Here is a 144,179-nt window from a genome sequence, read left to right on the forward strand (position 1 = left end):
TTGTTTGAGTCTTATGTTCTCGCTAGCTAAGAATATGTAACTCACTTAGTTCTTCCCATGTCTTATATCCTAATTCTGTGGATATGTCTTATATCCTAGCTAAGGGACAGCAACATCTCAGTTTATTTTCAGGTACTGCTTCTTTTGGTTTTGCAGCTCACGCAGGTAATTAAACAGCTCAAGCAGCACGCAGTACCTTGAATGTTGATGTTGGCTAGCTTCACTGTTTGATAAATATTTACTCATGTGCACTGTTTTGTCATGTGACTGAATGCAAATATTATTGCAGCTTGGTTCAGCTTGGAATTTTATGTGTAGTAGTAGCATTTTAAATGAGGCATGAATGTAAGAGTAAAACAGAAATGAGGTAGTATGAAAATCTAGTTGGACCATTGCTATAACACTACCCGCATCATGTCAGCTATGTTATAGATTATGTTTCCAATTTGCCATAGTCCACTGCTCTCTTTCATCTATCTATAGCCATATCGCGCATCTGTTGAATAGTGTTTAATTTATATAAATTGAAAATCATTCTGCCTATTCTGATTGATGTGCGTGCATGTGCCTTTGCCTTCTGCATATTCTCCTAGTTCTATTAACATATATCCGGATGCTAATAGCTCGAGGTCAATCTTTTTTTCTATCCTTCGATATATACTTCCTTATTTTTATTTTTCATTTTCCTGTCATGCTTGCCAAGAAAACTAAGTTTCCTCAATGTGTTGAAAAGCGGGTGCAGGGAGAACATCCAAAGGATCAAAGACCATGAAGAGATGAAGAAGCAAGCTTGAGACTGATGCAGAACTTGAGCTTGAGCTAAGTCAGATTCGAGCAAGTTAAGCTAAGTTAAGCTATAGGTTAAGATAGTTTTGGAAACATGGAATCTATCTTTTGGTGCTGCTATGTTAAAGCATTACTTCTATTGGTGCTGGAGTTGGTACCTACCTTTTGTTGTTTCTGGTGTTGGAGTTAGATTATGTGCCATGGTGCATTCTACCAAAACATGTATGTGATCTGATATTGTATCTTGGAATACAGTTTCTTAATATCTTCAAATTGTGTTATTCATCTAACCCCATGCTCCATTGCAGGTGAAGAAAGCTACAAGTTCAAATCTTAAACAACCTGGTGATGTAACTTTTCGAGGGAGAAGTGAAGCCGCTATAGAGAGAGGGGCCAAAACGGGCAATGAAGCGTAGGTTTTAGTTATTAGTGAAAATATTTAGAAACAATTGTATGATATTATTACTATCTGTGTTTGTTTATCAAAGCAATTGTCTTGTTGACAATAATTAATGGACATGTTGGTTCTTGAACGAAGTACTCAGTTTCTTTTTTGTGAAGCAAAGAATTGATTGCCAATGGGATAATTTATTTAGGCATTATTAACCTATTAGAAAATAAAATGATATATTGGATTTATAAATGCAAATAAAAGAATTATTATATATTAGTACACACGAAAATAGATGTATCTATAAATCATCTCTACATTTCTTAATACACAATGTGGCGTTACTATAAACGTGTCTATATCCGTAGACGCGTAATAAAAATTTATCTACGATATTGTTTCTACATTTGTTAACACACAATTTGGTGTTACTATGAGTCGTGTCACGTGCCACGTCACCAGCCACATCATCCACCACGTCACGTGCCACGTCACCTGTCACGCTCTACTAAATCGCCTCTATATTAAATAAGACATCGCTATAAAACGCGTCTATATTAGTAGGCATGTTTTGTATATGTATCTATAAATTGTATCTATATTTCTTAACACGCAATGAAGCGTTACAATACTACATAACTACACCACTAGAGACATTTTATACATGTGTCTGCAAAATTGTATCTATATTTTTAGATATGCATCTAATGTGTTTATAAAATGTCTCTTTCTTTCGTAGCAACTCTTAAAGAATTCATCTCTACAAGGTCTGACGCGGTACATACGAAGACGCTTCTAACATGCTTTATGAAAGTGTGTCTACATTGATATAGAGATGAAATAAAGTGTGTCTAACTCTAAATCTGACGTAGTTAAGGAGGGGTTTTCTAGTAGTGTTGGTACTAAATGGCTTCCTAGCCGTTGGCCATGCGGTCCACGTACCGCCATTTAGTACCGGCTAAGATTTCAATCCCGTACTAGAGGGACTCGGTGGTACCGTGGGTGATGACCGGTACTAACGCGTTGGAGTTTTCCAATAGTGAGAAGCTGCATACTTAGCCCTTAAAATTCACATCTTGTGCAGAAGGTTCAATGGCAGGTAGCAGTCGAAGCATGTTCTCATCGGTGGTGCTGATGGCGAGCGTCATGGCGGCCATGATCGCCACCTCGAGCGTGAAGACGGTGGCCGCCGCCGCTGATGATTGCAGCCTCTCCAAGGACATGCTAACCAAGTGCGTTGACCTGAACGATGCTATGAGAAATGGTAAAAATCCGTTTCCATTCCTCGACTGCTGCAGTGAGTTGAATAAAAATGGCGGCCGATGCCTCTGCGACATCGTCAGCGCCGTCGAGAAGGAGGTCGGGTCCGCCATTTCCCCGAGATTCTGCTTCAGGGAACCTGAAGTGATGGCCTGCACCAGCAAGACGTGCTCCTTCTCGGCCGGCCAGATGGAGAAACAAGTAATCGACTGGTTGAAGACGTCGGAATCTCTGCACCTTCAGACTCCCCTCCACTGCTGCGGCCCGGCGGGAGACTTTGGGCCTGGTTGTATCTGCGAGTTCGAGAAAATGATCCGGGCCAAGGGCAGTTCTCTTAACACCGAGCTTGCTTGCGGGTTGAAGCGCCCATCTGGCGGCTGCCCCAACTAGCTAGCAGCCATCAATGTGCTGTGGTTATCTCTTTCCCAGTTAATTCTTGCCCTGAATTTCCTTCAATGACGCAGCTGGAGTAGTACGTTCGGGGCATTGGAGTGGTTTATCTTCTGTTTGTCTATTGTCAACGTGTTAAAAATATCCTTGTAATAAATAATGACACACCGTGTCCGTGCGCTTGTGTGAAATACCACGTTACTGTTAATCAATTTGAAGAGTACAGTTGTGTTTACTGTTTTTCTTGATGTGAAGAGCTTGCCTGGCAGTTTTTCAAGTTCAGTTAGTCGTCGTCCCTGAACCTTGTTTGAGAATGCTCAAGTACAAAAAGCTTATACTTGTATAAGCTAGGAGAATAGTTTACAAAGTAGACAAGTGCAAAACACATGGTAGCTTGGAAACACTCTACATAAGGTTTTATGGTGATGAAACTCATTCACTTATATCTTCATTAATTTTTTACCACATCATAAAAAATGTTGACTTGTTACTCTATTTAGTAAGAATGAAACTCGCACCGAGAATAGTGTAAATATTAATATCCTTATTATATGTAGTCTCTATAGCTAAAAAAATTAAAACCGAGATTAAAACGTCGTACTATCCAATTTCAGCCCTCCGTGACCGGCAGAACCGGCCAACAAGGCCTATTGGCCCTCCGATCGCTAGATAGCCCCTCCGCACCCGCCCTCGACGCCTTCGACGTATCCGCACATCCGTTCGCCGGCGCGCGCGCGCCCTGGCAACGAGCGTCTGCCCTTGTATCGAGCCGTAGCTTCCCCGTGCACAACGCCTTCGTGTAACCCCGAGCGAAAACCCCTCCGCTTTTCCAGTAATCGTTTCCTCCCCTTCCTTTTTTTTCTCCTCGCACCCAGGCCGCACCCCCAAATCACTCGCCCCCTGAATCACGCCCCCTTCCTTTCTGCCTCTCTCTCGTTTCCTTGCATTGCCGCAATGAAACCCTAGCAGCTTCTCGTCCTCCTCTCCATCCTGCACCTAAAGTACACCTCCATTACTCTCTGAACCCCTAGGTGAGTTCCCCATCTCGTTACCATTCCGTTTTGCTTGTTCCCGTCAAATTTCGTGAACCGTAGGTCGTCTTAGCCGATCTCCGGCGAGGCCACAACCACGGTCTGTGTTACGTGCATGGCGCCACCGTGACTACTCGCCGTGGTCGGTAGCCAGAGGAAGAAGATGACTCGGCAGCCTTACATATCCAAATCCACGGCTCAGGTTACATGATGAGGATACCCCTGAACATGGACGGTCCTGCACGAGCCACCTACTCCTCCTCGCCCCTCAGCTGTGTCTCCTACCACGCCGTCGCCGCGCTATCCAGATCAGGGAGGTCAAGCTACCCCGTCAGCACGCCGTCCAGATCAGGAACAGGAGGTCAGCGCTGTCCAGCCTACCGTGCCATCCTGCCTACCAATATCAACCTCACTTTGTGAGCCTCCACGAGTTGAATCGCTGCTGCTGCGGGAGGGGACTTAGGTGAGTGGAGGAGGCAGATGATTTCTTTGCAATCGTAGAGATTTTACTGACTGCTTGGTTTGGGTAAAGAGTTTTTCAGCTTTATCAGTTTATGCCGTTTCTGGCCATGGAGATGCACTTCTATCACCTAGGTGCTAATTGAATGGCCAATGCATAAAATGATTGTTTCTATATTTTTTCCTTTCCTATAAGAGATCGATCTTGGCTGCCTTCCTGCTCTTTCTCAGATCTGCGTGCATCTCTCAATGACTAAACAGTTGGATTTTTTCCAATAAATGATGATCTGTTTGTTTCAGGTCCAGTTCTAATAAAACTAATTGTTTCTTTGATAGTCAGAACCATTTGTTTGTAGCATAATGTGAAAATTACTACTGCTGAGTGTGCCTCCTGGGATAAGAAATGCAGGATGTTTGTATACTGCATATTCTTTTTACATTTTAATTTGTATGTTCACAGAGGGCACAACTATGAGTTAGGCGAGTGGTAGATTGCTGAAGTAGCAGGTACCAAGTACAAAAGGTAGTACTGTAGTATACACTACAGTATCCCATCTCTATTTTTTCACTTCTAGCATATAAAGTACAGTGACTTTGAAACTGGGAAGTAATTGGCAATTGATATTTTACAGAGACAAGGGGATAAGTTTACTACTATATCAGCCTGGCAAGTGAGTTGGAATGAGTTCAGGAACAATGGGATTCATAGCATCATAAGTATTTTCTATCTACGTGTTCAAGATCTGGGTATACTCAGTCCTTGATCTTCTATTGCTAACAGTTTTTCTTTACTTTTAGTGTGGCAACAGAGATTCAGACAATGGTACATTGGTGCAGGACACCAAGACTAAGATTGAGAAGAAAAGGTGAACAATTTAACCATATCACTTGCCTTTAAATGAGCTTACAGCAAGAGGCTGAGATTGGGTAAACTTGGACTCGCATTTTCTGATAGGAACATTACAATGCTTTACATTCTTGTCAGTAGTTTATTATATTTGGTACAAAAACTCACCACTTTGACTATGCATGGTGGTGTTTTTTCTCCCATGTGTGAACTCATCAGTTGGTTGACCAATTACTCAGGGAAAGTCATATAGTTGGCATTTCTGACTTGTTGTGCTACTCTGTTGTTTAGAATGAGATTTTGATGACCTCTTCTTTTTGTCACTGCATTGCAAGACAAGTCACGCAGAATAGAAATTGCCATGCCAATATACTCGTATGTGATTCATAGGATGCATGTTCTTATCTTATCTTTCTGTCTATGAATTAAGACAGAAATTGCCATGCCAATATACTCATATGGGCTGATTTTCATTAGTTAACCTGTGCAGCTGTTCATTGTTGATTCTCCAACAAACCTTTTTGAATATTCAGAATTTCATGCATATAATCAGTCAAATCTCAGTTTTTCATCTTCTTATTTTTTATCTTTTTCACTACAATTTCTTTACCTTTGTTTTCATTAATCCTATCTAATTTTGCCTTTTACAAATTTACCTTTTGCAGATGGTGAGTTGGAGACCACGAAGAACCAACTTCTTACAGCACGTGAGTTTCAGTGTTTGTATCATTAACTTTTTGCTTCCCAGATGGTTCTCAGTATCCTCTCCTGTCCATTCATTTCGGAGGTGGCTAGAGCATGTTGTTCGTTTGGGTGAGCCAATCCGATTTTGATCTGTTTGGCTTTCTCAACTTGGTGTTTGCAAAGAGCGGAACGCTGGTGCAGTCATCCAACAAGGAGACCTACACAATCGTTTCATTTGTTTGTTCTTGCTATGCTTTATAGAAATTGGTCAGATTAGTATTCTACTAGAATATTACAACTTATCGTTTCGGATTGTGATTTCTTATTCTTTGGGCAACTTCTTGCAAATAGTTAGATAGCAATACAAGTGTTGATGCTTGGGAATAGCAACACATAGGATTTGAGCGTCGAAGTATTGTACTTCTTATTCTCTTATGACAATATAATGTAGTGCTGCGCACATGACTATGGCAGGCTGCTGCTCTTCCATTGCAAGGGAAGAAAATTAAGATAAGCTGTTTTGACAATTGTGTTCTTTTAAAAATTCATTGGTGCTCGATAACCATTCATATCGCAGTCTGCACTCTGCAAGGCATCTTCTCATAATTTCTGAATTAGCCTTTCCAAAAATCATGGAGGGGAAACGATTCTTTATGATCCTTGTCGATATCCCTTCATCTTCTCCATAACCATTCATGTTACTGTCAATGTGTGGAGACTGTAATCAGCACCCTTGTCTTAATGTGAAAACCAATTAGTTGTCTATGATCTGCATGGCCTTATGTTCTTGAGCAGCAACTCAATTGTTCGACAACCTTGGCGGCCACTTTCACAAGGTCTATGTTTGACAGTATAGTAACACTCGGCAAGGAGAAAATTGCTATGCGTAGCCGTGTATATATGTCGGTACTATCAATTGTGTAATAACAGCAAAAGCACGTTCCTTCTGACTGACCAAAAATTTTGTCTGTCAAAGGTACTCACAAGACTGGCCACCACATGCAGTAGAAGGTACTCGCACAAATCATGTCAGGTGAAGTGTCGACTCCTTATTGTTTCTATTTTATGGAAACTTTGAAAGCATAGTAGTGTGGTTCTATGTATGAATTTCCAAGACAAACTATCAGGGGTTTAGTTGCAAACTTTGATTTATGAGGTATCAAATCATATATGGGTATCTTGTTTAACTACCAGCTTTTTTTTTAACGAACTAAGCTGCCGATTACCGATTACCGATTATATTAAAAAGAAGAATAAGCTCAGATTGGGCAAACAACGAAAAAACAACCAAAAACAACGAACACCGGCTGGTTGGGTTGGGACATCAACCCACGCCGTACCATGCTAACGCACTACTCAAAACTCAACTCAAAACACAACATCAGCCGGTTGGACTGGGGCGTCAACCGGGCCTCTCTCAACTCTGCCCGGTCGGATTGGGACATCGACACGAGCCTTAATGAAAGACTCCGTCTGGTCGGATTGGGACATCGACCCAGGCCTCAACTTGAACTCGCCACAGACAACATGGTTGGTCAAGAGGGGGCAGCAGCACCACCATGACACTCCACAACATCGGTGCTCGTGCACCAACAGCAACACCATCACCAGGGCACAAGGCTGACAGAGGATAACCCGTCGTCACCGCCAGCACCGTTGTTACCGATGATGTCCCATGTCGGGCCAGCCACTGCTATGCAGAGCTAGCCGCCATGGTCCGCTGCAGGCCGTGTAGCTGTCGAGCCATCAGATCCGCTTGCGCCTCCAAACGAAGTTGTCCTACACCGGTCTAAACCCGCCAAGCAGGGCTAGCCGCTGTAGAACGCTACAAGCCGTCGAACCGATACAGGAGCAGCTGCCTCCGGACATCAACTGCCAACCATGTCCCACGAGATCTGGTTGTACATTGTGGCACCAAGCAGCCCAGTCGCCTTATTGAGGAAAGCAGGGTGGTGCGTAGGGCATCTGGCAGCCATCAGACGATCACCTCCACACAGGTCTCTTTGGCGAAGCAGATCTGTTGGCCACCCTGTACCATGCTTCCCTCATGCCAAATTCGTGGTCACAACTGGCGCACGAATCCTCCCTACCGTCGCCCTCATGCCAAGCAGAAGTCTTGCCCTCTAAACACCGCTCCAAACATCCACTTCTAGCCGCCTTCCGCCATCGCGGGCACGTACCTCAAGTCGTCGACTAAGCCTCCACCCATTCCACCATGAGGCCCAAATCCACCATGGCCGGAGCTTAGCACTTACAAAGCCGCCGTCATGCGTGACCCCTCGCCGCCAAACAAACAGGGAAGCTATCGGTGTGCTGCCCACGACGCATTCAAGAAGGACACGATGCTAGATGCGCCGTCGCCGCCCGCCCAAAGAACTTAGGCAAGGTTTTCACTTAGAGTTTTTGAGAACAAAGCAAGGAGAGCGACATGACAACGTCCCCAACAGGAAATTGCGACACCCAAGGTGTTGCCATTGTTAGCCTAGCACCTCCCGTGGGCAGCCACCACAAACTTCTCCGCCCGTCATGGCTGCACCAACACAAACGCCTCCCTGCAACCGCCCCCGTCGCCAACCAGCTGCTTGAGCGCGCAACCGAAACCGCCACCGCATCCTCTCTCGCGCACACAGGCATCATCACGCAGTCACCACCCCGACCCGCACACCGTTGTGGTGTGATCTCCTCCTCGCCCCGTGCGCCGCTGACGCCGCATGGCCTCCCTCCTCAGCCCACTTGCCGGGCCGTTGTTGGGCCTGCAGCACCTCCTTCCCCAGGTCCGGCGAGCTCACTGCCCAGGCCACACCAGACCAGGGGCAGAGCACGACTAGGGGTGCCGCCTTCGCGCCCGTGTGCAGCCGCCACCGCCGTACACGAGCAGCCATCGCCACGTCGTAGCACCGTAGCCCAAGGGGGCGATGCGCCACCGTGTCCCACTTGACTACCGCCGGCACCGCTCCCCACCAGGCCCACCACAGCAGCAGATCCAACCATGGGGGCTGCGAATCCGGCCCAGAGGACGGCGAATCTAGCCACCGGAGGGCCAGGATGGCCGCCAACACGACGCTGCACCGCGCCGTCTCGCCGGTCGTCGCAGCGCTCCTTGCGCCCAAGCCCAGGCCCTAACTGCCATGCAGCCCACGCGTCGCGCGCTAGACTGCCTCTGCCGCACGGCCTCGCACGCCGCGCCGAGAGCCATGGCCATCGCCATCACGCCGCAGCCATCATCCCCCCGCTCAGGACAAGCATGAGCACCCGCCACAGCAAGATGTCCCGCCGCCACGTTCTTGGGGGGCCGGGTGGACTTCCAGTAGCCCCTCCGACGGTGGCGAGGGGAGTGGAGGGGATGGGGTGGGGGCGGCGGCGGCTAGGGTTCCGGCCACCTCCCGAGTCGATTAAGCAGGGGCTGAAGGAAGTTAACTACCAGCCTTTCGATAAGCTAGCACTTGCAATTCAAGACATAGTTTCCTCGACTAAATCTTTAGCTGTACCATCAATCTAGCTCGAGAACTTCAACCTCCACTCATATATTTCTAGAAAGTATAAATGTAGAATGTCTACGACATTGCCTCTTATTTCTGATCTTTCAGAGGAATGCTGGACAAATTTTCTAAAGAATGAATGTATTAGAGTTGACTCTTAATGCTAATAATATTTCAGTTAACTTTTTAACAACAATAATTATCTTTCAGTAAATGAAGGATTGTTCTTGGTCATCTTTGTACTGATCTTTCTCAACCAGAGATGTGCTCGCAACAGTTATGTATCATAGATTGCCTATTTTTGGGTTCGCATTGGCGAAGGAACTGGGTTCCCATTTCTGGTACTGCAATGAATCTGTTCCACTGGCACTTAGTCTGTATGGATAATGCTGCTCAGGACACTTAGTTTTTGAAAACATATATTCGTTGATCGAGCGCTCCCAGTTTCCATTTTGTGTCTGTTCTGTTAAGTGCCTCAATTATCAAGACTATTGAGTTGCATCTAAACCCGATGAAGGAAATGCTACAGTACTGTTATCTCCTTTATCCAGGACAACTATCCTATAATAATATTGCTGGATTGTAAAAGAGGGCCGTCATTCAGTTTTTCTCTCCTGTTAATGTTCTCATTTGATCACATACAAGTTGAATGCACATGTCCTACTTAATCCAATATATATTGCAATATAAATGATTTGTTGCCCGTAGCAACGTGCGGGCATGATCCTAGTTATAAATAAATAACAAAGCACTACTTGTTAGTCAACTCCATAACAAAAAGCACTACTCTTGTGAGACAACTCCAAATGAGAACCATAGAAGATCCAAACAAGTCCAAACTTTTTAATAATAGGTACGCCTTGATTTTGGAAAATTGGTTTCATATTTTTCCAAGTTAAAATAGATTAGTTACGAATTTCAAGAAATTGAACCAGATTTTAATTATTTTCAGAAATCGCAAAAGGAGGGAAAACATGTGTCTGGTACGGCTGGTCAACGGTTATTAATGACATCATCAACAGGCTATTAACAGCAGTGTTGACGTGTCAGGTAAAGGTTGGCCTCTCTTGTCAGGTGTAGGATCCACCACGACAGTTGACGTGGCTGCCACGTGATTCACTGTGGTGGCCTCACTTGTCAGGTGTAGGACCCACCACTCCTGTCAGGCAGCAAAGCAGCAGGTACACAAACACTTCAAAGTACTTTTATGCTAGCTTGATCACTTATACTTACCAAGGCATGTAGTTAGGGCATCCGGAGTGTTGGAAATAGGGGCCTTAAGGCTCTTAGGGTCGACCAAACACATAGCAGGGGAGGTCTTAAGAAAAGGTCCAAAGCCAAAAAGGTTAAGGACCAGCCTTATGCTTGAGACCCGACTTTAAGGAATAAAAAATTGGAAGAACAAGAAGGGATGCAACGCACAGACGGAGACGCTGCAAGATAATTGTAGGATTGTTGAGGCCGGCGTCGTTATGTATAATGCCGAGGGGGTCTTAGTCATGGGTCCCAGCACGCATAAAAAAAACTCCGATCCGCCCTCCATCTATCGTGCTGAGGCCTCAAGCTCCCGTTCGTTGGCCCACCAAAGTTGCAGAGTTGATTTTTTTTATTTCTTAAGATAAGCCTGAGGTCGGTCTTTCACTTTTTAGCTAAGGCCGACTCGTCTAATGTGTAAGAGTCTATTTGGTTTCACTTGCTGCAGCTAAACTTTAATCTCTTTTAGCCCCAAAATACCAAACACTCTTGCTTATTAGGTCTAAACTTTAGCTGCTTATGTTTAGCCTTATGGGGGCTAAAAGTACACTTTACACCCTCTATCCTCGTTCAATGCACTTTACTCCTCTCTCTCCCTCCTCCCCCGTCGCCAGCTCCTCCAGAGCCATCCCCGCCGACTCCTCCTCCTCCTCCATCCCCGCTACTGTCGATCCCTCCCCTTCCTCCACGCCGGTCGCCGGCGTCCGCTCCCCTTCTGTCACGTCACCCCCCCCCCCTCCTTCGCGGGACGCCGTTAACCCCTCCCCTTCCTCCGTGCCGGTCGCTGGCGTCCGCTCCCCTCCCTCCGTGCCGAGCGGCGGCAACCTGATCCGCTCCGTGGCCAGCGATTTGGAATGGAGGACAGCGGAGGACTTCATGGCCGACGATATGGAATGGAGGACGGCAGAGGAGAGCAGGGTAGCAGCGACGCTGCTATAGCGGGCGGAGAGGAGCGGTGCAGGTGAGGAGGAAGAAGTGCGGGGTGAAGGACAAACAGGTCATCCTTGAACACAATAAATGTTGTTTAGCTCATGAAACCAAACAGGTATGACTAAAGTTTAGTCCTTCCAAATAAGCAACTTTTAGCTGCTTATGATAAGCAAGTGGAACCAAACAGGTTCTAAGGCTGACCCTAGCCATGCCAGATAGGCCTTAAGACCGGCCAATTTTGCACACTCCGGATGCCCTTACACACAAGAGACGGTGGCCTTATCCTGTGCGGGACCCACCATTAAGATCCCCTCGGCAATATACACTCCTGATGCCCTTATGCAGAGCATAACTATATATGTGACATTCAGTTCCACAGACTAATTTCCATCTGATAACTTGCAGATGGCACCAAGTGATTTCCACATACTAATTTTCCATCTAATTTCCATAACTATACTAGTTGGGCGGCTTGAAGAACTTGAGCTTCATACCGTTGCTGACGATGCCCCAGACGCCACCCAGCGAGAAGGCCAGGCTGAAGGCGGTGCCGAGTAGGGCGAGCCCCCAGTTGAGGTACCAGCTGAAGCTGAGCCGCTCGGGCTTCTTGACGCGGATCCACATGAAGCACGGGTACGCGAAGGTCACCGGCAGCGTCAGCCCGCCGAGCAGGCCGGCGAGGCTGGACAGGAACGGCAGCGCCACGCTGATGAACAGCGAGAGGAAGCCGTAGAACACCCTGAACCCCGACCGCACCCACGGCGAGCACGGCCGGTTGGTGCGCCCCGTGTAGTAGGCCTCGAAGCTGTCGAACACCGGCATGGAGTAGATCTGGAAGCTGCTGAGGCAGTTGAGCACGACGAGGAGGCACGTCGTCGCCAGGAGCACCTGCGGCGTGTCGTGGCTGTGGAAAGCGTAGAGCGCCGCCAGCATCCCTCCCGGCGGCATCTGCACATACAAGGGGTTCCAGGGATCATTATTAGGTGCAGAACACGGTGAAGTCATGGTGGCTGTGATTAGCAAAGTATTATTGTGGTGCACTTGCCATGTTTCCGTAGGCCCAGTAGCCTCCAACGGCGACAGGGAAGAGGCACATTGCGATCAGGAGGTACGCGACTTTGGCCCCACGCCACATTGGCACATGTGCTGGATGCTTGAAAGTCGATGGCATTGTCGCCTGCAAGATTTCAACGGGCAATTCACACCAAATTATACTAGTTATGAGTAACGGAAGTGTCAGGACAAATTATCGGTTCAGGAATGAATACTAACCTGAATTTCCAGGGCAAGATTGTGCCCTCTGAATGCAAAGGCTACTATTCCGAGGGCGTTCAAGGTTGAGAGTAAGGATGTACCGAAAGAAGTTGATCTCACTGGGTCATAAGAGACTGTCGGTGGCCGCGGTTGGCTGACCGAGAGAACCCAGGACATGGTACAGTACATTATCGCAGTCGCGCCACCGATGAGCGAGAGCCCAGCGATTGAATTGAGATTTGGGAGCTGGGAAAGAATTACTGCCAAGGATGTGAACACCAAGTACCATTCGACCGTTGTAATGGGACTCGGCGAGCAGAGTGGTCCGCACACTATTTGGTAGAACAGCTTCATCGTCTCCCCTCCAACCAGGATCAACGCGGTTGCAGTGCCTGCCGACAGATAGATAGTTGGGAAAAGAGACAGCCACATTCCCAGTTTTTCTCCTGGATAAATAATGCACACTGTTCAGTAATTGGTGCAAATCATTTCTGTCTAGTGAAGCCAACTTAGTAGCTATCACTTGAACAGAACAGCAGAGAATCTAGCCACATTGCATGTTCTTAGTTTGGTGTAAACAGAGGCAACAATTATTCAGACTACATAATGCAACAGTTTGATAAGAAGGATCATGGTGTTTTCAGTGGTAGCAAAAGGAACCACGGTTATGGGGTACTGTAATGACATGAGAGCGATATGTTATCCAACAGAAGCTCATGATCATGATCCAAATGTGAAGAAAACAAAAGAGTGTTCCTAGATTAGCCTGGCACTACCCCATCAATCACACTTCACCTCCTATAATGAAGCAGAAAGACACTATCAGGAGATTCTTTCCAGCCTACATGACAGAGATAATACTTGGGCAGAGGTCACATACAGTGCACACCCATTTATATATTGTCATGAACTGGCAAAAATAGTTGAGGGAATGTCTCACCAAATGCAGCCTGTGCAAGCTCCACATATCTGTTGTACCTCCTGCCTGGCACAGCCTCATGAAGCTTCACTAGTATCCAGAGTGTGTACAGTTGCCAGAAATAAGCAATAGTCAAAAATATTATCCCCCAGCTCCTGTAGAACAAATAGTCATGAGCAGTAAAATGTCAGAAATGGATATAAAATTCAGCTATAATTTAGTCAGATTGAATACATAAAGGAACTATCTGAAAGTGTGAAACCAATTCCAACTCGGTGCCATAACCAACGTTGAAAAATAATAGCATAATAATACTTTTAGTTGATTTTTTTTCAAAGCGGTGCATAATTTTATCGATCTGTTGCAAGTACTGCACATTTATTTATTGGAAATTCATCAAAATACAAATAAAAAAATAGAAAAGTGAAACCAAAAGAGACTACTATCTTATCTTTGGCTAAAACTGAATGGAACCTCCAGTTTCACCAAGCTGATGAATCAAATAATAATGTATCATATTTTTCCAGTCAACAAATTTGAAGAGTGGAAAAATTCAACTCAAGATCTTGCACTGGCTGGGCAGCATTAACATACTTAATTATTGGAAAAAAGTTTCTTGTCCCCCCTAGGGGTTTTAGCAGATCGATAGAGTGAGTACATACATGTACATGGTTATCTCACCCAAGCTCAGTTCCCACTGCGGTTTGCGCTGGCAGACCTGGCTCCCTCAACCATGTTGAGCCATTGACACGGGCAGAACAGAGCAAGAATGTAAACCGAAAATTAAAGGCTCCAAAGTCACCAACCAAAATCACCTTAATAAGGTTCCTAGTAATAGTATCTAAAATCATCAAATCACCCCCATTGGGCACTGTTTACTGATATGTGTATTGTTGGTGGAGAGAACTCCCTTGTGGTTTTTGGGACCAATCATCAATATTGTCTTTAGTTTGTGTAGAAATCAGATAAGTACAGCTAAGTTCAAAGAATGCACATTCAGTTCAGAGCAGATCAAGAATTGTACAATCTTGACAACGAACGTAAAGAGAAGGATGCAACCAACAAGGAACTAGCTGCGACTGCACATGCATCTAGTGTTGTTGCTGCCAAGGTAAATAGAATCTCGTTGCTACGAGTTGATTGTTTGTGGTCAGGCCAAGTGATGTCAAACAATGCGTTGTCAACAACGTGCAAGGTAAAGAGAAGGATGCCAAACAATTCTTCTCCCCCGGCCAATTAGGCCAATTAGGTGGCCAATGACACTCACTCTGCCATTCCACTCTTACCTCAAATCCAGGCACCATTAACAAGAGCAGAGCAAGCACAGCAACAGAAACAAGGCAAGCAATGGAAGGAGACATATATGAATACCATCCGAGTGCCGGGAACGCGAGCGGGAGGAGGAGCGCCTGGAACCCGAGGCCGGCGTTGAGGGAGTGGAAGGCGGCGTAGCGTGCGTTGCCACCGCGGCTCTCGGTGACGGGCAGCCAGGCGTCGCGCGGGTCGAGGCGGGTGAGGTGGCCCACGTCCTCCAGGTAGCCGCGCAGGCCCTCCACCACCCGCCGCCCGGGCGTCCCGGCGGCGCTCTTGCTCCGCCCGCCGCCACCGCCGCCGGTCGGGGTCGCCGCGCCCTCCGGCGTCGAGAGCCCGTGCGGCGTCGCCGGGATCGACACCAGCTCCGGCTCGCTCGCCGCCCCCTCCGCCGCCGCCGACGTCGGCGTCGCCATTGCCCACGGCCCGCGCGCAGTGTTCTTGGCTCGGCGGCGCGGCGCCCCGAGCGAGACGAGAGCGAGTTCTTGGAGCGCGCGAAGGAGTGAGAGTGTGGCAGAGTGAGTTTTTGGAGCTCGGGTTGGGTGGGAAGGCGAGAAAAGAAAAGGTGGCTCTGGGGGGCGTGGAGTGCGGGGACAGAGGACAGTGACTTCCGTCCGTGTCGGGGAGGAGAGAGAGTAGTGAGAGAGTGAAATGAATGATGCACGGGGAGTGAGGGAGATGACTTGACTGCGGAGAGAGAAGAGGAGGAGCGGCCGAGCGGGTGTCCTGCGCGCGTGTACGAGAGGAGACTGTAGGTCTGTAGCCATGTCCTGGCGTGCGTCGTGCGTCTCCGTCCGTGCTTGGAGCCTTGGAGCAAAGCAGAGCACGGCGCCGCGGCGGGCGGGACCGACAGGGCGGCGACTCGCTCGGCTCTGCATCTGCTTGTGCTTGCTTGTCTGGCAGGCCGCCGCAGGGGATTGCGTGCGTGCGCGCATTTTCACCGTGCGGTCAACTCGGCAGGGATTGTGCCGGCTGCCTTGCCGGCGAGGGTTTGCGTGCCGGCACAGTACAACCGCGCGGCGGGTACAGTTAGGATAGGATGGAAATGTGAAAATGGATATTTGAATTACCTACTTGAACTTAACGTGGCACTAAAATGGATATATCCGAATTCGTTTTTCTTGATTTTCTCTATCCGATTCCACGTTCATATTCCACAATATCCGACACTATCCGTATTCAATCATATAAAATTATTAGTTATCTCTATAACTAATAATAAATGATGTTACTTTAAATATTAATAATGACAATATATCATTGAAACTATTCAAAATTCATCTTTATAACTAATAGTTAATTATATTAATTTTATTATTACTAATATTGTACCCATAAAACTAGTTAAAATTTATCTCTAATTTTAATTTTAAATACTCTAGTTTATCTATTTATTAATAAAAACATTTTATACAATTTTTATTATTCATTGATAAATATTTATATTTATTGAAATATATATTTATCCATATATTATTTTTTCATAAATTGCACTATTTAAAATAATTATTAATTAATGTAATATTCTTATGATGATTTTTGTTTGCACTAGGTACTCATACTTTAGTCTCTACTTGTATAAAAGTTTTGTTATTAAAAACTATCAACAAATAAAATAGGTAAATCGAGTAAATATCCGATGGATATCCGAATTCGAGACATTTGTTTTATATTCGTATTCGAAAATATTCAAATTCGTATTCTTATTTGACTTGAAATATGGTAAAAAGTGCTATGCGGATGCGACTCCATGCGATCCAAATTCCATCCTAGCTGCAGCGACCGATTGGCCTTGGCCTGCCCTGGAAGAAGCAGTGGTTGCACAGTAGGAGGCGAGAGGCGACGGCACGTCGGTTGCCGAGTGGGGTGGTGTACACTGTACAGTGTACTGGTGTGGTGTGCGAGGCACGGAAGGATGGCGCAGCGGCGGCCGGCGGCTCGGGTGCAGTGCCGTGCCGTGCCGCGACCGATTGGCCTGCTCTCTAACTCCAAGCAGTGTCTCCTCAATTCACCATGTGAAAGTAGCTCTTTCAGCAGGCCTACACTTTATTCATTTGTACGTTTTCTCTACGAAAATCACCTCCTGCATGCGGGTGTGTACCCCGGTGGTGGTGAGTCGTGTGTTTGTTCGAGGAACGAGGTAGTCCATCATTTTCTCGCTCGTCGAAAGTTAGTTCGTGGAATGAAATGAGTTGATCTATCACCACTTCATTCCTCACTGACTAATAATTAGTACTAGTACGAGAAATGAGATCATTCCATCAAATTTGAGGAATGAACTCATGATACACCACCTCATTTAAAATGGAGTGATTCTTCAAACCAAACATCCCCAAAAGTTTCGTAAACGACAACAATGACACAATAAAACCCTGATGGCACCAGCTGAAAAAATATGACCATGATGAGGACCATGGGAACAAAATTGAGGTCGGAAGCTAGTTAACTATAATTCCACCATCTGGATTGAGTCGGCTGTGACTACTCAAGTTTTACTTCTTAGTATTAATAACCTTCTTTCCGGTGATTCCCATTCTAACTAAGAGAACAGCTTTGATTCCACATTACCCTCTCTTTCCCCTCACTATGCTTGTAGCGGAGAGCTGATGTATACAAGGAAAATATAATAGACGACAATATATAATGATGATCTCGGAGGAAGGCTGCTAATGGTTTGGTCTCAAACCGATTTTAGTGGTTTGGTTTTCATAATTAGTCTAACTTAGTTTGGTGGACAATGGGGTGAGATATATAATGATTGAGTTTGGTTTGCCATGGTTCACACCTTCAAATTCGAAATTATCTGAAATTTGTTGGAGATATCTCAAAACGATAGCAAGCCACTTCGTGAAGATTCATGTGCCTAGATCTACACGTGAGCCCCACGTCGAAAGTTGGACCCTAAAACTAAAACATCACGTTCATACCTTAAAATTTTAGCGAATTTGACTAAAATTTGTTGGAGATGTCTCAGAATGACAGTCATTCTCTTCATGCACATTAACATGACTAGATCTACACGTGGACCTTCAAGGTGGCAAGAGCTACATACTACTTCCATACAACTTCAAGTAAGTGTTTGTATATACGTATGTCGTCTATCTTAGTATCCTTTTCCTTATATGACTAATGAATATTTACGTACACAGTTACCATCGGATCCTAATAGTAATTGAGCCTGATAGAAGCTGAGTTACCGTCCTCGATTCCTTAAGGAAACCACTAGCGGAGTACCAAGAGATTCAAGACATTCTACACTTGTAATTAATAATTCTAGACCTTTATCTTATTACAAAAGTGTATTTCCTAAATTTTCGCCTAACACTATATCATTGATTATTTAAATCCGTAAGGCAGGGAAACAATTCATCAAAAAACGGCGCCAAGGTGCATTCCAAGAAAAACTTACATGGGACACAGACTTCCCGGTACGTACGAAGTTTGCATATTTTATACATTCTATATGACGAATATTTTATAACTTGTTTTTTTCCCACTGAAGTGCTTAAGACAGGAACAAGGAATAATCTATGTGGGTACTATGTCTGTGAGAATATGCAAAGTTTTCTATCACATAAGATCAGGTTGACACCGCAGGAAAAATAGGAAGTATGTAATATAAAATAATACTATTAATAGTTAATTATTTTCTATCTCCTTATATTTAATTGTCCGTGTAATATTATTCACTTCCAAATTATAGATGCATAATATTCGAGACAAGATCTTGGAGAAGAAAAGAATAGACACAATATGCGAAAGTCTTGTAGGATTCCTGCTGGACGAGGTGATAAATTCACAAGGAAAATTTCATTACGGTGGATGAAATTAAGAAGCACCGAGCAACACCTTGACGGGAAGACCTCGACGAAGATCCTAGAGCTATATAGTTAGCTAGCTAGGAATTAATTGTACTGTATATATATACTAATCAAGAATTGTACATATACTAGCTAATTGTATAAGAATTGTCTATATCAGTATGTAATAGTTAAATTAATTCGTTTAAATACTATATATAGTTTGATTGATTTCATTAATTATAAAAAAAAACTCTCAACTAACTAAAGGGGTACGTGATGCACAAAATTATAGGCGCCATGCAGGCGCCTGCATGGCGCTGTATACATGCTCTTTAGTCCCGGTTTGTAAAAACAAACCAGGACTAAAGAGGAGACATTTAGTTCCAGTTTGTAAAACAAACCGGGACTAAAGGGGTCTGTCCAGCGCCTGGCGTGGTAGCCCCGTTAGTCCCGGTTGGTTTTACAAACTGGGACTAAAAGATGGTCTTATATCCCGGTTTAGGACCCCATGATAAAAGACTGCCCCCTTTTATCTCGACGGGTTAATCCTGGATGCATTTTCGGGAGATATGCACCCTGCGAACCGGTACCGATACCTAGTTCTCTAGTAGTGCCACGTCGAAAGTCGGACTATAAAACTAAAACCTCATATTCACACCTTAAACTTTTAGCGAATTTGACTGAAATTTGTTAGAGATGTCTCAAAATAACAGTTAGCTATTTCATGTAAATTTGTACTGCTATATCTACATATGGGCCCAGGTCAAAAGCTAACCATATGATATATATAGAAAAAATCTCACCTTACATGGGAATTCCCTTTCTCACCTTTTAAGTGGCTTAAAACCAGTTTAAGACATGTGGTTTGATTGGGTTTGGAGTTTTTTATACCAATGAGTTGGTTTGGTTTAGATATACAAGAGCAGTGGGTTGGCTGGTGTGGTTTACAATTAATTTTCTTTTATGTATGGTTTGATTTGGTTTTGGGACGGTTCTTCGACCATTAGCAGCCTTATCTCGGAGTTCCATGGTACATTGGCTGTAATTGTCCGGTAGTCGACAGTGGAGGATATATATGCAAATGCATTGGTGCAGCATAAAATGTACTAGGACGAAGGGCGGGCTCCAACTCTGACATTTCAAATTATCTTTGTCTATAAACCTAGAATTTGGTCACCGTTTTCTCTAATAATTTCGACATATTAAATTAAATTTACAGTTTTCAAAATATATATAAGACGTAGCTTTGTTTTGAACGAACTGGGAGGTGGTGCATAATTTAGACTTGTTCAATTTTCCAAGAATTTTGCGCTGCAATAGGACTCCCTGCCATCCAACGCTTAAATAAAATACTAGGCACGTTTTTTGCTCTGATGAGTATCACTTTAGAGATAATTGCTTATTTGCGGGCCAAATCAGGAATAATCTCATGATTTTGTTCCTATTACTAGTCCTCTTGAGTTTAATTTGATGTCCTGGCCATAATAGTTGTGCCAGTTAATTGCAAAGCAGTGTATCATATCACAAGATGACGTGCTGGGATCGCACTACCGGATACAGTAAGTTTGCCGAGTGCCCCAGGCACTCGGCGAAGGGCCAAATACACTCGGCAAAGTGTTTGCCGAGTGTAACACTCGGCGAACATTACTCGGCAAAGTTTTTCTCGGCAAACAGGTTGTTTGCCGAGTGTCAACCATCGGGCACTCGGCAAAGCCTTTGCCGAGTGCCGCAATACACTCGGCAAAATATGACACTCGGTACAAAGGCGTTGACGGGCTGTCACGGCGACGGAAGCTTTGCCGAGTGTCTGACGGCCGACACTCGGCGAAGTCTAAATCTTTGCCGAGTGTTTTCTTAATTACACTCGGCGAAGTTTCCATCTTTGCCGAGTGTATTTAAGAAAACACTCGGCAAAGATGCCCGGCCCGCCATTTTTTATACCCCCTTTGCCGTGTGTTTCCCTAAATACACTCGGCGAAGTTTCCATCTTTGCCGAGTGTATTTAAGAAAACACTCGGCAAAGATGCCCGGTCCGCCATTTTTTTATGCCCCCTTTGCCGAGTGTTTTCTTGAATACACTCGGCAAATGGCCTGTGTTTGCCGAGTGCCTACTTAATGGCACTCGGCAAACAAGCAATTTCGCCAAATTTTTTGACCCCTTTGCCGAGTGTTTGAAGAATACACTCGGCAAACCCGTCTACTACTACCAGAAATGGCCTCTTTGCCGAGTGCTAACACTCGGCAAAGTGTCCTAATTCCTGCTACAAAATAGAAATGTTAGGTATAAAGGACCCCTCTCAAAAAACAACCACAGATACACAGGCATATTAATGGCAGCACAAGCATATAAATTGCACCACAGGATTCACAAGCACACAAATAGCATTCATAAGTTCTCGTCTAAATAAGTAATTCACAAGTTTTGCATCACAAACACAGAAATGACAAGTCACTGAGGAGGATGAGGAGGACGTGCAGGTGTCCAGTGCCCCCAGGAAGATTCTGCATTGGACGCCGCCGATTGATTCTGCACAAATGTAGGTAAAGAGATTTCATAGTCTAAACAAGTAATTCTAGTGGAAGTAAGTCTAGATTGATTGTAAGGTTGAGATTGACTCACAGGAGTAGCTGCAGGAGGTGGTGGAGGTGGCGGGAAGAGGTTCGGTGGCATAGGTGGTGGAGTTTGACCTAAACTGTGGAACACACTCTGCATGTATTGGAACATCTGCTCCGTCCTCTGCCTTTCAAGCTGCCGATCCGCCTCGATCCTCGCCTCTAGTTCCTCTCGGCGCTTCCGTTCTACCTCCACCTGGGCCTACAATATTTCATCCCAACCACTTATTGTCAAGCAAAAGGTAAGTACAAAATGAATGAAAAATTAAAGAAACACAACTAACCTGCAGAGCCTGCATCTGTAGCTGTGCAGCGGTAGGCCGTGGCCGTATCGCGGGGCTCGAGTCCGTGCTCCTTGCTCGGATCTGGGAGAGAGTGGGAGTACTGGCAGTGTCGATCACGCTATCTCCAATCCAATACCTGCCATGCTTCTTCCCTCCTCCTACCCTCATCACTATTTCAGGATCGATATCCTGAGAGCTCGGATCGAACTCTGGCCCGTGAACCTCCCTCGCCATGGCTGTGTACTCGGTGACGCGGCTGTGGATGCTGGGATGGCTGTACGCCTCGGGCGGGTCCTCCGGGTTGAAGTCGATGTCTGCCGTGGCCTTGCCCTTTTTGGACATAACCCATGCCTTGAACCGGGAGCACTCCTGACCATCATGTGATGAAGTCTGCGGAAAAAATGTAAAATGATTACAAAATATGCAGTATTATGTCTGAGAAAACAGAAATGAATTCACGTACCCATTTTTCCTTGTACTCATCAAGGCTCAGACTGCCTTGATGGTGTGATGCATATGGCATCTGCAGACGCCGCTCCCGGCAGGCATTGTGGTTCTCCAACCACCCAGGCTGCAACCACACGTCCACCATTTTTTCCCAGCACCGGGTAAAGGATCGGCACCACCACGGAGGCACCTATATGAAGTGTATGACATATAAATAACGGAATTAAGCGTAATTAATCTCTCAAATAGTAAATATAGTCTTTATGTACGTACCGCCATGAATTCTTCCTTGGTCAGGTTCATTGTCCTGGCCTCTTCTTTTTTGATCCTCATCCTTTTGTATTCAGCATAAAAGTCGATGATGGCCTGAACGCGCGCCTCGTAGTGCATGTCCTTAACAAGCTTCTTAGCGGCTTGTTCAATCACGGAGGCCGCCCTAGCCTCGAAGCCCTCCTGACATCTATAAAAGTCCTACGTATAGACGGCAAGCATACAATTATTATATCAAGAATGTATTAAGCAATGTAGTGCTGCGAAGACTTACCCACAGCTCGGCCTTCACCCGCTCCGCCTTATTCGCAAACTGCCTGTGGTCACGATCACCGACGTCGGCGGCAGCGACGTAGTGGTCCCACGTGTAGGCCGGCTCCTCCTGTCCGGCGAAGACCACTAGACCGGGGAAGTGTAGCCTACACAAAAGACCGACGATGCCGTTGACCTTGCGGTTGTGGGCACCCCCACTGAGCTTAGTCCAACTCCTGCACAAGTGATTAATATGTGAGTTTGAACATATCAAAAGTACAGAGAATATGTGAAGAAACTTACTTTGCCCCAGCGGGTTGAATCAGGGGGCGTAAATGATCAGGGATGGGTCGCCTCGGGAGGGACGAGGGACCTCGCAACCAAATCTTGGACTGCTCCTCCCCTCCCTCCTCCCCTGCCTCCTCCCCCTCCTTCCTCTGCTGCTCCTGCTCCTCCTGTACCTCCGCCTCGTCACTAGAGGCGTGCGCGGAGGGTACCTCCTCCTCCTCCTCCTCCGACGACGACGAAGGCACAGGCGACGGGGCCCTCACCCCTTTACCCTTTCCTCGACCCCTGCCCCGACCCCTGCCTCTAGCCAAGACCTGTGCCCCCACCGCTTCCTCCACGGGTGCGTCACCCCTGCCTCCACCCCTCCCTCGACGCCTTCCTCGACCTCTCGATGCGTCTGACCGTGTACCTGACCCGGAAGCTGCAGCTTTTAATTTTTCGTAAAGCGCAGCAATCTTCCTCGTACCGCCCACCATTGTTCAATCACCTGCATTTGCCAAGAGTAAACCAATCAGCACATATATAAATAAAACATAATTTCAAAAATAACATGGTATGACAAATAATAAATAAATTGCCACGATCCATACATGTCTTAGAAATAATCGTCATGATCGGGATTAGCTGGATCATAAGTCTCATCGTCACTGTCACGCGTGTCAAACAAATCATTCTCGTGCTCCGAAGTTTCAGCGTCATCATCAATGTCCTGTCCTAACTGTAACCGCTGAAGTAATTCTAACTCCTTCATATTATGAACCTCCTCTCCAGCGTCATCGTCAACAACCCTTTCATTGTCTACTTCCATTGCGAAAGCGTCGGTTAAATCAATCTCAAAAATCCCTTCGAGCCCATCTTCTTGGAAAAAATCTCCATCATATGTGTTGGGGTTAATGTTATAATCTTCATTATTTGGTACAGGTAGTTTACCGTGTGGCGATACCTTGTACACAACATCCCAACCCTTCAGACGATCGTCAGTTTGGCACGGGTATGACAAATAATAAACTTGCGTGGCCTGTTGAGCCACAATATAGACATCGTCTCCTTGCAAGACGGATGATTGCCGAATTTCGACTAACCCAAGATTAGGTGCCCATCTCACGACTGATGGATCAAACCAATGGCATTTGAATATGACTGGATTAATAACTTTGCAACCATGAAAAGTTAGTTCGTATATTTCTTCAATTCTTCCGTAGTACTCGACACCATCAGAGCCTAGCGTGAATACTCCGGTATTTGTCGTTCTTCGATTGGGCCGACTCTGCTCATGGCTTGTTGTGTGAAAACGATAACCATTTACGTCATAACCGGTAAAAGATCTGACCCTGTAGGCACAGCCATCGGCAACCTGTCTAACCTCAACATTTATAGACGAATCGGTTTGAGCCTGCAAGTTGAAGTAGGGTGGTTCGTTATATTATTCACATGTACGGCAAACTTGGAACGTGGTAATCATGAACGAGCGAAATTGGATTGTACCTTATATTTGAACCAAGAAATAAAATCGGGCATTCCATTACCCGCACCCTTTTGAAGAAGGGTCTCGGCTTCGTGCGGGGTAGGTTCCCTTCAATTACGCCAGAATTTACGATGAAATTCCCTGTACCAACGAGAAACATGAGAGTTGATCGCAGAATAGTGATTAATTGAGAACAAACTAGTTTGTTGACAACTTACAGTATGTACGGCTCCACCTCGACAAGGTTGGTCAATACATACAACATGATAGTGCGCCACTCTTTATGTTTCAATTTCTTCCGTGTCGCACCACTTGCACTTCCAAGTTGTCCTCGAAAAAGGCTAAGGCTCGATTCAACTTCTGAGTCATTATAACGAGCGGGTGGATTGTGCACGCTAGGAAGGTTGTCAGCATAGTATTTGGTTGTGAAGTTTGACACCTCCTCCAGAATGTATGCTTCTGCAATGGATGCTTCAATTTTGCATTTATTTTTACATTTAGTTCGAAGAACCTTTTGACATCTCTCAATTGAATAGCACCAACGACCCTGCACAGGCCCCCCCATTCGTGCTTCATACGGGAGGTGCAAAATCATGTGCTGCATCGGATTGAAGAAGCCAGGCGGAAAGATCTTCTCCAACTTACAGAGCAACACAGGCGCCATTCTTTCCATTTCTGCAACCACGGTCCGAGATAATTCCTTAGCACACAGCTGACGGAAGAAATTGCTCAACTCCGCTAGCACTTGCCAGACATTATCAGGTACATAGCCTCGAACCATCACCGGGAGTAGGCGCTCAAGCCATACGTGGTAATCATGACTTTTGAGCCCGTTGATTCGCAAAGTAGCTAGGTTCACTCCCCTCTTCAAATTCGCTGCATACCCATCAGGGAACATTAACGTTTGGAACCATTCTAATACCTCCCTCTTTTGGGCCCTCGTCAGGACAAAATCGGCCTTAGGCTTTCTCCACGACTTGCCGGCTCTAGGAGGCATCATGTCTAGCTTTGGTCTGTTGCATAACCTTGCTTGATCCACTCTAGCCTTGACGTTATCCTTTGTCTTGTCAGGAATGTCCATGATTGTACCAAAAATTGCCTCAGCGATGTTCTTTTCAGTGTGCATAACATCAATATTATGTGGGAGAAGAAGATCGTCAAAATAGGGGAGATTCCACAAGCAAGACTTCTGAGTCCAAGCATGTTGCTCGCCATATCCCACAAACCCACCTTCATGATTATTGACCTCAAGAGCGTCTATCTGAGCACGAACCAAGGCTAAGGTCAACATCTGCGGTGGGGGCTCATTAACTACGACATCTTTCGTAAAATTTCTAATATCTGTTCTGAAAGGATGGTCAGGAGGAAGGAATTGTCGATGTTTGTCGAATGAAGAATACTTGCCACCCTTGGTCAACCAAGTGAACTTCACTGAAGCCTTGCATACTGGGCAGGGGAACTTCCCGTGAACACACCAGCCACAGAAAATACCATATGCCGGCAAGTCATGCAGGGAATAGTGGTACCAAATATGCATCTTGAAGTTTGTCCGTGTAGCCCGGTCGTATGTCCATACCCCTTCCTCCCATGCACGGACCAAATCATCTATCAGAGGCTCCATGTACACACTCATATTATTCCCTGGGTGTTCTGGAATTATCAACGATAAAAATATGTTTTGTCGCTGAAAGATGACACCAGGGGGGAGATTCAAGGGGATAACAAACATAGGCCAACATGTGTACGGGGCAGCCGCCATTCCATACGGATTGAACCCATCTGTTGCGAGCGCAACACGTACATTACGAGCCTCTCGAGCTTTCTCATCATAAATGGCATCAAACTTTGTCCAGGCTTCACCATCGGATGGATGTACCAGCTTGTCAGCATTGTATCGACGTCCGTTTTTATGCCATGTCATTTGTTTCGCGGATTCTTCACACATGTACAGCCGTTGGATCCTCGGTATGAAGGGAAGGTACCGTAGAATCTTCACAGGGATTGCAAGCTGCTTCTTCTGACCGTCACCAGAGTCTACCTCCAGGAATCTAGATGATTCGCACTTCACACAGTACTTGGCTTCCGCATATTCTTTCCTAAATAAGATGCATCCCTTCGGGCAAGCATGTATCTGCTCGTATGGCATCTTAAGTGCACGAAGAAGTTTTTGTGCCTCATACATAGACTTTGGTAAGATATGACCCTCCGGGAGCAGGCTCCCAAAAACTGTCAACATAATATCGAAGGCGTCTCGACTCAAGCTAAACTGGGACTTCACGGCCATTAGACGTGCAATGGCATCCAGTTGAGAGACCTTGGTATGCCCGTGAAGGGGTTGTTGTGCCGCAGACAACATGTCGTAATACGCCTTTGCGGTAGCCTCGGGCTCCTCCTCCCTATGAGCTTCATGATAGTCATCTAACATGTCTCCCACCCCGGCGTCATCATCATATTGCTCGATACGTTGTCTGATGACCTCGTCCCTCCCACGATCGACCTCACCATGGTAGATCCATATGGTATAGTCTGACGTAAATCCGTGCCTAACAAGATGTTTACCCATTCCTAACTTGGTTTGCCGACGCATGTTTCCACATTTGCTACACGGACACCAAGTTTCTCTTCCTCCTTTGATCCTTGCAAATGCCCGTTCCAAGAAAGCATCGGTCTTGTTTATCCATTCATCAGTCAACGAATTCTGGCTAGATCGGCCCGTGTACATCCACTGACGATCCTCCATCCTCTACCATACCAGCAAATAATATAAACACTCAAGTTGCATCTACACGTTCCTATATTGTCTATTAGGTAAAGATAGGTCCTAATCCCACACGAGGATGTGTAGGTGGGATTAGTTTCCATGGTCTACTCCGACCCGAGATAGAATTTCGGCAGCACCTCCCCGCTGTTCTCCAAATACACATCCTGTGCTGGAGATTGTGTATCCGGAGAACAATTGGGAGGTGCTGTCGAAACTCTAACTCGGATCGGAGTAGACTATGGAAACTAAACCCACCTACACATCCTCGTGCTGTCCAAAGTAACGTGGACAATTCGAAACAGATACGGTTATAAATATGCAAAAATCTGCATATTTCCAAACGTATCTCTTTCGAACGGGAGACTCACCTTGCTATCGTACAAAGTGACGACTCGAGGACGGTAACGTAGCCTCTCCTGCAAAAAAAACATACAATTGTCAACTAAAAATTTCGGCAGCACCTCCCCTACACGTGGAGGTTTCCATAACCTGCATCAAATAAACGGCACGATGGCCGACAACCACATGTACGGAGCAAGGAATGGCACGATGGCTCACTTCCACAAACATTCTTATAGCTTAAATTCCAAAGCCAACCATCATTTTCTAATTTCAACAACTAAAGTCCCACAATTTCCTAATTTCAACAACGAAAGCCCTACAATTCCCTAATTTCAACAAGTAAAGCTCTCTACAATTTCCTAATTTCAACAACTAAAGCCCTACAATTTCTAATTTCTAATATCTTATTTCTAATTTTAATCTACTATCTAAGTCAGATTTCCTAAATTCAAAAAAAAAATTACCTACGGGGACAGGGGGCGCCGGGGCCGGAACGGGGGCGGCCGGTGGGCCGCGGCCGTCGGGCAGGGGGCGGCCGGTGGGCCGCGGCCGTCGGGCAGGGGGCGGAACGGGGCCGGAACGGGGGCGGCCGGTGGGCCGCGGCCGTCGGGCAGGGGGCGGCCGGTGGGCCGCGGCCGTCGGGCAGGGGAGCCGGCGCCGGGCGCGCCGGTGGCGGGGAGCCGGGGCCGGGGCGAGGCGGCCGGCGGACCGTCGGGCGGCGCCGGTGGTGGGGAGGCCGACGCCGGGGCCGGGGCGTCGGGGTCGGGCGGCACGCGGGGGAGACAGGCGGCCGGCGGGGCGGTGGCGGCGGGGCGGTGGCGGTGGGCGGTGGCGGCCGGCGGTGGCGGTGGCGGGCGGCGCCGGCGACGCGGGAGTCGGGTCGGGCACGGGGGCCGGCGGACGGGGCTAGAGGCGCGCGGAAATGAATCGACGAGACGCTAAGTTCGGAGATAACTTCGATTCTTTGCCGAGTGCCCGCGATCGGGCACTCGGCAAAGGCTTTGCCGAGTGCCGGATCGCTGGCACTCGGCAAAGAACTAGTGTTTGCCGAGTGCCTAGATCGAGGGCACTCGGCAAAGTTAATTCCGGTTTTTTTATCAACCAAGGCCGAAGAAAGTGGGCCCGTGCAACTTGTTTGCCGAGTGCATATAGAAAACACTCGGCAAAATACAAGCCTTTGCCGAGTGCCAGATCGCGGGCACTCGGCAAAGCACTAGTGTTTGCCGAGTGCCTAGATCCAGGGCACTCGGCAAACTTAATTCGGGGTTTTTTTTATCAACCGAGGCCGAAGAAAGTGGGCCCGTGCAACTTGTTTGCCGAGTGCACATAGAAAACACTCGGCAAAATACAATGTTTGCCGAGTGTTTTATGGTTACACTCGGCAAACGTTACATGAAATAACGTATTTTAGTGGCCTTTTTCAAATATACTTGTTCAAAATCGTGTCAAAATCACTAAAAAATTGTTAAATTAGTTTTCTACCGAAAATATTCCATTATTTCATGCAGTTATAGCTCAAATTCCATTTATATCTAATAAAAATCTAGAATTGCATTTAATCAATAAAAAATATCAAATGCATCCGAAAAATTTCCAAAATTTGACATGAACCAACATGTGTTGTATGTTGCCTGTACAAAAAGATTTGAAGGCACTCCTTAATTCATGTGTCACTTGAACACCAAATCTTATTGGCTCCTTTCTAACTTCTATGAATCCCTCCAGGAGATTAGTCGGTTTCTAAGCATGATAGGTCAGAAATTGGGCGAAACGTTCTCAATTTTTTACCACAGCCTACACACATAATATAATGACATCTTGACAAATCTTGTGATTTTCAGATTTCGTTTGGTTTTTTTACAATTTAACAACCATTGAACCAAAGGTTCGTGGTCGTGTTTTTTAAAAACAATGTTCAAAATTTCTTTTCATTTTCTGGTTGAGACCTCAATTTAGTCTCCATAATATGAATATGATTTTTTCACTGATTTCAATCCATTATTTCAAGTACGTGTAGTTAAAATTTGACTTCAATAAAAAAATTCCTATTAATGCAAACGAAGCATTAAAAATCCCAAACAGACCCGAAAATATACCAGATTTTAATATGTATAACCAAATGTCCTACGTGGGGAGTAGAAAAAGTGTGGAAGGTGTTGGAAGGAATTTTTTTTTTGTTTGCCGAGTGCCTCAAGGATGGCACTCGGCAAAGTGTTTCGTTTGCCGAGTGTCCGGCTGAGACACTCGGCGAACGTTTGCGTGTGCCGAGTGTATGCGTCTGGCACTCAGCGAAGCGGACTTTGCCGAGTGTCACACGTCTAACACTCGGCAAAGGTGTAACGGCCGTCCCACGCTGTTAGTGCACGACGCACGTGCGCCGCACGCGATACCGATTTGCCGAGTGTGTCTTCTTTGCCGAGTGTCGTGGAGTTGTTTGCCGAGTGCCTGATTTTTGGCACTCGGCAAACCTCCTTTTTGCCGAGTGTTTTATGTTCGCCGAGTGTCCCATTGTGTACACTCGGCAAAAAGGCTGTTTGCCGAGTGCCCGAGAAAATGCACTCGGCAAAATTTTTACACTCGGCGAATTGACTGTTTCCGGTAGTGTCGGAAGTAGCATGCAGTTTTACCGTTGAATAAGCTCCCACAATTGTATCTAAAAGTTTCATATTTAACACTCAACGACGCAATTTATTTTCCACTTCAAGAATGTGGCTGAATTTCACGTTTGACCGTCCAAAATGATGAGTAAAATGCAAATATTTTATTCAATATCGTTCTTGTATACAGCACAAGGAGGGACTTTTCTTGTAGTGAAGACATCATAGTTGACCATGGCAACAAAATTGTAATGGTGAGAGCTCAAAAGTTGAGCAGAGGAAAAGGGTCAATTAAATTTATTCGGAACATGAGGATGAAATGTGATTCTAGTATAATGTTTGACCATCCTTGAGCTCCTGGAAAGACTATTTGAGTTTCAGCTCTAGGTAAGCTTTTTCCGGGTGACTTCTATTCCTAATTCGGAATTAGTTTTGTTCCCCATTACACATTACGCTCACATTCTCCTATGTCACGCTCGTAGTGGAGAACTGATCTATGCGCAGAAGGTGAAATCAAATGGGTGAGAATATATAGTGATAGTAGCCGTCACGAAATGTCGCATGGTACATTGATTATTATTGTCCGGTAGGTGGTTATATATGCAAGGGCATTTGTGCAGCATTCAAATTTACTCGCACGATTGAATGGTTGTTAGCAAAAATAACTTGATGTTAGAAATAACCCAATTCAGGGGAATAATCTAATCTATCTGGAGAAATTTTAGAGTGCTTAAAAAAATACCATGAAGTATCTAAAGAGAAGTATCAAGAAATACCAATTTGGTGGGACGAAGTACCAAAAATAGTGAGAAATTACTATAATGCGTCTTTTAATTATGTGTAAATCTATTTAATTTTTTTTTGTTAAGAAGGATAAGAAAGGAAAGTTGCAGTGGTACTATAACAATATCTGCACCTACACTATAAGCTAGGAAGCTCATGGAACTTGGGTTACAGTTTACAAAAGTAAAAAAATGATAGTAATTTCATCCATCGGCGAGTAAGAAATTATGCCATGAATAGTCCATTTTAATTCCTAAAAGCGAGACAGATAACAAATGCTTGGACTGCTCATAGTCACACGCGCACAGAACTTTACCTTTGCTTGTGCTGGCGCCTCAGATTAATACGCTTCCTTAGCTCAGACTCAGATACACCATCCGGTGCCTGCATGGTTGTACCTGTAAGGGGAAGCAGCATCTCCGGCCCTCCAGATGGCCACACGCCAGTGAAGGAGATGTTGTGTTCAAAGCTGAGATCTTTTACCCACTAAACACCCTTCCTTTGTCTCACCCGTATCGTCTGCTCATAGACACGCCAGTCGAGGGATTTTGTGCTGCAGAAATTAGAGGCAATCAGGCAAGACATGATATCGATGAATATGCAATAGCTGCTGATCATGCACCCATGTTGCTTCACTCCCAACTCCCAACTTTGACACTATGCAAAAAGAAGATTCCCCATCACATCAAACTTACGGTACATGCATGGAGTACTAAATGTAGACGAAATCAAAAACTAATTGCATAGTTTTGTTGTACTTTGCGAGACGAATCTTTTGAGCGTAATTAGTCAATATTTAGACAATAATTCACAAATACAAACGAAACGCTACAGTGTCGCATTTATGGCAAAATGCCAAATTTGCAACCCCCAACTTGGGAAGTAAACAAGGCCCAAGACGGCGTCGGCTGGTAACGGCCGGTTCGTAGGCCGCAGGCAGGCAAGGAGCCAAGGAAGGAGGGTTTGCGTGCGGAAGGAGCAGGGGTCGCGCTGTAGGGGGCGGGTGGCGGGTGCAGCGACCAATTGCCAGCTCTGCAAGCTTCGCTGTGGGACTGGTCTGGCCTTGTTTACTTGCCAATTTGGGAGTGGTAAAATTGGCATTCTGCCATAAATGCGACACTGTAGCGTTTCGTTTGTATTTGTGAATTATTGTCTAAATATTGACTAATTAGGCTCAAAAGATTCGTCTCGCAAAGTACAACAAAACTGTGCAATTAGTTTTTGATTTCGTCTACATTTAGTACTCCATGCATGTACCGCAAGTTTGATGTGATGGGGAATCTTCTTTTTGCATAGTGCCAAAGTTGGGAGTTGGGGATGAAGTAAACAAGGGCTCGGTTTCGGTGCCTCTACACTGACCTCTAACATTATTTGGAATTAATTAGCCTGCTCTACGAGTATTGCACTCTTGGAAATCACGGACCGAAACTTTGCACTGAGAACGCGAGATCTTTATTCACTAATTGTGCTAAGACTTCCAAACTTCACCATTTCGCATGATGGCGACCACGGGAACAAGATCCGAATGCTGTGAGCGCAAAAAATAGGACCATCATGAATTCATGAAGACCATGGGAACGAACAACATTGAGCTCGAAACTCGAAAGCAAGTTAATTAGCTTGTTCCCGTTGACTTCTATTCCTAATTAAGAGTAGCTTATTTGTTCCCCATTTACATATTAACCTCTCTTTCTCCGCATTGTGCTTATAGCAGAGAACTGAAGCACATATCGTAGAATAAAATGGACCACATTATATATATCGTGATGATCTTGAAACATCGTATGGTACATTGCATTGGTCATTATTGTCCGGTAGATGATAGTGGAGGATATATATGCAGAAGGCATTTCTGCAGCTTCAAGTTTACAAGGTGAACGGTGCGCTCCAACTCTGACGTTTGAAACTAGCTTTGTCTATAGACCTAGACTTTCGTCACCGGTTTCTATAAGATTTTATCAAAACAAATTAAGTATAGGTTTTTCAAAATAAGACGTGCCTTATTTTTCAACAAACTGGGGTAGTGGTATACTTAGACTTTATCAATTTTCTTAGCCTTCTGTAATAGGACTCCCTGCAATCCAACGCTTGAATCGATCGAATACTAATAATAGAGATATCTTTTGCTCATGGTATCACTAATCTCATGATTTTGTTCCTATTACTAGTCCTCTGAATTTTGATGTCCAAGCCAATGGTCATACTAGTTGTGCCAGTTAGTTGGAAAGCAATTCATCGTCACAGGATGGCGTGCGTGGACTGAAAGTTTCATCTAAAATCATCAACAATGCAAAATACAATTTCACAGAAGAACGCGGCTCGATTTCATATTTGACCTTCCAAGATGAGTGAAATGCGAAAGTTTCATTCAATATCGTTCTTCAGGACTTCGTACTTGACCCTTTTTTTAATGATTACCATGCAAACAAAAATCATAATGATGAGAGCTCAAAAGGTGAGCAGACAAAAAGGAGGATCCATGGGCCTTGTTTAGTTACCCCAAAATCCTAACTTTGGCACTATGCAAAAAGAAGATTTCCCGTCACATCAAAATTACGGTACATACATGGAGTACTGAATGTAGACGAAATCAAAAACTAATTGCACAGTTTTGTTGTACTTTGCGAGAATCTTTTGAGCCTAATTAGTCAATATTTGGATAATAATTCACAAATACAAACGAAACGCTACAGTATGCTACAGTGCTGGCACAGTGTAATAGTTGCCATTTGAAGTATCAAAGTAATTATGGGAAATTGGAAAGAAATTCAAAAGAAAAAGAAAAACAATTGGCAAAAAGATCAAATTCGGCCAAATTTTGACCGAAATTTGAATTTCAAATTGAAATTCAGGAAAATTTGCCAAAAATGTGGGTTACAAATGTAGGAATGTTTAGAACTTAGGGATCAAAAATTCAGGACTGAAATTGGTGCTAAATAGCTCAAAGGAGTTAAAGAAGGAAACAGAAATAGTGAAGTACTGTTCATCGTCCGAAAATAAGGTTCAGAGAAAACAGCTCCAGAGTCTGTTTTCAAAATTGATTTCTGGAGAATTTTGCAACTAAGTGCACCATGACAACTGTACCATATTGAAGTGTGAACTTTGGACTACAAGAATTGGGTGTTTTTGGCCAGGATCAGTAACAGGAAGGGAGTCAAATTCCAGCTCAAAGTCAGCACAAAATCACAAGTTGACTGAAACTCTGAATTTTTCTAAGTCTGAACAGCAGCAAGGCAACGACTTGGAGCTCGAATTCAGAGCTATTTAGATCAAAAGAGATACTTATTCATGAGCAAAATGGAACACTGGGACATAGTAGAACATGTTTGGGTAGAAGTTGGATTGGAAAAACAAGGTTTAAGCCACTGAATTGGATTAACAAGTGAGATCGACATTACTGTCGATGACTGACAAAGTGAACCTCTGATTCAGTCGATTTCAGAACCAACTCGAGCAACATCTCCAAATTTCCACTGGTTTGATGATTATCTCGGGATGGAGCCAAAACAAAAGCTGGAGAATTTGAGTTTATCTGTAACTTTCTTAAGCATCGGTGTGCCGTTGGATCAAAGATCAACCACGACGCGGCTCTGAAGGTCACGGGCGGTGACAGAGCTCCAGACGTGTCGCCGCCGTCGTCGTCGGTCGACCGCCAGGGCAGCTAGCTAGGCCACCTCCTCACCACGCAAGCCTACGGGTAGGCCACGGTGTCGTCCATGCGCGGGGTTAAACGCTTGAATGTTTACTGTTCCCGCGCCACCATTTCACTGCCTCCCCTTTTTACCGCCGCCCGCTCTCCTCTGACCAGTATCGCCGCCGAGCAAAATTCTACCACCTCCCAGCAGCTTCCGTCGATTCCTCTCGCCCACTCCTCCATAGACACCCCAGCTACACCCCGAGCCAGTCGTTGTCCCACATCCTTGCCGGAATAGCCGTGCTCGCCGCCGCTTCTGTCCGCCGCCGTCGCGCCGCCCGCTCACGGTGAGAACCACCTTGCGCTGTTTTTCTTCCTTCTTGAGTAGTCGTAGCCGAGTCTTTAGGGTCTGAGGATGGAGTAGAAGCAGTCGTTTGAGTCGGTTAAGCTGTTGTCGCAAGGAGCCACGGCCGGCCGAGGGAGTCGCCGCCTGTCGCCGTGGAGGGGATGGCTCCGGCCATCTCCCGGGGAGCTGTTACCGCGCATAGGGTCGTGTAGGTCTAGAGTTGGTGTCGTCACCTAGTCTCGCCGCCGGGAGGGCGCCGGCCGGCGAGTCGCGCCGCCCCCTGTCACGGGCACTTTTGGCGGGAGGAAGAAGAAGAGCCTGGACGCCGGGGCCCGCGCGTCAGTGGGAGAAAAGGAGGCGCGGCCGGAGGAGGCAGGCCGAGCGCGGTCGGTTGCTGGGCCGCAACCCTAAGGCCCAGTAACGCGCGCACGCGGTTCGGCTGATAAAAAGAAAGGGCTGGCGTGTCGCCACGGCCCAGTGAAGCCGGCCGATGTCGCGAAGAAAAAGAAGAAAAAGGAAAGAGGCCGTGGGCCATCGTTGGGCTGCCAAAGGAGAAAGAAAGGGAAATCGGCCCGCGGGGGCCCGTCGGAGGGGAGAGAAAAGCCGGCGGGTAGAAGTGAATAGGAAGGTGGGGTCCGCGCCGTGGGGTCCAGTGATTCGTGAGAGAGGGTAGAGCGTGGGTGAGTAAGAAAAGTTTTTCCGGGGGAATTTCGGGAAAAGTTAGATTTCCTTAGCAAAATAATTCGTTTAAATTCGTTTTACACCATTTTAATCACAGAAATTTGTAGGAGTGTCCAAAATTAGTGAAACCAATTTTGTTAGGCTTGTTTTATTTTCCTTTATGCATAAAAATTTTTACACCCTAGGAAAATAATAAAAATTTGGGTATTTATCTAATGCCTTCCTTTTAAGGTAATTAAATAAATACTTAATATTTATAAAATGTATAAAAATATGAATAATACTTTATCAATCACAAATAATTCTTAACCCATAGGAAATTAGATTTTCAAGTTAGAAAATATTTACCACTTTTTCTAAAATTAAGAGAAAGGCTATAGGAAGGGTTAATTAAGAAAAATAAAAATATAGGTTAATCTTTTTAGATTTTGTGTGTTGACTTACAACTTTATCATGATAAGTCGTATAGTCCTTGTTGGCTTGCAACTTTATCATGAAGGAAAGTTGTATAGTCTGTTATTTAAAAAGTTTGCATTCTGACCCCTGCATATACTGTGCCGTAGATCCAGAAGCACCGGAAGAAGATTACTGGGAATTTTCAGAAGGACCCTTGGAGTCCGACGAAGTGTTTGAATTTGTTCCCTGTGAAGCAAATCCGTCGGCTTCTACTAATCTTTTGAACGATCAAGGCAAGCCCCGGTGCATTTATACCTATCTATTTTGGAATCGTTATTTCATGTGACTAGTTATAGGTTATTTGCTCATTGTATGCACTAAGTCTAGGAGTTGAATGAAACCTATTCTTGTGTATGATCATGCCTTGATTTAAGGACATCTTTGCCACTTGTTCAAATCCTAGAAACTACCCAAGTCTAGAATTGCTTACTTGCTTACATGATTGGTTTACCAACCTTAAGGAAAACTCTTAAGTCATACATGTTGCTTATGAAGGATAGTCTGGAACATGAAAACGGACAGAAGCTAGAGATGTAGTTCTGTCTGCTAGATTAATCTGGTTAAGGCCCGATTCGTGTCTTAACCATTGATCAAGTGATAAACATCTGATCACTTACTGGGTATGGGACCAGTAAAGCCCAGTAGGTTAGTAAATTCTATGATCAGGAATGCTTCGTACCCGCGCTTGACGTGCTGGAGATTGGCAGGGGTGTAGCCTGAAACTCACATGAAGATCAGGCCAGACGTGGGGTCCCATGTGGGGGTGCATCCCTGGGTCCGGGTAGTTGTATTCCTAATCATTGACTTTGCTAATCGAGAGGTTGTTAGTACGACCTGGATAGTCGTATAATGCTGGTGATCAGGGTACTCTCCTGCAAGATGTAAATTGATCCGGATCGCCGCAATTCTCGGTTATGAATGCACTTGATCGCTGTTAAGCATCGTAGTATAAACTCATGCGATATAAAATCTCCTGTTGCCAAGTACTGTATGATTTAACAGCTATGATTGTTTTACTTCTGTTATCATCTAGACTGGTTAGGTAATGACTTAACTAAAATAAAAGATAAAATTAAGGCCTCACTCGTAGTAAGCTTTTTCGGCAAAATTGTGTCAACCAAGCACACCCAAAGACTGACATGCATTCCAAAGAAAAACTATTATATTGGTTAGTCGGGTAAGACTTGCTGAGTACCCCGTACTCAGGGTTTTCCCCTTGTGGTTATCTTTCAGAAGCTCCACAGGAAGCTACCGAGGAGGAGACCCCGAAGCCCTAGGGTATTGACCTGAGTCTCACAATACCCTAGAAAATAGTTTATCGACGCATCTTCTCCTGAACTATTTATGTTTAATCTTAGAGCTTGTCTAACACTGCATTACTAAGTTTGCCTCAACTTATGTCTTGTAATAACTTGTACCTCTTAATTATGTATGTAAAAATGTATAGTTTGTTGATATTATCCCATCGCGGATATTATCCTGATGTATGGTTATGAGACACGCCGTGGATCCTTCGAGGAGTCCTAGGGACACTCGACGGACTACCGGACTTACGCTGTTTTAGGTGCGTTTCGGATAATTGCTGTTCCGACAGCGATTAGGCGCACTTAAACCAGCTTAAGTTGGGCGGTTCCGCCACACACAGTGATTTTGGTTGTCCAAAAGCAACTAAACATGCCCTTGGCCGATCTGTACCCTAGCCCGACTTTTTTTTTTATTTTGGCCCTTTTCACGAAAAAATTTCACAAATAGACCCCTAGCGAAACCAATTCCGAAAATGGACCCTTAGCTTGGCGCCAGGATGGTTGGCGCCAAGCTATAACGTCTTGGCACCAGGCATCCTGGCGCCAAGGTCCCCCCACGCGCCTCCGACGTGGCGCCGGCCTCCTAACGTGGCGCCGAGGCTTGGCGCCATAGATCTTGGCGCCGAGGCTCGAGCCTGGCGCCAAGCCTTTTACCATAACGGTCGCTCCTTCCTTTTACGCAGTTTGATTTCGCATCTCCCTTTCTCAACAACCCGCGCCGGCTCCCTCGTAGTCCGCCGCCGCCGCCGCCGTAGGCGCCCTCGCCGCCCGGCGCCCGCCCGCCCCCGCCCAGCTCGCCCCGCCGCGCGCCGCCCTGGGCCACCCGGCCCGAGCCGAGCCGCGCCACCCCGCCCCGTCGGTGTCCCCCGGCCGGGCCCCAGCGCCCTCCGTGGCCTGAGGCCGGCCGCCCCCCGCCCTGTGCCCGCTCCCGGCCGGGCAGGCCGCCTCACGTCCTGTGCCTGCTCCCACCACGATCGAAGGTAATTAGTTGTAGTATAATTTAGATAGATAGGTTTAGATAAAATAGTTATATTGATAAATTAGAATAGTTAGGTAAAATTTAGATAGATAGGTAGAATTGTTAGATAAAATAGGTAGATAGATAAATTGACAAATAGATAGAATTGTTAGATATGAAAACTAATACAATTTGGTAGCATAGTAAACTAGTTATTACGATATTTAGTTAAGTAGTTGTATAGTTAAGTACATATGTACATATTAGGTGACATAGTTAATATTAGGTGACATAGTTAGTTAGTATATGTGACATAGTTAGTTAGTTGTATTTAGTAGTTAGTAGTCAATTGATACTATCTGATTTCATACTAGACTTAGAATGTTTGATTTATTATGGACTAAATGAATTGTGCGTCGTTATATTGATATACTAGATGGAGAACGTAGTGAGCATATATCACGGAGGCACCGTGGAAAGGGATGAATATGGATGTGTTAAGTTTGTTGCCATGCAGTGCGAGGTTGTCATATTTGATGAGAAATCCTCGTTTAGTGAGTTTCTTGCAAGGGCTCGGGAGGAGTTACATTGTAATGAAGATGATGAAATCACAGTCGAGGGCATGCTTCACCTAGGTTCCCCTCTCAACATTCAAAGGAAGATGGTCCCAATTCGGTGTGTAGGCCAGTGGGAAAAATATGTGAGGACGGTTATGAATGGTCATTCCCCAAGTGTTGAAGTGGTTGTTCGTCGAGTGGGAGTTGATCCAAATCCTCGTCGGTTTTCCCGACCAATGGGTCAACGGGCACACTTCGATCCTCCCGTCCCAGAACCTGTTATTGACGTGGATGTTGCACCTACTATTCCCGATGCTGAATCTGCTCCTAATGAAGTAGTTGGACATGGTTGTCGGATTGTTGATGATGTAGTGGACTCTCCTAATGAGTTCCTTTTCACTCAGAATGATCCGAGTAAGTGTCTTACCGGTTTCTATTGTTGAGAGATAATCCATTCGTTCCATCAATTTATTCTTTACTCATATTTGTACTTGATGGTGCAGGAGATATTCCAGAAAATGTGGATGTGCCTCTAGTTGATGCGCAAGCGCAATGTGGAGATGGATTGCGTGGCTCTAATAGTGTTGAAATTTTGAATGATGAAGATGCATACGAGATGGGAGTGGATCTTGATTCTGATGATGATCGTCCTGTTGGAGAGATGACAGAGAGTGATATTGAGATGTTCAGACGTATCTTCCCTGGACGTCGTGATCCGATAGTTCACGAGTTTAGCGATCTGACTCTTTCCGATCAGGCGTCCGCAGCCTCCTCTATGAGCCTCTTCTCGTACACCTTCTTCCTCTCTGCATCCCAGCGCATCATGTACTCCAAAAACTCCTTGTCTTCAGGATTGATCTCAGTGTCGATCCACTGCTCAAAATCACATAGCGGTGGAGGGGTCTACAACAAATGCAATTGTTATAAAACAAAAAAATTATGGACAATAATTATAAGACAAAAATAATTCCTTACCAACATGTTAATGCGGCGCTGACGAAGTGTAGGTTCAAACGCAAAGTTGGAACACATCCAATACCTCTGCCTATACGTGGCATGTTCATCGGACTTGGCTACCTTGCAAGGATCGCCGCAAAAGCACATCGGCACTGGAACACCACTAGGCAGAGGCAATGGATCGAACGCATTTCCGGTCTTCTTGGCGCCATAACTACAATTTAGTTTATTTCGTTCTATGAATCAAACGCACTTAACAATAAACCTACAATTAAGGTTTTTTCATTTGATCCACAACAATGAGCATATAACATAACTACGTGCGCTGAGATTACCTTAGTTTCTTAGCTTTTCCACGCCTCGGCATCCTACATTTGCATGAAACCCTAAGTTCAAAAATGCAACAAATATATAGCGAATCGATGTGAAAAAAGGTACGAGGGAGAGAGGATACCTTGCTCTTCAGGATCCACGGATCAAATGAAAGTTTCCTAAGCTACAATGTCGATTCGTAGTCTAGGGCGAAGTAGGAAGAGTAAAAACCCGAGAGAGTGGAGAAGAATGAGGAGGAACTGTCGGGTAGGAAGAAGGGTGGCGGTATATGTAGGGAGGCTTGGCGCCAGGCTCGCTGGCGCTAAGCCTCGGCGCCACGTCAGGGAGCCGGCGTCACGTTGGAGGTGCGTGGGGGGACCTTGGCGCCAGGACGTTATAGCTTGGCGCCAAGCTAAGGGTCCATTTTCGGAATTGGTTTCGCCAAGGGTCTATTTGTAAAATTTTTCCGCGAAAAGGACAAAATAAAAAAAAGTCGGTACCCTCGCTCGTCGCTCCGTGTCTGTCCCTGTCCATCCCATCCATGGAGCACAGCACGGCACGGTGACGTGCTCGAGCCAGTTTGCTTGTCAACGTGTGGTGGCAGGCCACCGCAGGGCAGGAGAGTGGCGTGCAGGGGTTTGCGTGCGCGGCGCCATGGCCCACGTTTCATGTATAATGTGCCTGCGCGCATTTTTACTGATTGGCCTGCTCTGCAAGCTTGCACTCTGGTTTGTCTCGGGGGTCTCATTCAGAAGTAGCTTTGTCACCAGGCCTAAAGTTTGTTTATTTGTGTTCCGCTAGAATCATGCGACACCTAAAGGATTCCTTTTAACCACGAACGATATGCGAATTTGTTCACCCAATAATAATCTGCCTCCATTTCATATTCGACTGTCCAATCCAAGACGAGTAAAAAAGCAAAATTTTCATTAAAAAATTCTGCTTCAAGGCTAACTACCTGATGTTCCGCAAAAGATGACCATCGGAGCAAAATCCTTATGGCACGAGCTCAAAAAATATGCTCATTTTGAGGAACATGGGAACAAAGTTCAGCTCAGTAGCTCAAAAGTTCAGCTCAGATCTGACTTTCTTGAAGTAATCTTTTTTCCAGTGACTACCATTCCTAATTAACAGCACTAGCTTTTTTTTTCCTTTTACAATTACCGTCTATTTCTCCTCATTGTGCTTGCAGCGGAGAACTGATGAACACAAGGGAAAATGAAATGGACGAATATATATAGTGATGATCTCGAAACGTCGCATGGTACAATGGTTATTATTGCGCGGTAGGTGATAGTGGAGGATATATATGCGAATGCATTTGTGCATCTTCAAATTTACTAGACGAAGGACACCCTCCAACTCTGGCATTCGGAACTAGCGTTGTCTATAAACCTGGACTTCGGTCACCATTTTTTCTCAGACTTTATCAAAAAAAAATGAAGTATTGATTTTTCAAAGTAAGTTGTGCCTTATTTTTTAATGAACTGAGAGGTAGTGGTTTGTTTAGACTTTTACAATTTTCTTAGCCTTCTGTAATAGGACTCCCTGCAATACAACGCTTAAATAAAATACTAGACACGTCTTTGCCTCTGAATATCACTTTAGAAATAAGTACTTAGTTGCAGGGAAAATCAGGAATAATCGCATGATTTTTTTTTCCTATTACAAGTCGTCTTGATTTTAGTTTGATGTCCTGGCCATAATATATAGTTGCGCCAGTTAATTGCAAAGCAGTGTATGAGGAAGAGGGGTGGATACTGGAGGGGGAAGAGCTTATGGCACATTAACGCGGGCAAGCGGACACAGGCCACCGCGATTGGCAGGTGAGGCGAGGCGGCGTGGATGGGGTGGACAGGGGCGGCATGGCCTGGGTGGGCAGGCAAGCACGTTGAAGAATTTCAGGAGGAGAGGAAGGAAATGAAAGCGCTGCCATGATGACGCGATTAGCGGGCCGTATTGGGCACGGGTACACGAGCGGTAGAAAACTTTCAAGTGAGAAAAAGTAGCGTCCAAAGTGTTGTTTACCCTTTCCTTCAAACTTTCATATCTCCATTAACCTAACTTATGGGTCCTCTATGAGGTGTAGGGAGGAATTGATTTGGGTGGGTCCTCTATAAGATATATTCTCTCTCTTTCTTTCTTTGCTTCTCTTCGTTGACGCGTGCGGTGTTGCCGCCCTTGATGCGCGCATGGACGTATGATGGCTTGGCTCATGTACATGCAATGGGATTTTTAATTTGTTTCCTTCTTCTTTTTAACTTCTTTGCACGCGTACGCGTGATTGAAACCTTCCGACAGTACATGGTCTTTGTGTAGTGCCCTCTTTGCATCCCTCCCACGTACCACCTGAGCCATCGCACTACGCCACACTGCCGATCATCATTTGACCTATGGGTGCTCGCCGGCATGCTGCCAGCCACGCCCGTCACAGTAACAATCTTCTTCCCGCTGTCTCCTATTCCTGAAAGAATGAAGGATTAGATTTCCCACTATTACACATAACACACTACACACTGTTTCTCCTCCACTGTGTTTTCTTCCTGGTAGTGGAGACCAAAATGCAGAAGGTTAATAAAATGGTGATAATATATACTGATAGTCGCCTAACATGGCATGGTAATTAAGGTCACTGTTGTATTGTAGGTGAAAATGCAACATATATATAAGAAGGGCATTTATACAGCATTCAACATTACTTGTACGACTGAGAGGTTGTCAATTTCATATGTAGCGCGTGAAAACATCACCAATTCACCATATGATAGGATATGACCCGTTCAGAGAATTTTTTCTTCACCTACACTTGAACTTGAGACGCATCAAATAGTTTAATGTAGTTTCTGAAAGCCCGCAATATTAGTTGTGCTGACGCCTCCCTCCTGAATACTCTTCCTTCCTTTCTCTTTCCCGAAGTGGCTTCTCACTAAGTCGCTCCCGAGCTTATACTTTGATCAATGTTTTTCGCAAAGATTTGATCAAAGTAAACTAAATTTTGATTTTTTAGAATAGAAAGTGCATTGCTTTGGAACGAACCGAATAGTTTAGGTTGCTCAAGTTTTTGTGAATGCTGATAAATAATCTATGAACCTTCCGGCATGCAGCATAAGACTCTCCCGGCAACCCAATGCCGAAGCAAAATACTGGAGATGTCTTTGGCTTGATATTTCATTTTAGACACAATTCCTTCACTGTGCAAATATGGAAAAATCTTATGAATTTTTTCCTACTACATGTCCTCTCAGTTATTTTGTTTGTTTTGTTTAGTGACCATATTGTTTTGATGTTGTCACCATACTTCGCAGCAGTTTTCACTACTGAATACTATCACAAAAAGTGTTACACCACAATATGACATCCTCAGACAGGAAATAGTATCCAATTTTGTCTTTGCATAAACTCTGCAGACTGTACCTAAAATTTTCATATTCGACCATCAACGATGTAATTTTTCACTCAAATATGTGTCTTAATTTCATATTTGACTGTCCAAGATGAGTGTAATGCAATTTTTTCATAGGTCAATATTATGCTTTGACCATTTTTCATGATGACCATGGGAACGAAATCCTAACGATATGAGCTCAAAAAGTATACAGCGAAAGGCTAAACTAAATTCGAGTGAAACATGGTATTATTGCAAAGCGAGTTAAATAGTATGGATTTTGCCTATGCTGTATGCATACCGTCTCAGCACTGCTCTGTTGGACTGCATGGGTTGAAACTCTTAGTAGTAAGCTTTTTCCCGGTGATTTCTATTCCTAATTAAGAGGAGTAGTTATGTTCCCTTATACAAATTACGTTTTCTTTCTCTTCCATTGTGTGCTTGTAGTGGGAAACTGAAGTGCAGAAGGTAGAATAAATTGATGGGAATATAGAGTGATTGTCTCCAAACATAGCATGGTGCATTGGGTTTTATTCTCCGGTAGGTGATAATGCTGGATATATATGCAAGGGCATTTCTGCAGCTTTCAAACTTACTCATAAACTCAAACATAATCATGATATTGTAGGAAATAGCGACATTCTATTCTTTTTAAGACGAAGCAGAAGGATTTACTAATTAGCTGCAAATCAATGTCTACAATCATGTCAAGAAAAGCCCAAAAAGAAAACTGTGATTTCATCCGTTGACGAGTAAGGAATTCTGATATGAACAGTCTAGTTTAATTCGAATTCTGATATGAATAGTCTAGTTTAGTTCCTATAAAAGCGGGCCCGACAACAAATTCTTGGGCCACTGCTCATTGTCACATGAGGACATAACTTTACCTTTGCTTGTTCCTGTTTTCACTTGTACAATGAGCAGCGAGGGCCGAGGGACACGGCTGTTTCGTAGCCCGCAGGGGCAGGGCACAAGGCTTACGGGCTTGCGCGTGCTGCTGATGGGTGCAGTAAAACAGAGGCAGGCTAAAAGCGATAGGGAAAAATTGTATACTAAAGATTTGATTAGTACACATGTTTTTGCTCGTTGGAATGCGGTTATTGTTTCGTAGACCGCAGGGGCAGGGCACAAGGCTTACGGGCTTGCGCGTGCTGCTGATGGGTGCAGTAAATCTGAGGCAGGCTAAAAGCGATAGGGAAAAATTGTATACTAAAGATTTGATTAGTACACATGTTACTGCTCGTTGGAATGCGATTATTGATTAGAGTATCAGTTGTTCAGTCTTCAATGTCTGTCTTCATTATAGAACTGCAAGACGTCGAACAATAGGCACTATCCTATTTTTCAAGCTGAAACCCTACTCGAGAGAGTAATGAGATCAGCACTAGGCAACCAAAAGTGCTCATACTGGAGTTTTGTTGTTCAGATATTGCTAGTAATTTAGGAATATGCAAACTCATGAGTACCCATTTGAGACTAAGATAAGGTAAAGATGTTGAACATTACCCATTTAAGTTTAGAGATCAGGTAAAGATGTCAATCATTATCTAATTGTTTGTTATGAAAAAAATCGTATTTGTCTTTGTTACTTCTCGCCGTGATGTATTTTTCTATGTTTTCAAATAAAACTGCTTTAAACCATTGCGTTGATATAGTTTGAGACGTAATGAACCCAGTAAGTTCAGGTCCCTACTTCTGTTTCTGGATCTACCCATGCATGTAATTAGGCCACGGAATAACTACCGTGAGTGTACCTAAATTTTTGATATGTACATCAATGATGCAATGTTTTCGCTCAAGAATGTGCCTCGACTTAATATTATATTTGACCATCAAAGAAAATGCAAAATTTTCATTCTATATGGTGCTTCAAAATTTCGTATTTGATCATTTCTCATGGTGATGGTTATAACGAAATCCCGATGATACTGGTTCACATAAAAAGGAAAATTTAATGGAGAAAACTTGGGGTTGGAAACTGATAAAACTATAATTTTTGGGCTTGTGTGTCGTTCACCTTTCAGACCCGAAGGCCACCACAACAAAAAAGTTTGATATCGTACTCTTAGGGGTGTTTGGATATTTAGTCCGAACTAAAATTCATGTCACATCGAATATTCGAAGGCTAATTAGGAGGACTAAATATGAGCTAATTATAAAACTAATTACACAGATGGAGGCTAATTCACAAGACGAATCTATTAAGCCTAATTAATCTATCATTAGCACATGTTTACTGTAGCATCACATTGTCAAATCATGAACTAATTAGGCTTAATAGATTCGTCTCGTAAATTAGTCTCCATCTGTGCAATTGGTTTTGTAATTAGTCTATGTTTAATACTTCTAATTAGTACCTAAATATTCGATGTGATAGGAATTTTAGGAGTGCCTAAATAACAAACACTCCCTTATTACCCTCCCTGCTGTTCACTTCAGGAATTCACCTTTGGAGTGTCGTACTTGTATAGGATTTTTTGTAGTGTGAAGCATCTGTACTTCTTGCAAAATGCATCGCACGTGTTTCATCAAGCCAACATGCATGATGTGCAGCCTATACTACAGTGTGGCAGAGTCGGGAAATGAACCAAACAATTCTATTCCTAATAGAAGGATAAGTCTTTTTTTTTCTATATTACACACTAATCTCTTTCTCCTCCGTTGCGTTTTCTTCTTTGTATTGGAGAACGAAGTGCGGAAGGTAAAATAAAATGGTGATGATATATTGTGATAGTCTCGAAACATGGTACATTGATCACTACTGGAGGATCGATTTCTAGTACTGGTCGGTAACTTCCTTTAGTACCGGATGTCTGATCGGTATCGCTTGGTCGGTACTAACACTACTAACAATACTAGAGAACTGACTTTAGATACCACCCCCTTTAGTCTCGGTTTAATTTGGATCTGGGAGAAAAGGAGGTGTGCTACAATTTACTTCCGGTTGTTATTTGCAATCGGGACTAAAGGGGATGCCTTCCATGCCTTCCATGCCTATGGATGTACCGTGTGCTCGAGTAAGCTATGCTTGTAGATGAATCTTAAACCTGATGTCAAATTGTGGATAATTGAAAGAGTTTGTTGTTTGTCTGCTTTAGGGAAGATGGGTAGCACGTTTATATGCCATTATTTCTTATGAAAGCGTGCATATACCATGTTTGTCGAAGCAGGATGAAGCTATAGAGTAGTAGATGTGCAGAACAATGGTACAGGTTGTATGAATAATTTATTGAAGGGGATCATAGACGCCACAGCCAGTGAAGCTGGTGGGGCATGATTAGTCAATGGTCTAATTCCTGATATCTCCGTATCCTAATTCTCTGAAGCCTTACGGATGCTACCCTCCTCACTTCATATATATTAGTGTTTGTAATAGCGGTTTTATTAAGTGCTGAAGGTATTGGTCCTGCTATATCTTGCTTCCACTACCGGATTTGTGCACAAAGTATTAATTCATGAGATTTGTCAATGATTTTAGGAAGCAATGATACCTTCAACTATTGCATATATAAGTTAGTCTTAGCCAGTTATATATCAGAGGAGGAAGCACGCATTAAATAATAAATAACTCATGTTGATTCAATTGGTAACATGGCCTCTAAAAAGAAAAGGACTCTGTTGGTAACATGGCCTCTAAAAAGAAAAGGACTCTGTTCTCAAAAAATGATAAAAGAAGCCTGCTAATAACAATGTCGACACTTTACATCTGAGCAGCTAGCTCCGTGATGCCTTATCTGGCTAGTGAACTACCTACCCTATGTTATTTATACATTTTTGCTGCCTATAAATTGGGCATCATTTCAGCAGACCACCACAGCATCTGAGCTTGCCATCTTTTCCTGTTCTATCTCACTCATTTGTCCTGTAGCTACTTGCTAAGCCACCATATCATCCATGGCTTCTGGTGCCTCCACCACGTTGAAGATTGCCTATCGCCGCTTGCATCCTGCTGGTTCTGCTGTCCAATGGCCACCATACGGTGGCGGCCGATGATTGTGTTGCGGATTGCAAAGAGCTGTGCGAGAGCTTTTCTAAAGGATTCTGCGCGGGTGGAGCCACCAGCGGTTGTACGACTAAGGCAGCAGCTACAGCATGCCGCAATTCGGCGTGCTCGCAGTGTGCGAACAACTGCTACATAGTTTGCACCGCCGGGACCATCGCGCCTTGCACTTGAAGATGCATTTGTGTTCCTACTTCCACATTATTGTTACTGCAGAATAATATGGGTGAGTGCGTGTAAGCAGGCCTGCCGTCCATTTTATCATTTACTTATTGAAGGCAATGTACGTGCCTAGCTCCTGTGTGGTTGAGCATGTCATCTTGGAATTCTGTCCAAAGTTTTACATACCATCTTGTATAGTTGTGTATGGGTACCAATATAATTTATGAACTATTTTCGTTTATCATAGACATTTCTATGTTTATTTGCAAGGGTTAGGTAAATTTATCCTTGATAGTGTATTAACTGCGTCTGCCAACTCAAGAGATCAACTTTCTCAACAGCCTATCTCCTACTTGAAAAAATATTCGCTTTAGAAATGGTTTGTTTCTTTTCTGTGTAGCTATAGCACCCATCACCGCGAGGGTTACAAAACTCGGCGCAAGGGTTCCAAGCTGTGGCGCCACAAACCACATAAGCTGTGGCGCAAGGGTTCCAGCTGGCTGGTCACAAACAACTATTTCATCCCGGATGTCTTACATGCCCATGGACCTGCCGCTTGCTTGATCGAGTAATCTATACTTATGAAAGAGTTTGGTATTTGTCTGATCGAGGAAGACGAGGTAGCACATTTATGTGACAGCAGTACTGGCGGACATGATGGTCGGTGGCCTATTGATTATCTTCCAACTTCTTTATGCCATTATCAGTACTACATAAATCATTTGTAGGGGTGAAGTGTTTTTTTTTGAGGGCAGACCAAAAGGTCTGCCGCCCCCAAGGGCGGAGCTACAGTCAAGCATCGACGATTTGGTCGCGAGCTCTTATATCCTTGTAGGAGAGAACTGCCCATACGTTGCTACGAATAAACATAATGTATATAATTACATTAATCATGATTAGTTATTTCAAATGTGTGACATATTATCGAATTTACAAATAATGTATATAATTACATTAATCGTGAATAGTTTTTTTTCAAATGTGACATATTATCGTATTTACGTACCTTTCTATGCATTTTTTGAACAAAGAGATATTTTTATAATAATTTTATCACATTAACATTAGATATAATCTTCTACGATATATTATCTACTCTAATATTTTAATCTTATGTTGGTTTGTGTAGTCTTCAACGTTACTCACTTTTTATAATAAAACTAGAGAGAGGTGTGCACCTGTGAACAACAATAACCCAAAAATGTACACAATAATCAATATACTATAATTATTATTTTTTCCTAGAATAAAAATATGGACTCATCGAGCCCATGAAAAGCGCAAGGAGGTGGCCCGGCAGCCCCATCCATCCATCCATTGTTATCCACACTTGCTAAACAAATGAATTAAAAACATAATTTTATCCACAAGAGACGGATGAACTGTTTGGTACTGCACTTTCTTGGACGTTGCTGTTGCTGGAATCAGCATTCCTTTCTTGGACGTTGCTGTTGCCGGAATCAGCATTAGGAAGGCGTTCGCTCGACCGTGCAGAGATGCCATTGTGGCTTTGTGGAGGCGCCCCTACGTTGTGCTGGAGCGGAGCTGCAGGCAGCGTAAGCGATCGGGTAGCACGCCACAACATGCTGGAGACAGCGGAGCCTCGAGCCTTCGACTGGGGCTGCTTATATCGCCAACACCGCTCTCTATCTTACTCAGTGGATGGGCGGATGATGGCGAGCGGTCCCTAGGAGAACTGCAAATGCTCCTGCACACATGCCCCATGGGCCGGAACTGCACACTAACCCCCGCGAAAGATGCTAGTAGGGCAACAAAGCTAGCCATGGCGCTGCTCGTTGAGCTTCCCGTGTGCGTGAACATGCATTTGATATTTTCCCTACAAAATTAGAGGTTGTTTGATTCAACGGTCAAATAGTGCGAGCATGTGAATTGATGCGAGTGTATTGTGGGAACTGCCGAGGATCTGCAGGGCATCGAGGAAGCAGTGGTGTAGCTCGGAAGTACCAGCACTGACGCGCTTTCCGATGTGTCTCCAGTGGGGGTGGCAGTGTCTGCCCGTTCGGAAGCAGTTTCACCCTATTCTGGGCATCTCTCCACGAGTCTTGACCATCATTACCTCTGGCATCATTAAGGTATGGCTTCCTTTCAGCCTTGGCGGTTTCTTTCTCCAATCCGCGAGTGTGAGGGCGAGCTCTGGCAGCATGCCGCCTCCCACGGCGATCTTGCCCAAGGCGATCGGGTAGCAGGCACTCCGAGCTCTCCTTGTGCGTCCGGGGCACCTTGTCTCACGCCACTACTGTGAGGCCGGCCAGGTGCGCCACTTGGCCATTCACATGGTTACAAAGGCGGTGGCGCGGAAGTGTGGTGGCACGGGTGAGGAAGAAAAAATGACAGACCACGATGAACGCATTAATTTAGTGCTCTAGGTAGATTAAGAAAAAGGTTAGGGATTTTTATACAAAACATGCTTGACAGTTGGAAAAAACATATCACTTTAGTATTAGGCAAGGATGTGATTATATGATTATATGGACTGATACCGGTTAAAAGATCATTATCTAATCCACCATTCACGTCGCCCATAGTGTAGGCAACATGCCATTCTATTGCGAGCCGCCTATCGCTTCCCTTCAGAATTTGAAGTCAGAAATTCTTTTGTTTCAATTTTGCTAGCTCCACTAGTGTTCTTAAATCAGAATCAAGTGGAAACCAGAAGAGCCTTGTTAGCTTATTTGATCTATACTTCTTTGTAGCAAATGTAAAATGACAACTCATATAATGGTTGTTTCATATTCGATCTTCAAGTCTTCTTCTCATTCACTATAGTAAAAGCTTAAAATCTCACAATATGTCATCGTTTATTTTTCATTATGTTATCCATAGAACTATAGTATGAGTTAGAATATTGCATGGACATCAGCTACAACATTTCCTGGTTTCGCCCTTCGCCACCCCTGCAGCAGCCAGCCCAATCCAGGAAATGTATTTCCCAGGTGGGGGTGAGCAGACCCTGGAAATAAGCTCGGGCCGGACCAGCACGTCAACCGCCTCTGAAAATAGCCATCTCTAGGAGCCTATTTCAGAGGTGGGCAACTCCATGGTCCATCCCTGCAGATTGAATTACAGGAGCAGACGACGCAAAGCATCGCCCCTGCTGCTCAACGAAATTTTGTATGGACAACGCCTGAATGAAAAGGCAAGTGGAAAGCATAAGGTCCAGTCTCCTCCGCACATATATCTTATCTCAACCATAGCTTTCAATGTCATCTCCTTAGATAAACTCCAACCGATTGATTTTCCCCTTTCCCCTTTATCCTCTTATAGGGCAATTCCCTTTCATGATTTTTGAATTTTGAAGAGTAGTGCGGGAAGAAATTTTGTATAGTAACAAAGCTAATCTGAGCCCCTCTTGCTATACATACATGCACGGTAAATAGAAACGGTCATTTTCTATGTTAAAGGCATGCTCAGCTTCAGAGTCGTTCTGGTGTTAGTATCGTTGTGGTGTTGCTGATAACGTGCAGGAGGAAGCGAAAACTCAGAGTAGAAAGAGGATGAGAAATTAAAGAAGACAATGAAGCTCACGTTCACGTCTACATGAGGGAGCTCTCACACAAGCAAGTCCAATCATCCTCTGTCTCCATGCTATTGTTGATGACATGTCACATGTCCTTTGCCTTGACGTTGGCGGCAGGCCGGCAGCCCTATGAACCCATGACGAACAGCATGAGCATGACCAGCTAACTTCATTGCTGAGTACGACATGTGCTTATCGTTGCTATAACCAATATTGCTTAGAAGATGAAGCTGCTATTAAGTTATTCTGAAGACGGTGAGTTCTAGGCGTACGCAACCCCCGGTCGATTGCCTGCGAAGTTTGGAGCCTTCATTTCCAGGATTAAGCTGTAAATCTCTGATAGACTCTCTTTATATCTCTTTACGTGATACTGTTACTGTTATTCACTGATGATGTGACTATATGTATGAAACTTGATCATATCATACATACAGTTAGCACTTGGTTTTGTTTTAAAATTAGGTGTGACACCTATGAACCCATGACGAACAGCATGAGCATAACTAGCTAACTTCATTGCTGCTGTCTTTCGTAGATGTTGGTGAACATGACATGTCTTTCATCTCCACGATGGCGACGGATCCAAAGATTGAAGAACCTGCATGACGAACAACATGAGCATAGACTCTCTTTATATCCCTTTACGTAATACTGTTACTATTATTCACTGATGATGTGACTATATGTATGAAACTTGATCATGTCATACATATAGTTGCTGCTACTGGGAATGGAACCGCGAACCTCTCGGTTGAGAAAGCAGGGACCTAACCACTGGGAGACTAAATTGTTTTCGCATAGTGTTGATCTGTTTTTTCTTTAGTCCTTTCTCAAACAAATTATAGTGCTTTGAGATTAAGGAGCCATTTGACCACAGACCACACTTGTCTGTGCCGGCCGCCCCTTTCCACGACCCTGTCCGCGGCGGCCATCTTCTGTCCCGAGTTCCGACACCTGGCCGGCGGCAGCCCCACCTCACCAGCCTTCCCTGCGGCCCTGTCTAGCCGGCGGCCGCCTAGTGCCAGCCGCCATCCCCACCCCGCCGGCCCACTCCATCCCGATGGGCAAAGCCGTGAGCGTGAAGAGGCCCGCCACTCGCCCACTCTGCCAGATCCTGGCGCGCGGCGCGCCGACACCGGCCAGCAGTTGGTTGGGCCGGTCGGTGCAACGGCCGTTCGCTCGTCCCTGGTGTCCCCGCCGGCCTCCCCTGCCCGGCAGCCCGGACAACTGATGCTCCCCTGCCCGGACAGCCGGGGTCATTCTCCGCCGCCTTAACCCCACCGCCACCAGCCCGCTCTGGAAGTTGCCGGTCATATTGGTCTGTGAGAACAACCACTGTGAGTTCTTCTGTTACCTTGTGCCTGGAAGGCTGGTCGTGCTGTAACTGTAGTAGTTTTTATTAGTATGATTCCGAAATCGGAAGTGGAGTGACTTTGGAGTACCTGGTTTATGTTTATGCAGATGGGATGGGGATGGCAGAGTGGAGGGCCTCCAAGAGCCTGGCTTACTACAAGCGCGGGGACTATGTGCCTGGGTTAAAGGTAAAGAGTTTACTGAGGGCCAGCGGTTCCAGCAGCGGCAGTGGCTCCATCAAGGCTCCCCTGCACGGGATCCATCGCCGGCCACCTGCAGATCTTGGCTCAGCTGACTTCAATTGGTATGGATTTGGATGCACAGTTTAATTCAGTGATGTCATTTGTTACTTGATGTAGTGGTTGTAATGAAGATTTATTTATTTTCTACAATTTTTTATGTAGGTGGTAGATGTTGGATTCATGGTGCTCTGTTTACACCTCAGTATATTTGTGGTGTCCGGTCTTTCATGAACTTCGTTAGAGAGAGGTTTACCGAGGATGAGCAAATTTTGTGCCCACGTAGTCACTGTATGAACCATCAATCTCTGCACCAAAATGAAGTGGAGAGGCACCTACTGGTCAATGGCATGTCCAGCACATATAGCAAGTGGATAAATCATGGAGAGGACAGCGATGTTCATGGTTTGGAGGAACCAGCAGTACTTGAGGATGCAAATGTTGATTCTTTTGTATCTGAGGACACTAATGATTGTGGACTTGAAGGGATGTTAGGGGAACTTGTCAGGTCTGAACAAAATGGAAATGAGGCTACACTTGAAGATGGAAATGAGGACGCTGCATCACGTTTCAAACAACTGATTGAAGAGGCTAAGCGTGAGCTATATCCTGGTTGCATCAATTTTTCAAGGTTCACATTTGTAATCAAGATGCTCCATGTGAAGTCATACTATAGGATCACTAACTCAGCATTTTCTGCAATTTTGAAGATCTTGTCAGAAGCTTTCCCACGGTTCAATACTATTCCAAAATCATATGACGAAGCTAAGAAAATGCTACGTAAATTAGGACTTGGTTATGTATCAATTCATGTGTGCCCCAACAATTGTGTGCTATTTAGAAAGACATATGCAGAATTGGATAACTGTCCAGTTTGTGAGGCATCAAGATGGAAAGATCCTGAGAGCAAGAAGGTTCCAGCAAAAGTATTGCGGCATTTTCCATTGGTCCCTAGGCTACAAAGGTTGTTTGTTTCCAAGAAAAGATCTGAGGAAGCATAGTGGCATAAGTTGAAGAGGAAATACCATGAGAAGGAAATGACCCATCCTGCAGATGGAAAGGCATGGGAAGATTTTGACAACCGCTGGCCTAATTTTGCTGAAGATGCTCGAAACCTAAGACTTGGACTTGCCACAGATGGTTTCAATCCTTTTAGCAACATGAGTTCATCTTATAGCATGTGGCCTGTTTTTGTGATTCCATACAACTTACCACCTTGGGCATGCACGGATGAATCTAATTTCATGATGGCTTTGTTGATTCCCAATGCTCATTCATCGGGGAAGGCCTTTGATGTTTTCTTGTAGCCGCTTGTAGAAGAATTACTTGAGCTATGGTCTGGTGTGGATACTCTTGATGCTATCACCGGAAAAGATTTTAAGCTTCGTGCTGCATTGTTGTGGTGCATTCATGATTATCCATCTCTGAAGCTTAGATACAATCTTGATGTCATGCATATTGAAAAAAATGTGTGTGAAAGCCTCCTTGGTACCATTCTGGATATAAAAGGGAAGTCAAAGGACACATTTAATGCAAGGATTGATCTGGCTGATTTAAAAATTAGAAAGGAGTTGCAATTACAGCATAGTGGAGATTCATATGACATGCCCAAAGCTTGATATACGTTGTCCAAGTCAAAGAAGATTGAATTTTGTAATTTCTTGAAGGAGGCCAAGTTTCCAGATGGATATGCTTCAAATATACAAAGATGCTTAAATGCTGACTCAATCAAGTGGTAAGGCCTAAAAACTAATGACTGCCACATTCTGTTGCAAAGGATTATACTTGCTGGGCTGAGAGGGCTGTTGGATGATGATATATATCAAACACTTGCTGAGTTCGACAAATTTTTTAGGGAATTGTGCAGCCAAAAACTAAACAAAGATGTCTTGGCTCGAATGAAGACTGAAATACTTGTCATATTGTGCAAGCTTGAGAAAATCTTCCCCCTGCTTTTTTTGATGTCATGGTTCACCTTGCTGTCCACTTGCCTAATGAGGCCATCCTCCAAGGACCTGTGCAGTTCGGGTGGATGTACCAAATTGAACGGCGCTTATATACTTTGAAGAGGTCTGTTAGGAACAAGGCACGCCCAGAAGGCTCAATTGCAGAGGCTTATGTGGCATATGAAGCCCTCATATTTTGCTCGAGATATATGGATGATGTAGAGACAAGGTTTAATCGACTCCCAAGAAATTTTGGATTTTCAGATCAATCAGCCTATATTGTTGATGTTTTTGGGCATGGTGTCAATCGTATTGGTGCATGTGATATTTCCTACTCCGAGAAACTTGATAAGTTGGTTTGGTATGCTCTCCATAATTGTGATCAGGCCGAGAAGTACATAAATTATGTTCTTAAATCTATATTTTGTATATTACATCTGTTTCTTAATGATTTTCAGATTAGCAACTTACTATTTTTTTATTTTTGAGTTACAGAATGTTTGAAGATGAATTAACAGCAGCAGGGGTTGCTGCTGCAGATCTTGAAAGAAGGATGGAGCAGGGATTTGGGAGTTGGTTCAGAAATTACGTTAGTATCTTATTGTTATCCTAAATTTTTAGTTATCTTGTAGATAATTATTTTGGCGCGTCCCTTTTGCTGGTGTGGAGGTTGAATGCATCAGAGGAGGTAGATGATGATATATTTTCCCTAGCTTGTGGCCGTGACCTTAGAGTAAGATCATACTCCACATGTGTTGTCAATGGTGTGTGGTACTGCACCGTCGAGCGTGACAAAAACAAGAAGACACAAAACTCTGAGGTGGCCTATGCAGGTGCATACAAAAGTGAGATGATTGATTTTTATGGTACATTGAAAGAGATTATTGAGTTACAGTATAACGCCAAGGATGATGGTACAAAAAGAAGTGTTGTTGTTTTTAGATGTGACTGGTATAAATTGGATGGTAAGCATACTACAGTAAAGGATGATGGATTTTGTAAAAGCATCAATATTACCAGCTTGTGGTACAAGAAAGACTCTTTTATTTTGGCAACTCAAGCTACACAGGTTTTCTATTTGCCAAATATTAAGACTGGAACAAATTGGTGGATTGTCCAGACATTTAAGCATCATCATTTGTACAATGTGTTTGAAATAGATGGTGTCGTATCCACTACTGCACCCTATCAAGAGTAGACATGTGCTGTGGACACTGGCAGAAGACCAGAAGTTTCTGAGATGTTACTTGACATGCTTTTGAACAGGGCTGATGAGGCTGGCCTTCTTGTTGATGCTGCTAAGGTTGCTCGACTTACAAAGGAAAATCAATCAAAGACTATTAGTGAAGATGAAGAGGGTGATGAGGTAGAAGATGACACACTGATGGAGTACTGGAGTGAAGAAGAAGCTATCCCTATTGAGGTAGATAGCGACGATGAGTAGTTTCTGTACTAGTGATCTGATCATTTGTCATGTATTATTATGTAATATTTTCCTGGTTTAGTAATGGAGTTAAGAACCCATATTTGGAAGCAACAAGACATTTCTGTTTGGATTTATGACTATATTATGTCCAGAATTTCCCTGTTTAGTATTGCAAGCTGCCCCTGTTTGGCGACCTCTGACTCTGAGTGTGGTGCTGCGGGAGAACGCGAGCGTTAGACTTGGACGGCTTGGGGGAATGGGAATTAGAGGTTGGGGGCTTCCACTTGGGCCGTCTAGGCTTATTGGGCCATGGGCCTTTTTTACTTCTCGGAAGGCTGAATCGTTTTTACTTGTTCGGTCGTTCCTGCTATCGTCTTCCTCGGTGCGTTGGACGACGGACGCCGCCGCTCCTTCACTGCCACCTACCTGAGGGGAGGAAGACAGAGGGGTACTAGTGGATCCACTCCGGTGGTAGCTGGGGCAACCACCTCACACTGCTACATGGGGAGCTCCGCCTATGGTACTGACTATATATATATATATATATATATATATATATATATATATATATACATATATATATATATAATCACCACCAAAACCGCGTAAGCAAGATACGTTCGAGTCGAACACTTCTCAAATCATTAACGATCACTATAGGTTATGTGGCACGTACCACAAAGTAAAATGTAGCCTTTGTAGAAATACATGCGAGAGCTTCAAAGTTATATATATTATTGGGCTTAATATGTGCTATTAAGTACTATTACTGGTCATAAGAGGGGGCAGTAGCGATTTATTTACATTACCGGGCCTAAACAATTTAATTGACCAAATTTATACAATTAATACCTAGCAAGTATATATAGTAATCCAAATTTGGTTATTACCGTGCACTATTTTAATATCTTGATAGCTACAACAAAATATATAAGTACCATTTCAAGAAAAAAAGAAGCACCCTGAATGTTTCGGCGGGCATTCTGAACAGTGTAGGCGCGCACCCTGAAACTTTTGCTGGTAGCGGCCTTCCCCACTCCACAATTTAGCATGCGAATTTACCAATCTGGCCCGCCCGCCTAGACAGCACTCCATCACACAAAGGAAACGATGAGGCTATTTTGGTAATATTGCAGTGCCCTATATAATCGGGCTTCGCCATCTTGCAGGCAATGCTGCCCCCAAATCCCCCCAATCCTCCAAATCTCGCCCCCAGAACCCTACGCCCCGCCATCCGTCATCCCGCAGCCAGCGGCCCCACTGTCCGCCGTCCCGCAGCCACCGCCACTCTACCATCCCGCAGCCACCGCTTCCTCTTCTCCCGGATTATCTGCAGAAACGCCGATGTTGCCGAAGAAGAGGGGCAGAAAACCAGCGAAGAGGACATGGCTGGGAAACCAGTTTGCAGGTGAAGTGTCTCTCCTGCATCCTTATTTTTGGTGATCTCGCTTACACAGTATCGGATCACCTAGATATGCTCCTACAAACCCTATCTGAGTGATAATGGCTGCAGGCGATTAGAACCCTATCTGAGTTTCTTGGTTCAGAAAGTCTGATTGCCATGGTGGGTGTATTATTTTTAGAGCCTTTAAAACTCATTTAGTTTTCCTGATACTCCTTGAGCCCATTCCTGTTGTTCACTCTAGATAGAGGTAGATTTATTCATCTATGGTACGATACTTATTTTGGCATATACAGTGGCATTCTTCAGTATCTTGTCTTGGCTGGGCTCTTGCTTACCTTGTCCCCTGTATGTGCTCCTTTTTATTTTGGTTTTTTGAATCATGAAATATGTCCCTAATTTTCTCTTTATTCCTTTTTAATGCAGATCCTCCGCTTACTGACTATGAACTTCAGCGGATGAGAATGTGTTTCCACAACAACGCAAAGATGCGGCAACTAGGACTTCCTGTACTAGCTACACTTTTTGCGAACACTAGGATTTACCCAGAAATCCAGCAGCAGAAGGAAGCAGAATACTCTAGCTCGGAGTACAATGGTGAGGATGAGGCTAACAGTGATGGCCATCTAAGTGATGATGGCCTAGAACCCGAGACGGAGTTGGGGTGTACACTTGCTAGTTTATCATATAAGGTGCTAGTTATTCCATAGTGTCAAATCTTAATATGTGGATTCCTTGCTCATTGCATTTAATGTTTATCTCCCAATCTGCACATTTGATTGGTTCTATGTAGAAGAAGAAGACAACAACAAAGGTTACCAAGAGAGGTGTTTAGAAGGCGCAACCTGAGATGCAACCTGGTGTTCGCACAAGGTCACAGAAGAATCGTGCAGCTGATGTTACTGCAGTGACTAATCAAGCTGAAATATGCAATCAGCCTACAAAGGAAGGTTAAATGACTACATTCCTGTAACAAATTGAACTCAAATTGTAGAACCAGCATTCCAAAGTACAATTACTAATTCTATATTGCATTGTAGCTGATGCAAGCGAGCAAAATGGCTGCCTGACTGGAGATGAGCATTTACAAACTAAGTTGAACCTCTCTGAAGCTGCCAGAATGAATGATGTCAATGAAAATGGAGAAATAGAGGAAAGGCAAACTTCCTTTGGTTATTGAACCGGGGAAGAAAAGATCGAACTTAGTGATGATTGCTACAAAATTTGCAACTGAGTGCAACATTGCAGTAAGGAACCATGTTTTGATATTTCCACATTGGAAGGAGTACAAGAAACATCCTAAGATCATCAAGGGGTACATAGATAGAGTTGTTGTAAGTGTTCAAACTTGCCTCTTTCCACTTTTTATTTCCAACACTAACATTTTGTATTCAATAACATTTGGCAATATTGTTTACTGTTACCAGACAAAGTTTCATACAGATGTAAAGGCAGCACCTATGAAAAAAGCATGTGTGGCTATGATGAAGAAAGCTATTCGCCAACAGCGCTACAAGCTCAAAAAGTGGTATTTTGATGCTTTGCCACTACATCTAGTGCCCGAAACATCTCTTGTGACCTCAATGACTGATGAGCAATGGGATAAACTTGTGGAACACTGGAAAAATGAACAAAAAATGGTAAGTTCATCCAACTATTCCCCATCTCATCATGTTGATGTCATATGTGCTTAACAACAGAACTGTGTTGTTGTAGGTGACTTGTGAGAAGAACAGAGAGAACAGAAGCAAAGTGCAGTTCCATCAGACCACTGGTTCTCGCAGCTATGAAATGCAGATTGTAAATTTGGTGAGTACAACTCATGACACTTTTCACTAGAACATGCTGTTTGAGCTTCAATTGCAACATACTGTATATGAACTAACTTTAAGTTGAATACCAAGTATTGTCATTTGCTTGTCAGGTCTTTTCTTCTCTGCATATTTAAGAGAGCTTTGTATGTAGCTATGCCACATAGATTAGTAATAGTTGACAAAAATCTACTACTGGTTGCTTGGTTTTCAAAATTATGTCACAACATACTAAACTTGGGGCTGTAAAATTAGCTATGGCATTTTCTCTAGAACATGCTGTAACTTTAGTTTGTTTACTACCTTTTATCTGTGTTAGAAATACATAGAATCAGCAGCAGGTTTTTAAAGTGTCCTTTTCTATTCATTTTCAAGCGAACAAGTACAAAAATGAACCACCAAATGCACTGGAACTATTTAAAGAGATGCACTACAGCAAAAAGAAAGGGTTTGCTCCTGCAGTTCAATCTCTTATTGTAAGTAAAATCATACTTAGTTTACAACCAGATGATACATTAGGTTCATATGTCATGATCATTGAGCTATCTGTGTCCCCTCCACTGCTAGGTTGAAATGGAGAAGCTAAATGAATCTGTAGATGATGGTCTTGAACCAAAGGATGTGAATGATGTGGTCTATGAGGCTCTTGTTCAGAAAACTAAGAAGAACATATTTCTTGTAAATGTGGGGCTCAGAAGCAAAGGTACTTGTGTCAGTGAGCGCGACCTAGAAGAGGAACTGGTGGTGGAGAAACAAACATCAAGTGATCTTAGGGAGGTTATCAAGACTCAACAACAACAAATGGAAGAAATGATGAAGAAATTTGAGGAATTAGAAACAACGAGGGTTAAGCAAGAAGAGGAATTGAAGAAAAGGTAAGCTGACACTGATGCACTGATCAGAACTTTGATGTCCATGGTTCCGAGATGTCAAGCAAAATGGTAAGGTTATCTTGGGTTACCGGTTGGCGCACCGATGCTGTTGGATGCTTCTTTTGGTGATGGATGCATTTTGGCAAGTTGTCTTCCTGCAATGTTAGTCTGTGAACAGGTGGATGCATGGTCTTTTGTTAGTCTGTGAATAGGTGGATGCATGGTCTTTTGTTTGAATTGATGCATGATCTTCGCGCTGTGCAGTTCTGTGAACCGATGCATGTTCTGTGAACTGATGAACTGATGTAAGGTTTGATGCATGTCCTAGCCTATGGTGTGTCAAACTTCTTATGTAACTGATAGTTACTATGTTGGCATATGTTTAGATGTATCTGTGATGATGTGATATATCTATTTATATGCGATGGCATATTTATATGAATCTGTGATGATCTATGGTGATCTGTGACTACCTGAATGGTATGAATTTAAGTTTGAATTTATTGTCAATTTAAATTTGGATTTGGTGCAATTTAAATTTGAAGTTAGTGCAATTTAAATTTCAATGTCTGCTGATTTTTGATGGCCCACAGTGGGCCAATTCTATTGTGCAATTGGGCTGCCCAATAGTTCCTGCTACAATATGGGCCTAACTAAAACTAAAAAACTACACAACACATGGGCCTCATGAACAATGGGCCACAAATAGCCTACTGATGACGTGGCTGCTACACAAACAGCCTACTGATGATGTGGCAACATAGCAGCCACATGTAACATAATCGTGATGGTTCATTTCATCACTATTGCCTTTTGCTATTGTTGCCGACCAGCTCATCCATGACGAATTAAAAAGCCAACCTATGACGGTCCATTTTGGTTCAACAAATGTATGACGCGGGATATATGACGTTTTTCGTGATCGTCATCATGAGTTAACTGTGATGCATTTTTGCATGTCTGTGACCAAAGTAAACCGTCATGTATAAGGGGATTTTTTGTAGTGACACCTATGAACCCATGATGAACAGCATGAGCATAACCAGCTAACTTCATTGCTACTGTCTTTCATAGATGTTGGTGAACATGACATGTCTTACATCTCCAAGATGGCGACGGATCCAAAGATCGAAGAACCTGCATCAACGCGATCCGTATGGCGTGTTTTCTGGTGTTTCCACCCCATGATGTAACGCCGACCGGGTTCCAAACGAGGCCTACGGCCACTCTGTTCACTTTCATCATGTGCTCCGATGAGAGTTCGTCACCGTGATAAAAGACGGAGACGAGGGCACACATAGTCGTAGCAGCAAGTAAGGCCAACAGGCTCAAGGCCATGGCTTTACAGCCAGCAGTCTTGCCTTGCATGCACTCACGGACTATTACCGGACTAGCAATTGGTACTTTAACGCACTACATGGACCCTTAAAAAATTAAAAAAATGATCGTCAACAAGCAACTGAAACTGCAAGAAGTGAAGTAGGGAAATGAAGACCACGTACTGTTCTTATTGAAGCTGAAATGTATGTCATAAAAGTATTATTGTTAGATTAAAGTCACCTTAAATTTTTAAATGAGTAACGAGGGCTCGGATTAGTAGAATGCTCCAATAGATCACTCAATGATTTTTAGATCCAACTATTTATATCGTAAGTTCGGATATTTAATTAATAAATTGAAGTTGCCTTAAAATATGCATAGTAAATCACAAGACCAAAATGAAATACCCATTAGACAACTAATAAAACCATCATTAAGTTTTTCTCTACTTTTAGCAATATGGCTTAGGTTTTCTATTTTGTCAAAATATATCTTAAGCCGCTCATATGTCCAAATTACCCACACAGTGAATAAATGTCATTCCAGTTGAAGGATTCATGTGCAGTTGTCATAACCTAGTGTGAACCCATCAAGTGTGTGTCTTGCTTCCCTTTTCAATCAACAAGCTACCTCCCTGATTGGAATATAATAACCTCAAATGCTTCAGTTTCTATGGTCCATTGTTATGTGATGGACATGAAAAATGAAAAATACAGCCTACAATGTTAAAAATGCATGTGAAGTACTAGGGTATAAAATAAGCTCACTGCCATCCAAGTACAAGGGTTAACAACTAGAAATATAACTTTTATTGCTATCTGTAAAGAAAATATGCCTGTTGAATTACATGTTTGGGAAAGGTGAATGCACGGATTGATGGCTAGTATTAGCTAATTCTGTTGTTTTTTTGTTAATAACAAGGTTTCCAATGCCAAACTCTGCGTAAGGATTCAGCAACTGGCTACATATTGGAAAGGAGTTATTGTTGGTGGCTAGCCGTCATCGGAGATAACTATTTCATCCCTGATGCCTTCCATGCCTATGGATGTACCGCGTGCTCGAGTAAGCTATGCTTGCAGATGTATCTTAAACCTGATGTCAAATTGTGGATAAGTGAAAGAGTTTGCTGTTTGTCTGCTTTAGGGAAGATGGGTAGCACGTTTATATGCCATTATTTCTTATGAAAGTGTGCATATATCATGTTTGTCGGAGCAGGATGAAGCTGTAGAGCAGTAGACGTGCAGAACAATGGTGCAGGTTGTATGAATAATTTATTGAAGGGGATCATAGACGCCACAGCCACTGAAGCTGGTGGGGCACGATTAGTCAATGGTCTAATTCCTGATATCTCCGTATCCTAATTCTATGAAGCCTTAGGGATGCTACCCTCCTCACTTCATATATATTAGTGTTTATAATAGCGGTTTTATAATAAGTGCTGAAGGTATTGGTCCTGCTATATCTTGCTTCCATTACCCGATTTGTGTACAAAATATTAATTCATGAGATTTGTCAATGAGTTTAGGAAGCACTGATACCTTCAACTACCGGATTGCATATATAAGTTAGTCTTAGCCAGTTATATATCAGAGGAGGAAGCACGCATTAAATAATAAATAACTCATGTTGATTCAACTGGTAACCTGGCCTCTAAAAAGGACTCTGTTCTCAAAAAATGAAAAAAAAGAAGCCTGATAATAACAATGTCGACACTTTACATCTGAGCAGCTAGCTCCGTGATGCTTTATCTGGCTAGTGAACTACCTACCCTATGTTATTTAAACATTTTTGCTGCCTATAAATTGGGCATCATTTCAGCAGACCACCACAGCACCTGAGCTTGCCATCTTTTCCTGTTCTATCTCACTCATTTGTCCTGTAGCTACTTGCTAAGCCACATCCGTGGCTTCTGGTGCCTCCACCACGTTGAAGATTGCCTCACTAGTAGAGAATTGGCCTTTAGTCCCGGTTGGTAGGGTGCATATCTCTCGAAAATTCATCCGGGATAAACCAATCGGGACAAAAGGGGGAGTCCTTAGTCCCGGGTCTTTTAACCGGGAGTAAAGGTCCCCCTTTAGTCCCGGTTGGATTTCCCAACCCTTTAGTCCCGGCTGGATTCCAACCGGGACTAAATGGCGCCTGCATGGCACTACCGTGGCGCCTGAATTTTTCATGCATGCATCACGTATACGTAGTACTGCGGCCCTTTTAATTTGTTAACCTTTAGTAGTTGAGATTTTTTTAGAACGAAATCAACTAGTATTTAAACGTATATATATACACAATCCTTATACACAATTCATATACATAATTCAACTAGCTTAGTACAAATCGATCATAATTAGCGCGTATTATATATACAAATAAATCAAAGTATCTGTCTACAATCTTCCCGTCGTGGTGTTGCTGATCGGAGTGTCTAATTGTCGTGCATCGTAATAAAATTCTCCTTTTGGATCTACCACCTCGTCCATTATGAATCCAATGAGACCTTCACATATTGCCGCTACTCTTTCTTCCTTCAAGAGTCCTTGTTGAGTATTTAACATCTATAATTTGGAAATTTGTGAATGTTACACGAACAAATACATATAAGGAGCTAGAAATTAATTAACTAGTAATAGTTTTATTTTACGTACTTTAAAGTCGTGCGGCGTCATCTTCGGTCCCTTGGGTCCCATAAAACTGTGCATGTGCTCACAGATGAAGTAGCCACATAGATTATTCCCGAGTTCCTATCTTAAGCACTTCAGTGCGGAAAAAAAGTTATGAAATATTCGTGTTATACAATGTAATAAATGTGCAGACTTCATACGTACCAGGAAGTTTGTGTTCCATGTAAGTTTTTCTTTGAATGGACCTTTGTGTGTCCTTATGAATTGTTTCCATGCGCTGCGGATTAGAATAATGAATGATATACTGTAACAGGGATAAAATTTAGGAAATAAACTTTTGCATAGAGATAAAGGTCCAGAATTATTACAAGCCTAGCATGTCTTGCACTTCTTGGTAGTCCACCGGATCTTTCCTTAATGTTGAGGGGAAATATTAACGATCCCCTAAGACACCATTTAAGGAAGCAGACACGGAGGCCCGAGCCCACCTAGACGTGATCAAAGCTCCGCCTTGCCCGACCAAAACGCCAGGATCGGGAACGTGCGACCCCCCCTCCGCAAAGTTCCCGCCTCGCCCGACCGCGACCCCGGGGTCGGGAGCGCCCGACCCCTCGCATCGGGGTTCCACCTCGTCCGACCCCAAGCAAAGGGGTCGGGCGCGCCCGGGAGCGGGGATCCCCCTCGGATGCGGTCCAGATGAGCAAAATAGACAAAATCCTGTGGGTCCCCCCGTCGGCCTCGCCATAAATGCGCCGCAGGCCGGCAGAGGGAAGGACGACCGCGCTCCTCACGCAACCCGGCGCAAGTACCCATGCACGACCGCTCTGTGCAGGCTACAGTGCCGGCGGCCGGCTCCCATTCGCCGCAGGGTACTCATGGCCTGCGCCGACCGGAGCAAAGGAGAGAGCAGCCTGTCCTCGGGTCCCACGCACCCTCGGGTCCCGCGCATCCAGCAGCACGGATGTGACGCTCTCCCTCTCAGCAGCCATCGCCTGAGCAGCAGCATCCACTGTCCTCCCTAACGGATGTTGGGGAAACGACGGAACGCCCTCATCATGATCTGACACCTATGAACATCGAAGGAGCTATCTGTAGGGAGGAACAACACTTGGCATACGATGGCCTCCCCCTCCGGCATGCGCTCCGGCGTTCAACCAGGGCCGGCAGAGGCGTCGGACGCCCAGGGTCTTGCTCCTCCTTCCTGCCGCAACTTTTACCATTCTACGCTTTACTCTTTACAGGTCTCTTTACCCGATCCCAATTGTAACTCCGGCCATCCCCTTGCGATATAAAAGGCGGAACCCAGGGCCGGAGGGGGGATCAGCTTCTTCTCCCACAAGCCATAGCACCCAACGGCTCTACCTCAGAGCACAAGCACTAAAGAGACTTGGGACCAGTCCCTCTCTCGTCAACCTGTAACCCCTACTACAGAACCCCCGTGTGGGCAACACGAACATCCTCGATACTGGACGTAGGGCTTCCTTTGCCTGAACCAGTCTAAATCCGTGTCTCCCGCGCAACCACCTGAGGCTTACGCGCATAAAAGAAATTTACTAGTGTAAGTCTTGATCTGCAAATCTTGACAACGACAGTTGGCGCGCCAGGTAGGGGACCTTTGCGCGTACATCTCCAGCCTCAGATGGCCAATTGCGATAGCAGCTTTGCTCTGGGCTCCCTGATCCGTTTCGGGAGCCTGGACTTCCTAGCCACCGGGGAAGGGATCGAGCTGATCCCTGTCCTCGTCTTGCCCGCTCGTCCTGCTGCCCTCGGCCCCGCCGCCAGGATGGCGGCGAGCGGCCGGTCGCCTACCAGAAGGACCTCACCAGAAGGACAGCCCTTTGGGCTACGCAACGCCAAGGGGGCTTACGGTTGCCTCCTAGCGCGGTCCTTGACCACGTCGCCCGCGAGCAATGAGCTCATAGGCGCGGCGAGGACAATCTCCGACGCTGGCTCCAGCAGCGGGGGTCCCCGCCCCTCGCGCGAGTGCCTTGTGGTCGACGCGCACTTCGAAGGGTCCAACGGCGATGGTGCCGAGGGGAGACAGCGGGTTCCCCCCTCGCGCGCCGCAGCTACAACTGGAGCCTTACCCAGGGCCCCGGAGTGCTCTCGGCAACCAGAAGCGCACGCGGGCGCTCGCCAAGAGGTAGAGCATCCCCACCACGAGGGGGGAGCGCGACAACGGGCGCGCGACATCCAGGAACGCATCTGTGCGGACGGAGAGCGTCTGCCGCTCTTTGCCCGCGCTAGCCAAAACATCGCCGCCGCGGCGGTGTTGCTCCGACAGCTCCCCGAGCCAGCGACGCCAGAGGAGCGACGGGCACGCCAAGAGATGCGCAACCTGCTCGAGTGCGCTGCCGTCCAGCAGGTGGAAAGTTCAGCGTCTCGGCGACGCAGGCAGAACGCCAGCCGGGCGACGCAGGGCGCGCCCCCGGAACGGCGGGGGGAATCTGTCCATCAACCCCCTCCGGGGGCGAATCAGGCCGCGTCCGCCCGACGAACCCCGCCACCCGCGGTAGGCGAGGCCCGATCCGTCCACCAGCGCGTTGGTCTCGTCCGCGACGCCCGCGACACCCTGAACGCGTGGAGACGCTCCCGCGCGGGCAAGGAGGACGGGGCAGATCGAGGCTACCACGTCCACCGTGGCGGGCGCTATGACAGCGGGGAAGACCGCAGCCCAAGCCCAGGAACGGCGGGGCCTCAGGTCTTCTCCGCGCGCATCCTGAATGCGCCCTTCCCGCCGCGCTTCAGGCAACCCACGAGCGTAGCTAAATACTCAGGGGAGACAAATCCTGGAGTGTGGCTCAGCGATTACCGGCTTGCATGTCAAGCCGGCGGGGCGGATGATGACCTGTTTATCATCCGCAACTTACCCCCTTTTCTGGCAGACTCCACGCGAGCCTGGCTAGAACACATCCCTTCGGGACGCGTTCGCAACTGGAACGACCTGAAAGAGGTTTTCATAGGAAACTTCCAAGGGATCTCCGGAGCTGCCATCAGGGGGCGGACGAATCCCTCCGGGATTACATCCGGCGCTTCTCCAGAAAGCGCACCGAGCTCTCCAACGTTGCGGACGCCGACGTCATAGCAGCCTTCCTAGCAGGGACCTCCTGCCGGCCCCTCGTCCACGAACTGGGGCGCCGAGGCCCGCGAACCACGGAAGAGCTCCTCAACATCGCCACTAGCTACACCTCTGGCGAAGAGGCTGTCGGAGTGATCTTCGATCGTTCCAAGGGCAAGGCGAAATGGGAGGAGGACGCCGACGAAGGCACCTCCAACTGCCAGCAGAAGAAGAAGGGAAAGCAGCGGCGCGAGGCCCCCCTCGTGGCTGCGGTCGAGCGCAAGCGGGGGTAGCCACCCCCCGAAGGCGCTCCCGGCTTCTTCGACAAGCTGCTCGAGGGACCGTGCTCGAACCACGAGTTCCCGTCAAGCACGCCTACAAAGACTGTAACCTCATGAAGAGGTACTTTGTGGGCAATCCGGTGAAAGGTGACCGGAAGCGGAAGCCCGATGAGGAAAAGAAGGGCGACGAAGAGAAGGAAGACGGCTTCCCTAAAGTTGACGGCTGCTTCATGATCTTCGGGGGCTCCGCAGCGTACGACACCGAGCGCCAGCAAAAGCTGGAGCGCCGGGAGGTCTACGCGGCCGAGCCTGCGACTCCGGCTTTCCTCGATTGGTCCGGACCGGCCATCACCTTCGATAGGTTCGACCACCCTGGACGCGTCCGGCATCCGGGGCGTTACCCTCTCGTCGTCGACCCCATCGTCGGTACGACGCGTCTCACCAAGGTACTCATGGATGGGGGCAGCGGCCTCAACCTCCTCTACGCCGAGACTCTCGACGCTATGGGGATCGATTGCTCCCGCCTCCATCCCAGCATGGCACCCTTCCATGGCATCGTGCCAGGGAAGCAGGCGACGCCTCTTGGGCAGATCGACCTGCCCGTCACGTTCGGGACCCCTTCCAACTATAGGAAGGAGGTCCTCACCTTCGAGGTGGTAGGGTTTCGCGGAACCTACCATGCCATCTTGGGACGGCCGTGCTACGCGAAGTTCATGGCAATCCCCAACTACACCTACCTCAAGCTCAAGCTGCCGGGGCCCAACGGGGTCGTCATCATCGGCAAAACCTTCCAGAAGGCATATGAGTGCGACGTGGAGTGTTGCGAGTATGCCGCGGCCATCACCGTCACCAGCGACATGGCGGTCCAGCTTGCTGAGGTGATCGAAGATCAGCCCGACGCCAAGCAGTCGAGCACCTCCTTTGAGCCCACTGAAGGTATCAAAGAAGTCCCCCTCGATCCCGGCTGTTCCAATGGTGGGGTTGTGCGGATCAGCGGGGCCCTATCCCCCAAATAGGAAAGCGCGCTCGTCGACTTCCTCTGCGCGAACAGCGACGTCTTCGCGTGGAAGCCCTCGGATATGCCGGGCATCCCGAGAGAAGTCGCCGAGCATTCCTTGAACATCAGGGCTGGCTCCAAACCAGTGAAGCAAGGCTTACGCCGTTTCGACGAAGAAAGGCACAGGGCCATTGGTGAAGAGCTCCAGAAGCTCCTGGCGGCCGGGTTCATCAAGGAAGTGCGCCACCCCGAGTGGCTAGCCAATCCTGTCCTTGTACCAAAAAAGAACGGGAAATGGAGGATGTGTGTCGATTATACCGGTCTCAACAAAGCGTGTCCAAAGGATCCGTTTCCTTTGCCACGCATAGATCAAATAGTCGACTCAACCGCCGGGTGCGAAACCCTCAGCTTCCTCGACGCATATTCCGACTACCACCAGATCACGATGAAAGAGGCCGACCAGCTCGCTACCTCCTTCATCACCCCCTTTGGTCCCTACTGCTACGTTAAGATGCCGTTCGGCCTCAAAAACGCGGGGGCTACCTTCCAGCGATGCATGCTGAAGTGCTTCGGGGATCTCATCGAGCGGACCGTTGAGGCCTATGTCGACGACATCGTGGTTAAATCCAGGAAGGGCGACCAGCTCGTTCCCGATCTGGAGCTAGCCTTCGAAAGGCTGAGGGATAAGCGTATTAAGCTTAATCCCGAGAAATGTGTGTTCGGTGTCCCAAGGGGCATGCTGTTAGGCTTCATCGTCTCTGTGCGCGGCATCGAGGCAAACCCAGAGAAGATAGCGGCCATCAGCGACATAGGGCCGATCCGGAACATAAAGGGTGTGCAGCGCGTCATGGGATGCTTAGCATCCCTAAGCCGCTTCATCTCGCGCCTCGGCGAGCGAGGTCTTCCTCTCTATCGGCTCCTGAAGAAATCCGATTGCTTCGAATGGACCAGCGATGCCCAGGAGGCACTTGACCGACTCAAGGACCTCCTGACGAAGGCCCCAATTCTAGTCCCGCCCGCCGACGGCGAGACCCTTCTGCTCTACGTCGCGGCGACCACCCAGGTGGTCAGCGCGGCCCTAGTAGTGGAGCGGGAGGAGGAGGGGCACGCTCTTAAGGTACAACGCCCGGTGTACTTCATTAGCAAAGTCTTGTCCGAGTCCAAGGCACGATATCCACAGATCCAGAAGCTCGTTTATGCCGTCCTCATCACGAAGAGGAAGCTGCGTCACTACTTCACCTCCCACCCGGTAACGGTCGTCTCTTCATTCCCGCTTGGTGAAGTAATCCGGAACCCAAATGCAACAGGAAGGATCGCGAAGTGGGCGCTTGAGCTTATGGACCAGGGTATCACCTACGTCCCCCGCACCGCCATCAAGTCCCACGTACTTACCGACTTCGTGGCCGAGTGGACGGAGGTACAAGCACCGTCGGCGACAGAGGAGCAGGAGTACTGGACGATGTACTTCGACGGGTCACTGATGAGGGCCCGCGCCGGAGCAGGCCTCATCTTCATCTCTCCGTTGGGCGTGCGCATCAGGTACATGATCCGCCTCCATTTTCCTGCATCCAACAATGTCGCTGAGTATGAGGCCCTACTCAACGGGCTCCGCATCGCCATCGAGCTGGGAATCCGTCGGCTAGACGTCCGGGGCGATTCCCAGTTGGTCGTTGAACAAGTCATGAAGGAGTGGAGCTGCCATGACCCCAAAATGGTAGCCTACTGCAACGAGGTCCGTAAGCTCGAGGACAAGTTTGACGGGTTGGAGCTCAACCACGTCGCGAGGCGCTTCAACGAAGCCACTGACGAGCTGGCGAAGGCGGCATCCGACCGCATGCCCGTCCCCGACGGCGTTTTCGTTAGCGACCAGCTGAAGCCTTCAATCCGTTATCTGGAGCCAGCAGGGGTCGGCGAGGCATGCCCAGCCCTGGGGTCGGGACCCGGGCCGGGGGAGGTCGGCAGCGCGCCACCTGTCCCGGACCCGAGCATCGGTCCCGAGGGAATCAACGCTGCCTTACCCGACCCGGCCCTGGAAGACAAGCCATCCGACCCTGTGGTTATGGAAATCGCGGTGGGCCCCGCGGCGGGGGCCGACCCCCCGACCGACTGGAGAGCCCCGTACCTCGACTACCTTGTCCGCGACACGCTCCCGGCAGACAAAACAGAAGCCCACAGGATCGCGCGCCGTGCGAAATCCTTCACCATCATCGACCAGGAGCTCTACAAGAGAAGTCACACTGGGATCCTCCAGCGCTGCATCCCGATCGAGCAGGGAAAGGCGCTGATCCAGGATATCCACGCCGGGGCTTGTGGTCACCACGCTGCGCCAAGGACACTTGTTGGCAACGCCTTCCGACAAGGTTTTTACTGGCCAACCGCGGTCGCGGATGCTACCCAGGTAGTCCGCACCTGTGAAGGATGCCAGTTCTTTGCCCGCCAAACTCACCTGCCCGCGCAGGCGTTGCAAACCATCCCCATCACGTGGCCGTTCGCGGTCTGGGGGCTGGATCTCGTCGGACCCTTCAAAAGGGCGCCCGGGGGCTTCACCCATCTGCTCGTCGCTGTCGACAAGTTCTCCAAATGGATCGAAGCAAGGCCAGTGGCGCAAATCAGGTCCGAGCAAGCGGTACAGTTCTTCACCGACATCATCCACCGCTTCGGGATCCCAAACTCCAACGGCACACAGTTCACCGGGAAGAGATTTCTCCAGTTCTGCGACGACCACCACATTCGAGTGGATTGGGCGGCAGTGGCGCACCCCCGCACGAACGGGCAAGTCGAGCGAGCCAACGGCATGATACTCCAGGGTCTCAAGCCACGGATCTTTGACCGCCTTAAAAAGTTCGGCGGACGGTGGGTGGCGGAGCTCCCAGCAGTCCTCTGGAGTTTGAGGACGACCCCCAGCCGGACGACGGGGTTCACCCCGTTCTTCATGATATACGGGTCAGAGGCCATTTTGCCCACCGACCTGGAGTACGGGTCGCCTAGGGTCAAAGCATACGACGAACAGGGAAACCAGGCATCACTCGAGGACGCACAAGATCAACTCGACGAGGCGCGAGATGTAGCCCTACTACACTCGGCTAAATACCAGCAGGCCCTACGGCATTACCACAGCCGCAGGATACAAGGCCGCGCCTTCAACGTCGGTGATTTAGTGCTCCGCCTCGTCCAAGATAATAGGGGTCGGCACAAGTTGACCCCCCCATGGGAAGGCCCGTTTATCGTCGTACAAGTACTATAGCTAGGCACCTACAAGCTGGCAACTCCCTACGGGCAAATCTTCAGCAACGCCTAGAACAGCTAAGGCGCTTTTACCCATAGCTTTTATTTCCAAGTTATGCATAATCTTGCCGTCTTTTCCGTTCTTTCGTTTAAGCTCAGGGGCATCCGACCCTGGCCTCATCCCAGGGTCGCATACCCCTCGGGGGCTACCATTTTTGTTCTTCTGCGAAAAAAGAAAACCCTGAGCCACCTTGGCTCTGGTCCTTTCATTTAAGCTCAGGGGCATCTAACCCTGGCCTCGTCCCAGGGTCGCATACCCCACGGGGGCTACCGGTTTTGTTCTTCTGCGAAAAAAGAAACCTTGAGCCACCTTGGCTCAGGGCTTTTCCTTTAAGCTCAGGGGTATCCGACCCTGGCCTTGCTCCAGGACCGCATACCCCTCGGGGGCTATCAGGGGTCCCGACCCCAGCCGCTGGGCGCCACCTAAAAAGAAAATGGTTTTTTCTTTTCTCAGACCGAACACTCCCTTTCGAAAAACCTTTGGACGCAAAAAGAGAAGGATGCGTGAATGGTGCTCAGGCAAGACTTGATCGGACCACGGAAAAACCTACGCCCCAGCGGCTACGACACCTTCGCTCATCAAAACTTACTGACGCACCCGGCAACGCATCCTAAGCTTTCGAGCCCAAAAGGAATAACAAAGGGAATCGGGTTCTTTTGTGCAAACAAAAAGTCATAAGAACAGGCCTGTATGGCCAACGAAAAACGAGTTCGAAGGACTGACATAATTACAAACTTTTTGGGCGCGAGCCCGGTACAGCTAATTTGCAGAGGGGTCGGCAGGAGCGGCGGCTTCAGGGTCGGCAGAAGGGGCGGCTTCAGGGTCGGCAGGAGGGGCGGCTTCATCCTCCAGGAGCTTCACGAGGGCCTCCGCCGGCGCGGTCACCCCGGCATCGATCTCGTCCAGCTCGGCTTCGATGTAGCCTGCGCAGTACCCTTCACTCATCCCGGCAAAGTTAATGCCAGAATAGTGAGAGCCGAAGACCCCGAAGGCTCGCCGCACACCAAGGCGAAGCGCGTCCACGGCGATCTCGCGACGGCGACGGCGCACCTCGAGGACACGAGCCGGCAGAGAGCTCGACCCCTCCTCCGGAGCTACGCCAAAGTCGTCGCAAACGACACGAACCGCATCCCGCAGGGCACCGTGCTCGCCGCGCTCCTCGTTGAGCAGAGCCCGCAAATTGGCGATCTCACCTGCACAAGCCACCCAGAAAATCCCACCGAGTCAAACAATAGAACACAAACGACACAGGAACGCGGGAACGGAAAAAACCTCACCGTCGGCCTGGGCCTTCAACTCACGCTCCCGGTTGGCGCTTTGGGACACGGCGGACTGAAGCCCCTGCACCTGCAAGCGGAGTTGATCGTTCTCCGTGCGGAGGGCTCCACGCTCCCCCCTCAGCTGCGCCAGCTCCTCGGTGTCCCGGCGGGCCCTCTCAGCAGCAGCTTTAAGCCCCTCGGCGTCGCGGCGGGCCCTTTCCGCGACGGCCTGGAACTCCTCAAGGTCGAGGCGGGCCTTCTCAGTGACGGCTTGGAGCCTGGCCTCCGCACGCCGCGACTCCTCCAGCACCGCCCGCTCACGCCCTTGCAGGTCGCGGATGACCCCCTGGGCGGCGTTGACCTGCAGAGACAGGTCCCTGGTCCGCTCCCTTTCGGCGCCAAGCTGCAGGGACAGGTCCCTGGTGCGCTCCCTCTCGGTGTTGAAGCGCTCCCAGAGACCCTGCTGCCACCGGAGGAAATCAGATTTCCCCCGGCTGCCCTCTTGGAGAGCCTGCAAAGCAACACGCCGTTAAGGCAAAAAAGCAAAGAGGAGGTACCCGTCACCAAACAGTAGGAGCAACATACCTGGCTGCCAGGGAGGATGGTGTTGCCCAGAATTCCCAGCGCCGAAGTCAGAGCCGCCTGGACCTGGGCAACGCCGCCCTGCATCGCCTGCCACCTATGCCACTCGGCGGCGGCGTCCAGCGCGAAGAGGTGCCTCGGTGGGTCATCGCGGGATAACCAGCGGAGGACGTTCCCCCCCCCCCCCCCCCAAGCCCTGGGAACGGAGGAGGCCGAGGCTGAAACAGGGGCCGACCCTGATGTCGCCGTCGAGGACGGCACCATGGCGCTAGAGGCCGCCAGATCCGCCGACGGCCCCGGCACATGCACGCTCGTCGCCGCCGAGGCCACCAACGGTATCCCTGTGGGCACCTCCACCTCAGCCGCCAGAGTCACTCCCGCGGGGGTGACCGGGGCGGAGGCCCCTGCCTCCGTCACCGCTGCCTCTGTCGCCGCCGCACCTCCAGGAGCAGGCGCCCCCTCCGCCTCTGATCCCGCCGCGGCTGCGGGGGCATCCGCCCTGCCTCCCGTCGCCGCCGTCTCCTCCGCCTCATCGGCGTCGAGGTCGATCACCTCCCCGGCCTGAGAGCCTGGGGGGATCACGCCCTGAGCTGAAGGGGCAATCGGAGGGGCCGAAGGCGGAGTGGAGTCCGCTCCCCCTCCTGCGGCTGACGCCGCCGCCGCTCCGCCAGCCGCCTCCGCAGGGGCCACCTCTGTGGGGGGATCTGCGGCCGCACCAGGAACCCCGCCGCTCGCCGTTGGCGGGGCCGCGGCCCGCCCCTCGGAGGAGGTCGACATCCGCAGCGCCTTCTTGGGCGCCAGCTGCAGGGTGAGGCCACGGGGAGAAGTGCTGCACATCGACGGCCAGGCGTCAGCAGAAACAAACGAAAAAAGAGGAGAAGAATGACACATGGGGAAAGCCAACTTACGCCCTCAAAGCGCAGGGGCGGCGCGCGCGCTTCGACTCGGAGCCGGACGCCGACGCCGGGGCATTTGGCAGCGGCCGCTTGTCGCCGCCTCGCTGCTCTCCGCCAGCGGGCACGGCGGTGGAGGCAGGCTTCACGGACCCCCGAGGAGCGCCCCGATCGGACTCTTAGGGAGCGCCCCGCGCCGGACCCAAGGCTGCGGCAGGGGCAGGCTCTGAAGACCCCCGAGGGGCGCTCCGTGTCGACACCGGGGGGGCATCCCTTGCCGACCCCGGGGGAGCGTCCCGCGCCCGCTCCTAGGGGACGCCCTGTGCCGACCCCGGGGGAGCGGCCCGCGCCCGCTCCTGGGGGACGCCCTGAGCCGACCCCGGGGGGGCGCCCCGCGCCCGTTCCTGGGGGATGCCCTGCGCCGACCCCTGGGTGGCGTCCCGCACCTGCTCCCGGGGGACGCCCTGCGCCGACCCTTGAGGGGCGGTCCGCGCCAGCTCCTGGGGCGCGCGCTGTGTTGTCCTCTAAGGCACAGCCCCAGGGCCCGAGGGAGCCGAAGCCCGGGCGGACGCTTCCGCCGCTTCACCCCCCGCGGCCGTCTGCGGGGGCGCATCACGAATCACCAAAGACGCCGATCGGGGGGGAACCAGCTCTTCCTCCTCTTCCTCTTCCTCATCTTCATCCTCTTCATCTTCATCGTCGTCGTCGTCGTCGTCAGACACGACCGCCCCCCTCCACCGCCGCTGGAACTCCTTGGCGGCCTTCTTCCGCCTCCTCGCCGTCTCCTTGTCCTTGCGGCGCTTCTGCGCCTCGGCTAAGAGACAGTTGCGAGTCCTCCGGTCGGCATCTTCCGGCACCGGCGGAAGGGAGTCCGCGATCCGGGTTAGTTAGCCCTGCAAACGTAAAACCGCTCCGCGTCAGAACAACAAATAGCGGGACGCAAGGAAAGGAAGACGACACGCCAACTCCTTACCAGGTCCACGAAGCCCGGCTCGGGGCGCATCGGTGGGTGCCCGGGAATCGGGTACTCGACGTCCCTGTCCTCCAGCGCCTCCCGGAGCCGTTGCCGGATCTCAGAGGCGGCAAGCACGCCCGTCGCCAAGGCGGTGCCCTCGGTCGGCGCATCGGGGGTCATGGCGCCAAGCGGCCAGGCCCGGAGCATCAGCGGCGCCACCCGCCGGGCGTGGTACGCGCCAATGACCCTGGCGCCGGTGAGCCCATTCCTCTTCAACTGCTCGATGGCCTGCAGCAGGTCGGAGAACCGCTTCTTCTCCTTCTCCACCGGCCCGTACGCCCACACCTCGGGCGGCGCGTCGATGGTGCGGCCGGTGAAGGCCGGAAGGGGGGAATCCGGGTAGCTCTTCACGTAGAACCACTCGTTGTGCCACCCCTTGTGGGACACCGAGGTCTTCACCGTCATATACTCCTTGGAGCGAGTATGACGGAGATGGATCCCGGCGCACCCGATCGGTGCCGGAGGCGACCGCTGCTGGCTCCCGGCCTTCCCCGACTTCTGGTACAGGCTCACTGTGAAAAAATACTTCCACAGTGCGAAGTGGGGCTCGATGCCCAGGAATCCCTCGCACAGCGCGACAAACGCCGCAATGTGCTGGATCCCGTTGGGGTTGAGGTGCGGAAGCTCGAGCCCGTAGTGGTGGAGGAGTCCGCGGAAGAAGCGGCTCGGGGGGGAAGCGAATCCCCGCTCGTGGAAGTGGGCGAAGGAGACGACGTAGCCGGGGGGAGGCGACGGAACTTGCTCCGGCCCCGGCAGCTCCCACTCACCCGCCGCCGTCCTCTCGCAGAGGAGACCCTTCCGCACCAGGCCCTCAGCGCGAGAGGAGGTGAAGTGAGAAACTCCCCAGGAACCCATCGCCAGAGAAGGGAGGAGATCGACGGAGACAGGAAGAAGAGCGCGCGGCTTGGAGCGAGGGGAACGAGGCGAGTGCGGATGAACTAAGTGGAAGGCAAGAAGGCTCGAATGCGAAAGGAGAGAGGAACCGGCGCGGCGAGCTCCTGCTTTTATAAGAAAAGTACCGGAGAAGCCAAATCGACGCCCCGGTCGCCATAAATGCGGCGCCAGGTACGTCCCTGCCGCGCCCGTTTCCTTTTCGAAAACCGCGTGCACGATCGGCCGCGAAAACATCCTATCCTCCTCGATTCGTGGGACGGCGCTTCCATAACTCCACTTCCCGGGTAACATGCCCACGACGCTCCCCACGATCGGCCCAGGCGCAACAACCGCTCCACTCCGGCCCAAGGCCTACAGGGAGGTAAGAAAGGGATACGGGGCTGAAAACGCCCCTACGGCCCATTACGGTCCAGGGGTTCGAAAGCTGGCCCAACACGGGTTCAACAGCTGCCTCAGGACATCCCCCGAGCAAGGGGTGAGAAGGGACGGGTCCGCTAGCGGCCAATACCCAGGCGAGCGAAAGCCAAGGGCGCCCCAACCTCACGTTCGAGTCCCGCCCGGTGTAAAATTCATGGTTTTTCCACGGGGAAAGGCAATGAGCCCCCAGATCCGGTCGAACGGGTCCGGGAACTATATGAATTCGCCGGTGGGAAATTGGAGTATGCCACCAGCTTGGCCCGAGCCGGACCCCCCCGAACGGGGACCGGGACTCCACTCAAACCTACCCGTTTGCAGCTCAAACGAGCACCACAGTTCGTCCAACGTGGATAACGTGGCCCGGCTCAACCCCTCCGTCCTAGCGAACGGACGCTTGAGGGGCAACGATCAAAAAGTCGACCTGGCCTCCCGATCGGTTTCCTGCAACGAGCAGGAGCTCAGGGGCCATTTTCGCAACCAACTACCACGCGTGTGGTCACAAATTGCAGGTTTCCCCCAGCTAGGCTGAAATAAAGCAAGCGCGCCATAACACAGAACCCGCGGCGAAACAGCGAAAGAAGCCTCCGGAGGAGCACTTCTGCTCTACCACAGGCTCGGGGGCTACTGTTGAGGGGAAATATTAACGATCCCCTAAGACACCATTTAAGGAAGCAGACACGGAGGCCCGGGCCCACCTGGATGTGATCAAAGCTCCGCCTCGCCCGACCAAAACGCCAGGATCGGGAACGTGTGACCCCCCCTCCGCAAAGTTCCCGCCTCGCCCGACCGCGACCCCGGGGTCGGGAGCGCCCGACCCCTCGCATCGGGGTTCCGCCTCGTCCGACCCCAAGCAAAGGGGTCGGGCGCGCTGGGGCCCCCGGGAGCAGGGATCCCCCTCGGATGCGGTCCAGATGAGCAAAACAGACAAAATCCTGTGGGTCCCCCCGTCGGCCTTGCCATAAATGCGCCGCAGGCCGGCAGAGGGAAGGACGACCGTGCTCCTCACGCAACCCGGTGCAAGTACCCGTGCACGACCGCTCTGTGCAGGCTACAGTGCCGGCGGCCGGCTCCCATTCGCCGCAGGGTACTCATGGCCTGCGCCGACCGGAGCAAAGGAGAGAGCGGCCTGTCCTCGGGTCCCACGCACCCTCGGGTCCCGCGCATCCAGCAGCACGGATGTGACGCTCTCCCTCTCAGCAGCCATCGCCTGAGCAGCAGCATCCACCGTCCTCCCTAACGGACGCTGGGGAAACGACGGAACGCCCTCATCATGATCTGACACCTACGAACATCGAAGGAGCTATCTGTAGGGAGGAACAACACTTGGCATACGGCGGCCTCCCCCTCCGGCATGCGCACCGGCGTTCAACCAGGGCCGGCAGAGGCGTCGGACGCCCAGGGTCTTGCTCCTCCTTCCTGCCGCAACTTTTACCATTCTACGCTTTACTCTTTACAAGTCTCTTTACCCGATCCCAATTGTAACTCCGGCCATCCCCTTGCGATATAAAAGGCGGAACCCAGGGCCGGAGGGGGGATCAGCTTCTTCTCCCACAAACCATAGCACCCAACGGCTCTTCCTCAGAGCGCAAGCACTAAAGAGACTTGGGACCAGTCCCTCTATCGCCAACCTGTAACCCCTACTACAGAACCCCCGCGTGGGCAACACGAACATCCTCGATACTGGACGTAGGGCTTCCTTTGCCCGAACCAGTCTAAATCCGTGTCTTCCGCGCAACCACCTGAGGCTTACGCGCATAAAAGAAATTTACTAGTCTAAGTCTTGATCCGCAAATCTTGACAACGACACTTAACGAATCGAAGACAGTGACGTGGCTTCTTTCAGGCTCAATTATAATAAGGATCCAGTGGAAGCTGTGTGCGTAAAATGTTCATGCATATTAGAGCTAACTAACATGTAGAGATAAGGAAAAAGACATCGAAAGTAGACGGTATACACACACTTACTCTAAGTTGTATGGAAGTAGTATGAAATCCTTGAATGTTTGTTTGTCTAGGAAATTGTATACTTTCGCAATGGTTTTTTCCGGCGCTAATTGTATCTATTGTTGGTTAACTACAGATGGATCCATGAAGCCTACATGTAGGTACGCCTCTCGGCGGCATGTCTGAATTAGCATCCTACATGAAATGGAAGATGAAGTTAGTACAGTGACGCACGCCAAAATTTACATGTAGAGATAAACGGACACTTACAGAACCCAAGCGCTGATCAGAGAGACGTCCAGGGCATCATGATGGTACACTTCGTATATATCCTTGAAGTCTAGCCACAGCACTTTCTCCCCTTCACCGTGAAAATCTATCGGTTTTACCTTCATGCCGATCATCTCCCTCGAGTCGGCGGATGCCATCATGTACCATTGATGGAATGCGTACATCTTTGTTGATAGCTTCCGTACCAATGAAGGCTTTACTAGAGGTTTGCCTAGCTCATAAGGCCATCTCGGCTCAGGGGGCGGTGCAGTTGGCATCTCAACTTGCCCTATGCATTCATCAAGTCCCAGACCTGTTTCTTCCATGAACTTCAATACATTTGCTTGTTGATCCAAGGGCATTGCTTTTACCCGTTGAGCATCTTTTTTTGATAAATGGCTGAGGTCGGGGACTGGACCGCTGGAAGATGACTTTCCTTTCCTTTTATCCTTTTCATCAGCCTTTACTAGAGCCCGTTCATAGTTTCACAAGAGTGGTATCCTTTTCTTGGCTCCTTCTTCCATCCTGATAAAAAAGTTTAAATCTCGCCGACTTACTGGCGGTGGCTCCATCTCCCTTGCTTTTTTTTTTCTTCGGCTTGTTTCTTGAACCACTCACTAGCCTCTCGTTGGATTTCTGCCCACTGTTCCGCATGAGACATTGCCTCCCAGCGTTCCTTACGAGTCACTTTAGGCTCCTTTGTTTTCTTCTTTCTCTGTCTTTGCTTGGGAGGCAGTGCTCGTGACTTCTTTAGTGGTGGTGCAGGTTCCTTCAAGGGGGCCGCTCTTGGTGCTGGCGACGGTGATCGGGGAGGGGTGTTGTTATTGTCGTCGTCGCTACCAGCACCAGGATGTGGTGGAGATGGAGACCTTGATATAGGTGGAAGGGACGGTCTTGGAGCAGGAGATGACGGTCTCGAGGTATGAGGAGAAGGTCACTGCTAGGGATCTACGGGGAGCGGTCTTGAGGTCTGAGGAGATGGCTCCGTGCTGGGAATAATGATGTAGCGTTTTTGCCATAGAATGATCCCATGAAGCGCATCTGCCAATGTCTTTTCCCCGTCACCTCCCGGGAAGTCGAGCTCTAGACCTTCATACTGGCTATCAACTATTTTCTCTACGCAGACGCTGGTGTAGCCTGGTGGAATTTCCATGCCATGACTGCTCTGCCCCGCCAGGGTTGCTAACGCACTCTCGTACGCTACCTGTACATATAGCAGAAGTAAACAAGTTGAACTCCGATCTCGAGGCCTGGATCAATTGACAAGATTGCATAAATATTATGTATAAGTATACCTTAATAGTGAGGTTGCCGACCGGTGCATGCAGCTCACATGAGGTCCGTTGTGTGATGGCATCCACGGGGAACCGTTGCTCCTCCACGGGTAACCTGGGCGTCTGCGCATCGGGGACCCCTGTAGAAGCACAACTGCTCAAGAGGCGTTGAGAAGGGCTGGCGGTGTTAGGAATCGGCAATGCTCCAGATTGGGCCAACTCCGCAACTGCGTGGGCCACCCGCCGATTGATTTCATCCATCATTCTTTGTTCTTGTGCCTGCACTTTAGATTCTAGCATCTGCCGCCAGCTCTCCTCGATCTGTTCCTTTCTTCGCTTCCGGCTTCTGTACGAGGCGCTGTCGCCTCGGAAAGCAAACTTCCACGGAACCACCCCGAACCCTCGGCAACGTCCTGGGTGCTCTGGATTACCGAGGGCCAATGTGAGCTCATCATTTTCTCGGTCCACCTTCAACCTCCCAGCCTTAGAATCTTCAATGTTCTTCACAAGATGTTTGGACTTCTCACGTATTGTGTCATTAAAAATCAACGTCCCATCCTCTTGGCTTAGGGAGCCTCCATGAGCGTAGTACCAATTTTTTGATCGTTCGGGCCATTCAATAGTTGCAGGTACGATTCCCCATTCGATCAGATCTTGTTCCATCTTCCTCCACTTGGGAATTGCTGAGCCATACCCACCTCGCCACAAATGATGGTGGTAGCCCTTCTGACTAGCATTTGCTGTGTTGGTCGTGATCTTTTTCACACCGTCTTCACTCCTCTTATATTCAACAAATGCATCCCAGTGGTCCCTCAACTTTGGCAACGTGTTGAAGTTTGGAGTTCGGCCCTTCTTAATCTAGTGGGTATCCAGCATCTTCTTGAATGTCTGGAATTGAGTAGCCATCTTCTTAAGCGTCCACGCTTTGACATCCTTCTCACTATATCCTTCGGGGAATGTGAAATGTCTCTTCACGTCTTCCCACAGCATATTCTTTTCTGTCTCCGGGAGGGCGTACGGATTAGTGCTTCTGCCCTTCCATTCTCTGATGCTGATAGGCACGTTGTCCCGGACGATTGCCCTGATCTGACTCACGTACTTCTTTGCTACTTTCTCGGGAGCAACCAGCCTGCCCTCTTCTGTCACTTCCATGATGACAAGCCTCCCTTCCATCACCTTTGTACGACCTCGGGTCTTCTGCCCTTGTGTCGATCCGGAGGGCTAACAGTTCAAGATTCGTTAATTAGTACGTAGTAGTAACGGTGGTGTGAAACAATACAAGAATGGTTATATATACCTCGCCGGAACCTTCCGCCACGGCAAGTTGTTGCTGCGGCTGTTCCTCTTCATTCCCATCGGCGGACATGTTGAGGAACATGTCCGCCTGGGTGCTCTCTTCATGCGTGTATGATAGTGGAACGTTGTCGCCACTACCATCACCAGCGATTATCTGCTCCATGATATACCTTGCGGTCTCATCGTCTGCCATTTCAACTATTGATTGAAACATACATGGAATCATACATGACAGTCATAGAAATCGTCTTACTACAAATTTCTACAAAGTCCTACAAAGTCCGGAATCATACATGTATATAATGAAATCATAAAATAACATGAATCCTACAAAGTCCGGAATATTTATACAAATTTCTACGAATTTCTAGCAATAACCACATGCGGTGCCTAGGTTGTGACGGCGGCGGTCAGGGCGGCGGAGGCGGGGACGGTTCCCTGGAACCACGGGTGGTGCCTAGGTTGTGATGGCGGCGGTCAGGGCGGCAGTACGGCGGAGGCGGGGACGGATCCCCGGAACCACGGGCGGTGCCTACTAGGTTGTGACGGCGGCGGTCACGGCGGCGGGACGGCGGAGGGGACACATATACAAAAATCTAACTTAAAAAAAATCTAACTTAAAAAAAATCTAACTTAAAAATCTAACTTAAAAATATAACTTAAAAATCTAACTTAACAATCTAACTAAAAAATCTAACTTAAAAATATAACTTAATTTTCTAACTTAACAATCATACTTAAAAATCTATCATAAAAATATAACTTAATTTTCTAACTTAAAAAAAAAGGCCCTCCCGGCGCTGCCGGCTGGCGCAGCGGCGGACCTCTCGCGCGCGGTCGTCGACGGTGGCCGCGGCGACGAGGTGGCCGGGGCGGCGGGACGGCGGCGGCCGGGCGGCGGGACGGCGGCGGCCAGTGCGGCGAGGACGGCGGCCGAGGCGACGACGACGAGCCACCAAGGCGCGCGGGATGGCGAGAGGGCGATGAGGCGGCGACGAGGGGCGACGAGAGGCGATGAGGCGGCGACAAGGATGGAGGCGCCGACGAGGATGGAGGCGGCGACGAGGATGGAGCCGGTGGCCGGAGGCGACGAGGTGGGGGCTGGGCGCGACGGACGAGGAGGAACGAGGCGGGTCGGCCGGGGCGATGGAGGACGACGATGTCTGGGCGCGGTCGGTGGCGAGATGGCGACAGCCGGCGCAATGGGGGATGACGACGGCGGCGGCCGGCAAGGGAGGCGGACGGGCGGCGACGGCGGAGCAGAACGCGCGGGAGTTGGCGAAAATTTTACTAAGTGTAACTGGCGGGGGGTAGAAGGGAGTACAGTGCCTTTTAACCCTCCCCTTTTATCCCGGTTCGTAATGGTACCCGGGACTAAAGGGCCTTTTGTCCCGGGTACCGTCACCAACCGGGATAAAAGGCCGCCCCCTTTTATCCCGGTTGGTGACGGGACCCGGGACAAAAGGGTGCGTCCGCCAGGTGGGGCTGGGAGCGTACCCTTTTATCCCGGGTGCCACCACCAACCGGGATAAAAGGGGGGGGCCTTTTATCCCGGGTGCCACCACCAACCGGGATAAAAGGGGGGGGCCTTTTATCCCGGTTGCAGTTGGCAACCGGGATAAAAGGGTACGTCCGGGCGGGAGACGTAAAGTACCCTTTTATCCCAATTGCAAACGGCAACCGGGATAAAAGGGGGGCCTTTTGTCCCGGTTGCTGTTAGCACCCGAGACAAAAGGTCTTTTTTCCTAGTTTTCTTCTCCCGCCTGTTTTTTGGAAATGGATTTTATTTTATCTTTTCACTCATGAAAAACAAAACCTTCACAGATTTTGTACATGCAAAAATATATTTAATTAACGAGTAAATTGACAATAAGTATGAATTAATCATTAATTCTATACCAGTTCATTTAGCCTCTAAAATATTTATTTTACTGCATTGCTGTGATCAAGAAATTATTCAATTAAATAATTTCAATGCGCAGAAAAATCCATGTTTGTATGTGGTTAACATTGTTCATGTTTATCTAAAAAATCTTCACCTAACAAATTTAAGAACACATGAAATCATACATAGGGTAAATTACAAATTGTATCAATTAATACACAAAGGTCATGTACATTTAACGCATTACAATACAACGTTGTAAAATTTCTTCTTCACGAAAGTTCCTTGATCATGATCGCGGCGTAAGTACGGAGCCTCTTCTTTGGATAGCAGGATGCTTGGATCAACTTCAACGGCGAATGGAGGCATGCCATCAAACTGATCATAATTATCTGATTGGTCTGTTTTATCCTCGACTCCCACGATTTTTCTTTTACCTGGAAGAACTATGTGGCACTTTGGCTCCCATGTCTCTTCTGGATTCCTCTTGGGTTTTCTACACATGTCCTTCACATAGAACACCTGATGCACATCATTGGCAAGTACGAATAGGTCATCACTGTATCCAGTCTTGCTCAGATCTACTATTGTCATTCCGTACTGATCTTTGGTGACGGCAGTTAGCTTCACCCAATTGCAAAGAAATAGAGGGATGTACAGCGGTCCGTATTCGAGTTCCCATATCTCCTGTATGAAACCATAATACGACTCCTTGCTATTATTTCTGTCCATGGCATCTATGCGGACACCACTATTCTGGTTCATGCTTTTCTGGTCCTGGGCTCTCGTGTAAAATGTGTAACCATTTATCTCATAGCCTTGGAATTTGACGATTGTGCTAGCAGGTCCCCTGGCTAACCAGGCAAGCTGTAGGTGAATCTCAGAGTTACCCATAAGTTGTTGGCGCAACCAGGAGGGAAAAGTTTCCATGTGATGACGGGTAAGCCAAGCATCGGATTTGGTCCGGTTTTTGGAAGCTACCATCTGCCTATGCTGCTCGATATACGGAGACACAAAGGATGACTGTTGTAGAACAGTGTAGTGTGCCTTGTCGAACAAATCAGTATCATTGCTCAAACTTGATTTCCTTCCAAGGGTGCCCATTCCTCGGAGCCTCCCCTCGTGGCGTGAAGTTGGAACCTCAATCGAGTCAATTGAATCAATAAAATCAACACAAAACTCGATCACCTCCTCTGTTCCATATCCCTTGGCGATGCTTCCTTCTGGACGGGCACAATTAAGAACATAGTTTTTTAGGACTGCCATGAACCTCTCGAAAGGCCACATATTGTGCAGGTATACAGGTCCAAGAATACCAATCTCTTTTACTAGGTGAACCAGTAAGTGCGTCATAATATTGAAGAAGGATGATGGAAATAACAACTCAAAACTGACAAGACATTGCACCACATCGTTCTGTAGCTTTGATAGCTTGGATGGATCGATTGCATTATGCGAAATCGTATTGAGAAACGCGCATAGCTTTACGAGCAGCAACCGGACATTTTCTGGTAGAACACCCCTCAGTGCAACCGGAAGCAACTGGGTCATCAACATGTGGCAGTCATGAGCCTTGAGATTTGTAAACTTCTTTTGTTTCATATTTATTATTCCCTTTATATTCGAGGAGTATCCAGACGGGTTTTTCATACTATTCAAGCATTCAAACATGCTATCCTTCTCTTCCTTGCTGAGAGTGTAACTGGCAGGACGTAAGCAGTGCTATCCATTATCTCTCTTTTCCGGATGTAGGTCATCTCGTTGCCCCATGGCTTTCAAGTCCTATCGTGCTTTCAATGTATCTTTTGAGGTTCCATAAACACCCATGAAGCCTAGCACGTTCACGCAAAGATTCTTCGTCAGGTGCATCACGTATATTGCGTTGCAAACCTCTAGGATTTCCCAATAAGGTAGCTCCCAAAATATTGACTTTTTCTTCCACATGGGTGCATGTCCGTTATCGTCGTTCGGAACAGGTTGGCTACCAAGTCCCTTTCCAAAGACTACATTTACATCCTTCATCATCTCAAACACACGCTTTCCATTACGGTGTGCAGGTTTTTTACGATGGTCTGGCGCCCCTTTGAAATACATCCCGCTCTTTCTCAGCTGGTGGTGAGCAGGGAGAAATCGACGATGACCCATATAGACGACCTTCTTACAGTGCTTCAAGTACATGCTGTCTGTGTCGTCTAAACAGTGGGTGCATGCCTGATATCCCTTATTTGTCTGTCCTGAAAGGTTACTCAATGCAGGCCAATCGTTGATGGTTACGAACAACAATGCTCGTAGATTAAAGATCTCTTGTCTATCCTCATCCCACACACGTACACCTTCTTCCTTCCAGAGCTGTAAAAGGTCATCAACCAACGGCCTTAGGTACACGTCAATGTCGTTGCCGGGTTGTTTTGGGCCTTGGATAAGCGCCGGCATCATAATGAACTTCCGCTTCATGCAAAGCCAAGGAGGAAGGTTGAACATACAAAGGGTCACAGGCCAAGTACTATGGCCACTACTCAACTCACCGAATGGATTGAATCCATCAGTGCTTAAACCAAACCTTATGTTCCTTGCTTCACTTTCAAAGTCTGGGAATGTTCTATCAATTGATCTCCACTGTGCCCCATCTGCGGGGTGTCTCAGCATCTCATCTTCCTTACGATCTTCTTTGTGCCATCGCATCAACTTAGCATTCGCCTTGTTCCTGAACAAGCGCTTCAAGCGTGGTATTATAGGAATATACCACATCACCTTCGCGGGAACTCTCTTCTTGGGAGACTGCCCCTCGACATCACCAGGATCATCTCGCCTGATCTTATACCGCAGGGCTTCGTAGACGGGACAAGCATCCAATTTCTCGTATTCATCACCACAATAGAGGATACAGTTATTAGGGCATGCGTGTATCTTCTGAACATCCAATCTGAGAGGGCAAATAATCTGTTTAGCTTCATATGTTGTGGACGGTAATTCTTTATTCTCGGGGAGAATCTTCTTGACAATGTTCAACATCCCCTGAAATGCCTTATCGGACACACCATTTTTTGCCTTCCATTGCACAAATTCTAGTGCCGTACCTTGTTTTTTATGGCCCTGCTGGCAACCTAGGTACAACAATTTTTGGTGATCATCTATCATGCGCTTCAACTTTGCTGCTTCCTTCTCAGTTTCGCAATCTCTGTATGCATCACGTATCACCTGACCAAGGTCATCAGTAGGGCCATTTTCTGCAAACTCATCTTCATCAGCCTCGCCCATTGTAGTACCTGCAAAAGCTTGGCCTGCAACCCAGTCCGGAATGGTGTCATCTTCCTCCTCCTCCTCACCATCTTCCATTACAACCCCTAGTTCACCGTGCTTGGTCCAAACCAAATAGTTATGCATGAAACCGTATTTAAACAAGTGGCTGTGAATAGTCTCTCAGGAATCCTTTGAATACTCCTTCTTGTTATTGCATTGGAAGCATGGACAACATACGAACCCATTCTCTGGCTTGTTCGCTTTTGCCACTTCGAGAAAATAATGCAAGCCATCAATAAACGCCTTGCTCCGCCTGTCTGCATTATACATCCATTACCGGTCCATCTGCATCGTATTACGCATGAAAATGGATTAAACTTGACAATGGATTACGCGTGAAAATCGATTAAAGATCCAAACAACATGGTACAATACAACAACATGAAGATCCAAATACACATATTTAAATTAAAGTCCCAAAGAACATGATACAATACAACAAGCCATCGACTGGTTATTATCAAGGAGGACTTTAAGCATCCTTGGACGGTGAAGACGAAGGTTCCGCTGACCCAACCTCATCCTTAGGTAGTACTAAGTGGACGTGAAACACCCAGGATTGAGGGTGGAGCATAACGACCACCAAAAGGAGGTTCCTGACCCGCGGCAACAGTTTCTTCATGACGTTGCTGCAAATAACGAAGCATTGCTTTTTCCAGCGCGCTCTTTTTCTTCAGCTTATGCTGAGGGCCAACTATGATTGGAACCTTGCCGAAATAGGAACCACGATCGCCCCCACCATCGCCACTTCCTCCAGTAGCAGAAGCCATCTATGTACAAAAATTATTACCTTAACACTGCATAAGTTGTTGAACTTGAAGACCGTGATCATCTCGCGAGGATGTCCTCAACTGGGCGGCACCGCACTTCATCATGAAAGAGGTTAGATGCTATGGAAAAGGGGACACGGTCACGATGTCCGTATCTACTCTTTCTCGTAGAATCGACCCTCCTTCGTGACATACGTTGCTGCTCGGCGGAGAACATCCTTCGCGAGATGATCACGGTATGCAAGTTCAACAAGTATGGATTTGAAAAACCTTATTGAATTTGATAAGTTCAACAAGTAGCAGAAGTCATCTATGTACAAAAATTCTTTCCTTACCACTACAGAAGTTGTTGAACTTGAAGACCGTGGTCATCTCGCGAGCATGTCCTCAACTGGGCGGCACCGCACTTCGTCATGAAAGAGGTTAGATGCTACAGAAAAGGGGACATGGTCACGATGTCCATATCCACTCTTTCTCATAGAATCAAACCTCCTTCTTGACATACGTTGCTGCTCGACGAAGAACATCCTCGCCGAGGCGAACACGGTATGCAAGTTCAACAAGTATGGATTTGAAAACCATATTGAATTTGATAAGATAAACCATCTAGACAAGGTACCATCATTCTTAACCCACTACAAGAATACATACTATATATGACACATAAATCTCCCTCACATTCTAGTTCAAAATACCTCTCCATTTTTCTACTTCATCATCACATTCTAGCAAATAATATTTCCATCTCCAAAGCATAAATCAAAGCATAACACGAGGATGAAGTAGCAAACCTTCACAACACTTGTGTTGGCCGAGTGAAATTCCCACGAAAATGAGGGAAAAAACTTCGGGCAGCACCTCCCTTGCTTGCTTCGGCACCACCGGAGAGTAGGTGAAGCTCAACTCTCTCTGTCAATGTACTGGACTGGCTCGGGCTGGAGGAGGAAGAAAGTCCTCTGTCTTGGCCGTATATAATGGGGATGAGTTTTTTATCCCGGTTAAAAACTCCAACCGAGACAAAAAGAACACCTTTTGTCCCGGTTGAAAGTTTAGTCCCGGTTGGAGGCTCCAACCGGGATAAAAGGGACACCCTTTTATCCCGGTTGGAGGCACCAACCGGGACTAAACTTTTTATCCCGGTTGGTGGAGCCTCCAACCAGGATAAAAGAGTGCCGCCACCGACAGCCCCCCACTAGCCGTTGCAACCGGGACTAAAGGGGGGCCTTTAGTCCCGGTTGCAATTACCAACCGGGAGTAAATCTCCCCTCCATTTTTGCCTACCGTGGCGCACCCCCTTTTGTCCCGGGCCAACTTTAAACCAGGACAAAAGGGGGCGGTCGAAAGCCAATTCTCTACTAGTGCCTCTATCGTCGCTTGCATCCTGCTGGTTCTGCTGTCCAATGGCCACCCTACGGTGGCGGCCGTTGATTGTGTTGCGGCTTGCAAAGAGCCGTCCGAGTGCTTTTCTAAGGGATTCTGCGCGGGTGGATGCACCGGCGGTTGTACGACTAAGGCAGCAGCTACAGCATGCTGCAATTCGGTGTTCTTGCAGTGTGCGAACAACTGCTACACAGTTTGCACTGCCAGGACCATCGCGCCTTGCACTTGAAGATGTATTTGTGTTCCTACTTCCACAATATCGCTACAAGGTTTTGTCACTAGCGTAACGGCACGAAATCATTGCAATAGGGGTCATTTCGTTGCAATAGGGGTCTATTGCAATAATTTCGTGTTGTGGCGCTAAAAATCATGTCATCGTGTAAACTGGCGTTGCAATATGCTATTACAACGACACAGACAGCTGTCGCAATAAGGTGGCGTTATTACGACGATGTGTGTCATCGCAATAATTGGATATTACAACGCCCATTGTCATTGCAATAGTGGCTATTGCAACGGTAGGGGTCGTTGCTATAGAGGCTATTGCAACGACATTGCACTGTTGCAAACAAGCGATAATGCAACGCAAGAATGTTGTTGCAATACGAGATCTATGCTATTGCAATATGCTAATAGGCTATCTCAACGAAATACTAGTCATGGCTATATGCGTCAACCGTATCCCAACGAAATATGGGTCGTCGCTATATGCTCAATGGATGTCGCAACGGCGAGAAAGCGTCGTAATAGGCGTACATGGCAGATGATATGGACGGTGACGTGGCCAATGACGTGGCTGATGACGTGGCATTCACGACCCATTTTAGAATTGAGCCACTCAATTGGGCCATTTTCAGCCCACAGATAAAAACCCGCTAAACAAATCTGAAGCCCATCAAATTCAATTTCAGCCCATATATCACTATGATGATTTCAGCCCAAAATACATTCCAGATCATATCAACCCATTAACCAATATCACAGATACAACCTTAGGTTTACATTCAAATCAGATACAACACCAAACAGAATCTCAAGCATTATCTGCACCGATAACAATAGCAATACCCCTTATAGTCTCTTACAGCAAGTTTCAATTCAACATCGCACATCTCTGAGAATGCCTTTCACCATTTGCCTTCTTAACTGACCTTGTGTGCCACCTCCAGTTCTTTAGCACAGTTTCATCTTCAGTGTCAGGCTTCTTAGGTAATGGACCTCGTGTGGCACCTCCAGTTCTTCCAGCAGCCTTGACCTTGGCAGCCTCCTCCTACAACAATAGATCAACAGATATTCTTCAGTACATGTTTGTTGACAAAAGGGCATACAGCTAAACAAAATAATCAACATCGGAAAATTAAGAGCACCTAAAAGGCTAAAAGCCTTCTCAAAAATGACATGTCACAAAGATTACTTCTATACTCAGTAGCTGAACTGATTGAAATGCTAGACAAAAATAAAGCTAGAGAATTTATTTAGAGAAAATAGTATAGAAGAAAGTTTATTTAGAGAGAAGAAACAAACCTGCATCCAAAGAAATCCCGGTTTGCAGACAGGCCTGATGGGTGAGCTGATTTCAAAATGTGGTGTTTTGTTTCATCAATCAATCTGCAGAACAGCACAAACATGCACCCAGTGAACCCCACCGCCACATATCTGGTCATGCTATGTGCTGGAACTTGAGTTCAAGTTTACCTTGTTTTCGATTGAGCCTAAGTCTGCAAGGAAAAACATGTTAGCATATAGAACTTTTCACACAATTCATATGGTAAAAGCAAGCACTGTGAGAAAACATACAATGGCATTAGATGACAAGCATAATGTTTCTGTTGTACATAGCAAGCAGTTATGGTTATGGAAATCCCAGTGTATAATTCTGTACAAATCGCATTTTGGCACCGTTTCTTGTGATTCTCAAAAGAATCAGGACTGATCCTTATTACCAAAAAACACATCCTTACTTTAATGACACATGCACAACCAATTAGCTGATGACAAGTTATATCATTCTACAAGATTCAGGAGTAGACTAAACACAAAAATCACAACTGGGTAACTGCATAGCTGAAAAAGGGCACACACGTAGTACAAAATCTAGAGCACTTCCATATCACAAGAAGACAAACAAGAAAAAATCAAAGGGGGAAATGGTGCTCACGATTTTGCCGGTGGTGACCACAAAACGGTCGATCCGCGTGCTGCAGATAGCGAGGGCAGCAGGCAAGAGAGGTCGTACGGCGAGCGCGGGATCTACTTGCCGGTGCAACAATACAAAAAAAGAGGAGCAGATCGACACATTAGATGGGGGATCGAATACAGGAACCAAAGACTATCAATCAGTGTAACAAAAACCTCGGATCCGACGGAGGAAAGTGGATGCGCAGCCCCCATGCAGCAGTGCCTGCCAAGCTCCCCCAGGATCCCCATCACCACCGCGATGCGTCCCCCCTTGCCGCACCTTGCATAATAAAAAAACAGATTAGCAAGGGATGGCAGCAATCTCATTGCTGGCCAAAATCAAGGAGGAAGCAGGCACATGGATTTTAGCAGGGGTAAAAGCTTTAGCGACCTTTTCATCTAGAGAGTAATCGCGTAAGAGTCACATATTATGAAACATTTCTGTAATAATCTACTCTATCAATGAAATAGGCACCGTCTCATGCCCATTCGTTCAAAAAAAACAGATTAGCAAGTCGTTTAAGGAAACAGTACAACATTGGTAAAGATGGAGATCCCTACAGAAAAACAGTACACCTCGCATAAACTTATTGGAATGATTTTCAGCAAACCTGGTAAACTGAAGGACACTACTTATGCCCTGTTATGCCCATGAATTATGAAACCTAAAGATGCACAACTATACAAAGTTCCATCTTGACAGTGCCAATACAACCGCAAATAGACCATAAAAACACCATAACTAACTACTATAGGTACAATTTTCCTTCCAAGTTACTATCTCACCAACATATATGTATCTAATGTTCTACCAAATACAGGTTATACATGTATTTCTGCTGTAAGCTAGCATTTGCTCGACCAAAGTGACAATGTAATTGTCAGTTTTAGGATAACACATACAACTAGAAGGCGAAAATCAGTTGTACCATAGCCACTGAAACATTGTAGAAAAAGAGTGTCCAATCTTTACAACTCCATGCTTTATTGTACTCCACCAAATATTTGAGTATACATGTATTGATAGCGTTGACCGGACTAATGAAAAAAGTGATGTTGACTGAAGAATAAAGCAGGGGCCGTATTTATCATACTACTATTAAAGCTAATAGCTAATAGCTATGATGCAAAGCAGGGGCCATATTTATCATACTACTATTTATCATACCCACTTCTTGTTCATCCTCTTGCCTTCACGAAGCTAATAGCTATGATGCAATCATGAGCACCAACTCACTAACATCGCATAAATCTAGAACAACATAGAGCACTACAATAGGAACGAACATCAAGTTATGACCTTTGTCGCTGCAGTGGAGGTGAGGAGGACACCGGATCTGCACCACCACTGCAACAGGAGCATTTGGCCGGCACCACCACCACCATGTCTGGAGCTTGACGGTGTGACGGAGCTCCTCCCCTTGGTTGACATCGCCCGCCGCCACCCGCCGTCAGGTGCCGCTGCGCCGTGAGCCTCCGGCCCCGCCGCCGCCTTGTAAGGGGACTACCGGATCTAGGCGCGGCGACTGGATCTAGGACCGGAGGTGGGGAGGGGGCGGCGGAGAGCAGGCGCGGCCGCCGGAGGTGGGGAGGGGGCGATGGAGAGGAGGCGGGAGGCTGCGGAGAGGAGCAGTAAAGCAGGTAGGGTTAGGGTCTTGGGGATGGATGGTGGGTGCTGCGGGAGCTGGATGCTGGACGGAGAGGAGGGAGGGGAGGGGGCCGCTGCGCCTCCTCATCCGTGGCTGGCGGCAACGGCAGCAGCGTGGGGAGGAGCGAGCGGCAGGGTGGCAGCAGCGTCGCGAGGAGGGAGCGTGGGGAGGAGGGAGCGGCAGTAGCGTGGGGAGGAGGGAGCGTGCAGATCTGAGTGGGCGAGGGAGAGGAGGAGGGGTGCTGCGAAGAGGAGAGGACTGCGACGGAGGAGGGCTGCGGCTGGAGGATAGGGTTTGTGGAGTGGGAAGCCATTTTTATATCATGAACTTGTGATCACAACCGTTGGATCGGCGATAGACGGCCAGAAATAGTTGGGCCATTTGGACCAAAACGGGCTTGGATTCATTCCTTCTCTACTTAATGTTTTTCTTTTTCTTTTTCATTTTATTACACCATTGTAAAGTAACACATAAATAAAATTATCTTAAATACACTAATATATTTTAAAATGTAATAAACAACCTCTAAGTTGTTATGTAGGAGTTTTATTAATTTTTGAATAGAATTACTATTTTTTATCATTTAAATGATTTTCTACGTGCTTATTGATTGAAACTAATTCTAAGTTGAACTATGCCTATCTCCGGTAAGACTTGAAAAATTGCAAAACAAATATATTTAGACTCACATATTTCATTATAGCTCATATCTTGGAGAGAGAAGAAAAATTCAATTGTCTTCTAAGGATAATTCAAATTTTTATCTCCAAATTACCACATAATAATTACAATAATATCTAAATTTGATCAGAAAATTCTACAAATTGACATGACAACTCAAGTCAAATTCAATTGTCATCTAGGGATAATTCAAACTTCTATCTCCAAAAGAGATTTATGTATTGGAATGTGAGGTATACTTTACCTCATCTGACAATGAACCACCTTTGTTCATGAATATTTGGTTGCCACCTCATCAGAATATTTGTTCATGAATAGTATGATATATAAATATGGAAAGCTATACATGAATTATTGGTTGTTTGGGCTTTATCCTTGGAGAAAGCATGTGCCAAATGATTTTGTTGGTTGCCACCGGGCACTTCTTTCGATCAGCAGTAGAGTTTCAGCTTAATTTCAGGCTAGGAATTGTGGTGGGCAATGCCAAGTGATGTAGCGCGGCGGGCAATCAATGGACGGCCGGCCATGTTCACCCTCACAAAAAAGAAAGACTGGCGTCCAGAGAAATGAGTATACAAGATACACTCTGCTCGATGCATTTTTTTTGTTTTGTCAGAAACTAACGGAACAACTCCAACTCTAGTGTCCCTAGCTAGCTTTGAGAAATAGGTATTATTCCTAGGAGTCAGATTAATTTGCGACCCTCTATGTCTAAACTGTGTTTCGAAAAAAACACGAGATAATTTTCAAAAAATATCTATACATATAATCTGTTCACTGATCAAAAAATATCCAAACTCAAAAATAAGCTATACAGATCACTGTTCAAAAATAGCTGCTCAGAATATAACTATATATATGATTTTTCTCATTACTAAACCAAAATTGAGGCAATAGCTTAGTGGTGCGCATTAACCTTAGTGAACCCAGAGACCTGGACCCCTCCCGCAGCTGCGCTTGGCTTGGGCTGTGTGGCCTGGCAGCTGGGCTGTTCGGGTGACGTGGCGCGGCTGGGGGCTGGAGACGTGGCGTGCGGCCGGATGATGTGGCGCGGGGCTGGTGGCCATGACGTGGTGGGCAAGTGGCTGGGTGACATGGCGTCCTTGCCCAAGGGTTGCTACGGAAGCAACAGTGCAACAAATTGTGCTAAAATTATTAAATACCACACATCTAAACCAAAGAACATGTAGCTATGGTGGTTTCTAGCTAGGAGGTTTCATGATCAATTCATAGATTTTGCATATTTTTCTTTCTTTTTCCCGATTTTTGCACCCCATTTTCTTAATTTTTTTCTCCTGTCTGGGATCCCAGGTTCGAACCATGTTTGCTTTTTTTTTCATTTTCCCTTTTTTTCAAAAATTCTATTTGCCCTCCTTGTGGCATGACAATTCTAAATTTGTTAATCACAGCGAATTTATTATACCACTTCATGATGAATTTGTTATAACGTCATAGGTTTTGGGCCGCTTCGTGACGAATTTATTATAACGTCACAGGTTTTGGACCGCTTCGTGACGAAATTGAAAAAACGTCACTGTATTATGGGCCTCATATCCACTCTGACAAATTTGTGACAGAAAATTGAAAATCATCACAGATTGTGTACAGTTAGTGACATTCTCAGTTTTAGAGCATTGTTGCTAATACCGAACATACACTTAATCCGATATAGCCTCACAATAAAAGATATTTGGGTAGCCTCCTCGCAACCTAGGTACAGTTCTTTCCTAGCTTCTTCCATTAACTTGAAATTTTTTTTTGCTGACTCATTTGGCTCTTGATCACCTCTAATTTCACCATGTATGGCACCACTAATTAGCGATGAAAGCAGTTTAGTAGATGAGACGCCATCATCATGATCACCTTCCTCATCTTCACAAACGTTCCGATCATCATCGTTCGTAACAACATGTTTAGCAGATCTGCCAGTATCATGTTGTTTTATGTAATACGGATCGAACCCTCTGGTATTCAAGTGCAACTCAACAACTTCTTTATTTTGATATGCCATGCGACGACATCCTCTACATGGACAGGGCGTAGTCTGTCCTGGTAAGGGGCCAGCATCAAAGGTATCTTCAATAAATTTAGCAACTCCATTTTGCCACGCAGCATCTGTATATGACAATTCCATCCAACTACAATCCTCATGTTCATGTGCCATATTGAAAAAAACCTAACTAATATTTTAAGCACAGGCTTGTAGTATACTACTATACAAATCCTGAATAACCTGCATCAAAAATAGGTTCCTCCATCGGTATTATTACTATCAATTAGTATTATAAAAATTAAATGAATATATATACTAATAATTGAATAACTCAAGTTTTTCAATATGCACATTAATTAATTAATTAATTGTGATAGGTCTGGATCGATTTTATACCTTGCATTGAGAGGATGGAATCGGACAACGCCTGTGTCATCCCGCGCGTCGAGAGATCGTAGAGGACTAACAAGGGGACCCTTCAATTCCTTGGCACTCGGCAACTCACGAGCTAGCTAGGGATCGGAAGACGACGTACGCCAGGCGACGACCGCGCGACGAAGGGGAGGAGTCGTGCAAAGAAGGAGGGGAGGCGATGAGAACGTGGAGGACTAACAAGGGGACTCTTCCTTGGCACTCAACAACTCATGCGCTAGGGAAGACGACGGCAGGTGGTGGTCGCGCGGTAGCATCACGCGAGGAGAAGTGGAGGAGACGAGTCATGCGAAGAAGGAGGGGAGGCGACGCTAGGACGACATAGACCAGGATTAGGCCTCTCAGCTAGTGAAAGAAAGGCCTACCATAAGTGTGGGCTAAAATAAACGCCCACCAACATAACTAAGCTGGCGGCACCCACAAACTCATCTATTGCAACCATGTATTCCCCTATATTGCAACGACTATATATTATTGCAATAGCACCTGTTGTATAGCAACGATTTCAGTATTTGTTGCTATAAACAAGATTTCTTTTGCAACAATACCATTTTTGTTGCTATATCTAATACTAGTCGCAATGATTCATATTAGCGTTGCAATATCTAAGACTTATTTGCAACATTGTATATTTTCGTTGCAATAACCAAGATTTCTTTTGCAACCACACTATTTTCGTTGTAATAACCAAGATATCTTTTGCAACAACACCGAGTTCGTTGCTATATCTAAGACTCTTTTGCAACGCATGATAGTACTTATCGCAACATGTTATAATCGTTGCAATATGGACAACTAATTGCCACCACTATAAAATAGCGTGGCAATACGTCGCTGCAATTACAACCAACAAATATTCGTTGTGATATAGCGTACCTATTGCAACGACTAAGTTGTTGTCGCAACGCTACACAAATGGTGGCAATATGACATCCCTATTGCAACCAAACGGACTATTGTCGTAATAACCCCTATGTATTGCAATGAAAGTCACCTGTTGCAAAAAAAAAGTGGACGCATTAGTGACAAAACCTTGTAGTGTATTGTTACTGCAGAATAATATGGGTGAGTGCGTGCAAGCAGGCCTGCCGTCCACGGGAGGAGGCACGCAAGCACGCATGATGAGCCACATGTCATCTTGGAATTCTGTCCAATGTTTTACATACCATCTTGTATTGTTGTGTATGGGTATCAATATAATTTATGAACTTTTCCTTTACGATAGACATTTCTATGTTTATTTGCAAGGGTTAGGTAAATTTGTCCTTGATAGTGTATTAACCGCATCTGCCAACTGAACAGATCAACTTTCGCAACAGCCTATCTCCAACTTGAAAAAATATTCGCTTCACAAATGGTTTGTTTCTTTTCTCTGTAGCTGTAGCACCCATCATCTTACAAAACTCGGCACAAGGGTTCCAAGCTGTGGCGCCACAAACCATATAAGCTATGGCGCAAGGGTTCTAGCGGGCTGGTCACAAATAACTATTTCATCCCGGATGTCTTCGATGCCCATGGACCTGCCGCTTGCTTGATCGACTAATCTATGCCCATGAAAGAGTTCGGTATTTGTCTGAACGAGGAAGACGAGGTAGCACATTTATGTGAAAGCAGTACTGGCGGACATGATGGTCGATGGCCTATTGATTATCTTCCAACTGGTTTATGCCATTATAAGTATTACATAAATCATTTGTAGGGGTGAAGTGTTTTTTTTTTGGGGGCGGACCAAAAGGTCTGCCGCCCCAGGGGTTGAGCTACAGTCAACCATCGATGATTTCGTCGTGAGCTCTCATATCCTTCCTAGGAAAACTGACCATACGATTGCTACGGATAAAAATAATACATTAATCATGATTAGTTATTTCAAATGTGTCACATATTATCGAATTTACAAATAATGTATATAATTACATTAATAGTGATTAGTTTTTTCAAATGTGTGACATATTATCGAATTTACATATCTTTCTATGCATTTTTCGAACAAAGAGATATTTTTATAATAATTTTATCACATTAATATTAGACATAATCTTCTATGATATATTATGGTACAATTAATTCCTAGCTAGCTAGCTATATAGCTCTAGGATCTTCTTTGAGGTCTTCCCATCGAGGTGTTGCTGGGTGCTTCTTAATTTCATCCACCGTAACAAAATTCTCCTTGTGGATTTATCACCTCGTCCACCAGGAATTCTACGATACTTTCGCATATTGTGTCTATTCTTTTCTTCTCCAAGATCTTGTCTCGAATATTATGCATCTATAATTTGGAAGTGAATAATGTTACACCGCAATTAAATACAACGAGCTAGAAAACAATTAGCTATTAATAGTATTATTATATATTACATACTTCTTGTTTTCATGCGGCGGCAACCTAGCCTTGTGTGATAGAAAACTTTGCATGTTCTCACAAACATAGTACCCACATAGATTATTCCCTTATTCCTGTCTTAAGCACTTCAGTAGGAAAAAAACAAGTTATAAAATATTCGTCATATAGAATGTAAAAAATATGCAAACTTCATATGTACTGGGAAGTCTGTGTCCCATGTAAGTTTTTCTTGGAATGCACGTTGGCGTCATTTTTTAATGAATTGTTTCCATGCCCTATGGATTTAAATAATGAATGATATAGTGTTAGGTGAAAATTTAGGAAATTCACTTTTGTATTGAGATAAGGTCCAAAATTATTAATTACAAGTGTAGAATGTCTTGAATCTCTTGGTACTCCGCTCTTGGTTTCCTCAAGGAATCAAGGATGGTAACTCGGCTTCTATCAGGCTCAATTACTATTAGGATCCAGTGGTAACTGTGTACGTAAGTATTCATTAATTAGATAAGGAAAAGGATACTAAGATAGACGGTGTATGTACGTACAAACACTTACTTGAAGTTGTATGGAAGTAGTATGTATCTCTTGCCACCTTGAAGGTCCAGCATATTGAAACAGTCCACCAACGTTTTATCTGTAAATACTTGTAGTTGGGTTTGGTTAACTACGGATGGATCCATGAAGCCAACATGCAAGTATCCTTCTTGTCGGCACTTCTGAATTAGCCGCCTACATAAAAAGGAAGACAAAGTTAGTAGGGTGACGCATGCATAAAAAATAATGATATGGTCAAAAATTTACATATAGATAAATGAATACTTACAAAGCCCAGGCGCTGATGAGAGAGACATCTAGAGCATCTTGATGGTATACTTTGTATATATCTTTGAATTCCAGCCAGAGGCATTTCTCGCTTTCGCCGTAAAAATCTATCAGTTTTACCCTAAGGGCCAATATGGAAATCTGGTCAGTGGACATCTTCAGGTACCATTCATGGAATTCGTACATCTTTGGTGATAGGCTCCCTACCAACTCAGGTCTTACTAGAGACTTTCCTAGCTCAAACGTCCATCTCGGTTGAAATGGCTGTGAAGCTGCTAGCTCATGACCACCTAGCTCTATACATTGATCAAGTCCCACTCCAAATTCTTCCATGAATTGCAATACTTGATCTTATTGAGACTTGGGCATTGCTGCTATCCTTCTAGCGTTTCCTTCTAGTAGATGACGAAGGCGGCGATCAACAACACTTGAAGATGACTTTCCTTTTCTTTTTTCCCTATATTCATCGCCTCCTTGTTTGAATGTGACATCTTTTGAAAAAATTGTAATTTAGTTGGATCAATTGTTGGTTGTGGCTCCATCTCCCTTGCTTTTTTTTGTTCAGCCCTTTTCCTGAACAAATCCTTGCATTCTACTAGGATTTCGGATCAGCCTTCCTCTTGAGTCATTGCATTCTAGCGTTCCTCAGGAGTCACTTAAGGATCCTTATTTGTTTTCCTCTTTTTATGTGCTGGCTTGGGAACGCTTGGTCGTGACTTCATAATCGGGTCTCCAGTAGGTTCCTTTCTCGGGACTGTAGGTACCTTGCTCGGGACTGCTCTTATTCTTGGAGTCATCAGTGAGCGGGGAGGAGTGTTGTTGTCATCGTCGTTGCCAGCTGGATGTGGAGATGGAGACTTTGCTCGAGCATGCATCAATGATGAACCTGGTGCTGAAGGTCCTGGTGGTGATGGTCCTGGTGATGATGTTCCTGGAATTGACCCTGGTGGAGAAGTCGGTCTTGCCATTTGAGGACATGGTTGAGGCTCGGGTTCTTCCGGGAGGGGTGCTGCCTCGATGCCCGGGATGATGATGTAGCATTTGCACCATAGAATGATGCCTCCTTGAACCGCATCTCCTAATGTCCTTTCTCCAACGCCTCCCGGGAGCTGGAGCTCATAGCCTTCATATTGCTGATCAACGAATTGCTCTACCAAGACACTAGCATAGCCAGGTGGAATCTCCATGTCATGGCTCGCATGTGTTGCCCAGCTTGCTAAGGCACTCGTGTACGCTACCTATACATATAGCAGAAATAAAGATGTTATTAAACTCCAATCCTGATGGGTGGTGGATTGATGGATTGAGAAGATTATTGCATAAATATTAATTATGTATAAGAGTATACCTTAACAGTCAGGTTGCCAACCGGTACATGCAGCTCACAGGAGGTGCGTTGCCTAATGAAATCAACAGTGAACTGTTGCTGGTCCTGTGGATCGGGCTGTGCTTCTGATTGGGAAAGGGCTACTCGACGATTGACTTCGTCATGCATTCTTTGTTCTATAGATTGCACTTGAGATTCTAGGTTGCACCGCTAGCTCTGCTCAGCCCGATCCTTTCTTCGCTTGCGGCTTCTGTACGAGTTTCTGTCTTCTTTAAAATCGTACTTCCACGGAACTATCCCAAACCCGCGGACACGTCCTGGGTGCTCAGGATTCCCGAGGGCCAATGTGAGCTCATCCATTTCTCGATCCACCACCAACCTCCTAGCCTTAACATCTTCAATATTCTTGGTGAGTTGTTCGTCCTTGAGATGTATTTCCTCAGTTAAGATCAACGTCCCATCCTCTGGGTTCAGTTTGCCTGCATGAGCGAAAAACCAATTTTTAGCTCGTTGGCTCCATTCATGAGTTGCTGGTACCATACCCCATTTGAGCAGGTCTTGTTCCATCTTCTGAAATTTGGGCACTGCAGTTTTGTAACCACCTCGCCCTAGCTTATGGTGCTCTTTCTTACGACTAGCATTTTCAATGTTGGTGTTGACTTTTTGCTGACCGTCGTGGCTCCTCTTGTACTCGACAAATGCCTCCCAGTGGCCGCTCAACTTTGGAAATCCATTGAAATCTGGAGTTTTGTCCTCCTTAATGTACTTTGAAACTAGAAATTTCTTGAATGTTTGAAATTGTGTGGCCATCTTCAGCGCCCATGCTTTCACATCCTTTTCAATATATCCAGCGGGAAATATGAAATATTGCTTGACCTGTTCCCACAGCATATCCTTTTCTATTTGCGGCAGCGCGTCTGGATCATTGCTTTTTCCTCTTCATTTCTTGAAGCTGATGGGCACATTGTCCCTTACAATTGCCCTGAGCTGAGTCACGTACTTGTTTTCCACATCGACAGGAGCAACCGGCCTGCCGTCTTCTGACACTTCTATGATCTCTAGCTTTTGCGATCTATCCATCACCATGCTTCAACCTCGTGTCTTCTGAGGGTTCACCGATCCAGCCGGCTAACAGTCCAAGATTCGTTAATTAGTACATAATAATAAAGAAGAAGACATTTTAAATGGGTACAACATTATTAATGATATATACCTCGGCGGTATCTTCCGCCGCGGTAAGGTTTTGCTCAGGCTCTTCATTCCCATCAGCGGATATGTTGAGGTACGTGTCCGCCAGGTTACTCTCTTCTTCGGTATACGTTACATTATGATCTCTACTAGCAATAATGTCCTCCAGCATGAACCTTGCATTCTCGTCGTCCGCCATCTCAACTACTCCAAACACACATGAAATCATAATTACATGTACGTTAAGGTATATAAATGAAATCATAGAAACTTACATGAAAACTTCTTAAAACATACACAAAAAATCTTGAATGAAACTTAATTACATGAAATGTCTTGAATGTATTACAAGTTAATGTACATACATGAACTGATAGAAGAACAAAGTGAAACCATACTAATTTATACTGAATTCTATCAAAATTGAAGTGTAATTTATTTATAGACATTTCTACTAATTTATTGAAATTTTTGTAAAATTTGTACTAATTAGTACAATTTCTAAGAATTTCTACCAAATTTATAACTAGAAAAAGGTAAATAAAAAAGTCTTGCATCACTGCGTTGCATCACTGCCAAATTTATTCTAACTTCCTATACAATTTTACCAATCCAAAATTTTCTATTAAATTTGTAACTAGAAAAAAGTAAATAAAAAAGGCTTGCATCACTGCCTGCATCACTGCCAAATTTATTCTAACTTCCTATATAATTTTACTAATCCATAATTTTCTATTAATTATATAACTAGCAAAAAGTAAAAAAAAAAAGCTTGCATCACTGCCTTCTTGCATCATGCCTTCTTGCATCATCACTACCAAATGTATTAACTAGATAGAGCACCGGGTGCCAGGGTTTTACGCGTGCAGGCGCGGCGCGGGGTTGACGACGCGTGAGGGTGGCCGCGGCGGCAATGTGCACGAGACGGATCGAGGCTCGAGGCACGGACGGAGGACGGCGCGCGGACAGAGGTGGGAGAACGGGGCACCGGATAGGTCGAGGAGGGAGGATGGGCGCCGGACGGAGGACGAGGGAGGACAGGGCGCCGAACGGAGGAGGGAGGACGGGGTGCCGGATGGAGGAGGGAGGACGGAGGAGGGAGGATGGGGCGCCGGACGGAGGAGAGGACACGGCTCATGAATGATGACGAACGGTGGCGCAGCTGCAGGCGGAGGACGACGGCACGGATGGAGAGGAGGCGGCGACGGGGATGAACACAACTAGCGGTGACGGGGATGGAGGCGGCAGTGTGACGCCTGCAGAGCCGGCAACGGAGACGATGCGAAGGCTAGAGAGGAGTAAAAATTTCGCTAAGTTACCAGGTGTGGAGGGAAGTTGAAACGCCAGTTACTTTTATCCACCCCCTTACCATTTCTCTCGATTTGTAAGAAGAACCGAGAGAAATGGACTTTATCTCGGTTTGTAAGAATAACAGAGAGAAATGGACTTTTGATCTCTGTTATTCTTACAAACCAAGATAAACGGCCTGCCCTTTTATCTCGGTTTGTAAGCAACCGAGATAAAAGGCCTACCCTTTTATCCCGGTTTTGACACACCCGGGATAAAAGGACAGCCCTTTATCCCGGTTCGTAAATAGAACCGGGATAAAAGGTGACGTCCACACGGGAATTGAAATTTACCCTTTTGTCTCGGTTCTAATTACGAACCGAGATAAAGGGCCTTACAAACCAGGATAAAAGGTCCCTCTCCTATTTCTCATCTCCCTTTTCTTTTTTGGAAATATATTTTTTTATATTTTCACTGGATTTCATGTAGCAAAAATTAAACTTTACATACTTTGAACAAGCAAAAATATATTTAATTAACAATTATATTTACAATAAGTTTGAATGACTCATTAATTCTACACTAGTTATATTACCTTCTTAAATAATTATTTTACTGCATCACTATCATCAAGAAATTATTAATTAAATAATTTATACGTGAAAAAACAACTAATTTAAACACACATGAAATTGTATCAAGTAGTACATGAAAGTAATCATAAATGTGAAGCAAAAAACTTTTTCTTCACGAATGTTCCTTGGTCATGATCGCGGCGCAAGTACGGAGCCTCTTCTTTGGATAGCAGGATGCTAGGGTCAACTTCAACAGCGAATGGAGACATGCCTGCAAACTGATCATAATCATCTGATTGGTCAGGTGCATCATGTCTACTGAGTTGCAGACATCTAGGGTTTCCCAATAAGGTAGCTCCTAAAATATTGACTTCTTCTTCCACATGGCTGCACGTCTGTCATCGTCGTTTGGAATAGGTTGGCTACCAAGACCTTTTCCAAATACTACCCTTACATCCTTTATCATCTCATGCACTTTCTAGTTACTGCATTGGGCGCATGGACAAGATATGAACCCGTTCTCTGGCTTGTTCGCTTTGGCCACTTCAAGAAAATTATTCATGCCAGCAATAAACACCTTGCTCCGCCTATCCGCGTTATACATCCATTGCCGATCCATCTGCATCGTATTATGCAAGCCATCAATAAAATGGATTACAATAAAACTATCCATCACATTGCTAAAATTTTAGATAGAAATACACAAATTAAAATTTCAGAAGCAAACAACATCATATAGTACGACAAACTCAAATATTGCTGAAAGTTTACATAGAAATACATAAATTATTTAGCTCATATTTAATTTACAAATAACTAAACTATTAAAAAATTCAATATTTTCCACATAATGTACTTATTCTAAAAATGGCTAATTGCATACCTCTATCTGAAAAGTACTAAAGTATGAAATTACACCTACAATTTATATGGCTAATTTATAAGTATTAAAAACAAATTTACTCTAATTTTTCCCTAATACATAAAATTGAAATAATCTGAATTCTACCTCACATTTACTGTCCATTCTCCCTCACATTCAAACTATCCATCACATTGTAGCTCAAAAACATGTCTAAATACAAATCCTCTACATGCTTAACAACTAACAAACTCAGTTTTCTCCGTCCCTAAAGTATAAAACAAAGCTTAACAACAATAAATAAATGGAGCATGAAGTAGCTAACTTTCACAACACTTTGGATGGGTGAAATCCCCACAGAAATGAGGAAAATTTTTTTCAGCAGCACCTCCCCTAGGCTTGCTTCGACGCCATGGAGAGGATGAGCTTTTCTATCTTTATGGAGTGGAGTGGCTCGGGCTGGAGGAGTGGAGGAGGAAGAAAGGCCTCTTGTAGATAACATTTTATCCTGGTTGGTAAATCCAACCGGGATAAAAGATTAGAGCTTTTGTCCCGGTTGGTGGTTACTCCCGGTTGGTAACGCCAACCGGAACAAAAGCTCCAACCTTTTCTCCCGGTTGGAATTACCAACCGGGAGTAAAATGGTTGTCCCAGTTGGTAACACTAACCGGGGATAAAGGGTGGCGCTGTTGGTGCTCGGAAACTAGCCGTTTTAACCAAGACTAAAGGGTGGCCTGTAGTCCCGGTTGCAAAAAAAGAATCTAGAGTAATGGTGCGCCCCATTCTAGCCTACCGTGGAGCACCCCCTTTTCTCTTGGACCGAAATTAAACCAAGACTAAAGGGGGTAGTATCTAAAGTTAGTTCTCTAGTAGTGGCATCGCCCCTGCTGCTAACCGAAATTTTGTATGGACAACGCGCGAATGAAAAGGCAAGCAGAAAGCATAAGGTCCAGTCTCCTCCGCACATATATCTTATCTCAACCATAGCTTTCCATGTCATCTCCTTAGATAAACACCAACAGATTGATTTTCCCCTTTCCCCTTTATCCTCTTACAGGGCAATTCCCTTTCACGATTTTTGAATTTTGAAGAGTAGTGCGGCAAGAAATTTTGTATAGTAACAAAGTTAATCTCAGCCCCTGTTGCTATACATACATGCACGGTAAATAGAAAGGGTCATTTTCTATGTTAAAGCCATGCTCAGCTTCACAGTCGTTCTGCTTTTAGCATCGTTGTGTTGTTGCTGATAACGTGCAGGAGGAACCCAAAACTCATCGTTGTGTCTCCATGCTATTGATGATGACATGTCACATGTCCTTTGCCTTGACCGTGGGCGGCAGGCCGGCAGCCCTATGAACCCATGACGAACAGCATGAGACTGACCAGCTAACTTCATTGCTGAGTACGACATGTGCTTATCCTTACTATAACCAATGTTGCTCAGAAGAAGAAGCTGCTATAAAGTTGTTCTGAAGATGCTGAGTTCTAGGTGTATGCAACCCCCGGTTGATTGCCAGCGAAGTTTGGTGCCTTCATTTCTAGGATTAAGTTGTAAATCTCTGATAGACTCTCTTTATATCTCTTTACATGATATTATTACTGTTATTCACTGATGATGTGACTATGTGTATGAAACTTGATCATGTCATACATACAGTTAGCAGTTGGTTTTGTTTTAAAATCAGGTGTGACACCTATGAACCCATGACGAACAGCATGAGCATAACCAGCTAACTTTATTGCTGCTGTCTTTCATAGATGTTGGTGAACATGACATGTCTTTCATCTCCACGATGGTTACGGATCCAAAAATCGAAGAACCTGCATGACGAACAGCATGAGCATAGACACTCTTTATATCCCTTTATGTGATACTGTTGCAGTTATTCACTGATGTTGTGACTATATGCATGAAGCTTGATCATGTCACACATACAGTTAGCACTTGGTTTTGTTTTAAAATACGGTGTGACACCTATGAACCCATGACGAACAGCATGAGCATAACCAGCTAACTTCATTGCTGCTGCCTTTCATAGATGTTGGTTAACATGACATGTCTTTAATCTCCACGATGGCGATGGATCCAAAGATTGAAGAACCTGCATCAACGCGATCCGTATGGCGTGTTTTCTGGTGTTTCCAGCCCATGATGTAATTCTGACCGGGTTCCAAACGAGGCCTACGGCCACTCTGTTCACTTTCATCATGTGGTGCTCCGGTGAGAGTTCATCACCATTATAAAATACGGAGACGAGGGCACACATAGTCGTAGCTGCGAGTTAGGCCAACAGGCTCAAGGCCATGGCTTTACAGCCAGCAGTCTTGCCTTGCATGCACTCACGGACTATTACCGGACTAGCAATTGGTACTTTGACGCACTACATGAACCCTTAAAAAATAAGAAAAATGAACGTCAACAAGCAACTGAAACTGCAAGAAGTGAAGTAGGGAAAGGAAGACCACGTACTGTTCTTATTGAAGCTGAATTGTATGTCATAAAATTATTATTGTTAGATTAAAGTCACCTTAAATATTTAAACGAGTAACGAGGGCTCGGATTAGTAGAACGCGTTAGTGAGGCCCTCGAATAGACCACTCCATGATTTTTAGATCCAACTGTTTATATAGTAAGTTCGGATATTTAATTAATAAATTGAAGTTGCCTTAAAATATGCATAGTAAATCACAAGACCAAAATGGAATAACCATTAGACAACTAATAAAACCACTTTTAGCAATATTGCTTAGGTTTTCTATTTCGGCTAAATATATCTTAAGCCGCTCATATGTCCAAATTACCCACACAGTGCATAAATGTCATTCCAGTTGAAGGATTCATGTGCAGTTGTCACACACTAGTGTGAACCCATCAAGTGTGTGTCTTGCTTCCCTTTTCAATCAACAAGCTACCTCCCTGATTTGAATATAATAGACTCAAATGCTTCAGTTTCTATGGTCCATTGTTATGTGATGGACATGAAAAATGAAAAATATAGCCTATAATGTTAAAAATGCATGTGAAGTACTAGGGTATAAAATAAGCTCACTGGCATCAGAGTACAATGGTTAACAACTAGAAATATAACCTTTATTGCTATCTGTAAAGAAAATATGCCTGTTGAATTACATGTTTGGGAAAGGTGAATGCACGGATTGACGGCTAGTATTAGCTAATTTTGTTGTCTTTTTTGTTAATAACTAGGTTTCCAATGCCAAACTCTGCGTAAAGGTTCAGCAACTAGCTACATATTGGAAAGGAGTTATTGTTGGTGGCTAGCCCTCATCAGAGATAACTATTTCATCCCTGATGCCTTCCATACCTATGGATGTACCGCGTGCTCGAGTAAGCTATGCTTGCAGATGGATCTTAAACCTGATGTCAAATTGTGGATAATTGAAAGAGTTTCCTATTTGTCTGCTTTAGGGAAGATGGGTAGCACGTTTATATGCCATTATTTCTTATGAAAGCATGCATATACCATGTTTGGCGGAGCAGGATAAGGCTGTAGAGTAGTAGACGTGCAGAACAATGGTACAGGTTGTATGAATAATTTATTGAAGGGGATCATAGACGCCACAGCCACTGAAGCTGGTGGGGCATGATTAGTCAATGGTCTAATTCCTGATATCTCCGTATCCTAATTCTCTGAAGCCTTACGGAGGCTACCCTCCTCACTTCATATATATTAGTGTTTATAATAGCGGTTTTATAAGAATTTGTCCTTGATAGTGTATTAACCGCGTCTGCCAACTGAACAGATCAATTTTCTCAACATCCTATCTCCTACTTGAAAAAATATTCGCTTTAGAAATGGTTTTCGCTTTAGAAATGGTTTTGTTTTCTTTTCTGTGTAGCTGTAGCACCCATCACCGTGAGGGTTACAAAACTCGGCGCAAGGGTTCCAAGCTGTGGCGCCACAAACCACATAAGCTGTGGCGCAAGGGTTCTAGCTGGCTGGTCACAAACAACTATTTCCTCCCGGATGTCTGCCATGCCTATGGACCTGCCGCTTTCTTGATCGAGTAATCTATGCCCATGAAAGAGTTCGGTATTTGTCTGATCGAGGAAGATGAGGTAGCACATTTATGTGAAAGCAGTACTAGCGGACACGATGGTCGGTGGCCTATTGATTATCTTCCAACATAGTACTACAAAAATCATTTGTAGGGGTGATGTTTTTTTTTAGGGCGGACCAGAAGGTCTGCCGCCCCTAGGGGTGGAGCTACAGTCAACCATCGACAATTTGGTCGCGAGCTCTTATATCCTTCCTTGGAGAACTGCCCATACGTTGCTATGGATAAAAATAATATATATAATTACATTAATCATGATTCGTTATTTCAAATGTGTGACATATTATCGAATTTACAAATAATGTATATAATTACAATAATCGTGATTAGTTTTTTCAAATGTGTGACATATTATCGAATTTACGTATCTTTGTATGCATTTTTCGAACAAAGAGATATTTTTATAATAATTTTATCAGATTAACATTAGACATAATCTTCTATGGTATATTATGTACTCTAATATTTTAATCTTATGTTCGTTTGTGTAGTCTTCTACATTGCTCGCTTTTTATAATAAAAGTAGAGAGAGGTGTGCGCCTGTGAACAACAAAAACCCAAAAATGTACACAATAATCAATATATTATAATTATTATTTTTTCCTAGAATAAAATTATGGACTCATCGAGCCCATGAAAAGCGCAAGGAGGTGGCCCGGCAGCCCCATCCATCCATCCATTGTTATCCACACTTGCTAAACAAATGTATTAAGAGACGGATGAATTGTTTGGTACTGCACTTTCTTGGACGTTGTTGTTGCTGGAATCGGCATTAGGAAGGAATCGGCATTAGGAAGGCGTCGCTCGGCCGTGCAGAGGTGCCATTGTGGCTTTGTGGAGGCGCCCCTACGTTGTGCCGGAGCGGAGCTGCAGGCAGCGTAAGCGGCCGGGTAGCACGCCACAACATGCTGGAGACAGCGCCGAGCCTCGAGCCTTCGACTAGGGCTGCTTATAGCGCCAACACCGCTTTGTATCTTGCTCAGTGGATGGGTGGACAACGGCGAGCGGCCCCTAGGAGAACTGCAAATGCTCCTGCACACATGCCCCATGGCCCGGAACTGCACACTAACCCCCATGAAAGATGGTAGTAGGGCAACAAAGCTGGCCATGGTGCTGCTCGTTGAGCTTTCCGTGTGAGCGAACATGCATTTGATATTTTCCCTACAAAATTAAAGGTTGTTTGATTCAACGGTCAAATAGTGCGAGCATGTGAATTGATGCGAGTGTATTGTGGGAACTGCCGAGGAACTGCATGGCATCGAGGAAGCAGTGGTGTAGCTCAGAAGTACCAGCACTGACGCGCTTTCCGATGTGTCTCCAGCGGGGGTGGCAGCGTCTGCCCGTTCGGCAGCAGTTTCACCCTATTCTGGGCATGTCCCCACGCCATCGTTATCTCTGGCATCGTTAAGGTATAGCTTCCTTTCAGCCTCGGCCGTTTCTTTCTCCAATCCGCGAGTGCGAGGGCGAGTTCTGGCAACATGCCGCCTCCCGTGGCGATCTTGCCCAGGGCGATCAGGTTGCACTACCTTGCGGCGGCGTCAAGCTTGTCGATCGGTAGCAGGCACTCCGAGCTCTCCTTGTGCGTCCGGGGCACCTTCGCTCACGCGACCACTGTGAGGCCTGCCACGTGTGCAACTTCGCCGTTCACATGGTTACAAAGGCGGTGGCGCGGAAGTGTGGTGGCACGGGCGAGGAAGAAAAAATGGCAGACCGCGATGAACGCATTAATTTAGTGCTCTGGGTTGATTAAGAAAAAGATTAGGGACTTTTATACAAAATGTTCTTGACGGTTGGAAAAACATATGTCACTTTAAAATTAGGTAAGGATGTGATTATATGATTATATGGACTGATACCGGTTAAAAGATCATTATCTAATCCACCATTCACGTCGCCCATACTGTAGGCAACAGGCCATTCTATTGCGAGCTTCTGTCGCCTATCGCTTCCCTTCAGAATTGGAAGTCAGAAATTCTTTTGTTTCAATTTTGCTAGCTCCACTAGTGTTCTTAAATAAGAATCAAGTGGAAACCAGAAGAGCCTTGTTAGCTTGTTTGATCTATACTTCTTTGTAGCAAATGTAAAATGACAACTCATATAATGGTTGTTTCATATTCGATCTGCAAGTCTTCTTCTCATTCACACGATGGATGGCCATAGGCACAAAGAGAATTGAAGTAGTAGACGATAATCACTATAGTAAAAGCTTAAAATCTCACAAGATGTCATCATTTATTTTTCATTATGTTATCCATAGAACTATAGTATGAGTTAGAATATTGCATGGACATCAGCTACAACATTTCCTGGCTTCGCCCTTCCCCGCCCCTGCAGCAGCTAGCCCAATCCAGGAAATGTATTTCCCAGGTGGGGGTGAGCAGACCCTGGAAATAAGCTTGGGGCGGACCAGCACATCAACCGTCTCTGAAAATAGCCATCTCTAGGAGCCTATTTCAGAGGTGGGCACCTCCATGGTCCGTCCCAGCAGATTGAATTACAAGAGCAGCGCCCCTGCTGCTCAACGAAATTTTGTATGGACAACGCGCAAATGAAAAGGCAAGCAGAAAGCATCACTACCGGAAACACTAAATTCGTCGAGTGTAAAAAGTGTGCCGAGTGCTTTCTTTCGGGCACTCGGCAAACAACCTATTTACCGAGTGTATACAATGAGGCACTCGGCAAAAATATTACACTCGGCAAATAGGTGGTTTGCCGAGTGCCAAAAATAAGGCACTCGGCAAACCACTCCCAGACACTCGGCATATACGCCACACTTGGTAAATCAACAGCGCGTGCGCCGCACGTGCGTCGTCCGTTACCGGAGTGGGCCGGCCGTTAGTCCTTTGCCGAGTGTTGGACGCCGACACTCGGCAAAGAGGAGTTCGCCGAGGATCACTCACAAACACTCGGCAAACCCAAAAGTTCAGCGAGTGCCAACCCGCAGACACTCGGCAAACCCAATACTTCGCCGAGTGCCCACCCTCAGACACTCGGCAAACCATGGAGTTTGCCGAGTGTTTCTGTCGGCACTCGGCAAACAAAAAAAAATTTCCCTCCCCTGCCCTCCACACTTTTTCTACTCCCCACGTAGGACATTTGGTAATGCATATTAAAGGTTGGTCTATTTTCTGGTCTGTTTGCGATTTTTAATGAATTGTTTGCATTAATAGGAATTTTTTTATTCAAGTCAGATTTTAACTGCAAGTACTTGAAATAATGGATTAAAATCAGTGAAAAAATCATATTCATATTATGGAGTCCAGATTGAGGTCTCAACCAGGAAATGAAAAGAAATTTTGAACATTGTTTTTAAGAAACACGACCACGAACGTGTGGTTGAATGGTTGTTAAATTCTAAAAAAAGCAAACGAAATCTGAAAATCACAAGATTTGTTAAGATGTCATGATATTATGTGTGGAGGCTGTGGTAAAAAATTGAGAAGGTTTCGCCCAATTTTTGACATATGATGCTTAGAAACTGACTCATCTCCTGGAAGGATTCATAGAAGTTAGAAAGGAGCCAATAAGATTTCGAGTCCAAGTGACACTTGAATTAAGGTGTGACTTCAAATCTTTTTGTATAGGCAACATACAACACAGATTGGTTCATGTCAAAATTTGGAAATTTTCGGATGCGTTTGATATTTTTTATTGATTAAATGCAATTATAGATTTTTAGTAGATATAAATGCAATTTGAGCTATAACTGCATGAAATAATGGAATAATATCAGTAGAAAAATAATTTAACCATTGTTGTGTGATTTTGACAAGATTTTGCCCAAGTATATAAGAAAAAGTTCAGTAAAATACATCATTTCATGTAAACTTTGCTGAGTGTCTGGGGAAACACTCGGCAAAGCTAATGTTTTACCGAGTGTTTTCTTGGGGCACTCGGCAAACTAGATGACACGGGCCCACTAACTAGGCAAAAAAATTTGTAACTCGGCAAAGGCCGATCTGGCACTCGGCAAAGCACCTGCCCGGCGCGAATTTTTGGGGCGACAGTTAAAACTTCTCTTTGCCAAGTGCCAGATCGCGGGCACTCGGCAAAGATTCCAAGTTATCCCCATCGATCTGATTCCAACACTTAGCCATTCTTCAATTCCTTTCACCTTCCTCCTCTGCCGCCGCTTGTCGCCTTGCCCGCCGGCCTCCCTGTCCGCCGCACCTCCCCGGCCCGCACGCGCCCCGCCCCGCCGGCCGCCACTGCCTCGACTTCGGCGCCTCCCCCGCCGGCTGGGCCGCCACCGCCCTGGTCCCAGCGCCCCGCCCCGTCGGCCGCCCAACCCACGCCCCCGGCCCGCCCGTCGCCCCCGGCCCCGGTGCCCCGCCCCACCGGCCGCCCCCGGCCCCGGCACCCCCTGCCCGGCGTCCCGCCCCACCGGCCGCCCCCGCCCCAGCGCCTCCTGCCCGGCGGCCCGCCCCACCGGCCGCCCCCACCCCGGCGCCCTGGCCCACCGGCCGGCCCCGCCACCGGCGCCCTAGGGCCCATGCTCCAGCCGCCGCCGGACATCCCATCGCCTCTCTAGGCTGGCGTCCCTCACCCTCTGGGTAATGAATATTTGTTTTTCAAGTTACAAAATCAGAATTAGAATGTAGGTTGAAATTAGAAATTAGAAATTAGAGGTGGTAGGGCTTTAGTTGTAGAAATTAGAAAATGATGTTTGGCTTGGGAATCTAAGGTATAAGAATTGTATGTGGAAGTCGGCCATCGTGTTGTTCCTTCTTCTGTACATGTGGTTGTCGGCCATCGTGCCGTTTTATTTGATGCAGGTTATGGAAACCTCCGGATACACAATCTCCACTCCAGGACGTGTATTTGGAGAACAGTGGGGAGGTGCTGCCGAAATTCTATCTCGGGTCGGAGTAGACCATGGAAACTAATCCCACCTACACATCCTCGTGTGGGATTAGGACCTATCTTCACCTAATAGACAGTATAGGAATGTGTAGATGCAATGTGAGTTTTTATATTACTCGCTGATATGCTAGAGGATGGAGGATCATCGATGGATGTACACGGGCCGATCTAGTCAGAATTCGTTGACTGATGAATGGATAAACAAGACCGATGCTTTCTTGGAACGGGCATTTGCAAGGATCAAAGGAGGAAGAGATACTTGGTGTCCGTGTAGCAAATGTGGAAACATGCGTCGGCAAACCAAGTTAGAAATGGGTAAACATCTTGTTAGACACGAATTTACGTCAGACTATACCATATGGATCTACCATGGTGAAGTCTATCGTGGGAGGGACGAGATCATCAGACAACGTATCGAGGAATATGATGATGAGGCCGGGGTGGGAGACATGTTAGATGACTATCATGAAGCTCGTAGGGAGGAGGAGCCCGAGGCTACCACAAAGGTGTATTATGACATGTTGTTTGCGGCACAGCAACCCCTTCACGGGCATACCAAGGTGTCTCAACTGGATGCCATTGCACGTCTAATGGCCGTGAAGTCCCAGTTTAGCTTGAGTCAAGACGCCTTCGATATTATGTTGACAGTTTTTGGAAGCCTGCTCCCGGATGGTCACATCTTGCCAAAGTCTATGTATGAGGCACAAAAACTTCTTGGTGCACTTAAGATGCCATACGAGCAGATACATGCTTGCCCGAAGGGATGCATCTTATTTAGGAAAGAATATGCGGAAGCAAAGTACTGTGTAAAGTGCGAATCGTCTAGGTTCCTGGAGGTAGACTCTGGTGACGGTCACAAGAAGCAGCTTGCAATCCCTGTGAAGATCCTACGGTACCTTCCCTTCATACCGAGGATCCAACGGCTTTACATGTGTGAAGATTCCGCGAAACAAATGACATGGCATAAAAACGGACATCGATACAATGCTGACAAGCTGGTACACCCATCCGATGGTGAAGCCGGGACAAAGTTTGATGCCATTTATGATGATAAAGCTTGAGAGGCTCGTAATGTACGTGTTGCGTTCGCAACAGATGGGTTCAATCCTTATGGAATGCTGGCTGCCCCGTACACATGTTGGCCTATGTTTGTTATCCCCCTGAATCTCCCCCCTGGTGTCCTCTTTCAGCGACAGAACATATTTTTCTCGTTGATAATTCCAGAACACCCAGGGAATAATATGAGTGTGTACATGGAGCCTCTGATTGATGATTTGGTCCGTGCATGGGAGGAAGGGGTATGGACATACGACCGTGCTACAAGGACAAACTTCAAGATGCATATTTGGTACCACTACTACCTGCATGACTTGCCGGCATATGGTATTTTCTATGGCTAGTGTGTTCACGGGAAGTTCGCATGCCCAGTATGCAAGGCTTCATTGAAGTTCATTTGGTTGATGAAAAGTGGCAAGTATTCTTCATTCGACAAACATCGACAATTCCTTCCTTCTGACCATCCTTTCAGACGAGATATTAGAAACTTTACGAAAGATGTCGTAGTCAACGATCCCCCACCGCAGATGTTGACCTTAGCCGCGGTTCGTGCTCAGTTAGACGCTCTTGAGGTCAATAATCATGAAGGTGGTTTTGTGGGATATGGTGAGCAACATGCTTGGACTCAGAAGTCTTGCTTGTGGAATCTCCCCTATTTTGATGACCTTCTTCTCCCACATAACATTGATGTTATGCACACTGAAAAGAACATCACCGAGGCAATTTTTTGTACAATCATGAACATTCTTGACAAGACAAAAGATAATGTTAAGGCTAGAGTGGATCAAGCAAGGTTATGCAACAGACCAAAGCTAGACATGACGCCTCCCAGAGCCAACAAGTCGTGGAGAAAGCCTAAGGCCGATTTCGTCCTGACGAGGGCCCAAAAGAGGGAGGTATTAGAATCGTTCCAAACGTTAATGTTCCCTGATGGGTATGCAGCGAATCTGAAGAGGGGAGTGAACTTAGCTACTATGCAAATCAACGGGCTCAAAAGTCATGATTACCACATATGGCTTGAGCGCCTACTTCCGGTGATGGTTTGAGGCTATGTCCCTGAGAATGTCTGGCAGGTGCTAGCAGAGTTGAGCAATTTCTTCCGTCAGCTTTGTGCTAAGGAATTATCTCGGACCATGGTTGTAGAAATGGAAAGAATGGCGCCTGTGTTGCTCTGTAAGTTGGAGAAGATCTTTCCTCCTGGCTTCTTCAATCCGATGCAACATATGATTTTGCACCTCCCGTATGAAGCACGAATGGGGGGGCCTATGCAGGGCCGTTGGTGCTATTCAATTAAGAGATGTCAAAAGGTTCTTCGAACTAAATGTAAAAATAAATGCAAAATTGAAGCATCCATTGCAGAGGCACACATTCTGGAGGAGGTGTCAAACTTCACAACAAAATACTATGCTGACAACCTTCCTAGCGTGCATAATCCACCCCCTCGTTACAACGACTCAGGTTGCTCGTACATGCGAATAATATAACGAACCACCCTACTTAAACTTGCAGGCCCAAACCGATTCGTTTATGGATGTCGAGTTGAGACAGGTTGCCGATGGCTGTGCCTACAGGGTCAGATCGTTTACCGGTTATGACGTAAATGGATATCGCTTTCACACAACAAGCCATGAGCAGAGTCGGCCCAATCATAGAACGACAAATACCGGAGTTTTTACGCCAGGCTTTGATGGTGTCGAGTACTACGGAAGAATTGAAGAAATATACGAACTAACTTTTCATGGTTGCAAAGTTCTTAATCCAGTCATATTCAAATGCCATTAGTTTGATCCAATAGTCGTGAGAGCGGGTGAAGGCCGAGCTGTGGGTAAGTATTCGCATCACTACATTGCTTAATACACTAGCTTTGCTAGACATTCTTGAAATAATAATTGTATGCTTGCCGTCTATACGCAGGACTTTTATAGATGCCAGGAGGGCTTCGAGGCTAGGGCGGCCTCCGTCATTGAACAAGTCGCCAAGAAGCTCGTTAAGGACATGCACTATGAGGCACGGGTTCAGGCCATCATCGACTTTTATGCTGAATACAAAAGGATGAGGGTCAAAAAAGAAGAGGCCAGGACAATGAACCTGACCAAGGAAGAATTCATGGCGGTACGTACATAAAGTTAATATTTACTATTTCCGAGATTAATTACGATTAATTTTGTTTGTTATATGTCACACACTTGATGATGTAGGTGCCTCCATGGTGGTGCCGATCCTTTACCTGGTGCTGGGAATAAATGATGGACGTGTGGTTGCAGCCTGGGTGGTTGGAGAACCACGTTGCTTGCTGGGAACGGCGTCTGCAGATGCCATATGCACCACACCATCAAGGCAGCCTGAGCCTTGATGAGTACAAGGAAAAATGGGTACGTGAATTAATTTCTGTATTATAAGACATAATACTGCATATTTTGTAATCATTTTACATTTTTTCCGCAGACTTCATCACATGATGGCCAGGAGTGCTCCCGGTTCAAGGCATGGGTTATGTCCAAAAAGGGCAAGGCCACGGCAGACATCGACTTCAACCCGGAGGACCCGCCCGAGGCGTACAGCCATCCCAGCATCCACAGCCGTGTCACCGAGTACACAGCAATGGCGAGGGAGGTTCATGGGCCAGAGTTCGATCCGAGCTCTCAGGATATTGATGCTGAAATTGTGATGAGGGTGGGAGGAGGGAAGAAGCACGACAGGTATTGGATTGGAGATAGCGTGATCGACACTGCCAGTACTCCCACTCTCTCCCAGATCCGAGCAAGGAGCTCGGACTCAAGCCCCGCGATATGGCCACGGCCTACCGCTGCACAGTTACAGATGCAGGCTCTGCAGGTTATTCCTGTTTCTTTAATTTTTCATTCATTTTGTACGTACCTTTTGCTTGGCAATAAGACATTGGGATGAAATATTGTAGGCCTAGGTGGAGGTAGAACGGAAGCGCCGGGAGGAACTAGAGGCGAGGATCGAGGCGGATCGGCAGCTAGAAAGGTAGAGGACAGAGTAGATGTTCCAATACATGCAGAGTGTTTTCCACAGTTTAGGTCAAACTCCGCCACCTATGCCACCGAACCTATTCCTGCCACCTCCACCACCTCCTGCAGCTACTCCTGTGAGTCACTCTCAACCTTACAATCAATCTAGAATTAAACTAGAAACTATAGGCACTACAAACTTACACTAGAAATGTGACTAATGCAATCTCTTTAACTTTGTGCAGAATCAATCAGCGGCGTCCAATGCAGAATCTTCCTGGGGGCAGTGGCCACCTGCACATCCTCCTTAGCCTCCTCATCCTCCTCAGTGACTTGTTATTTCTGTGTTTGTGATGCAAAACTTGTGAATTACTTGTTTAGACAAGAACTTATGAATGTTATTTGTGTGCTTGTGAATCTTGTGGTGCAATTTATATGCCTGTGGTGCAATTAATATGCCTGTGCTTCTGTGGTTGTTTTTTGAGAGGGGTCCTTTGTACCTAACATTTTTGTTTTGCAGCAGGAGATTGGACACTTTGCCGAGTGTTAACACTCGGCAAACAGGCCATTTCCTGGTACTGGTGTACGTCTTTGCCGAGTGTATTCGCCAAACACTCGGCAAAGGCGTCATAAATTTTGACGAGAGGGGCTTGTTTGCCGAGTGCCATGGGACCAGCACTCGGCAAACAATGTTATTTCGCCAAGTGTTTGCAAAAAATACACTCGGCAAAAGTCTCTAAAAAAAGGTGGGAGGGGCTTGTTTGCCGAGTGCTACGGGAAAGGCACTCGACAAACAATGTTATTTTGCTGAGTGCTTTGTGAAAAATACACTCGCAAAGTTTATAATTTTGCCGAGTGTCTGCCGTCAGGCACTCGGCAAAGCCTCCGTTGCCGTGACAGACCGTTAACGTCTTTGTGCCGAGTGTTTAATTTTGCCGAGTGTATTTTGGCACTCGGCAAACAGTTTGCCGAGTGCCCGATGATTGACACTCGGCAAACACACTATTTGCTGAGGAAAAGTTTGCCGAGTATAGTTCGCCGAGTGTTACACTCGGCAAACCCTTTGCCGAGTGTAATGGGGCCTTCACCGAGTGCCTGGGGCACTCGGCACAATAACTGTTTCCGGTAGTGCATAAGGTCCAGTCTCCACCGCTATAAAGTTTCTATAAAGTTGTTCTGAAGACACTGAGTTCTAGGCGTACGCAACCCCCAGTTGATTGCCAGCGAAGTTTGGAGCCTTCGTTTCTAGGATTAAGCTGTAAATCTCTGATAGACTCTCTTTATATCTCTTTACGTGATACTGTTACTGTTATTCACTGATGATGTGACTATATGTATGAAACATGATCATGTCATACATACAGTTAGCACTTGGTTTTGTTGTTTTAAAATCAGGTGTGACACCTATGAACCCATGACGAACTGCATGAGCATAACCAGCTAACTTCATTGCTGCTGTCTTTCATAGATGTTGGTGAACATGACATGTCTTTCATCTCCACGATGGCGACGGATCCAAAGATTGAAGAACCTGCATGACGAACAGCATGAGCATAGACTCTCTTTATATCTCTTTACATGATACTGTTACTGTTATTCACTAATGATGTGACTATATGGATGAAACTTGATCATGTCATACATACAGTTAGCGCTTGATTTTGTTTTAAAATCAGGTGTGACACCTATGAACCCATGACGAACAGGATGAGCATAACCAGCTAACTTCATTGCTGCTCTCTTTGGTGGATGTTGGTGAACATGACGTGTCTTTCATCTCCACGATGGCGACCACTGGTAGAGAATTGGCCTTTAGTCCCGGTTGGTAGGGTGCAAATCTCCCGAAAATCCATCCGGGATGAACCAACTGAGACAAAAGGGGGGGCTTTTTATCTCGGGTCACTCAACCGGGACAAAAGACCCCCCTTTTATCCCGGTTGGTAATACCAACCGGGATAAAACAGGTCACCACGCCAGGCGCCGCAAAAAAAAAATCCCGAGCTCCCAGGAGGCCCCCCACACAAGTCACGCGATTTTTCACGCGAAATATGCGCGTGCGCGCTGCGTGGGATTCGAACCCACAACCTCCAGCCTCGCGCGTAGCTTCCTTGCCATCCCACCTACACACCACATCTGACTATGTAGGGGATGCTATCCTTTTGTATTAACTTGTGGGGGACCGATGGAGATTGGAACATGTGGGGAGGGAACCAAACTTCCGTTTCACAAAGCTAGGAGTACGTGATGGTGAAGTTCTGGTCGAGGTCATGAGGGAGGAGGAGATGAGTGCCCCGCTAGGAGGCGTTCCTCCTCGCTGGTGACCACCCTGGTCCCGGCGACCACCATAACCGGCAAGGGCCACTCCGGCCTTGTCGGACAATCCACCGCTTCCTCCTCCTTCTATCCCTCAAGGTGCTCTCTGCAACTTTGCATCTGGTGATTTGGACCTCTCCAACTCTACGTCGAAGAGAAAAGCGAAGCCATGAGGGAGGAGGAGATGAGTGCCCCGCTAGGAGGCGTTCCTCCTCGCCGGTGACCACCCTGGTCCCGGCAACCACCATAACCGGCAAGGGCCACTCCGGCCTTGTCGGACAATCCACCGCTTCCTCCTCCTTCTGTCCCTCAAGGTGCTCTCTGCGGACTAGTCTCAGGTAAGGTCCGATGGCCTCCCTCCACTTTGTGCAGAGCCATGGGATTGCCTTCGCGGCCAAAGTCCGCGATTTGCTAAACTCTCAAGTCACACCCTCGTCGATGTGAGTGCCTGGTTTCTCTATGATTGCTGCTTTTAGCAGAAATACCTTCAGGCTGGATTCGAGCTCAGTCGCATCTTGTCTTCAAAATGTCTTGGGTGGTGCTGCATCTGGTTTTCGGGTTTCACAAATCTCTCAACAAGTCTTCAAGTTTTTTGTTGCTTCAAAACATGTGGGTTTCTTGTGTGAGGATCTTAGGGATTTTGCTTGTGATGCGTTCAACCTGGGTTTCTTCTTCTCTAACGCTTCAGGACTTTCCAAGGCCTCACTATTTTCTCGGAAACACTCTGGACCTGCTTATCACTGGGAGCTTCCTCGTCCCAGACATGGAAAAGCAGTATCACATATCAAAAGCTCTCTTTTGTATAATCCTCTGAGCTTCAAGGTTTAAAATATTCATGAGAAACCCAAAAAGTCTTATGGCATCTACTCTTCTCGGCGAGGTTTTCATTCAGATAAGCCCCACTCATTTGCTGATGCTGTTAGAACTAACTCTGGATCATCACAACGACTAACAGGGGCCAACACTGTCCCAATTGGACAAAATTTGGCTTTTACTAATAGTCATCAGTTTGTTGGCATTCTAGGTTCTTCATCTTCTTCTTCGCAGAGCAGAAGATCGGTTTTTGATCGGATTTCTTTCAAATCTGCTTCACAACAGACGGGATCTCTGGCTAGCAAGGAATTGGTTTCTAGTGGACCCTCTCTCGAGAAGATCAATGACCAGAATAAACGCATGAGCAGGAGCTTCTTATGTTCCCGATGTCTGTCATCAAGCCACAAGAGATCTGCTTGCAGAAACAGGATATCCTGCTGGCACTGTAGATGGGCGGGACACACGCTTAATGACTGCAAGCCTTTTCACAGTCTCCAAGCTTTCATCATGCGCTGCGGCTCTACTTTCGACTGTGTTTTTTCCCCAGGTATCAAGACTTCGGACTGGCCTCTGGATTGCTACTCCACATGGTTCAAGGCCGGCCCACCTGATGGAAGTAATACAGGTACAAGCGGCCCAAGGATTTTCTCCAATCTCGAGGATCTGGCTCTATCCCTTCATGGCAGGGTAACCAGAAGCGCAATCAGCAACCCAACCGTCGGGCTGCCTGCCTCTTCGTCTCCACCCATCTTCCCCCTTTTGCAACAGTACATTCCACCGGACAAGAACTCCCCCCACTGCCAACCACCCAAAATCAACCAAGCCCAAACAATGGCCTTCCTCAACATCGACCCCCAGCCTCTCATGCTTGCCGGCTTTCACCGAGTGATGGTTCAAGGTCGGTAGCAATTCACAAGGGTGGTCGTTCCAAGAGCGCTACCAAGAAATGAAGACCTGGCAATCGTCACATTAGGGAACCTTCCCCCTGGTGAGATTCCTTTTGGTCCCTTAAGGAATGCGATCTTCAACTTCCTGGTTCACGATTTGGGTCTTGAAGTTAGAGATGTACAGAGATGCCCGTTTGGTAGAGGTGAAGCTTTTGTTAGAATGGGTAGACCCTCGGACAGAGATGCTCTCATTGCTAGAAGCCCTCTTTTCCATAATGGTCTTAGCTTCACCTTTGTACAACACAACCGTGCACCCAATGCCCGTCGGGTCAACTTCAACAGACAATGTTGGCTTATGCTTATTGGTTTTCCTATTGACAGCCGCTCCTCTCATGAAATCGAGGATTCCATCAGATCTTTTGGCAGGATGATTCTTTGGCAGAAGGATGATGTTCTGGCTAGGGTCATTTTGAAAGCAAGGGTCACGGATCTTGTGGATATCCCACATTATCTCATTCTGTCAGAAGGGGATGATTTTGAGGGAGTTTCATATACTGTCCAATGTGAAATATTACAACAGAACATGCTGGGGGCCCAATTGCAGGATGAGGACATACCACCAGGAGGGCCAGATGGGGAGTTCATCTTCCCAGGTTTTCAGTTAAATGATCAGCTGCAACAGGATCAACCCCATCAACACAATATGGACCTCGATGGTCAGGGGGGCCAGCTCCCTGATTTGAATGGTAACCTGGCTCAGGATAACATTGCCAATGAACAAGAGGAGGAAGAGGAGGGAATGAATGAGGAAGACTTCCTGGACATGCTTATTGAGGAGGCTCAGGTACTTCATGAGGAAGAAGAGGAACCCCAGGTCATTATGGACCTAGACCTTAATTTATCGCCACCCCCACATTCCTCGAGCTCTTCTGAACTGGACAATGACCCACTTCCAATAATTGTTTACACGGAGGGGATTCCACAGGCTATTGTTTTTAATCAAGATGATCAACATCCTGAGCAGGTACTGGTCCCCCCAATGGGTCAGCATATGGATATTCATGCACAGCAGGCTGCCATGCAGGATGGACCCTTGATCCACCCTGAGATTGTTCTTGGGCTGCCTGCCAATAACCAGGAGGCTCAGATTGTGGCGGCCAACCAGATACCGAATGACCAGCCTATGGGGCATATCAATGTTAATCTCGCGCTGTTGCCAGATATCCAGTGGCATAGGGACCCAATGTTTGCTCAAAAGACTAACAAATGTGTGGTTCTCCCGGAGGCGCTTTTCTCCCCTTCGGAGTCAAACCCAAAGACATCTGGTGCTCTTCAGAATCCCAACATTTTCAGACTTTGGGCCCAGCACTTCTCCCCAGCAGGCTGCCCTGAACAAGTCACATACATACCATCCGATTGGGCCTCCTTCTTCATCAATATGTTGCTCTCACCTCAGCACTTTGACTGGGCCAAAAAATTTCTTGCCTCTACTGCTTGGAACTTCATGCTCAATTGTGTGGACAACCCATCGAGATGGCCTTTAGCATTCCCCCAGTTTGTCCCAGAACCAGCCCCTTATCTTGCATCAGTCAAGAGGAAGAGGGTGGCATCTCTTCAACCCCCTCCGCTGAAAAGGTTATCAAGACACCCACTCTGAAGAAAGCAAGGGCAAGACTTGGTAGTGCTGTGGCTCCGGATTGTGAATCCAGTGTTAGGCGGAGTAGCAGAATCAAGGCAAGAAATGAAGGTTTTCGTGCTACCACCTGTCAAGACAGCTGTTGCTTGGCCTGCCACTCAAAGGCCCCCACCCTATCTTCAGCACACATTCAGGGGCTGGGAGAAAAGGTATGCAACATTGATTCTTCAAAAATCTCTTCTGCTAGTTTGTCAGCAAAGACAGACTCCATGAAGGCGGTAGGCATCAAAGGAAATTCATCTTCCCAGGGGACGCCGAAAAAGACCAAGAAGACCAAGCCCCAAGGACCGAACTCCGGAAGCTGAACAATTCCAGGATGCTGATACTTGTCCCTGTTTATCGATAAAGCTGTCATGTTACAAGTTTACTTTATGGAAGTCACAAACTATATTTTGTTATTGACTAGGTGGATCTTTTGCTGGAACTTTGGTATCTTTTTATGGAATTCTCTTTTATTGTCTCAATTCTTGGGCTTAGCATATCGGTTGTCTTGGATATGCTCTTTACGGTTATCGAAGGGTTTTTCGGTCTGGTTCTCTATCCCATATGGAATAAGGGGACCCTGGAAACGAAGTCTTTTCTTTAGTGATTATGAGTCGTAAACGTATTTGGAACATCCTGTCCTAGAATGTGAGGGGAATTAATTCCTCGGTCAGATGGAATGCGGTAAAAAGTAAAATAGTGGAATCTAATGCGGATATCATATGTTTGCAAGAAACCAAAAGGGAAATATTCACAGACACATACCTCAGAAACTTCTGTCCTCCTGCCTTTACCCTTTTTGATTTCATCCCATCTATCGGAAATTCAGGAGGAGCCATTATGATATGGAATGCTAATAAGTTTCAGGGACAACCCATTTTCCAAAATAGATTTGCACACTCTGTGGAGCTACAGTGTAAGATGTCAGGGGAAATGTGGATTCTAACCAACATTTATGCCCCATGCACCCCAAAAGGTAAAATAGAATTCCTGGATTGGTTCAAGCGGATTAGGATGCCGGATGATGAAAAATGGCTAGTTGTAGGGGATTTTAACCTAATAAGACGACCATCAGACAGAAACAGACCTGGAGGTTATCCCCAAGAAATGGTGTTGTTTAATGAAGCAATCAGCAGGTTAGGTTTAACGGAGATTCAACTCAAAGGAGGAAAATAGACTTGGACAAATAAACAGAACAACCCACTCCTAGAGAGGCTGGATTGGTTTTTCTCATCTCCTGCCTGGATTTCAGTCTATCCAAACACATGGGCAACAACTCTGTCAAGAGACTCTTCTGATCACAATCCATGTATCATCTCCATATCAAATCTATTGCCCTCTTCTCAAGTATTCAGATTTGAAAATTATTGGATGCATCATGAACAATTCAATGTCATTCTGCATAATGTCTGGACTTCTCCAGTTTCCTCCACTGATAGAGCTAAAATCATTGGTGCAAAATTCAAAAACTTGAGAAGAGAACTCAGAATCTCGAAAGCAGGGTTACCAAGTCTGGCAAAAACCATTCAAAACACAAAGGAGGTCATCCTTTTCCTAGATATTCTGGAGGAATCTAGAGATCTATCACTGCAAGAATGGAATTTAAGAGAAATCATCATTGATCATCTCAAAAATCTCTTACAGCAACAGAAAACCTACTGGCAGCAAAGGAGTTCTGTCAACTGGGCTAAAATGGGAGATGAGAGTACAAGGTTCTTCCATGCAAAGGCTTCCATAAGAAACAAGATTAACCACATTTCGACGCTGCAAGATCAGAATGGACAGAATGTCAAAGACCATGAAGATAAGGCAAACCTCATTTGGGCGGACTTCAAAAATAGAATGGGCAGGTCAGACTTTCATCACATGTATATCAATCTAAGCGCTATTCTATCTCCCTCAGAGGGTTTATAGGATTTGGAGGAACCATTCTCCAAAGAAGAAATTGATGGTATCATCAAAGATCTACCTACAAATAAATCTTCAGGTCCTGATGGTTTTAATGGAGAATTCCATTAAAGATGCTGGCATGAGTTAGCTGAAGATTTTTATACTTTATGTGAAGGTTTCCATAATGGGGAAGTATGTGTGCGCAGCATCAACTCTTCTTTCATTACTCTCATCCCAAAAAAAGCTGGCCCTTTGCACATGAGCGATTACAGGCCAATCTCTCTTCTAAACTCATCAATAACGCTCATTACAAAAACTCTAGCGTTGAGACTACAAAAGGTCATCCCTAAACTCATACATCAGAACCAATATGGATTTATCAAACCCAGGACCATTCAGGACGTACTGCTTGGCTTGGGCTCTAGAATTTCTGCACTGTTGCAAAACTTCAAAGAAGGACCTCATCATACTCAAATTGGATTTTGAAAAGGCTTTTGATCGTATTGAGCATAAGGCAATCTTAGAGATCCTAAGACATAAAGGCTTTGGGGAGAAATGGATAGGATGGATTAAGATCATTCTTGGATCAGGCACGTCGTCAGTGCTTCTGAATGGTGTTCTAGGTAAAACCTTTCATTGCAAAAGAGGGGTCCGACAGGGGGACCCACTATCACCTCTTCTTTTTGTGCTTGCTGCTGACTTGCTCCAATCCATAGTTAACAAGTCTAAGGATGAAGGACACCTTTCTCTCCCAATTCCCTCGAGAGCCAGTAATGACTTCCCAATTGTTCAGTATGCAGACCAGAACCAGCTAATACACCTAAAGAGCCTTCTGGATACATTTGCAGAGTCTACTGGGTTAAAAGTAAATTACAACAAATCCATGATGGTCCCCATAAACACTCAGCAGGACAAGCTTGACCTCTTGGCTGGTATTCTAAACTGTCAAACATGTGCCTTCCCTTTCACCTATCTAGGATTACCTCTGGGGTTACGTAAACCTAACATGCAAGACTTCCTCCCTTTGATCAAGAGAATAGAAGGAAAATTAGGTGGAATCTCATCTATGCTTTCACAAGGAGGAAAGTTACAGTTGGTTAATTGAGTGTTAACCTCATCAGCTATGTTTCAGATGGCCACGTTGAAATTACCCAAAGGGGTAATCCACCAGATTGACAAATTCAGAAAACATTGCCTCTAGAGAGGTTCAGATTTAACATATGCCAAACCATCCAAAGCAGCTTGGCCTTTAGTATGCATGCCCAAAAGTCAAGGGGGATTGGGGGTGCTCAACATAAATACACAGAATGAGGCTCTTTTATTAAAGTTCTTACACAAATTCTTCTCCAAAGTTGATCTGCCTTGGGTACACTTGATATGGGATAAGTTGTACAGCAATGGTACCCTTCCGGGCATCCAGAATAAGGGTTCCTTCTGGTGGAAGGATATCGTCAAGTTGTTACATAAATACAAAGGAATGGCATCTTCTCGGATTGCGGATGGACGCACTGTTCTACTATGGCAAGACTCATGGAATGGTCACTTCCTGCCATCTGAGCTCCCCCACCTCTTTTCTTTCGCCCGGAACAAAAACATCATGTATTACAAAGCGATAAACACGGCAGATCTCAATTTGTTGTTCCACTTGCCTTTATCCACAGAAGCCCATTCGGAACTCCTTATGCTCCAGGAGTTAACTCATAATATGGTCTCTCAGAATGAAATTGATCTTTGGACTTATATCTGGGGTCTTCAACCTTCTCGGTCAGTAAAGCATACAAAGCTTTAACAGGACAAAGGGAAACACACCCAATTCATCGCTGGCTATGGAAATCGAAATGTCAAAAAAAGCACAAAGTTTTCTTCTGGCTTCTGGTAATAGACAAACTAAACACAAAAGATGTTCTACAGAGAAGGGGGATGCATCTGGAGTCCAACGTCTGTGAAATGTGCATCCGCCAAAAAAGGGAGACGGCCACACATCTCTTCCTAAGATGCAATTTTGCAAAAGCTTGTTGGAACTCGATTGGGATTTCTTTTGTATCCACAAGATCGTTAGTTCATATTTTTAATCAGATTAGAAGACATCTGAACGCCTCCTTCTTCATGGAAATCATTATCCTCATGTCTTGGAGTATTTGGACTACAAGGAATGACTGGACATTCAACAATGTGGATCCGTCGATTTCAGAAACTCGATCCAAATTTCTATCTGAATTTTCGTTGGTAGCCTCGCACAGGATGAACTCTGTTTTAGGCCAGGAATGTTTAGATTGGATTCGCTCACTCTGATTTTCCTCCTTGTTGTTTGTTTCTTTTTATTTCCCCTGTGTCTTTTTTGGTGCTGTTCGCTTTGTAACCTTTTCAGACCTTCTTTTTAATATATTTCAGTAGGGCTAGCCCCTCCTGTTTCATTCAAAAAAAAACTCGTGGGGGACCCTTTTATCCCGGTTGGAAACACCAACCGGGATAAAAGACCCCCTTTTATCCCGGTTGGTATTACAAACCGGGATAAAAGGGTTCGATGGATTCAGTCCTGTTTCAGTGACATCGTTGGAGACCCTTTTATCCCGGTTGGTGTTACCAACCAGGATAAAAGGGGGGGTCTTTTATCCCGGTTGGTGTTTCAAACCGGGATAAAATGCCTCTCAGGATCTTTTTTTCACACTAGCCTTTGCAACCGGGATAAAAGGTCCCAGTTGGTGAGCCCCCCACCAGTGACTGAGCTTTAGTCCCGGTTGGTGAACCTTTTATCTCGGGCCAACTTTAAACTGGGATAAAAGGGGACGCATCGAAAGTCAATTCTCTACTAGTGGACGGATCCAAAGATCGAAGAACATGCATCAACGCGATCCGTATGGCGTGTTTTCTGGTATTTCCACCCCATGATGTAACGCCGATCGGGTTCCATATAAGTTAGTCTTAGCCAGTTATATATCAGAGGAGGAAGCACCCATGAAATAATAAATAACTCATGTTGATTCAATTGGTAACCTGGCCTCTAAAAAGAAAAGGACTCTGTTCTCAAAAAATGAAAAAATGTAGCCTGCTAATAATAATGTCGACACTTTACATCTGAGCAGCTAGCTCCGTGATGCTTTATCTGGCTAGTGAACTACCTACCTATGTTATTTAAACATTTTTGCTGCCTATAAATTGGGCATCATTTCAGCAGACCACCACAGCACCTGAGCTTGCCATCTTTTCCTGATCTATCTCACTCATTTGTCATGTAGCTACTAGCTAAGCCACCATATCATCCATGGCTTCCGGTGCCTCCACCACGTTGAAGATTGCCTCTATCGCCGCTTGCATCCTGCTGGTTCTGCTGTCCAATGGCCACCCTACAGTGGCGACCGTTGATTGTATTGCGGCTTGCAAAGAGCCGTGCGAGAGCTTTTCTAAGGGATTCTACGCGGGTGGAGCCACCAGCGGTTGTGCGACTAAGGCAGCAGCTACAGCATGCCGCAATTCGGTGTTCTCGTAGTGTGCGAACAACTGCTACACAGTTTGCACCGCCAGGACCATCGCGCCTTGCGCTTGAAGATGCATTTGTGTTCCTACTTCCACGTTATTGTTACTGGTGAGTGTGTGCAAGCAGGCCTGCCGTCCACGGGAGGAGGCACGCAAGCCCGCATGATAAGCCACTGTCGTTTTTCCACTTTATCATTTACTTATTGAAGGCAATGTACGTGCCTAGCTCCTGTGTCGTTGAGCATGTCATCTTGGAATTTTGTCCAAAGTTTAACATACCATGTTGTATTGTTGTGTATGGGTATCAATATAATTTATCAACTATTTTTCGTTTACCATAGACATTTCTATGTTTATTTGCAAGGGTTAGGGAAATTTGCCCTTGATAGTGTATTAACCGCATCTGCCAACTGAACAGATCAACTTTCTCAACAGCCTATCTCCTACTTGAAAAATATTCGCTTTAGAAATGGTTTATTTCTTTTCTGTGTAGCTGTAGCACCCATCACCGTGAGGGTTACAAAACTCGGCGCAAGGGTTCCAAGCGGTGGCGCCACAAACCACATAAGCTGTGGCGCAAGGGTTCTAGCTGGCTGGTCACAAACAACTATTTCATCCCGGATGTCTTCCATGCCCATGGACCTGCCGCTTTCTTGATCGAGTAATCTATGCCCATGAAAGAGTTCGGTATTTGTCTGATCGATGAAGACGAGGTAGCACATTTATGTGAAAGCAGTACTGGCGGACATGATGGTCGGTGGCTATTGATTATCTTCCAACTCCTTTATGGCATTATCCAGAAATCATTTGTAGGGGTGAAGTGTTTTTCTTTTGAGGGCGGACCAAAAGGTCAGCTGTCCCCCAGGGGTGGAGCTACAGTCAACCATCGATGATTTGGTGGCGAGCTCTTATATCCTTCCCAGGAGAACTGCCCATATGTTGCTACGGATAAAAATAATGTATATAATTACAATAATCGTGATTAGTTTTTTTCAAATGTGTGACATATTATCGAATTTACATATCTTTCTATGCATTTTCCGAACAAAGAGATATTTTTATAATAATTTTATCAGATTAACATGAGACATAATCTTCTATGGTATATTATGTACTCTAGTATCTAAATCTTTTGTTTGTTTGTGTAGTCTTCTACATTGCTCGCTTTTTATAATAAAAGTCGAGAGAGGTGGGCACCTGTGAACAACAAAAACCAAAAAATGTACACAATAATCAATATATTATAATTATTATTTTTTCCTAGAATAAAAATATGGACTCATCGAGCCCATGAAAAGCGCAAGGAGGTGGCCCGGCAGCCCCATCCATCCATCCATTGTTATCCACACTTGCTAAACAACTGAATTAAAAATATACTTTTATCCACACAAGAGACGGATGAATTGTTTGGCACTGCACTTTCTTGGACGTTGCTGTTGCTGGAATCGGCATTAGGAAGGCGTCGCTCGGCCGTGCAGAGGTGCCATTGTGGCTTCGTGGAGGTGCCCCTACGTTGTGCCGGAGCGGAGGTGCAGGCAGCGTAAGCGGCCGGGTAGCACGCCACAACATGCTGGAGACAGCGCCGAACCTCGAGCGTTCGATTGGGGCTGCTTATAGCGCCAACACTGCTCTGTATCTTGCTCAGTGGATGGGCGGACGACAGTGAGCGGCGCCTAGGAGAACTGCAAATGCTCCTGCACACATGCCCCATGGGCCGGAACTGCACACTAACCCCCGCGAACGATGGTAGTAGGGCAACAAAGCTGGCCATGGCGCTGCTCGTTGAGCTTTCCGTGTGCGCGAACAGGCATTTGATATGTTCCCTACAAAATTAAAGGTTGTTTGATTCAACGGTCAAATAGTGCGAGCATGTTAATTGATGCGAGTGTATTGTGGGAACTGCAAAAGAACTGCAGGGCATCGAGGAAGCAGTGTTGTTGCTCGGAAGTACCAGCACTGACGCGCTTTCCGTTGTGTCTCCAGCGGGGGTGGCTGCGTCTGCCCGCTCGGCAGCAGTTTCACCCTATTCTGGGCATCTCCCCACGCGTCTTGGCCATCGTTACCTCTGGCATCGTTAAGGTATGGCTTCCTTTCAGCCTCGGCCGTTTCTTTCTCCAATGCGCGAGTGCCAGGGTGAGCTCTGGCAGCATGCTGCCTCCCACGGCAATCTTGCCCAGGGCAATCAGGTTGTAGTGCCTTGCGGCGGCTTCAAGCGTGTCGATCGGTAGCAGGCACTCCGAGCTCTCCTTGTGCATTTGGGGCACCTTCGCTCACGCCACCACTGTGAGGCCTGCCAGGTGTGCCACTTCATTGTTCACATGGTTACAAAGGCGGTGGCGCGGAAGTGTGGTGGCACGGACGAGGAAGAAAAAATGACAGACCACGATGAACGCATTAATTTAGTGCTCCGGGCAGATTAAGAAAAAGATTAGGGACTTTTATACAAAACATGCTTGACGGTTGGAAAAAACATATGTCACTTTAGTATTAGGCAAGGATGTGATTATATGATTATATGGACTGATACCGGTTAAAAGATCATTATCTAATCAACCATTCACGTCGCCCATAGTGTAGGAAACAGGCCATTCTATTGCAATCCTCTGTCGCCTATCGCTTCCCTTGAGAATTTGAAGTCAGAAATTCTTTTGTTTCAATTTTGCTAGGTCCACTAGTTTTCTTAAATCAGAATCAAGTTGAAACCAGAAGAGCCTTGTTAGCTTGTTTGATCTATACTTCTTTGTAGCAAATGTAAAATGACAACTCATCTAATGGTTGTTTCATATTCGATCTGCAAGTCTTCTTCTCATTCACACGATGGATGGCCATAGGCACAAAGAGAATCGAAGTAGTAGACGATAATCACTATAGTAAAAGCTTAAAATCTCAAAATATGTCATCATTTATTTTTCATTATGTTATCCATAGAACTATAGTATGAGTTAGAATATTGCATGGACATCAGCTACAACATTTCCTAGCTTCGCCTTCTCCGCCCCTGCAGCAGCTAGCCCAATCCAGGAAATGTATTTCCCATGTGGGGGTGAGCAGACCCTGGAAATAAGCTGGGGGACGGACGACCAGCACGTCAACCGTCTCTGAAAATAGCCATCTATAGGAGCCCATTTCAGAGGTGGGCAACTCCATGGTCCGTCCTAGCAGATTGAATTACAGGAGCAGATGACGCGAAGCATCACCCTGCTGCTCAACGAAATTTTGTAAGGACAACGCGCGAATGAAAAGGCAAGCGAAAAGCATAAGGTCCATTCTGCTCCGCACATATATCTTATCTCAACCACAGCTTTCCATGTCATCTCCTTAGAGAAACTCCGACAGATTGATTTTCCACATTCCCCTTTATCCTCTTATAGGGCATTCCCTTTCACGATTTCTGAATTTTGAAGACTAGTGGGGCAAGAAATTTTGTATAGTAACAAAGATAATCTCAGCCCCACTTGCTACACATACATGCACGGTAAATAGAAAGGGTTATTTTCTATGTCAAAGGCATGCTCAGCTTCAAAGTCGTTCTGTTGTTAGCATCGTTGTGTTGTTTCTGATAACGTGCAGGAGGAAGCGAAAACACAGAGTAGAAAGAGGATGAGAAATTAAAGAAGACAATGAAGCTCACGTTCACGTCTACATGAGGGAGCTCTCACACAAGCAAGTCCATTCATCCTCTGTCTCCATGCTGTTGATGATGACATGTCACATGTCCTTTGCCTTGACGTCGGCGGCAGGCCGGCAGCCCAATGAACCCATGACGAACAGCATGAGCATGACCAGCTAACTTCATTGCTGAGTACGACATGTGGTTATCCTTGCTATAACTAATGTTGGTCAGAAGAAGAAGCTGCTATAAAGTTGTTCTGAAGACGCTGAGTTGTAGGCGTACGCAAGCCCCGGTTGATTGCCTGCGAAGTTTGGAGCTTTCGATTCCAGGATGGAGATGTAAATCTGTGATAGACTCTCTTTATATCTCTTTATGTGATACTGTTACTGTTATTCACTGATGATGTGACTATATGTATGAAACTTGATCATGTCATACATACAGTTAGCACTTGGTTTTGCTGTTCTAAAATCAGGTGTGACACCTATGAACCCATGACGAACAGCATGAGCGTAACCAGCTAACTTCATTGCTGCTGCCTTTCGTAGATGTTGGTGAACATGACGTGTCTTTCATCTCCACGATGGCGACGGATCCAAAGATCGAAGAACATGCATCAACGCGATCCGTATGGCGTGTTTTCTGGTATTTCCACCCCATGATGTAACGCCGACCGGGTTCCATACGAGGCCTACGGCCACTCTGTTCACTTTCATCATGTGCTCCGATGAGAGTTCATCACCGTGATAAAAGACGGAGACGAGGGCACACAGTCGTAGCTGCAAGTAAGGCCAACAGGCTCAAGGCCATCGCTTTACAGCCAGCAGTCTTGCCTTGCATGCACTCACGGACTATTACCGGACTAGCAATTGGTACTTTGACGCACTACATGGACCCTTACAAAATTAAAAAAATGAACGTCAACAAGCAAATGAAACTGCATGAACTGAAGTAGGGAAATGAAGACCACGTACAGTTCTTATTGAAGCTGAAATGTATGTCATAAAAGTATTATTGTTAGATTGAAGTCAATTTAAATATTTAAACGAGTAACGAGGGCTCGGATTAGTAGAAGGTGTTAGTGAGGCCCTCCAATAGACCACTCAATGATTTTTAGATCCAACTGTTTATATAGTAAGTTCGGATATTTAATTAATAAATTGAAGTTGCCTTAAGATATGCATAGTAAATCACAAGACCAAAGTGGAATAACCATTAGACAACTAATAAAACCATCATTAAGTTTTTGTCTAATTTTAGCAATATTGCTTAGGTTTTCTATTTCGTCTAAATATATCTTAAGCGGCTCATATGTCCGAATTACCCACACAGTGAATAAATGTCGTTCCAGTTCAAGGATTCATGTGCAGTTGTCACACACTAGTGTGAACCCATCAAGTGTGTGTCTTGCTTCCCTTTTCAATCAACAAGCTACCTCCCTGATTTGAATATAATAAACTTAAATGCTTCAGTTTCTATGGTCCATTGTTATGTGATGGACATGAAAAATGAAAAATATAGCCTACAATGTTCAAAATGCATCTGAAGTACTAGGGTATAAAATAAGCTCACTGCCATCCAAGTACAAGGGTTAACAACTAGAAATATAACCTTTATTGCTATCTGTAAACAAAATATGCCTGTTGAATTACATGTCGGGAAAGGTGAATGCACGGATTCACGGCTAGTATTAGCTAATTTTGTTGTCTTTTTTTGTTAATAACTAGGTTTCCAATGCCAAACTCTGCGTAAGGGTTCAGCAACTGGCTACATATTGGAAAGGAGTTACTGTTGGTGGCTAGCCCTCATAAGAGATAACTATTTCATCCCTGATGCCTTCCATGCCTATGGATGTACCGCGTGCTCGAGTAAGTTATGCTTGCAGATGGATCTTAAACCTGATGTCAAATTGTGGATAATTGAAAGAGTTTGCTGTTTGTCTGCTTTAGGGAAGATGGGTAGCACGTTTATATGCCATTAATTCTCATGAAAGAGTGCATATACCATGTTTGTCGCAGCAAGATGAGGCTGTAGAGTAGTAGACGTGTAGAACAATGGTACAGGTTGTATGAATAATTTATTGAAGGGAATCATAGACGCCACAGCCACTGAAGCTGTTGGGGCATGATTAGCCAATGGTCTAATTCCTGATATCTCCGTATCCTAATTTTCTGAAGCCTTACGGACTCTACCCTCCTCACTTCATATATATTAGTGTTTATAATAGCGGTTTTATAAGAAGTGCTGAAGGTATTGGTCCTGCTATATCTTGCTTCCACTACCGGATTTGTGTACGAAATATTAATTCTTGAGATTTGTCAATGATTTTAGGACGCAATGATACCTTCAACTACCGGATTGTATATATAAGTTAGTCTTAGCCAGTTATATATCAGAGGAGGAAGCACGCATTAAATAATAAATAACTCATGTTGATTCAATTGGCAACCTGGCCTCTAAAAAGAAAAGGACTCTGTTCTCAAAAAATGAAAAAAAGTAGCCTGCTAATAACAATGTCGACACTTTACATCTGAGCAGCTAGCTCCGTGATGCTTTATCTGGCTAGTGAACTACCTACCTATGTTATTTAAACATTTTTGCTGCCTATAAATTGGGCATCATTTCAGCGGACCACCACAGCACCTGAGCTTGCCATCTTTTCCTGTTCTATCTCACTCATTTGTCCTGTAGCTACTAGCTAAGCCACCATATCATCCATGGCTTCCGGTGCCTCCACCACGTTGAAGATTGCCTCTATCGCCGCTTGCATCCTGCTGGTTCTGCTGTCCAATGGCCACCCTACAGTGGCGACCGTTGATTGTACTGCGGCTTGCAAAGAGCCGTGCGAGAGCTTTTCTAAGGGATTCTGCGCGGGTGGAGCCACCAGCGGTTGTGCGACTAAGGCAGCAGCTACAGCATGCCGCAATTCGGCGTTCTCGCAGTGTGCGAACAACTGCTACACAGTTTGCACCGCCGGGACCATCGCGCCTTGCGCTTGAAGATGCATTTGTGTTCCTACTTCCACATTATTGTTACTGGTGAGTGTGTGCAAGCAGGCCTGCCGTCCATGGGAGGAGGCACGCAAGCACGCATGATAAGCCACTGTCGTTTTTCCACTTTATCATTTACATATTTAAGGCAATGTACGTGCCTAGCTCCTGTGTGGTTGAGCATGTCATCTTGGAATTTTGTCCAAAGTTTAACATACCATGTTGTATTGTTGTGTATGGGTATCAATATAATTTATCAACTATTTTTCGTTTACCATAGACATTTCTATGTTTATTTGCAAGGGTTAGGGAAATTTGTCCTTGATAGTGTACTAACCGCGTCTGCCAACTGAACAGATCAACTTTCTCAACAGCCTATCTCCTACTTGAAAAAATATTCGCTTTAGAAATGGTTTGTTTCTTTTCTGTGTAGCTCTATCACCCATCACCGTGAGGGTTACAAAACTCGGCGCAAGGGTTCCAAGCTGTGGCGCCACAAACCACATAAGCTGTGGCGCAAGGGTTCTAGCTGGCTAGTCACAAACAACTATTTCATCCCGGATGTCTTCCATGCCCATGGAGCTGCCGCTTTCTTGATCGAGTAATCTATGCCCATGAAAGAGTTCGGTATTTGTCTGATCGAGGAAGACGAGGTAGCACATTTATGTGAAAGCAGTACTGGCGGACATGATGGTCGGTGGCCTATTGATTATCTTCCAACTCCTTTATGCCATTATCAGTACTACAGAAATCATTTGTAGGGGTGAAATGTTTTTTTTTTAGGGTGGACCAAAAGGTCTGCCACCCCCAGGGGCGGAGCTACAGTCAACCATCGATGATTTGGTCGCGAGCTCTTATATCCTTCCCAGGAGAACTGCCCATACGTTGCTACGGATAAAAATAATGTATATAATTACATTAATCATGATTCGTTATTTCAAATGTGTGACATATTATTGAATTTACGTATCTTTCTATGCATTTTTCGAACAAAGAGATATTTTTATAATAATTTTATCAGATTAACATGAGACATAATCTTCTATGGTATATTATGTACTCTAGTATGTAAATCTTATGTTTGTTTGTGTAGTCTTCTACGTTGCTCGCTTTTTATAATAAAAGTAGAGAGAGGTGTGCGCCTATGAACAACAAAAACCCAAAAATGTACACAATAATCAATAAATTATAATTATTATTTTTTCCTAGAATAAAAATATGGACTCATCGAGCCCATGAAAAGCGCAAGGAGGTGGCCCGGCAGCCCCATCCATCCATCCATTGTTATCCATACTTGCTAAACAAATGAATTAAAAACATAATTTTATCCACACAAGAGACGGATTAATTGTTTGGTACTGAACTTTCTTGGACGTTGCTGTTGCTGGATTCGGCATTAGGAAGGCGTCGCTCGGCCGTGCAGACGTGCCATTGTGGCTTTGTGGAGGCACCCCTACGTTGTGTCGGAGCGGAGCTGCAGGCAGCGTAAGCGGCCGGGTAGCACGCCACAACATGCTAGAGACAGCGCCGAGCCTTGAGCCTTCGACTGGGGCTGCTTATAGCGCCAACACCGCTCTGTATCTTGCTCAGTGGATGGGCGGACGACGGCGAGCGGCGCCTAGGAGAACTGCAAATGCTCCTGCACACATGCCCCATGGGCCGGAACTGCACACTAACCCCCGCGAACGATGGTAGTAGGGCAACAAAGCTGGCCATGGCGCTACTCGTTGAGCTTTCCGTGTGCGCGAACAGGCATTTGATATGTTCCCTACAAAATTAAAGGTTGTTTGATTCAATGGTCAAATAGTGCGAGCATGTTAATTGATGCGAGTGTATTGTGGGAACTGCCAAGGAACTGCAGGGCATCGAGCAAGCAGTGGTGTTGCTCGGAAGTACCAGCACTAACACGCTTTCCGATGTGTCTCCAGCGGGGGTGGCAGCGTCTACCTGCTCGGCAGCAGTAGTGTCACCCTATTCTGGGCATCTCCCCACGCGTCTTGGCCATCGTTACCTCTGGCATCGTTAAGGTATGGCTTCCTTTCAGCCTCGGCCGTTTCTTTGTCCAGTGACCGGTTAAAAGATCATTATCTAATCAACCATTCACGTCACCCATAGTGTAGGCAACAGGCCATTCTATTGCGATCCGCTGTCGCCTATCGCTTCCCTTCAGAATTTGAAGTCAGAAATTCTTTTGTTTCAATTTTGCTACCTCCACTAGTTTTCTTAAATCAGAATCATGTTGAAACCAGAAGAGCCTTGTTAGCTTGTTTGATCTATACTTCGTTGTAGCAAATGTAAAATGACAACTGGTTGTTTCATATTCGATCTGCAAGTCTTCTTCTCATTCACACGATGGATGGCCATAGGCACAAAGAGAATTGAAGTAGTAGACCATAATCACTATAGTAAAAGCTTAAAATCTCAAAATATGTCATCATTTATTTTTCATTATGTTATCCATAGAACTATAGTATGAGTTAGAATATTGCATGGACATCAGATCAGCTACAACATTTCCTAGCTTCGCCCTTCGCCACCCCTGCAGCAGCTAGCCCAATCCAGGAAATGTATTTCCCAGGTGGGGGTGAGCAGACCCTGGAAATAAGCTGGGGACGGACCAGCACGTCAACCGTCTCTGAAAATAGCCCATTTCAGAGGTGGGCAACTCCATGGTCCGTCCTAGCAGATTGAATTACAGCAGCAGACGACACGAAGCATCACCCTGCTGCTCAACGAAATTTTGTATGGACAACGCGCAAATGAAAAGGCAAGTGGAAAGCATAAGGTCCATTCTGCTCCGCACATATATCTTATCTCAACCACAGCTTTCCATGTCATCTCCTTAGAGAAACTCCGACAGATTGATTTTCCACATTCCCCTTTATCCTCTTATAGGGCATTCCCTTTCACGATTTCTGAATTTTGAAGACTAGTGGGGCAAGAAATTTTGTATAGTAACAAAGATAATCTCAGCCCCACTTGCTACACATACATGCACGGTAAATAGAAAGGGTTATTTTCTATGTCAAAGGCATGCTCAGCTTCAAAGTCGTTCTGTTGTTAGCATCGTTGTGTTGTTTCTGATAACGTGCAGGAGGAAGCGAAAACACAGAGTAGAAAGAGGATGAGAAATTAAAGAAGACAATGAAGCTCACGTTCACGTCTACATGAGGGAGCTCTCACACAAGCAAGTCCATTCATCCTCTGTCTCCATGCTGTTGATGATGACATGTCACATGTCCTTTGCCTTGACGTCGGCGGCAGGCCGGCAGCCCAATGAACCCATGACGAACAGCATGAGCATGACCAGCTAACTTCATTGCTGAGTACAACATGTGGTTATCCTTGCTATAACTAATGTTGGTCAGAAGAAGAAGCTGCTATAAAGTTGTTCTGAAGACGCTGAGTTCTAGGCGTACGCAAGCCCCGGTTGATTGCCTGCGAAGTTTGGAACCTTCGTTTCCAGGATTAAGCTGTAAATCTCCGATAGACTCTCTTTATATCTCTTTATGTGATACTGTTACTGTTATTCACTGATGATGTGACTATATGTATGAAACTTGATCATGTCATACATACAGTTAGCACTTGGTTTTGCTGTTCTAAAATCAGATGTGACACCTATGAACCCATGACGAACAGCATGAGCGTAACCAGCTAACTTCATTGCTGCTGCCTTTCGTAGATGTTGGTGAACATGACGTGTCTTTCATCTCCACGATGGCGACGGATCCAAAGATCGAAGAACATGCATCAACGCGATCCGTATGGCGTGTTTTCTGGTATTTCCACCCCATGATGTAACGCCGACCGGGTTCCATACGAGGCCTACGGCCACTCTGTTCACTTTCATCATGTGCTCCGATGAGAGTTCATCACCGTGATAAAAGACGGAGACGAGGGCACACAGTCGTAGCTGCAAGTAAGGCCAACAGGCTCAAGGCCATGGCTTTACAGCCAGCAGTCTTGCCTTGCATGCACTCACGGACTATTACCGGACTAGCAATTGGTACTTTGACGCACTACATGGACCCTTACAAAATTAAAAAAATGAACGTCAACAAGCAAATGAAACTGCGTGAACTGAAGTAGGGAAATGAAGACCACGTACAGTTCTTATTGAAGCTGAAATGTATGTCATAAAAGTATTATTGTTAGATTGAAGTCAATTTAAATATTTAAACGAGTAACGAGGGCTCGGATTAGTAGAAGGTGTTAGTGAGGCCCTCCAACAGACCACTCAATGATTTTTAGATCCAACTGTTTATATAGTAAGTTCGGATATTTAATTAATAAATTGAAGTTGCCTTAAGATATGCATAGTAAATCACAAGACCAAAGTGGAATAACCATTAGACAACTAATAAAACCATAATTAAGTTTTTCTCTACTTAATTTTAGCAATATTGCTTAGGTTTTCTATTTCGTCTAAAAATATCTTAAGCGGCTCATATGTCCGAATTACCCACACAGTGAATAAATGTCATTCCAGTTCAAGGATTCATGTGCAGTTATCACACACTAGTGTGAACCCATCAAGTGTGTGTCTTGCTTCCCTTTTCAATCAACAAGCTACCTCCCTGATTTGAATATAATAAACTTAAATGCTTCAGTTTCTATGGTCCATTGTTATGTGATGGACATGAAAAATGAAAAATATAGCCTACAATGTTCAAAATGCATCTGAAATACTAGGGTATAAAATAAGCTCACTGCCATCCAAGTACAAGGGTTAACAACTAGAAATATAACCTTTATTGCTATCTGTAAAGAAAATATGCCTGTTGAATTACATGTCAGGAAAGGTGAATGCACGGATTGACGGCTAGTATTAGCTAATTTTGTTGTCTTTTTTGTTAATAACTAGGTTTCCAATGCCAAACTCTGCGTAAGGGTTCAGCAACTGGCTACATATTGGAAAGGAATTACTGTTGGTGGCTAGCCCTCATAAGAGATAACTATTTCATCCCTGATGCCTTCCATGCCTATGGATGTACCGCGTGCTCGAGTAAGCTATGCTTGCAGATGGATCTTAAACCTGATGTCAAATTGTGGATAATTGAAAGAGTTTGCTGTTTGTCTGCTTTAGGGAAGATGGGTAGCACGTTTATATGCCATTAATTCTCATGAAAGAGTGCATATACCATGTTTGTCGCAGCAAGATGAGGCTGTAGAGTAGTAGACGTGTAGAACAATGGTACAGGTTGTATGAATAATTTATTGAAGGGAATCATAGACGCCACAGCCACTGAAGCTGTTGGGGCATGATTAGCCAATGGTCTAATTCCTGATATCTCCGTATCCTAATTTTCTGAAGCCTTACGGACTCTACCCTCCTCACTTCATATATATTAGTGTTTATAATAGCGGTTTTATAAGAAGTGCTGAAGGTATTGGTCCTGCTATATCTTGCTTCCACTACCGGATTTGTGTACGAAATATTAATTCTTGAGATTTGTCAATGATTTAAGGACGCAATGATACCTTCAACTACCGGATTGTATATATAAGTTAGTCTTAGCCAGTTATATATCAGAGGAGGAAGCACGCATTAAATAATAAATAACTCATGTTGATTCAATTGGCAACCTGGCCTCTAAAAAGAAAAGGACTCTGTTCTCAAAAAATGAAAAAAAGTAGCCTGCTAATAACAATGTCGACACTTTACATCTGAGCAGCTAGCTCCGTGATGCTTTATCTGGCTAGTGAACTACCTACCTATGTTATTTAAACATTTTTGCTGCCTATAAATTGGGCATCATTTCAGCGGACCACCACAGCACCTGAGCTTGCCATCTTTTCCTGTTCTATCTCACTCATTTGTCCTGTAGCTACTAGCTAAGCTACCATATCATCCATGGCTTCCGGTGCCTCCACCACGTTGAAGATTGCCTCTATCGCCGCTTGCATCCTGCTGGTTCTGCTGTCCAATGGCCACCCTACAGTGGCGACCGTTGATTGTACTGCGGCTTGCAAAGAGCCGTGCGAGAGCTTTTCTAAGGGATTCTGCGCGGGTGGAGCCACCAGCGGTTGTGCGACTAAGGCAGCAGCTACAGCATGCCGCAATTCGGCGTTCTCGCAGTGTGCGAACAACTGCTACACAGTTTGCACCGCCGGGACCATCGCGTCTTGCGCTTGAAGATGCATTTGTGTTCCTACTTCCACATTATTGTTACTGGTGAGTGTGTGCAAGCAGGCCTGCTGTCCACGGGAGGAGGCACGCAAGCACGCATGATAAGACACTGTCGTTTTTCCACTTTATCATTTACATATTTAAGGCAATGTACGTGCCTAGCTCCTGTGTGGTTGAGCATGTCATCTTGGAATTTTGTCCAAAGTTTAACATACCATGTTGTATTGTTGTGTATGGGTATCAATATAATTTATCAACTATTTTTCGTTTACCATAGACATTTCTATGTTTATTTGCAAGGGTTAGGGAAATTTGTCCTTGATAGTGTACTAACCGCGTCTGCCAACTGAACAGATCAACTTTCTCAACAGCCTATCTCCTACTTGAAAAAATATTCGCTTTAGAAATGGTTTGTTTCTTTTCTGTGTAGCTCTATCACCCATCACCGTGAGGGTTACAAAACTCGGCGCAAGGGTTCCAAGCTGTGGCGCCACAAACCACATAAGCTGTGGCGCAAGGGTTCTAGCTGGCTAGTCACAAACAACTATTTCATCCCGGATGTCTTCCATGCCCATGGAGCTGCCGCTTTCTTGATCGAGTAATCTATGCCCATGAAAGAGTTCGGTATTTGTCTGATCGAGGAAGACGAGGTAGCACATTTATGTGAAAGCAGTACTGGCGGACATGATGGTCGGTGGCCTATTGATTATCTTCCAACTCCTTTATGCCATTATCAGTACTACAGAAATCATTTGTAGGGGTGAAGTGTTTTTTTTTAGGGTGGACCAAAAGGTCTGCCACCCCCAGGGGCGGAGCTACAGTCAACCATCGATGATTTGGTCGCGAGCTCTTATATCCTTCCCAGGAGAACTGCCCATACGTTGCTACGGATAAAAATAATGTATATAATTACATTAATCATGATTCGTTATTTCAAATGTGTGACATATTATTGAATTTACGTATCTTTCTATGCATTTTTCGAACAAAGAGATATTTTTATAATAATTTTATCAGATTAACATGAGACATAATCTTCTATGGTATATTATGTACTCTAGTATGTAAATCTTATGTTTGTTTGTGTAGTCTTCTACGTTGCTCGCTTTTTATAATAAAAGTAGAGAGAGGTGTGCGCCTATGAACAACAAAAACCCAAAAATGTACACAATAATCAATAAATTATAATTATTATTTTTTCCTAGAATAAAAATATGGACTCATCGAGCCCATGAAAAGCGCAAGGAGGTGGCCCGGCAGCCCCATCCATCCATCCATTGTTATCCATACTTGCTAAACAAATGAATTAAAAACATAATTTTATCCACACAAGAGACGGATTAATTGTTTGGTACTGAACTTTCTTGGACGTTGCTGTTGCTGGATTCGGCATTAGGAAGGCGTCGCTCGGCCGTGCAGACGTGCCATTGTGGCTTTGTGGAGGCACCCCTACGTTGTGTCGGAGCGGAGCTGCAGGCAGCGTAAGGGGCCGGGTAGCACGCCACAACATGCTAGAGACAGCGCCGAGCCTTGAGCCTTCGACTGGGGCTGCTTATAGCGCCAACACCGCTCTGTATCTTGCTCAGTGGATGGGCGGACGACGGCGAGCGGCGCCTAGGAGAACTGCAAATGCTCCTGCACACATGCCCCATGGGCCGGAACTGCACACTAACCCCCGCGAACGATGGTAGTAGGGCAACAAAGCTGGCCATGGCGCTACTCGTTGAGCTTTCCGTGTGCGCGAACAGGCATTTGATATGTTCCCTACAAAATTAAAGGTTGTTTGATTCAATGGTCAAATAGTGCGAGCATGTTAATTGATGCGAGTGTATTGTGGGAACTGCCAAGGAACTGCAGGGCATCGAGCAAGCAGTGGTGTTGCTCGGAAGTACCAGCACTAACACGCTTTCCGATGTGTCTCCAGCGGGGGTGGCAGCGTCTACCTGCTCGGCAGCAGTAGTGTCACCCTATTCTGGGCATCTCCCCACGCGTCTTGGCCATCGTTACCTCTGGCATCGTTAAGGTATGGCTTCCTTTCAGCCTCGGCCGTTTCTTTGTCCAGTGACCGGTTAAAAGATCATTATCTAATCAACCATTCACGTCACCCATAGTGTAGGCAACAGGCCATTCTATTGCGATCCGCTGTCGCCTATCGCTTCCCTTCAGAATTTGAAGTCAGAAATTCTTTTGTTTCAATTTTGCTACCTCCACTAGTTTTCTTAAATCAGAATCATGTTGAAACCAGAAGAGCCTTGTTAGCTTGTTTGATCTATACTTCGTTGTAGCAAATGTAAAATGACAACTGGTTGTTTCATATTCGATCTGCAAGTCTTCTTCTCATTCACACGATGGATGGCCATAGGCACAAAGAGAATTGAAGTAGTAGACCATAATCACTATAGTAAAAGCTTAAAATCTCAAAATATGTCATCATTTATTTTTCATTATGTTATCCATAGAACTATAGTATGAGTTAGAATATTGCATGGACATCAGATCAGCTACAACATTTCCTAGCTTCGCCCTTCGCCACCCCTGCAGCAGCTAGCCCAATCCAGGAAATGTATTTCCCAGGTGGGGGTGAGCAGACCCTGGAAATAAGCTGGGGACGGACCAGCACGTCAACCGTCTCTGAAAATAGCCCATTTCAGAGGTGGGCAACTCCATGGTCCGTCCTAGCAGATTGAATTACAGCAGCAGACGACACGAAGCATCACCCTGCTGCTCAACGAAATTTTGTATGGACAACGCGCAAATGAAAAGGCAAGCGGAAAGCATAAGGTCCATTCTGCTCCGCACATATATCTTATCTCAACCACAGCTTTCCATGTCATCTCCTTAGAGAAACTCCGACAGATTGATTTTCCACATTCCCCTTTATCCTCTTATAGGGCATTCCCTTTCACGATTTCTGAATTTTGAAGACTAGTGGGGCAAGAAATTTTGTATAGTAACAAAGATAATCTCAGCCCCACTTGCTACACATACATGCACGGTAAATAGAAAGGGTTATTTTCTATGTCAAAGGCATGCTCAGCTTCAAAGTCGTTCTGTTGTTAGCATCGTTGTGTTGTTTCTGATAACGTGCAGGAGGAAGCGAAAACACA

The 144,179-nt window shown here is 46.0% G+C and overlaps 3 protein-coding genes, 1 long non-coding RNA gene and 2 pseudogenes across 4 annotated transcripts; 2 read left to right on the plus strand and 4 right to left on the minus strand.

The window, feature by feature from the left end:
- Positions 1-11,585: 11,585 nt before the first annotated feature.
- LOC117847098 (lysine histidine transporter-like 8) lies at positions 11,586-15,625 on the minus strand. Its single transcript, XM_034728256.2, has 5 exons — positions 15,056-15,625; positions 13,706-13,839; positions 12,784-13,211; positions 12,557-12,688; positions 11,586-12,459 (listed from the first exon to the last, which is right to left on the minus strand). The coding sequence occupies exons 1-5, from the start codon at positions 15,409-15,411 to the stop codon at positions 11,971-11,973; spliced, it is 1,539 nt and encodes a 512-aa protein (XP_034584147.1). The 5' UTR covers positions 15,412-15,625; the 3' UTR covers positions 11,586-11,970.
- A 5,393-nt stretch (positions 15,626-21,018) lies between these two features.
- On the minus strand, positions 21,019-22,134 carry LOC140222125 (uncharacterized). Its single transcript, XM_072292320.1, has 3 exons — positions 21,696-22,134; positions 21,419-21,613; positions 21,019-21,325 (listed from the first exon to the last, which is right to left on the minus strand). Exons 1-3 carry the CDS (start codon positions 22,035-22,037, stop codon positions 21,248-21,250), a joined length of 615 nt encoding a protein of 204 aa, XP_072148421.1. The 5' UTR covers positions 22,038-22,134; the 3' UTR covers positions 21,019-21,247.
- LOC140222271 (uncharacterized) lies at positions 22,108-52,504 on the minus strand. Its single transcript, XM_072292438.1, has 6 exons — positions 52,213-52,504; positions 51,703-51,788; positions 22,968-23,119; positions 22,687-22,900; positions 22,416-22,613; positions 22,108-22,332 (listed from the first exon to the last, which is right to left on the minus strand). The coding sequence occupies exons 1-6, from the start codon at positions 52,502-52,504 to the stop codon at positions 22,108-22,110; spliced, it is 1,167 nt and encodes a 388-aa protein (XP_072148539.1).
- Positions 52,505-52,656: 152 nt separating this feature from the next.
- On the plus strand, positions 52,657-56,172 carry LOC140222272 (uncharacterized; annotated as a pseudogene).
- A 2,523-nt stretch (positions 56,173-58,695) lies between these two features.
- LOC140222273 (uncharacterized) lies at positions 58,696-60,312 on the plus strand (annotated as a pseudogene).
- A 29,563-nt stretch (positions 60,313-89,875) lies between these two features.
- On the minus strand, positions 89,876-93,082 carry LOC117848833 (uncharacterized). The gene is made up of 5 exons (XR_004638939.2): positions 91,328-93,082; positions 91,134-91,225; positions 90,671-90,693; positions 90,500-90,583; positions 89,876-90,245 (listed from the first exon to the last, which is right to left on the minus strand). It is a non-coding gene; the product is annotated as an uncharacterized lncRNA (long non-coding RNA).
- Positions 93,083-144,179: the final 51,097 nt, after the last annotated feature.

Source organism: Setaria viridis, chromosome 3 (assembly GCF_005286985.2).
Source record: "Setaria viridis chromosome 3, Setaria_viridis_v4.0, whole genome shotgun sequence".
Taxonomy (NCBI): Eukaryota; Viridiplantae; Streptophyta; class Magnoliopsida; order Poales; family Poaceae; genus Setaria; species Setaria viridis.

Excerpts from the sequence above, each read along its gene's own strand:
- LOC140222271 (XM_072292438.1), bottom strand. The coding sequence starts at position 52,504 with ATGACCGGCAACTTCCAGAGCGGGCTGGTGGCGGTGGGGTTAAGGCGG. Across the intron at positions 51,789-52,212 it reads CGGGGTGGGGATGGCGGCTG|GTTCTTCAATCTTTGGATCC; the intron begins GCACTAGGCGGC and ends TTCGTCATGCAG. Across the intron at positions 22,614-22,686 it reads GGGTGAAGGCCGAGCTGTGG|GACTTTTATAGATGTCAGGA; the intron begins GTAAGTCTTCGC and ends GTCTATACGTAG.
- LOC140222125 (XM_072292320.1), bottom strand. The coding sequence starts at position 22,037 with ATGTCCAAAAAGGGCAAGGCCACGGCAGACATCGACTTCAACCCGGAG. Across the intron at positions 21,614-21,695 it reads TACAGATGCAGGCTCTGCAG|GCCCAGGTGGAGGTAGAACG; the intron begins GTTAGTTGTGTT and ends GAAATATTGTAG. Across the intron at positions 21,326-21,418 it reads CACCTCCTGCAGCTACTCCT|AATCAATCGGCGGCGTCCAA; the intron begins GTGAGTCAATCT and ends ACATTTGTGCAG.
- LOC117847098 (XM_034728256.2), bottom strand. The coding sequence starts at position 15,411 with ATGGCGACGCCGACGTCGGCGGCGGCGGAGGGGGCGGCGAGCGAGCCG. Across the intron at positions 13,212-13,705 it reads GCTTGCACAGGCTGCATTTG|GAGAAAAACTGGGAATGTGG; the intron begins GTGAGACATTCC and ends TTATTTATCCAG. Across the intron at positions 12,460-12,556 it reads ACTGGGCCTACGGAAACATG|ATGCCGCCGGGAGGGATGCT; the intron begins GCAAGTGCACCA and ends TTGTATGTGCAG.